The following is a 144,179-nucleotide window of genomic DNA, read 5'->3' as shown; positions in this document are numbered from 1 at the left end:
GATCAAAATTGGGCTCTAATACCACTTGACATGGTACAAGATAGGAGAGTCTCCAAAGGAGATGTCCAAGCCCCTAACAAGTAATCACAACAAAATATAAACAATAACACATATTTAGATCCAAATAATGCCAACTCTCATAATAGAATCATAAGATTTACATTTGACATGCCTAGATATAAGGCCTTTTAGGTTATTGCCAAATACATCAACAATTACAATAGTAATTCTGCAAGACCTTGCAAGATCCAAACTCCTAGCTATCCCAAACTCACAATCTAATAGAGAACCCTAGAAGAATATAAGCTTGTGTTTGCAAGCCACCAAGCAACGTTCTTGTTTCCTAAGCCAACACTTAGCTAGTAGCTTTGTTCAACTTTGCTCCTCTCAGCAACACCATTTTCCTCATGCTGAAAAACATTGACAACTCAAGACAAGACAAGACAAGACCCCCTATTTATATGAAACCAAGCCACAAGCCAACCTAGTATAATAAGCATTAAATAAACACTCACAATAAATACACCATCAAGCCACAGGTTTTCTTGGCAACAAACATTAAATACATGAAATAACTAACTACTTAGGACAAGCCCCAAGGTTACAAAGCATAACTAACTCAAAATACCACATGAAAGTATGCGCCCTTAGGCATAGGCCCACGTGCCATCCAACTATCCAAATCCAAGAGTGCACACACCAACTCCCACGGATCAAAGCTCATAGAAATAATCTCCAAAGTTTTCCAGTAAATTAGGAACACACAACCAACAGTCATCAAAATTGTTCTAACTCAAAGATGATAACTTGAATCACCATGCACGCTTAAGGCAAGGTTCCCCAATATGTCTCCAAGATATTCTCAACTGTGCAAACCATAAGTCCACCATCCTAGTCTTGAAGCTTCTACATACATGATTTTTGACTACCCTAAGATGCTCCTATATTAATTACTCCTCTTAGTTTTTCTTCTTTAGTCTTGATTGTCGGAGATGGGCCTCTAAAAGGCCATTATTTTGAGATCCTTGTATCTTGTTTTTAGATAGTTATCTTGCAGAAACAGTCATGACTCTATGATTTTAAGCAAATAAATTTATATTTTTATGAATATGTTATATGTATGTTAGGACTTGAAGTTGAAGTATGGATAGTTTAGATATGCTATATTTGCTTGAACCTATGGACTTCTATGGTATAATGAAGGAGTGTTACATGTTGATAAATGTTTCCTCATCGATGCTATGTTTTGGGTAGATTCCTTCCTATAGCCATAGGATTTGTAAAAAGTGATAGTTTGAATATTACACCTTTTCTAACATTGATGATTAAATGAATATATGTATGTGGAATTTATATGTATTCAATGTTTTCAAGGTACTTGCCACATGTATTCAAAGTCAGCACCTCAACACTAAGTCAAAGCTGACCAAATTGTTGAACCATCATAAATGAGCAAGTTATTGTATGTTTTCCATTATGGCAGCGCACAAAAATAGCTCCCTCAACCTGTTATATTCTTGGAGGATTTAATCATGGTTAATGATATTTATGTTGCAAACTATATGAATATGTAATTGATCCTCATTGATGGAGTGATCGTAGAGATAGGAAGTTGTTGTAGTCTCCCTTTAAATAATGCCTTATGTAGCTTTGAGAAGGAGTTCTTCTAGAAAAAAGATAGAATAGATTGATTTTAATAACAACAACATGTGGTCTTGTTTTTAATCAGATGTAATCTCTTACCATGAATGAATAGAATACAAATTTCAAGTTTACATCTTCTATCTTGATTGTCTTTTCTATTCACTCATCAAAGGGGGCCTACTTGGTGAGTGAACTGCTCTGTTACAATAGATTTCACTTCTTTGTTTATTTCTTCACAAGGTAGAATTTTGTTGTTCCTGCAACCATTGACAATAGAATTAGTGAAATGTTCCTGCAACATAGGTGAATATATAGGTTTACTATTTGCAGTAAAACTTTAAGCTTTAAGTTAAGATATTGTTTTAGTTTCTAGCTTAAGTCTTCTTCAACATTGCCTTTGTCTTAGTTGTGATGACTTAAAGACAAATTAGAGCATATACTTTGCAGCCACCCTCTCAAGCTCACACTCCTAGGTTGAAAAAATAAATGAAGGCAGTATGTGTAAGGAAACTTGGCAACAAATAATATAACCGTTTCCACATAACCCATAATAGATTTGAAATAAACACGGAATTAAAAATCCACATGCAAGAGAATAGAAAACATACCCACAAAATGTGACACAAGATATACCCTGGGAAACCCTCATTGAGGGAAAAAACCCAGCCTCCAAAAGCATCCATCACCCTGTATTATTCAGCAAAAATACTATTGCCATACAACCATGCAGGCCTTCATGGCCATAGCCACAATCGAGCAAACTATGTGAACAAGCATGAATCCACACATCCCATGCCATGCTTTCAACCTTCACAAATGCTCCCTTGGCTAACCTGTCAAGCCTTGTCCCACTCGACTCTTGCCTTTTATCTTCTCCTTGTCACTCTCTCTCTCTTTCTGCAACAACTACCCTTGTGGCTGCTTACATAGTAGCAAGTCCCACAAAACCACCAAGTGGTATTACATAAACTATGTGCTAAAACCATGTGCTACCTAACCCACTGACCCCACATTTAATATTGGGCATTTAATTCTTTCCCCCAATATTAAATAATTACATCAAATATTTTCACAATGTTACAATACAACTCATCAAGAATATTTCATGGGAATCTTTACATGTTGCACGTCCATCTAGGCACAACATTACATAATAAAATAAAATAATAAAATAACAATATTATGCAATGTGTGCAACACCCATTATTTCAACAGTATGTTATTTTAGGAAAACACATGATTCTGTCTAATCATGGAGTCACTGTAAAAGGGTGTCCAATCCTTTGTTACTAAGGTATTAAGCTGATCATTTTTGACACCATTGCTAGGGATGATGTCAATCTAATTCAACCCTGAAGTTGTTATGTTAGTTTAGATTTCAAATTATTTTTGCATGCATAGAAGAAGAGCTCTCCTTGAGAGATTTCTTCCCCATAATATTCAAGAAGACATTTTTAATCCTAAACCTGAAGAACCTCACAGTGATAATGAAGTGGAAGCTTGCGAGAATCCATTCATTATTACTCAAGAATGAATACCCTCATCCTCTAAAGAATCCTTGCATTTGAATGATCTTTTTGTTGAACCAAGTATTCTAATTGCCCTTTTTATCTATCAACCATCACCACTAGTGCCTCGTCCAAGAATGGGTCAACCTTAGTAGGGTAACCAAAACTTGAAGAACATACTTGCTGCTGCACTTCCCAAGTTTTATGGGCTAATCACTAAAGACCCTAAAACCTTTCTCTTTGAGTTTGACATACTTTATAGAAGTTATGACTATACAATTGATGCCCATAAACTAAAGTTGTTCCCTTCTACCCTAAAATGAGTTGCTTTGAGATGGTTCATGGGGTTGGGTGCCAACACTTTGGCAAATTGGCCTGCAATGAGTAACTTGTTCCTCACAAAGTATAAAGAATACTGTAGGGGTTAATATTAAAAAGGGGATGACATTTTCTAAATGTCCCAAAAGGATGATGAAACCCTTGAAGTTTATGTTTCTCAGTTCATGTTCAACCTGCAGCGTAATACACAACATCAATTAAATGAGGAATCAAAGAAACATCTTTTTCTTAGAGGCATGAATGATGGAAGCATTGGAGCTCTAGATCTTATGGAAGCAAGAGATATCACTCAAAAAACTTGGACTGATATACATAATATGTGTCTAAAATATTCCAGAGCCACTGTGAAGAAAGGTAGGGGACTTAGAGATCTACCACATAAATCCAATAGTAGTTCAGGAGTATCAAAGATGGAATTATCCAATTTACTATCAAATTTCAAGCAAGACATCATTAACGAGGTAATCGCTCAACTAGACACCATGCAGGCAAGAAGGAAGAAAGATGAAGTTGATGCCATGTTGATTGAATATTGTGCAGATGTAGAGAAAAGAAAATGCATTGTAGATGTAAGTCTGTTGCAAGTCTTGAGACACAACCAATGCCTATTGAGTTTAAAGCCATTGATGAAAATGGAGAGGTTCTTTATGTCACTCAATGAAGGCCATGGGCTCAAAGACAAGGTATTCCACAAGATCCTCTTCAAAGTTATAATAATAGCAATCAATGGCAAAATTCTCAAAATATTGGTTTTAGTGAAAATAATAATTAGCAACAACCTCAGCAGGGTTGGCAGCAACCTCAATAGGATTGGCAACAACCTCAAAATTGGTGTACCCAACCTGGTCAGCAAACCCTAATGTCATCACCTTAGTAGCAAGCTTTAATGCTTCCTCCTGTAGCCACTAATACTCCTCCCAAGCAGACCTAACTACTAGTTCAGCCTAATACTAATCCAAACAATACTAAATAGCAAGCTCAACAACAAAGCTATGCTATCTCCTTGAGTGATATTCACTTAAGGTCAAGCACCACTCTTCCTTCACCCCAAAAGCCTATGATAACTAAATTTAAATATTCTCTAACTAAGTAGATAGATGAGTCAAATTAGAAGACGTCCCTATAGCTAAAGAACCTCCATTCCCCCATAGGTTGATGGAACAAAGCCAACCCGTAGAAAACCATGTAATCATTGATTTGCTTAATTAGCTGAAGCAAATGATAGCAAAAATACCATTACTAGATGCTATCAAGGAAGTCCCTACATATATTAAAGCTATTAAGGAAGCATGTATTAAACAACTAAGAAGGAAGAAGAAAGATCCAAAAACCATTCATGTCCTAAGATAGTTGTCTGATTTAATGTTGGAGAGATTAATTGTACCTAAATATGCTGACCTTGGGAGTCCTATAGTTACATTCACTATCTATGGGATCCAAGTTCAAAATGCTTTACTTGACTTAGGAGCATCTATAAATGTCATGACAAAGGGGGTATTGTCTTGACTGCATATCATTGGCCTCAGAGAGACACCCAACATACTTCAGCTTGTTGATAGCTCTACTATTAAGCCAGATGGGATGATAGAAGATGTCATAGTCACCTTTTTCTCTTAGGAGTATCTAGTTGATTTTTTTGTTCTCTCCCCAAAGGCTAATATGGGAGGATATCCTTGAATTTTAGGATGACCATGGTTGGCCACTGCAGATGCTTATATAGCTTGTTGATCTAGAAAGATGACAATATCTAATGGTATTCATACTAAGAACCTAACTTTATACTCCCCTACTCAATCATTGAACTACTAGATGACCAAGTAATCTAGCTAGACTTGAGTGATGATGATCTAGAGGTCAATTCCACCAATCAGCTGATGATGATAGGTAGAGAATCATTTATAGTTGGTCGAGAAGAAGATGAAATAATTTCATCTATTATTCTAAATGAATATGAAATAGAGTCTCAAGTGTGTCCTTAAGCTACATGTATCTTAGAGACTATATCACCATCTTTGGATTCATCAAATCATTCAAAAGCTTCATAGTTTCTCCACTCATTATTACCTCATGAGATGGATTCTTCTCCTCTTGCCCAATTGTGCATGGCATATACAGTTATTAAGATGGAAGTTGGTCTAGGCAGAGAATTGAATGTCAACAATGCCTTATCACCCTCCCAACAGAAGATTATGTTGCGGTTATTGTAGGAAAATCAAAAAACATTCACTTGGGATTAAATGGACATGAAAGGACTAGATCCTATGCTCTGCACTCACAAGATTTACATCAGCCTTGACTTCAAACCTATTTGATAGCCTTAGAGAAGAGTTAACCTATTTTAGAGGATATAGTTAAGAATGAATTGTAGAAACTAAGTGTTGGTTTTATATACCCCATTTCTAATAGCCAATGGTTCTCACCCTTGGCTATAGTACCCAAGAAGGGAGGAAAATGATGAGTTTGTGTAGATTATAGGGAGCTCAATTCAGCCACTAAGAAAGAGCATTTTTCCCTTATCATTTATAGACCAAGTCCTTGACAACCTAGCTGGCAAAAACTATTTTTCTTTTCTGGATGGTTTATGTGGTTATAATTAGATACAAATAGCTCCAGAGGATCAAGAAAAAATAACTTTTACCTACCCATGGGGAACATTTGCCTACTTAGTTTTACCTTTGGCTTGTGTAATGCCCCAACCACATTTCAACATGCTATCATCAGTATCTTTTCAAATATATCTCCTGACTATATGGAGATCTACATGGATGATTCTACTGTATATGGGACTACTTTTGAAGAAGCAAAAGTCAATCTAGAAACGATACTTAAAAGATGTCAAGACTATAACCTTTCCTTAAATAGTGAAAAATGTTTTTAAATGATGGAAGAAGGTGTAATGCTAGGCCATTTCATTTCATTTAAGGGCATCCAAGTAGATCTCATAAAGATTGAAGTCACCAGTGCCTTGCCTATGCCAGAGAAGCAAAAGGATGTACAAAGCTTTTTGGGACATGTTGGATTTCATAGAAGATTCATTAGAAACTTTAGTCAACTTGCAGAACCCCTCTACAACCTGCTAAAAACTGATTCTAAATTTTCTTGGGACTTTGATTGTACTACATCTTTATTGCAACATAAGGAAGTTCTTATCATAGCACTTATTCTGCAAGGACCCAATTGGGGGCTGCCTTTTCACATTCATATAGATGCATCAAACTATGTTATAGGTGTCATACTAGGACAAAAGGTAGACTCACTTGAACATGCCATTTATTTCATCAGTAAAAGTTGCAAGGTGCACAATTTAACTACATAATCACTGAAAAGGATTTACTTGCAGTTATCTACACCCTCAATAAATTTAGGCACTATATTACTAGCTATGAAGTATTTTTCCATACTGACCATTTTGCTATAAGATATTTAGTGAACAAGCCTGCAATATTAGGAAGAATGGCTTGTTGGTTGTTACTCAAGCAAGAATTTGATATCACCATAGTTGATAAACCTAGTGAGGCCAATCTGGTAGCCGACGTTCTCTCTTGGTTGTACGTACCTGATGATCCTACAGCCATTGACACCAATTTTCTAGATGAACACCTTTTTTTCTGTTATCAACACATAATCCATGGTATGCAGATATTGCTAACTATCTCACCACAGGTAAAATGCTAGTTCACTTCTCTACCAAAGCACTAAAATTAGTAGCAGAGAAGAGCTTTAACTATTTATAAATTGTTGGATTTATTTTCTATATTGTACCTAATCAAGTAACGTGTCATTGTATAAGAGAGGATGAAACATATGATGTCTTAAGGGTGTGTCATGATGAGCCCTGTAGAGGTCACTTTGTAACTAAAAGGACCACTTTCAAAATCTTGACAACTGGGTATTATTGGCCAAGTTTGCACAAGGATGTAGCTAGATACACAAAGAAATGTGAAAAGTGTCAATGTATGGGAGGACCCACTAAATTAGATGAAATTCCTTTGTAGCCTCAAGTAGTTGTTGCATCCTTTGACAAATGGGGGATGGACTTTGTAGGACCTATTGAACCTTCTTCACAAGGCAAATTCTATATTCTAGTTTGCACTGACTATGTAACCAAATGGGCAGAAGTTAAACCCATGAAACACCCAAGGGATACAAACATGGCTAAATTCCTATATGAATCCATCTTTATAGGGTTTGGGGTCCCTAGGGAGTTGACATATGATCAAGGGGCTCAATTTAAATCAAATTTGATAACTACTCTTATGTAGGAGTATACTATCTGGCATGATAAATCATCACCTTATCATCTACAGGCTAATGGTCAAGTAAAAGTTACTAATAGGGAGTTGGAAGCCATCCACACCAAGATGGTAACACTTCATAGGAAGGATTGGGCCACACACCGTCATGAAGCTCTTTGGGCTCATATAACCACCTAGAAACCTACCACAGGTTTTACTCCTTTTGAGCTCATCTATGGTAGGTCAACTGTAATGCCTGTGGAATTTGAATATAAAACATTGAGGATGTCCTTGGAGCTCAGTATGGAACTCACCATTGCACAACATGATCGAAACCTAAGTTTAAATGATCTTGATGAATGGAGGAAATCTGCATTGAATAACACTAAAATCATTCAGCACTAGCGAAATCAATGGCATGATAGGTTTATCAAAGAAAAAATATTTTTTGTAGGAGATTGGGTACTCCTTTATGAATCCAAACACTAGCACAATCTGGGGAAGTTTCAAACATGCTAGTTGTGACCATATGAGATTGTTGTTGTATTTCCAAATGGTTCAGTTCAATTGTCTACCATTGATCTTGTCTGATTCAAGTTACCTATCAATGGACATCACCTCAAGCTTTATAATAAACTAGTTAGCCATGAGGATTTCCTGCAATAGTTTTAGCACAATGAGGATATCCTCATTCCTTTAGCCAAAGAGTCTAGGCCTCCTACCCTGACTTCTGCTACTTCTTGATTTAGTTCAAGGCATTCATAATAAACACTTTCTTCACCATCCACTCCACTTCACCTTTTCTCTTTCCCATATTCCCATTCCATTCCATCACTTTATCAATTCCAATGATCTTTTCCATAACATCTTTCCTGCAATAATTGCTAGGTACATACCACATAACTTTGCATACATTCTATTTTATTCATGCTTTGTTAAGAATTGGTATTGTTTATTGTAATGAACCTTTTTTAAGTCATTCATTTTTTGCCATCTTTTCTCTGATTCTTTCTTTCGCTACCTGTCAGGGATCCCTTCGACTTCAACTGTGCCATGTAGGTGTTGTGGTGTTTGTTGCCGTTTGAATATAGTCCTACTATTGAACCATTATCTAATGCATGTAACTTCTAATTGACCTCACTATTGATCCTTCCTCTATTATCGGTGATCAGATGTTGACCATAACCTTTTATGCCTAGATGTCAAATCTAGGGATTATCTTGTATCGTCACTGGCTAAATTGTTGTGCATATGGTCATTAACTTAATCATTCTGATTGTATATCTTTATCAAGTCATTCTGTTATATCAATATAAATATGCTTCAAGAATGTTGTAATCTCTAACTATTTTTATGGCACTTGTACCAATGATTGTCGAAGGAAATAAAGCTCCAAAACAAAGTGTTCCACAAGGACATGATATATTTTTTATTCTTCAATTCACCCCCTTTCCAAATGACACTATCTCCAATAAATATATGCATGATGAAAGGAAGAGGCATGTATGGAAGAGTGACCTCTTAATTACCATAACTAACATAATGATTATTATGGTAATTATATATTATTTATTACCTTATAAATCATGTTGTTTCCAATGATGAAAATATGTATGGTGCTATCTATGTGGATTGGGTGATGGATGAAGTACATGTCCTCCCAAGTTGCTGCCTTATTCACAAACCAATTCATGTAATCGGTTTATCTTCATTGATGGTGTTTTCAAATAGCATTCAGAAATGAAGATTAGAGAGGGATTTAATATTTGACCAATGGTATAATTATGTGAGCATTCCTTGAGTCCATACCCTCATAATGGTGAATTCTAATCTCAATGTTTGGTATCGTGGCTTTAGCCAATTCTCCATTCATTATACTTATAATTGTTTTATTGATGATTAACATATGAGCATCTGGATTATATTACTTATTTTTAAAATTTAATAATTTTTTTATAATATAATAATAATTTGAGTAATACACTTACAATGTATATTGTTATTATGTTTTATTGAGTCGAATACAATATAATTATATTATATATATTCTTATAATTTAATTATTGTATTATATTATTATAATAATATAATATATTATATTAATAATATATTCATTATTTATATAATTATATAATCTACATTTTGCAACTATATTAATTGATATAATATAATATTATATCAATTTGATATCTTGTTGATAATATAAATATATATAATATTTATTATTTAATATTACCTGTTAATATTTATTTATTAATTATTATTATTATTAATTTATTAATTAAATTATATACTAATATGGGGACATCACATTTACAATTTTTCACTCTTGCATATCCTAGCCTAGTGGGATCCATGCATTTTCATAGTTGGGGGGAGGGAAATATTTAAATATTTGTTTTCAAAATAATTTCAAATCATATGTAACCTTTAAGAGTAATTGAGATGATTGAAAGTACTTGAAATGACTAATGTCACATGTTGATGACTTGTCCTTTTGTGATTGTGTCATTATGCAATTAAGGACATTAAACGTAGTTACTTAACTTTTAATGATAATTTGCGATGTGTTTAAGCGAAAGACCTGTAGACGAGTGGAAATTATGGGATATTGTGCATTAAGCTCTCCAAATACATGTTGTTTTTTTCTTCTAAGATATCTAGTGTTGTAATACTGCAAACTTTGATCGATAAAGCTTTGAAACATCATGATTTTGCTAGAATTCTATTGAAACCAACAATGGGCGGAGGTCTCTAGAGGTATAAGCTAGTTGATCACCGGGTTCTTCTAAGAAATGCAACCAATTGTGAGATGTTTAGAAGAAGGGGATGGTTGGATTACTATCTTAGTCTAAAAGGATTTGATGAAGAGGTCGCTCTTCAATTCATGAGCACCTTAAAAGATGATATTGCAATAGTTAAGGACCTAAGAATTAAGTTCACAGAAGAGGTGGTAGCTGAGGTCACTTGGTTACCCTAGGACGAAGAAAATTGGGAAAAATATTTTGACCTATGGACAACTAGGGTACAATTCAATGTACACTAGGACCCTCCACTAGAAATTGACAAAAAGTAAGGTACCTCTAGATTATCCTTATCGATGGAGTTTATCTAGCCAATAGTGTTTATCATCTAGTACTTCACTTGTGAAGGACGTTACACATACTTGCATGCCCTACATTTCAAGATTTTGGCTCACCTGTGACATGATTATAGACAGGTAAGCCTTCAAAATTTCATGTTTAACATTGTTAAGAAGTAAGCTTCTTTAGTAAAATTAGGAAAGGATCAGTCTATCTCTCACTATTGCTTAATAAAATTAATCATAGAAAGAGAGTTGAATAAGCAATCAATTAGGACATTAGAAGAGTCTTTGCAGTTAATTGAGGTAGAGCCTAGGTTGGTTAGCCCTAGAGGCCAAGGTGTTGGATGAAGGGAAAGGACATATATTGGTTTCTGTAAGGTTGTTCCCAGAGCTGAAATGTTTATGAAACCTCTCCCTCTAGTTCTAGACTGACTAAGAAGAGGGTTTACAAAGTTGAAACCTACATTGCTAGCAAGAAGAGAAGCAAAAATGGAGAAGCTACTAGTGCCCTTAAGACCCCATCATCTACTAATATTATGTCTACCATTAAGGAAGGTAAGGATAAAGTTGTGGAACCTAAAGCACAAAAGTTAGAACAACAACCAAATGATGAGAGTAACATTAACAAAACCCTGCACTCGCAAGAGGAGGAAGATTCAAAAGAATCTCAGGAAGCACCTATGGTGGAAATACCTGTAAGTAAGATGAAACGAAAGAATCCTCCATGCTTGTCTACACCACCCATGAGGTGAAGTGTGAGGCTTTCTGAGGGAAATAGGGTTCTTGAATCCTTTATTCTAATAGTTAACCTTGAGTTTTCTGAATGTGAAAAGGAGTCCTCTCTAGAGGAAAAATTGCAGCAAAACATAGCCAGTGAAAATGAGTACAAATCCCAAAATCCACAACCTAAAGTTGGTTGTAGTGTTAACTATGTGCTTATTGATAGTGATAAGGAGTCTAGTGAGCCTAAAGTATCTGAGGAATTTGAGGAAAACCCTGATATGCAGGATGTTGGTGAAAATTCTGTAGAGTTTCCTTTGGAGGACTACCCAGAATTCAGACAAGAAATTGTTGAGGAAATAATAGAAAAACTAGATCAAGATGGGCTAGATACATTAGCTACAATAGCTACTAAATCCAATAAGGAAAAGAATGTGCTGACAACAATTGTCATAAGAGAAGGAGAATGCTCCACACTACAGAGTGTCAATAAAACTACTCATTTGGCACCTAAATCAATAGACATTTTTAACTAGGAACCATTGCCACCACCCAATTTGTCCACACCTTTATCTATAGGATTTAATTTGTTTCAACAGTTGTTATGGGAAAGAGCTCAATAGAAGATGAAAAAATTAAAATTAAAACATGTTATTAATGAACAGGGCTATTAGTTGAAATAGAGCTCAGACCAAAATGAAGTCTTGAAAAGAAGAATTGAACAGATTAGAGAATTGATTCCTAAATTAATGGAATGCAAGTCACCATCACCAGTGTATGCTTTGTTTCTCAAAGATTAGTTTGCAAATTTCAAATTGACTAGAATTGTGGAAGGTCTTAATCCCTCCATGCCTACTCCACATGAGTTTTATGATGCATTCCAATCTATTCCCATGCCTTTGAAAATTTTATTGTGTGAATTGTATATCCATAATATGGCAGTACCCAATGACATAGAGTGGAACTCACTTCTGTATGTAGGGGATGTGTAGTTAAGAGTAGTGATATCATGGATATTGAATAAGTAGGGAACATCAAGCTACACCTTACAAGGATAGTGAAATGAGATCATCGTTGCTCATGAGACCAGAAGTTCAACACTCTAGACGAACATTTTTGGATTGGATTTCCATTCTAGGCAGCTCTACAGGATCTAGTAAGGTGTGTTCAGTTAGAGAACGAGCGTTTACAGACTAGGAACAACACTCATCTCAAGATGTTGAGACAAAAATTGTTGCTTCAAGGCAACAATGGACAAGGATGCTGCATGACCTAAAGATAAGAAAACCCCACTCTTCTCAAAATTTGACACTTGCTACTATTAGGATTCCATGGTATATTGATTTAGGGAGAAATTAGTGCAAACATTGGCTTTCATAAAGGTATCAACCTCTCATTCTCTTGCAATCACTACTAGTAGTAAATGACAATGTAGAGGATCATGATATGATAGCTAAAGTTTAGTGTTGGAGAAGGCTCAAGGAAAATTATGGTTACTATGACTATGTTAAGAATGAGCCAGGAGAAAGGACACCTAGTGATTGGAGAGTTCGAGCCCAAATCAGGAACTTCATGGTTGTTAGGGACCGACAATAGCTCAGTTGGGGGGAATGATGGGCCCCTAAAAGGCCATTATTTTGAGACCCTTTTATCTTGTTTTTAGATAGTTATCTTGCAGAAATAATCATGACTCTATGATTTTAAGCAAATGAACTTATGTTTTTATGAATATGTTATCTATATGTTAAGACATGAAGTTGAAGCATGGATAGTTTAGATATGCTATATTTGCTTGAATATATGGACTTCTATGGCATAATGAAGGAATGTTACATGTTGATAAATGTTTCCTCATCCATGCTATGTTCTGGGTAGATTCCTTCATTTAGCCATAGGATTTGCAAAGAGTGATAGGTTGAACATTACACATTTTCTAACATTGATGATGAAATGAATATATGTATGTGGAAGTTGTATGCATTCAATGTTTTGTAGGTACTTGTCACATGTATTCAAAGTCAACACCTTAGTGCTAAGTCAAAGATAACTAGATTGTTGAACCACTGCAAATGAGCAAGTTATTGTATGTTTTCGCACAAATATAGCTCCCTCAACCTACTATATTCTTGGAGGATTTAATCATGGTTAATCATATTTTTGTTGCAAAATTTATGAATCTATAAATGATCCTCATTGATGGAGTGATCATGGAGATAGGAAGTTGTTGAAATTTCCCTTTAAATAATGCCTTCTATAGCTTTGAGAAGGAGTTTTCGGAAAAAAGATAGAATAGATTGATTTTCATAACAGCAGTGTGTGATCTTGTTTTTAATCAGATGTAATCTCTTACCATGAATGAATATAATAGGAAGTTCAAGTTTACATCTTCTGTATTGATGTCTTTTCTATTCACTTATCCAAGGGGGCCCACTTGGTGAGTGAACTGTTCTATTAGAATAGATTTCATTTCCTTGTTTGTTCTTCACAATGTAGACTTATTTTGTTCTTACAGCCATTGATAATAGAATCAATGAACTATTCTTGCAACATAGGTGCATAGATAGGTTTACTATTTGCAGTATTACTTTAAGCTTTAAGTTAAGTTGTTGTTTCAATTTCTAGCTTAAGTCTCCTTCAACATTTCCTTTGTCTTAGTTGTAATGACTTAAAGAATAATTAGAGCATATACTTTATAGCCACCCTCTCAAGCTTATGCTCCTAGGTTGACAAAATAAAATAAAGTCAGTATTTATTTTAGGAAAACACATGATTCTATCTAATCATGGAGTCACTATGAAAGGATGTCCAATCCTTCATTGCTAAGGTATTAAGTTAACTAACTAGTTAGGCTGGGTATTTTTCATTTTAGAAAAGACTCTATAGAAGCTTAACAACTTTGTGGCAGGGTGGAAAAACACTCCTATAATATTCTCACCTTTTCAAATTTTCTTGAATGCATTTTGGAGCTCCTGTTAGAAAGTCATCATGATAAGAACATCTTGTCATTCTTATAACCGACTGATGGTCTCTTGGGTATACAAGGTTAATTTGTTGTTGGATCTTGTTAAAACTACCATTAATAATTTTATAACATGTCAATGTATATTCCTTTTCATGTTATGTATATTTATATTTCTTTTAGATTAAATTGATAATATTATTGTTGATTGGTCGATGTGTATAGGGACCTTGACTGTTGTAGACTTTTATGCTTTTGGTGGCACTTGTTCTATAGGTCCAGTCCTTTGTTGTGTACTCTATTAAATGTTGTTCAATTTTGATACTATCTTTGAGATTGTGCAATATTTGTCATAATAATAACTTAGAAAAAGACTTGTCCATGTATTATTTAGTAATATATTGCTGGACAAAGTTGACATATTACACAATATCCATATAGAATTGTTAAAATATATAAATTTTCTTGTTGATTATTGTAACATAATTACTCTTTTAATGATTCTAAGATTTTTTATTAAAGTAGAAGAGCACATGATAGTATGAAGGAAAACATATTAGAGTGATATTGTATCCACAATCCAAACATCCATTTATGCATAAATTTCATGTGACAAGATAGGGATCCAACATTCTGCAGATATATTTGCTTAAAAAATAGAAAACAAAAAAAATTGTATCTCATGAGGGCACCCCAAAATGTTAGGGAAAATGTGGCTAAAAAAAAGTGTTAATGCCTACAATAGATACAAAGCTTTGCATAATAAGTTGTCAAAATTTTACCACCACAACAAGGACATTTTAGTCATGGTAGATGAAGAGAATTTTGGTTTAAAGCTATTTGAAAAATGTAATGTTATAAAAAATAGAGAATATTATTATTAATTTTATTAATTATCTCGAATATTTATAAATTTATAAAAAATAGAATTTTAGAAAGATTATTTATTATTTTATTTGAATTAATTCAATATTTAAATATCAAGAAAAATATTTTGTCAAAAAGATTTCAAGATGTGTTAATGGTAAGTTATTTTTCCAAAGCATTCTAGTAGAATTATAAAAGTCTTTAACAATTAATAGTTTTTTTGTATTAAAAGCATCCAAAGCAAGTGGACAAATCATGACAAACAACAAATTTAACAAACTATTCACCATGAAATTATAGTGTAACCAAAGAGTCACATAGTTCACTATACCACTAAAGATTATCAAAATTCTATTACTACTAAGAGAGTTTATACATAGAGTAAAAAGTTTTCAATGCATGCAGGATGGTAAGACCAAACTCAAAAAAACTCAAGAACACAAAAGTTGATTTCTCTTCCTGATTTGCTCACAAAAATACAAGAAAATAAATGGCTTGTTTCAACTATCCTCCACTATATAGGCTAAGGCAGCCTACCTAATTTGGCAGATGCCCACTGGCCTTTTGCAAAATATGATATATGGGTTGTGGGGAGATGTTGTGTTGACTTCTTATATGGGTGTTAGGAGAGGTGGGAAAATAGGATGGGATGGGATGTGTGGAGAGGCACAAAACAAAGATGAATACAAATTCCCTTAGCCTAGTGTGTACATGTGCGAGAAAAGCATCACCATACACATACTTTCTTGGTGTCGGAAGAGTATGTGTATATATCATTATCATTAAAGGAGGGGGAGGGGAGGTTTTGGTTTTGTGAGGGCGCAGGCAGGGGGGTGGGGAGGTTTAAGACCTCCTATGATGTATCTCAAAAACATAAGAGAGAATGCACGTGTCTGTGAATATGTATGTTGTCAATAATGGTAGAAAGTAAGTGAATGCAAAAACAAGTCATAGGGGAATAGAAAGGAGTTTGTGGAGCTATAACTAAGATTAATAAATAATTATTTGGATTGCCTACTACATGATCATATGATGGACATGAACAAGACTAGGCCAAGATAGTATTTATGATCATGTATAGTATGTCTCTACACAATATAATATGGTATAGTAAGTATTATTACTACTGCTACTATCACTACTACTAATTGACCTAGCCTCCTACTTCTCTTGTTGGCTACTAATGTGGTTGTATGTAAGTCACTTGTACTACACTATGTATATAAGACCCTTCCATTTCCTTTTCCCTTTCTTCCTTATCCACTAAAAAAGATCACTGTAGAGACATAGATCACAAGGGCACAATAAGAGACAAAATATATAGTCACTCGTGAATCCTAAATGAATGAATGGAAAAGCTAGGTGGGGGCATAAGTTATAACACAATCAATTGAAATTTAATGAATATAAGTTTCCCTTCCATTCTCCCAACTCAACAAAAGCTTCAATTGTGTAGCACCCTAGTTTCTATTTATCATTGATTTATGTGTATGTAAAGAGGAGAGAGCGAAGAGCCTATAGTCCAAACACCACATCAAATCCATTTATAATAAGGAATTGCATTATTCAGTGCCTCCAAGTCATTCATGGGTGTTTATATTCTTATCCACCTTCAAAAAATCCTAGCTATTTCTCATCAAATCCCACGTATCTTTATAAATCAAAACCATACAAACCCAAAAACCAAAATTAAAAAAAAAACTCTAATCAGGGTAAGTGGATACTAAATGATTCTATGAATGCCATGGGAATGTGCATGTTTTACAACTAGGCTAGGGGTTGCATTTGTGTTATAGCTTATTTCTGATAAGCAGCCATCCCAAAAATATTGGTGCCACAAATTGTGCTACTCAAATGCATCAAGGGTTACAATGTTCTTACGGTGTAATTGATGGTATTTTTGCATAGATGTTTTACGACTCCAATCAATTCCATTTTGAAATAAAATCAAGTTTCAAGCTAGGAAATTTCAATTTCAAATCACTTAAATCAGGTTTCAAACAATTTCATTTTTAAATCACATAAACTTGAGGTAGTATGTTTCCTTACCTAGGTAATGTCAATGATATGTCGACTTGCAACATTAAATCATTGGCAAGAAAATTTCGCGCTCAAACTTCACATTCAAATAGTGTCTTTCGTGCACGGTCAACTATGAAAATGACTTGGTGTTTCTCTTTATTTTTTTGAATTGTCCATTACCATCTAAATCTAACAACACCAACCTAAGTAGTTATAAAATGTGCCCCCTCTGTCAAAAATTCATTAGAAAATAGAGCCAAATATAGTAGTGTGGTAGTATGATACCTACTCATTCTCCCTTATAAATTATCCTTCCTTTAGTTCATCGGATAAATAAGAAACCAAGGACATAGATCATCGACATGTCATTACCTTAAGGCCTAATGCTCCTAGTGGAATCTATCCTACTATATATGTGGCACAACTATCAATCTCAAGCATGGATGAGGTTATCTCGAAACTGGTCATATGATTTCCATGGGTTATCACCTCAATGGATGAGGGTATCTTACACAATGAGGTATTCAACCTCTACTTATGATCGTATAGGGTCCTTACACCATCTGTAGTCGTAAATATCATCTCTTAATACCATGCTTAGAATTTAATGATTGGAAAGAGGTTTCCAATATGGAATAAGCATGCACCAACCTTCCATATTTATGTAAAATCTATCTATTAAGTATTTGAATGTTGTAGGGACCTATTGTAATCTACTCTACCCAAAGTCAATTGGTTTTATTTAAACTAGGTGGCTTAGTCATTGCATTCTAGTTGAGCCAATGAGTTAATTAGCCTACTACACAACCAATGATGATTCTACTATTATTTCTTGTCTTCTAATGATATTTTTAGCTTCTTATTAACATAGTACAAATATGTGTGGATCTCAAAATGTATGCTTGGAAATGCATTGAGAGTAAAAATTCAAGTAAAGCTTGTTTCAGTTAGGAAGCATACCATTCACTATTATCATGGGAATAAGTTGACATATAAGGCTGGCACCCACTTTCTAATCAACTCAACTCTCTTAATATTTTAGATGTATAAATATCAACAAACAAGTCAATTACCTCTTCTAAAATAAATGTTCAATCACCACCCGTGCACATGCACATACACATGCATATGCATGTATTTTTAGGGCCAATTTGCCGTTGCACCAAAAGCCATGACTTTTAGTGAACATGGAACACCACATAATTAACCACTTGTGGGCAAGGAAGCACGTCGCATCACCCAACAATCTCCCCCTCGACGCACATACCAAGTGCTTATGTGGGTCAGGAAGGCACCAGGGAGATTTGAACCCATGACTAGGCCAAAACCAGGCTCTGATACCAATTGTAGGGCCTATTTTCCATTGCACCAAAAGCCATGAATTTTAGTGAACATGGAACACCACATAATTAACCACCTATGGGCAGGGGAGTGCATCGCATCACCCAACAATATTCACACACATGTATGCACATGTGCGCACTCACACATACACATACACATACACATACACATACACATACACATACACATACACATACACATACACATAAACATACACATACACATACACATAGGCATGCACACACACACACACATACACATACAAATATGCATATGCATACACATACGTATACACATATACATATACTTACACTTACACATACAAAGAGAATAAGATAAACTAGGAGGAGGATAGAGAGATGGGGGTAAGGAGGGAGGGAGAGAGCTAGAGAGGGTAGAGAGGTGATTTATATAAGAGGGAGAAATATAATTAAGTATAAATGTTAACAATATCATCAACCCTGTGTATCCTATTTAAACAATATAAAATCTAACCTAAACCCTAAACCCCAAACCCTTTATTGTACAACTTATTGCCTAAACCCTATACAAGGGAAGGAGAAGTGATGACCTAGAGATAAGAGGGAGAGAGAATAATGGAGAAGTACAAGTGCCACATAGTGGCTTGCATTTTTCGTAAGCTATAGTAGTTTAATAGTTTAATTACATAGAATAGGATATTAAACTTAATAATTATAAAAGAATCAAATTTTTTTGATGGTAATGATAATATTTAATATAAATGAATTGAAATTTTAATATTTTTCATAATATTTTAGTTATAGAAAGTTGTAATATTCAATTTCTAATTAAGAAAAATTATCATTCTAGTTTTAAAAATTACCTTATATTTAAGTATTTAAAAATAAAATATTTTTGATATAAAAATATGTATGATTAAAAATAATTTATAATTTATAATATAAATGTAATGGTATTGTGTTAAAAACAATTTATAATTTTAAAAATGATTTATCTTAGCTATTGATATTGTGTTTCATTTTGTCTATATTCAAAACCTTTTAAAATATATTTGATTATCATTAAAAATAATTAATAATTAATAATATGAATATAATGTCAGTATCCGATATTTTATTTTATTTTGTTTAAATTCAAAACCTTTTAAAATATATATGATCTATTTTATAGTTTAATATATCTATGCTCCCAAAAATATTGCCTCACAATAGGGGTACACTTCCTAGAAATCCACCTCTATAAGACCCCAAATGTATGAGCCAATCAAACTATTAAATTTTTTTTTTTAGAGATTTTAGAAATTAAAAAAACATTCATATATACATTAGAAAAATAAAAAACGAAAATCCAAAATTAAAATATATAGATGTGATTGGTTGAAGTAAAAAATATTAATCACTACTTAAGTAGAGGTGATTGCAATAGTAAAAGCCTTACATAAAATACAATAATAAATGGAGGGATAAGTAGATAGGGAGTAATATATACAACTAAAGAGGGGAGAGGTAGACATGTTTATAGGGAGAGAGAAGAAAATGAGAAAGAAAATGACAAAAATAGAAATAGGGGTAAGGAGAGAGGGAAATAATTCAAAGAGAGATGTAGAGGTGAGAGATCTAGAACTTAGGAGGTATAAGTGAGAGGTCTAGGGGGAGACATACCTAGATGTGAAAGATGGAGTGGGAAAAAAAGAGTGACAAGTAATGAGTTAGGGAGGAAGAGATTGAAAGGTAAAGAGTAAGGGATGGATAGACTTATAGAAGGAGAGATGATGACTTGAACAATGGAGAGAGATAATAAGAAAGAGTGGAGGAGGGAGATATATATGGAGATAAGGAGGGAGGGGGAGATCAGAGAGAGAGAGAGAGAGAGAGAGAGAGAGAGAGAGAGAGAGAGAGAGAGTATTAATATTAGAAATATCCTAAAACATATGTACCCTCAAAATTGTACCATCAATCATGTACCCTAAACACTTAATTCTTTATCATAAACCCTATATCCTACACCTTATTACCTAAACCCTCCATGAGGGAAGGATAGATGATGAAATAGATAAGGGAGGGAGAGAGAAAAATAAATTGTGGGAGAGAAATAAGTATACATGGAGTGACTATGAGATGTAGATAAGGGAGAGGTAGAGATGTAACAAGGAAATAGAGAGAAAAAATGACATAGATGAGTTAGAAGAGAGAGAAAGATGGGCAATGATGGGGGAGAGAGAGAGAGAGAGAGAGAGAGAGAGAGATGATTAATGTAGATAATTTGGTGCTAAAATTCTAAAAATGATTTCATTTTGTAAATTGTCATTTGGCACTTGCTAAATTTAGTATCACCAAATAAAAATGGAATTTCCAACACTGAATTTGGTGATTATAGAATAATTTGCATAGGGAAATATGAACCTTTTGCCTTGCTGAATGGGTTGCATGGTCATTTCAAGAGGAAGACACAATTTTAAAAAAATGTAAAAATATTTGCACACATCCTTTGTCTCATTCCCAACAAGTTTGCACATGTTTTAATACACATTTAGAAATACCACAATGAAGTTAAGCTCTCCCTTAGTTATCTCAATATATAATTATTCTCATATTTTTATTATGTTAAGGTTTTAACTTTAATAATTTTAGTGTGTTCTTTTCTTGTCAAAAACTAACGTGTCATATTTTGGGTATAACTTTTTGCTCATTCATTAAATTTTGGAAACTAGACTATTTTGTGTACTGCCCCCTTTAAAACCCTTAATTTTCACCGTTTAAAAATAAATAATAGTTTAGAAAGGAGATTAGAGCACTGCAACTCTTGTTCTTGTTGCAATTTCAAATTTTGATTTTAACTATCTTCATTTTCTTGTTGAAGATTAGACTTTATTTTTTCTAGGAAAATAGTGGCATCTTAAAATCCTTTTTTGTGTCATATCTTGCACTTACCCATATATACATGTGTGTATGTATATGTGTGTGTGTAGAAATACATACACATACATACATACATACATACATATACATACATACATACATTCATATACATACATACATACATACATACATATACATACATATACATACATACATGCATACATAGATGCGTACGTACGTATACATACATATATACATACATACACATATGTACACATATATATACATACACATATGTACACACACACAAATATATATGTATACATACATACACATATATTATGTTAAGGTTTTAACTTTTAATAATTTTAGTGTGTTCTTTTCTTGTCAAAAACTAACGTGTTATAATTTGGGTATAACTTTTTGCTCATTCATTACATTTAGAAAACTACACGATTTTGTGTACCCCTCTTCCTCTTTAAAACCCTTAATCTTCACCATTTAAAAATAAATAATAGTTTAGACAAGAGATTAGAGCATTGTAACTGTTGTTCTTGTTGCAACTTCAAATTTTGATTTTAACTATCTTCATTTTCTTGTTGAAGATTAGACTTTACTTTTTCTAGGAAAATAGTGGCATCTTAAAATCTTTTTTGTGTCATATCTTGCACTTACCCATATATACATGTGTGTGTGTGTGTAGAAATACACACATATGTGTGTGTCATTACACACACACACACACACACACACACATTTGTATATATATGTATATATATGTACACATACATACATATATATATGTACATAGAAATATAGGTATATACATACATACACACATGTATACATATACATACATATAAATATGTATACACACATATATATGTATGTATGTATGTGTACATATATATGTATATATATTTGTATGTATATATAAATACATATATGTATACATACACACAAATACACACACACATGTATGTACGCACACATATATGTATATGAATATAGATACATACACACATACATATGTATCTATAAATATATATAAATGTGTGTGTGTGTGTGTGTGTATTTATATGTATATGTGTATGTATGTATATATAATTTATATGCATATATGTGCATGTGTGTGTGTGTGTGTGTGTGTGTGTGTGTGTGTGTGCGCGCGTGCGCGTGCGCGTGCGTGTGTGTGTGTACATGTGTGTGCATATGTTTACATACATATCTAAGTACACACACACACACACACACACACACACATATACACATATATGTATGTCTATAACACACACACACACATACGTGTACACACAAATACATAGTTTCATGAAAACAAATAATAACTTTTTTGAATTAAATCTTTACAAAATAGAGCTCTAAATTTAGAAATCTAGTTAGAATTGGAACCCTACAAAGTAAACATGAATATACAAAAGTTCTATAAATCAATAATCATGAATAGACAGAGATTTTTTATTGGCAAGCGAAAGAACATAAATATAAGTAAAATAAATCGCCACACAATGAATTGTGGAACTACCATACTGTCCACTATTATAAAATATTATACAAATTGTTTGGGTTGCCATACAAATGAGATTTTTAGAATCAAACTTTAAATATTGATGATATTAAGAAGATAGACACTTTTTATTGATTATACAATGCTTCTATGCCACTCTATTATGCTGGTAAATGAAATGATGAGATATAGGTAAAATATAACATCGCACCATAATAAATTATTGAACAATTACATATCTAATAGTGCAATATATTATACAAGTTGTTTGCATGGCATTAAAATATTTACATAGTTTCATAACATAAACACGAGTTATTAGAATCATACACACTTTGTTGATTATATCACCCTAAAAGGGCAATGGGTTTTGGGAATGAAACCCTAGATGATTTTTGAATATATATAGGACATATTTAAAATATCGAGTTGAGAACAAATGAATTCTAATATAGGATGTAATAAATATATTAATCTAGGTGTAGAGATGAGTTGTATGAAAGGAACCCTCGACACACTAGAATAATTGAATTCATATACATGAATTAAAGTAGGGCAATGAAATCTTATATAGTTTTTGAATATACACATCATATTGAAAATATAAAATTGAATATAAATGATTTCTAAATATACAAGATGTAATGAAAATATCAACTTGAATATAAATATGTACTACATGACACAGACCCTTGATATACTAGAACGATTGAATTTATAAAATGATACAAACTAATTATGAAAGCAATATTAGATTAAAATACAAATACTAATGCTAATGCAAAATGACTTCAATCAAATGACACATAAGAAAAGTGAAAACAAAAACTTCAAATAAATCACAATATAATGTTTACAAATTGAAAAGATAGCTTAACTTTATCTAAAACACCCACACCCACAAAGAGGATCTCATATATATGTTAAATGATGAAGACTACACGATTGAGAAATAATCCTCTATATGGACTTGAATGAAAACAAATTAGTTTTAAAAGAAATAAAGTTTAGAATAAGAAAACAAGACAATATTAAAGTTTAAACACTAATAATGATTTTTATCATTAATTAGAAGTATCCTTACTTCTCACCTCACTTCAACGTTCAATTTAACTTGATTTTAATAGACTACTAAATGATTAATATATTAAAGTGAGTAACTATTAAAAAAGTAGTTGTAAAAAATACTACTATTATTAGTCACCCTAACAATTCTTAAAAAACAATTATAAATTATAAAAAATAGGGCATACAGGAAACGCAGGTAAGAGCAATTTAAGAAAAAAAATCCAAGGGGCGACGGCGAGAAGATGACTTTGGGGAGGTGCTGAAATGCATTAATAATGTGGCTTATGAGAAGATTGCCTGCGCTCTCGCTGCGCTATGTAAGTGATTTTACCTCATCGTTTAAGATATTTCATGCTACATGCGGAGTTACCTGAACTATATCAACTCGATATATATATATATATATATTACATACGGAACTGTCTGAATTATATCATCTCGATATATATAACGTATATATATCAGGGCGTTTCTCTTCGCTATATTCATTGCACAGACATCCATTTAGTTTATAAATTATTTTTTCACAAACATCCAATTTATTTGGAAGAGAGATCATCGTAATAAAAATACGCGTATGCGGATTAATTAGATTAGTTTTCCAGCCAATTGTTTGACTAAACGAATGAATCAAATAATGAATCAAAATTACAGAATTGCAGCTAAATGGGGATGCATTTAAGATCAATGGGAAGATAAAATGTCTTCGTGTTTCATGCATCTTGTTTCAACATTTCTCTCTGTGTCACACGCATGGCTTAGTCAAACCTTTATGCAACGTACAAACCCGGTGATTAATTTAATTCTAAATTGCATTTTAGGAAGGAAGTGGAAGCATTTTCTTCACAAAATGCAGTAGATGGGCCCATTATTGAGATCCCATGCAAGAAATCAAGAAGGAAATTGTTGACTGGGTCTGTCGGCATAGTCAACGGGCAGCCAGCTGTTACGGCAATGTCTACGCAGGGGCCAAAATGAAACTAATTAGAAAATTTATTTGCATTATTAATTACTTTAAAAATTATACAACAATGTTTTAGCCATTATTTTTAAAGAGACTGACAAATAGCTAAAACATTGTTCTATAATTTTTAAAGTAATTAATAATGCAAATAAATTGTCTAATTAGTTGCATTTTGGCCCCTGCATAGACATTGCCAGCCGACATGAGGCTATTTGTTCAAGGGGCTTAACTTCTTGGGTGCCAGGTCACGAAGGTGTTGGAATGGTCAAGTGGATACAAGGTTATTTGTTTAAAGGTCTTAACTTCTTGGGTGTTAGGTCACGACAGTTTTGGAACAGCTAAGTAGACATGAGGCTGTCTGTTCAAGGGGCTTGCTGGTTGATTGAGCTTCCAAAGTTAAGATCTCCGAATTGTGAATTCTCACAAGTACAAGAAAGTGCAAAAGATAGGCCAGGGTTAGAAAAGAGCAACAAACATCTATTTTTCATCAAACAAATCATTGACTAAATCCAAGGAAAGCATTAAACGCATTTTACCAGTAACATATATGATCAACAATCACAATTCGTTAAGGAAATCAGATTCATTTTATCTTGTTAATCCACAAACTATACTAACATACATTCCATAACCTAGAACATTTTTTTGGGACTAAGGACAATATGAAATGAGAGGAATACCTTTTATTGTCAAGCATGCATGCTCATGAAAGTAGTATAAATGCCATTGTTCGCATTAATCATTAATAATGTAATCAGAAAATCATTCATATCTCTTGTGACACTATGGGAGCAATACTAAAATCTAGAAAGCTTACAATAAAGTTTAGAGAGATTAATAAAAATGCCAAGGAACCTCAAATCTTCAATTTTCAGACCATACAAATGGCCCAAATGTTTACATTTATTGGGATTAAGTCCCTATTTCTAAAGTCTGAGAGAGAAAAGCCCTATAAGAAGTTCGGATCCTAAGAAAGGAGATGGCATGCAAGCCATCGCCTATACCATTTGCCTTGCCAGGAACCCATGCCTTTGCTTTCAATGCAAAACTGACAAGGGTAGGTGATATCTGCAGTGTCCTTCCTGCATCATTGTCGTAGGATTTGTACTATACTTTAGATGTAGGGAGTGCCACATTTGACTGTGGGGCATTAATGTGGGCGATGGGATGTTAGAGGTGGTAGGCCCCCTCGGATGTGATAGATTCCTAGAAATTTAGCCCAAAACCAGAGCATGAGAAAATCTGGAACCTCGAAGCCCCATAGGGCATGGTGAAATAAAAGGGAGAAGGAAGAATGCAGAGGACTAGAAACTACTCCGTTGGCACCTCCTTCGTGACTCCTTTATATTTTTTGTAGTTTTCAAGGCAGGGGTTGGAGGACTCCTTATTTGGTTCATCGACCATTCTATTTGGAACCTTGCCTCCTTTAACACAACCTTAGCCTTGTTTGTCTTATCCTTCATCTTCTTTGCCAACCTCCTTTTATTAGCTATGGACTGGATCGTCTCCATGCAAATCCATGACCTCTTTATCAAAATCTTGGGAGGATCTGAACTTCTCCTTTGCCCTCTCGTCTCACTTGTTTAGCAGAGTTTTCTATGCCTCTCGACCCTCTATGCTAGCAAGGTGTGTTGCAATAGCATTAAGTGTATAGGAGCCGAAGGCTTGGGTTTTTTTTTTGTAGTTGGGGAGGGTATGTCATCAAATTTTTCTTGTAAAGTTCAATGCGATCTATATTAAGTTTGAGCTTCTTGATGCTTGACTCAAGGAAATCTTCTCCCTTCTCTCCAAGAATACTAGAGGTGATGATTTAGATCCTGACTAAGGCATTTATTTCCTTGAGCTCCCTAACTTGTTCCTTGAATCTTGTCACCTCCTTATCCCATGAACTCATATCTACTAATATATCTCCCTTCAACTCCTTGACATCAAAATATGCCTCAAGGGAGTCTTCAAGGAAGCTCCAAACTTGTTTAACTTGTTCTGCCACCCATTGAGCCATTATGTTTTTGTTTCTCCTCATTACTTGTAGAATATTCATCTCTTCTTGGAGCACAAAGGTCAAAGTAGAGATGTTGGGGCAGTGGGATGCCAATGGTTCGACCAACTCCTTGATAAATTCTTTGTATTGGGCTAATTATCCCTTTAGCTCCTACATAGATTTGTATTTCTTTTCACCCTTTTGCTGGATTCTAGTTGTAGCTCGATCAAGGGTGGAGAGCTCTCCCCATTTATTTTGTTTTCCCAAGTTAACTTGGGTCATTTGATAATTGTCAAGGGATTACCTCTACTTGGTCCTTGTTCGGGGGTGGGATAGCAATATCTGCCACCATCTCCTCGTGGGCATTCTTACTTGTTACATGTAGGGTGTGGGCCTCTTCTTTTGTTTTCGAGGTAAACTTACCTCAACTATCACCTCTTGTAAGGTTGTCTTTTTAGGAATACGTTGTTTTTTGGTGAACCCTAGTTGCAATCATCGAGGAGGAGCTAGAACATTGATTTCTGTAGTGGCTATGGCCCTATCCTACATTGCTTTTGTGGAAGACGGTCTTGAGCAGTCTGGTTCTTGCTGACTCAGAAGTGACTTATTTGAAGAAGGCGATTGGTTCAATGTTAGTGTCTGTTGACCAGATGGATTTAAATGTTGCATCCACCTTCATTATAGCCTTTGCCAAGTCCTCCTCCTTTCGATCTTGCTCTTCATGTTGTCTCCAAAACTCCTCATTTCTCCTCCTATTCTTTGATTTGTTTCTTTTTTGAGTTTCTATTGTCTTTGTCTTTTTGTAGCTACAAACTGATTCCTCATCTCTTATTGTTTTCCCCTCTCTATTTCTTATTCCCGCAACTTCTTTTAGATTTCTTCCTCCTCTTGTTCCTTTTTGCTTCCAGGAGGTGTAACTTCTTTTCCTCTTTTCTCTTTCTCTTACCATCCTCTTTGGCAAGGCAATATCTTTCTTCTTCAACCTTCCACTTCTTTTCTTTTCTTTTCTTTTGCTTCCTTTTGCCTTCGAAAAACCTCCTTTTATTGCTTCCTTTTCTCAACTTCATCTTGTTCATTTATTAGAGCAACTTGATCCTCTGGAGTGAGGACTAGGTTTTGGTTATCAACCTCCATGGAGGAAGCTTCCCCATAGTCCCTTGCTTGAGCACAAACTCCTATTTGTCTTGGATTTGTTGAGGAATGGAAGGGATTGTGGTTTTGAGAAATGGTTTATGCTTTGGAAGGTTTACTATGTCCATCGCCACGGAATACTTGCTCTCCTAGATGCTGACCCATTGATTTGGGTGAAGCTAGCAATGAAATCATCATCCAAGAGAGTCACTATCATCGGTTGCTATGACTATTTGGGGTTCTTGTGGCTGCTGATATGATGAGGTATCTTCATGTAGGATGAGGAGTTCTAGTTATGCCTTAGCTGTTTCCTCCCTTGTACTAAATCCAATGAGCACTCTAGGAGGTGTAACCACTACTTGGGGCTCGGTAGACAAAGCAAATGTGAACCCTTGGTTCACTATAAAAATCAATCTCTAATATGTTGGCATTTGTATGTCTAGTTGTTATTTTAGTACCTTAGTGGGAGTGTCGACAATCGGGTCTTGCTATTTACTCGCTTGTCCATCTTTGTGACCACCTTTATCTTTTTTTTGAAAAAAAAAACTCTTGGTGGTTTTGGGGCCCTTGCTCTTTGATTTAACCTTCTGAACATCCTTGGGTAGGTGTAAGTTCATGAATTGGTGGTTGCATTCAAGTACCGCAACGCTTATCGCTTCAAGGCTTACATCTATTGAGACCGATCGATAAGTGGGGGAAGGGGTTGATCCATTTTATGCTAGTATAGGCAAGGTCGTTAACCTCACTATTATTTGAGAAATCCTTCGGGATGTCCCTTTGGAGTTTGAAAGATCACATTTGATATTCTATTGAAGGACAATACCTCTTCCTTCTCCTGGGAAAGTCATCCTATAGATTGACCAAGAAATCTTCTAATGTGTGCTTGTGGTCTGAGAATGTATTGGAGAGGATCCCCTTTATCTTTTGTTTGGGGTTGTAGACCTCCCTTATGTAATCAATCTCATTGATATTTAGGCTTTGCAGCTCAAAGATTGCATCCTTTGCTACTAATTAATTTGAATACTTACAGTGTCTAATGGATAATTTGGTCACTATAGTGTTGAGGAAGAAGGAAGGGTTTCCCTGTAAACTTGCTGAGCTTGATGTAGGTTGACTTCTTATTTTGGAGAAGCCAAGTTCCCCATGTATTAACTAGTTCCATGGCATTGTTTGAGAACTGGTATCCCACATCACTTGTGAGCTTGTTGATCACAACATATAGAAAGGTGTCATTGACGCACTTAAAATTAGTGGCCGCATCTAAGATCCTTAGCTGATAACAATACTCCCATAAGGTGGTCTGTCTAGAGTTTTCGCCCATTCTACGTTTTATGTCCAATCCAGAGTGTTTTAGCTCGAGCTGAGACAAGATCTGAATGACATATGATGTCATATGGAACTTCTTGTTATCTCTTACCTAGCAGATCTGTTCATGAAGCTTATCAGAGATAAGCTGCGCCTAGTCAAAATGATCCTTGCCATTGATTATGGAAGTGATGTAAAAATATATCTAAGGATCATGATACAAGGAGTCCTCCTTCCCGAATACCTTGCTTAACAATTATTATGTCTTGAATGGGCTTGAATTGTACTTGGTTAATTTGGTCCATTATTTTATTTTTGATTGTCATTTCTTATGCTAGCCAATATTTGTTCAAATGTCCCTTGTTGCAAGCTTCTTTCTGGTACTCCCAAAGTGCCTCCTCACTTATTACCAGTATTGTCCAGAAGTTCAAGATTCAAAAGATCGGATGGATGACATCTATAGTGAAGTCCACCACAACATTCCCTTTGTCATCCACACATTGTCTCGAATCCTCACTGTAAAGGTCGACAATACTAAGGATTAGTTTAGGTAGGTGAATGATTGCTTGTAGAATTTTTTTGTTTGAACTAATTTGGAGTTGTTGACTTTTGGGTCGAAGTTGGTGATCGGAACTGCTTTCTATGCATTAACCCTAATTGCTTTGAGATCTATATGTTTGATCTTGGAGTTCGTAATGTGTTGCATTTTGTCTCTAGTTTCAATGGCCTAAGCTACTACTAGGATTTGGATTTCATAGTGATTGGCAAATATTCCAAGTGAATCTTTGCTTCAAACTTCTTTTCTGCTGATGCAGCTCTTACAAGAGCTGTCGTTTTCTTAACAATTCATGGTCACCTCAGAGTTCAAGGGATAGGCATGTCTATGATTTACTTATGAGTTATGAAGTTATTTGAATGTCTGGTCATGGAGATTCCCTCTTATAACTCAACATCAAAGAGACATTTTTGGATTGTCTAGTTTGGGAGCACTGAAAAGTGAATACTAGTAGTAATGCATTATTGGGATTTTCTAGTGTAACACTAGCGCTAGGGTACGACGGGATGATGGTACGCCAAGATGAGTTCCCAGGATGGGGGGACAAAGGGCCTCAATTTTGGGATGGTGGAGGCATGACAGAGCAGGGAGGGGTGTTGTATACCATACATGTAGAGCTTGAAATGCTAGTTAGAAATGATGTTTTAGTATAACATACCAAATTGAAATACTTGAACATAACAAAATTGCAACACAAATTAGAACCATTGAACATTCAACATATTAACATAGTACATACCCAAAAGTAACATTAAAAAATAAAACTCAAATAGAAATTCAAGTACCAATCTCGCCAACAACATGGTTGCAAAATGGCAGAGGTGGGGGTATTCGGTTACTCCAAGCACCCGATGCAGGGATATCTTAGGGATGGGTACTACGGGGATTTTTGGGGGGTACTTGGATTTTCAAAAACATAACTTGGGAGGTGCTCTTCGTTTGCTTGGTGCTTTGATATGGGGAAGTGACGACTGAACATCCAAGTTTAGGTTTATGGGAACATGCATGCTATTTTGGCAAGGTAAAAGTAGGAACTTTGGACTCAAAGTTCTAGAATACCTTCAATCGTTGACCCTAGTTTCCTTGCTATGTCTGTAACATTTGGATTTTCTATGAACTAATTTCATCATTAAACTAACTGATTTGTATTTCATAATCACATGACATAGATTTTAGAAAAAAATGTCTTAAATTGAATATATTCAAACAAGATTATCATTATCTATTATTTGACATAATCAGCTGAAAATAAATCTAAATATTTATTGAAATGAAAATGCAATTAATTTGCTACTAGTAGCTAACTAGATTTTTAAGATAACATCTAACTTTTTCATAAAAGAAACTTTCAGCTGGAAAGGAAAAAAATACTAACATAAAAGTTAAATCGAACATACTGTTTTAGTTCAGAAACTTTCCGAATTGGTTGTCCAAGCTCTGACTTTGGTGAGAGGAGAAGCATTATCATAGGCTTAACCTCCCAACCACGAACTTTTTTACTTATCCCCATAGGTTTTAAATTAATAGAACAGCCCTCCCTACCCTGAGGTCAGGCTTGGGATGTTCATTGATCCATTCATCAGAGTATTCAGGTGGGTTGAGGTCCCAACAGCTATTCGGGTGAATAACTGAAGCATCAGGACAACAACGCAATCAATTTGTTGTGGCAAATCTACCTAATATCGCCTTGGCCAAGGATTTCAGATGTGGGTTTATAACTCGATCTCCACCACTCAGCTTGACAACTAATTTCAAAAGTGGATTTGCATGAGCTAAAATGCATTAGATTTAATTGTGTAGTTTCAATTACTGATATCATTCCTATTTTTCTTTTATCAGGTTCATCTACACCTCTTCACCATCAACAGGTCATCAAACCGATGTCTCATCAGTGCCTGAACCATTATATCATGTACCTAATCATAAGATTCTCGCTCTACAGCCTATGAAATTCCTTGGCACGTAGAATTGAACGTTGTTCTTATATTGTTAAGACATATTTATCTGAAGTTAAATATACATGAAAAATCTGAAGACTTTAACATGTTCAGTTTGATGATTGAATAATCTTATTTTCAAAAGAATTTACGGTGTTTCTTGAGAAAGAAAAGGAGTATTTAAGCATTAATACTTTCACAACCGGCTTTCTCTATTAAACACCAAATTGTTTAAGAAGCGACCATGAATACAGACTTAAGGCATTTACAAGAGTTTAGAACATAAGTTAAGCAGCAAGATTATTATTGTGTGAAATATTACTTAAGATTTGGATCAAAAACCGACTTAGAAAAGACAAGGATTTATGAATGAAATATAGAAGAAAAGAAAACTTAAAAACACTTCCTTACTTGACTCACGGCTTACAGTCGGGTTTACTATATCTTAGCTTAGTTGTCTCCTTTAGAATTCTACAGGAATGGTCGATGATAGAAATGCAAAGACGTGAGAACTTGGGTGTAAGGCACTGTGATTGAGTAGGGTGATAGATGTTTTGCAGAATGAATGGAAGATGGATATCAATGTCCCAATAGACGACAAGGGCAACATATTTATTAAATTAAACCTGACCTTACGGCTTCCTGTCGTTACAAGATTTCAAATTTGATTGGCATTCCATTGGTTGGAAAAGAAATATGAAAAGGAAGAAATACTAAATCAAAGGTGAAAGATGAAAGGTTTAATTTATTAATATTATTTAATGTTTTATTATCATCTTGGTTAAATTATAAATAAGTATATGCAAAGTGGCATTATTGGATTAATAATGCTTAATGTAATAATGCCACTTTGTATGTATTTATTTATGATTTTAATTAAGAGAGTAATATAATGTTAAGTGATATTATTATTTAATAAAATCAATAAAGGTAAGAATTTTGTTTTATTTTAATAATTATATGTATATTTTTAATTTTTAATTTTAGCTCATGCAATTCTCCACTAAGAAATTTATTGTCAAGCCCTAATAACCTTGCCATGACGACTTTTAGGTCAAACCTGTCATTCTTGATAACTGAATCATATCATCATCCCATTCCGAATGACCTCGTTTCGTAATGCTTCCCCTCTCTCTCCGGTCTTTCATCCTGTAAACATTTTTAAACAACATTCTTCCCAAAACATCAATTCAAGATTCATAATTTGTTAAGCAAAATCATCAAGTGATCGTTAGGAAATCTCATTATACAATGGCTAAAATAAACTAATTCCATTTCACATGAACACAACGACTAAATTTAACTGACTAGTTTCATTTGATAATCAAATCGATGCAACGGCTATAATTAACTAATTCAATTTCACATGAACATGATCAATCGATGCAACGGCTATAATTAACTGATTCAATTTCACATGAACATGATCAATCGATGCAACGGCTATAATTAACTGATTCAATTTCACATGAACATGATCAAATCAATGCAACGGCTATAATTAACTGATATAACAATGGCTATAAACAACTTAAAAATTTTAGGGCAAAATTTGGGATGTAACAATGTCCCTGCACCCAATGCAGGGACATCTTGGGGACGGGTACTTCGGAGATTTTTTGGGGGTGCAAGTCCTCGGGTTTCACTAGGATTTTAAAAAACATAACTTGGGAGGTGCCCTTTGTTTGCTTGGTGCTTTGATATGGGGAAGTGACGACTGAAAATCCAAGTTTAGGTTTATAGGAACATGCATGCTATTTTGGCAAGGTAAAAGTAGAAACTTTGGACTCAAAGTTTTAGAATACCTTCAATCGTTGACCCTAGTTTCCTTGCTATGTCAGGATTGCAAGGTCAATTTCGACGCATAAACAAAGGAGCTTAAAATAAAGCCGTTGGAGTTTGATGTTCGAGAGAACTAGTTCGGGTTTCCCTAAAAATGTATGCCTAATTGGGATGGTTTTGATTGAAATTTTAGACTAGAGGTTCTAGAACCCCTTAGCAGTTTAAGCTCTTGACTTAGAAAGGAGGTCTAGGGATAAGGGTAGAAGTTTGGTACATAGTTGGGGATATCAAAATTGAAGATTCCAAAAGGCTTTTACTTTATGACTCTCTACTTTAGGTAGAATGATTCCCTTGGGTCCTAAGGATTGCGATGCAACATGATAAACTTTGCAAGGCTTGGCCTTTTGATATTTTAAGGGCATAGAACGTATCATGGGAGCCCTGGGTATGTTCTTGGCACGATTTTTGAGGTGAATGACACTCTTTGAAACTTTTGACAAATTGGAAGGCCATCATATTAAATGCATTCCCAAGGTTGGTGTGAGGCCTATGCCTACTTTCATCCATACAGATTAGGGCATGCGGGTAGGTCATTTAGGAAATCCCTAATTTTTGCATTTCAAATGTATTTCATGGCGCATTGGTTTGGGGCACACACAAGCTTTCAGGAGGGATGTCATGCCCAAAATTTAACAGGGCAAAACACAACCATTTTTTTTAAAAGGTAAATCCAGGGGTAAAACACATGTATCTATGGGTACAAGATATGCTCTATCAAATTGCATGGGGGTTGAAATCCACATCCCATGTTTCTTAAGGACATTAGGATATTACTGATTTGATCATGAGTTGGAGGTAATAAATAGCAACTTTTAGGTACGTTGATATTCTAACTAGGCCTTAGGTGTTAGGGTTAGGATGCTAACGTTCCAAGTTAAAGTTTAAGGATACCTTTTGGTTAACTATCAGCGTAGAAGGATTCTTCCCTGACTAACTCCTCTGCCGATCTTCTATAAGGCTCAATTTTAATCAACTTCTTCCTACATATCTCTAGTTGAAGATTACCTAGAATCATTTATAGGGTATAATTTGCGTGTTCAATATATCCACACACACACACACACACACACACACACACACACATATATATATATATAATTTTGATTCCCATTAAAATGATATATATATATACCAATTATCAATTATTTATGCTAATTCTAAATATTGCTACCTTTTTATATTATGAGCTATTTCCAATTATTATAAATTTAATAACTCATTATGGTATACTTACCACTAGACTAGCACCATATATATATATATATATATATATATATATATATATATATATATATCAATTATCAATTATTTATGCTAATTCTAAATATTGCTAACTTTTTATATTATTAGCTATTTACAATTATTATAAATTTAATAACTCATTATGGTAGACTTACCACTAGACTAGCACCATTTACTAGCTCGCTAATCTTAGCGTTTTAACCATATATCAAATACTCTAACTACCCTTCCCAAGAATTTAATGAATAATTAGGGTGCCCTACAACATCATGGCGCTAAAGGTATCAATTCTCAGATGCCACTCCATATATCCTATATAGTTTTGCATCCTCTCGTATATTAGATTCATGAATGAAATTTTAGCATTATAAAGATGATTAAAAGAATATTTATTCCAAACATGATTATCATACACCCTTCAATTTATTTTACTTTATTATTTTATTATTGTTATTCCCCTTTTTTTTAATCACGTAAAATTAGTTATCAATTAAAAATCCTCATTAGTCTTCCTAAATTCTACCACCCCTAATACTAATTGAAACTCTCTCTACCATCATATGCTTTTATCTACTACATCAATTTAAAAAAAAAACATTATTAACATTCAATAGATAAACTAACATAATCCTAAGAAATACCAACCCCTTTATCCTATTCAACATATAATCCTAAAACATAAATAGCTAACCAACAGTGGAAAAAAAATGAAGTTTTTTTTTTTCAATCCTATCCCACTACCCACTAACCTTCTACCGTAAGCGACTTCCCACCCTTAACTTTATTTTTTTAACACATCATACATATCTTCTCATCATAAATTGCTGGGTGGTGGAGACCCTAGGTGGGCACATGAAGGGAGTTAGGATGGGATGTATCTTCCTTGAACGCCCCACCTTTGGACACCTAGGTGAAGGCGCCTTAGAGAGGAAAAAAGAATGTTTTCAAAAAAACAAACTTAATGATTTTCACTCCTCCCCAAGTTGAAAGGGCATGGACCATAATCACGGATCCCAAGTTCTGCGCACCGAAATAGGCTCATGACCAAGTGGAGGCGCCTTGTACGTGGGTTGTTGACCATGTCAGCATAATAATGAAACGTTTCCCCTTTCCATAGGCACTCGAGCCTTTCAAAAAGGTATAAAGGACCACACATGTTGAAGTCACCTCTTTTCTTAAGACAAGGGTGGGTGATTAAAGAGAAGATACTGACTTAAGTCAGAGCATGTACCATGTTCATGCGCTTGAAAAAAACATACAAAGTATTGGGCGCCTAGGTGGGGCCAAGTTTGAACACATTGACCCCTCCCCTTTATAGAACTAGGCGCCTAGGTTGAGTTTATAAATGTTTTCTTGGCTGCACTTTATTTCATTCTTTTATTGGGTAGTGAGTTTGTGGTGGTTGGCAGGGTAGAGGATTATTAGCATTTCCTTATTTTAAAATTGGTAATCCTGCTCCCAAGGTACTTGTCCTATTCTATGTCACTTCATAAGCTGACATCTATTATTATGTAGGTGACCTAATACTAGTATTTATGTTATCTCATAATTCAGATTTATATTATTTTACTGTGGGGGTGAATATTATATTGAACTGTATTGGGAGGGGATTTTATTGTTTTTGCCATACATTTTCCAGAACACAATTTTGCACCTACAGGCCTCACTTTGGAGTTTTTGAGCTATTGCTTCCTTTCTCTTCTAATTCACCAAGTATATATATTAGATTGAGTTGATGAATTTTTTTTTTATGCTATCTATTTCATTTCTAACTCATAGTCTTAATGGTGTGTCTTATTGGTTGTCATGAAATTAATATCTCATTACATAGATTGTTTGGTTTCAAGGCCCATACTATCTAATCTTATCAATTGCATTACAAAATATTGCTTGTTGGAAGTCGAGAATTTTCAAATGCATGGAACATCAACATCTATCATTTAGTTTATTATTGATATCTATTAAATCAAATCTATTGAATGCACATTCTACCCCTATATATGATTCAAGATTGATCATATAATGCATCTAGTTACTTCTATGAGAATGGAGAATAATAGGATAACAAGGTGCTAGTTTTATTTACATCTTACTAATGTCTACTATGATACCTATTCCATTTGCCCAATACATTCATATTCATGATAATAGATCTGCAACAACAATACAATGGAATTCTCTCTTTTATTTCTCTCTTAACATGCAACAAGCTTATCACAATTGAACATAAGGTGGTAGACTCTTCTTGTCAACATTACATAATGTAAAGACCTCTACACAAGATGATGCACAATCCTTCTAGTGACAAATGAATAGAAGCAATATTAACACTCTTACAATCACAAATAGAAACACATAACAAGATGGAGTTTGCTGCTCCATTATCAAACCAACTACAACAGTATTTCCTCCTCTTATGCAATGAAATCTTCACGACTTCCAAGTATCCAAGTGCATCAAAAAAACCTGCAAGGATCAAAATTATAGAACCATGGAGGCTCACCTCCCAACCTAGGCCTCAAGGAGGCCACCCACCGAGCAGGGGAAACAATGCTCAAACGGGATACATTCAATCAAGCATCATAAGCAAGAACCAACATGAATATAATATTTTCACAACTCATTTACAACCCCAACCAAGGTTTGCACAATGATTCAATGATTCTCAAATGGAATCATAAACATTGGGTGAAGGTGGGCTCTCCAAGGAGGAGAATGCCATATCTTTATGAAACAACAAATCTTGCAATTGTAGTATTCCAATAAGGCCTCCAAGAAACATGCCACAACAAGGCTATCAATAATCACATGCCTCAACAAGGCTATCAAGACTTACTCCTGTTCACATATCCTCACTTATACCTCCCATAGAACAATAGAAAGGCATATGGCTTCAATGGAGCCCATACTCCATGAAAATTATCCCCTCTCCAAGAGGAGGATTTCTCAACTTCAATGTTGAGCCCAACTAACCCCTTCACTCCAAGGCTTCTCTTCCCTCCCAAGGGTGAGTGAAGCCTTCACACCCAACACAACATTCATTCCACCACAACAACTCAAGAAAACAAAATCAAAAGCAAGTAGATCCAACATGCTCATTTACATACACAAGCAACTACAACATACACCATATGCAAGACACATAAATCCTACAAGAACACTCTTACAATTTCCATCTTTCAACTTTCATGAGATGAGAAATTCCATGGCATGAAGCACTAACCTCCATCCAAGCTAATGGCTATGAAATGGTGATGAAAAGCTTTCCTTCCTTGGCTTCCAAGTTTCTGCTCCCAAAAACCCTAAATGTCTCTACCATTAGAGAGTGGGTGAACAACCACTAAGTTTGGCACAAGCTCCCTAAAAAGACCTCCACTTCCATCCCCACCTACCCCTCTTACACCCTTGTACCTTTCTACCAATAGGAAATAACCAAGTGGTGGGATGAGGAAAGAAGTCATGTGACACTCTGATTTTCGAATTGGCTTGAAAATGACGAGTTTAGAGGGTCTTCTAAGTCCCCTAGGCCAACTTATGGTTATATTTAGACCCCCAACCTATACTACTACCATGTGGGTGACTTATTTTCACCAAAATAACACTTGGGAACCACTTCTAGGCTCTCTAAAGTTCCTATCAAATTTAATTTGAATTCCATCATGAAGGTGACTCATCCTAACACTCTCCAAGGTGGGTTAACTTAATTTCATAATGGGATTAAGTTTAGGTTAAGTGACTTCATGCCCAAAAATCCTATATGACATGTCATTTACACATAGACAACACAAGTGTCAAATGACACACACACACACACATAAAATACTTTACACATCATGATGACATGTTGCTAATTAATCATGATCTTTAAACTTATAATACCCATGCACAATCACATTACGAAATAAACACAATACAACGAGGTTTTGAATCTTCCAAAGATTCACCTTGGCTTTACTGTGTTCACATAGGTTTGAACCTTGTTTCCCCAAATAATTTCCATGGTTCCACTTTCCTGCACACTCAACTTAATGTTAGTAGCCCAATGAAATAATATAGAAATACATGCAGATAAGTGCAAAATAATCTAATATCACTTAATTCACATTAACATATTCAGTTAACTTCCATCTAATTATTTCCATAAAATATTCAAAACATTGCAATATCAAAATAGGTGTATCAACATTTATCTTTCTTATCATAACAGAATTACCGTTCTAAACACTATCGCGATACTTGTCTATCTTAACCATGAAACACTAAAGTCATATCTATTAAATCATTTAAGCAATTAAATGGATCCTAGTATATGTCTTAAGTGGAAATCACTAATATGCAGACTTGTTAACTAGTATCCTTTCAATCAAGTTAAACAAAGCGACATTCCTAGCAATATCCCTTTATCACATTACGAGGGGTTTGTGTGTGAGTTTCTAGGGTTGATTCCTCAGACTGTTAGAATGTTTCCATAATTATGTCATCATAATTTAAAACCAATTCCCGAATGTAACCATGTCTTGTTGTCGTTATAACCTACATTCATTGTTGTTTTCACTAGAGAATGTTAATTTAGCTTTCCTAATTGCCTTGTAGATCATACCTTGAATCTCGTGACCAAGTTCTCAACTTGAGCATATTGAGTCTCGTTTTCATGTGGTCTTATCTTATCGACCTAATGTTATTGGATAGGGTATCAAAATCAAAATCTACATCAGTCCCTAATAGGATCTCATAAATCATTGTTAATAACGAAAATGCTGATCATGACCTAATTAACTCCTAATCATATTCATTCCTTATGGTTTAATAATAGGGTACGAGTGTGGGCCTTACAAGGGACAAATTGATTTGAGGTTCAAGGACATGGATTTCGCACTGAAATCATTATCTCTAACCTAATAAATGAACTACCTAACCTATGAAAACAAAAAGGGACCAAACGAAAAGAACATGACAATAACAAACAAAATAGACTGGAGGAGGAAAGAAAACCTACCTCCAAACAATGAGGATGGCGAAAACGCGAAACAATTGGCAAAGAAATGTGAACAAAACATAAAATTGACAATGCAAAACGCTAGCTTGGATCTTTGTTTGCTGGGAGGGCTTTGTGCTTTTTAAATTCTTTGTTAGTGCAAATGAGACCTTTTTGGGCCTTTTATAGTTGGTTAAGTGCATCAAATGCACTTTATACTTAGTTTATATTGAACCTTCGACATGTTAGGGACTAGAATCTCAAAATACCAAATAGTTTGAAGAGCAAACAATATTTAATTATCCTGGGATTCTAAGGCTCACAACCCCAAAACAAGGCAAACAACAACCGAAAAGGGACTCTAGAGTTGGGGACATCGGAGTACAAAACAAAAAGGGCAAGGGAAGTAAAATGAGGGAAAAGGGGGACCCAACATTTGTCAAACAAAATGTTGGGACTCGTATGTGGGGCATAATAGAACTGAAAGCATCTGCCGTGTTAAGAGTACTAAGAAAGAAGTGACCTTTGGATCTTGAGTTATACGATACTAAGTGGTTTTTTAAACTTGTTTTCAAGGTGGTGAGGCCCAAGACTCAAGTGCTGATCCATGCTTGTAATGATTGTCTTTTAGGTGAGCCACATGCCAGTTTGACGGATGACATCTCTTTTGTGGAAGCCCAGAAAGGCATTTCTTTCATTTTACCTTACGTTTTTATTTTTTTAATTATCATTTTTTGTATTGCTTGGTTTTGATCTCACAACAAAACTCAGGAGTTAAGTAATCTTGGCAATCTGCCTACACTTGGCGTAACATTAATACTATTAGCATTGTTAGGATGCCAAGTTCAGAGCTCAACTGTCAAAGGGAAGCAAGCCCAGTGATAGATCTGGGTGAATTGATTTTTGTTGGGAGTATCCTGTCAATCTGTTGGTCAATTTTGCACTACTCTCTGCTCTTCCTTCCAAGCAAATGATAGTGGTGATCAAGTCTTTATCCTGTCCCATTAGCATTATCTGTTTTCAGGTTCTGGAGATGCTTCATATGCCTGTTTTGTATGATTAACATGTGCCTTTGGTACATGAAGATGAGATTGAAATCAATATCAAGATATTTGATAACTGTAGCATTCTTTCCATTAAGTCAGAATGATGCTAACTCTGGATGATCCTGTCTAAACAGCTTACCTGACTATCTTTATGTCTCCATGCACACATATTCTTGGTTTTTTTTCTTTAACTATAGTTAGATCTCTGTAGGAAGCCTCCGTTCCATCTCTCTTTGTTGTTACAGTGGCCGAGTCAACAGGGTAGGCAAAAACAAATTCTTCTCAATATACCCTAGTTCCTCCGCTTCATGGATTGCCCATGGCAGTCCTATAGAGTTACTGTCAAGGGGGTTGCATTTGAGGTTTCTTTTTTGTTGCTTTCTTAATGTGCAGTCCCCCTTGGGCTTAGGATAGATTTGTTTGATCCTTATAAATTTATCTAAGAGGACAGAGTTCAATTCCAAACTCATTTGGTGTCCTTGGTCTTCTCCCGTCCTGTTCAATTAAGCAAAATGGAACAAGGAACTGGTTAATGTATACTACTCCATCTCCATTTGCTCTCTTATTTCAAAAGACCTATATCTGAATAGATGCAAGTTTTTATAAAACAAACAATTTCTTTTATTTTCTGTTAAGGATACGTTGTCTTGTCAATATAAACACTTCCTTTGTAAAATGCTTGCCCATGTTTGTTGTTCATTAAAACCGTAAACTGCTGTGTAATCTTGAGAAAGGCTGTGACCTTTATTAAAAGTTAACACAAAGTATTGGCACAACTGCAATTGAGCTTTGGGGCATGACAGTCCGCCCTTCCCAAAATTGCTTGTTCTCGAGCTATGTCAATTTTCATTTTATTTATTCGGTCTAGGTTATTACGATGATCTCAACCAACCCTTAGAATGGTGGCATGATTAGCTTCTGCTGCATAACTCTGCTCAATTCACAAGTTGAAAGGAAGATTTATTTGGTCTTAAAAGTCAAACTGAGATATCTCAACACAACCAAGAGTTTAAGTTCCAAAGTAACGAGAATTGGAATCGGATCAGAATTGGCAAGGCCGAATCGAATTGTGAATCGGCCATGAATCGGAATCAAATCAGCCACAAATTGGCAAATTAAAAAAACCCTTGAAATTTAGTGAGTAACTTATTTCATAAACCCTTTATCGCTGATTCGATTGACCAATTCACAAAAATCGTTTGGCTTGAATTGAATTACCGAATTGCGTGAATTGCCGCGATTCTTGTTACCACACAGGTATCTTAAGGAATTGCTTATCCTAAAGAAATAACAATTTAACCAAATCTTTTTAATGCAAGGGTTTTTGAAATAATCCTTTGAGATTTGTAGCCCATAGATCTTTCTGCTGATTAGTTTCTCATATTACCTTAAGTTTTTGCCATTTTGAACTTAAAATTTCAACAACATAGTCTTCAGCTGGAGATTAGCAAATCTTATAACTTTCTCTCACTGTCACTTTGCATAATTTTGGTATGCACAATGCCATCAATGTCTCTCAATTTTAATGCAAGAACTTATATGTCCATATTAGAAATATGACACACACCCTTGCAAAGATCTACAGAGATGTTTTCCCTTCAATTACCTTAAGTTTGCCATTTTGAACTTAAAATTTCAACAACATAGTCTTCAGCTGGAGATTAGCAAATTTCATAACTTTCTCTCACTGTGACTTTGCATAATTTTGGTATGCACAATGCCATCAATGTCTCTCAATTTTAATGCAAGAACTTATACGTCCATATTAGAAATATGACGCACACCCTTGCAAAGATCTACAGAGATGTTTTCCCTTTAATTGAGGCACCTTAGGTTATTTATGGAAAGATTTCGAGTTGGCATTTTCCCAGCTCTACTGATCTGTTTGATATCTTGTTTCCAGATTTTACAAAATATGTTCCTTGCCACCAAAATCTCCTTATTAACTGATTTTGAGTTTCTCCTTGTTTGGCTCCACCGAGTGTAGAAGAATTATGGAATAGTGGCTGCAGATTTTCCCTGTTATGGTTATGAGTTTTGCTTGGGCAACAAGGTTTCAATTAAGTGGATTTTCAAAAGAGGATTACTATTATTACTTATTTGCATTCTTATTACGATAATAGATAGCTTCTATCATTGTCTATTATTATTTATTGGTTATCTATTTGTAACCTATTGTAAATATTAGAATGTTTCTAATATTTAGTTAGCTGTTAGTTAACTATTATTTTTTTAATATAATAATTCTCACGTATTATTTCTTCATATCCTTTGACACATCACACTGTCATGTTCCAACAGTCCCTATGTTGTTTTTAAGTTTCTACTAATGTCTTATCAATTTTATTGGCAGACAGAAGTATATTGATTATCTAAAACATGCACCCTATTTTGAATGCAAGAATATAGCTCTTGAAACATTTATATTTTCTCAAAAATGGTCATAGAATAAACTTGTTTGGATTTTCATCAAACATGGATTTTCCTTTAGAAGCAAGTTAAATTGCATGGCTGGGGTGTAAGCCACTTTCAACTACTTTGCTATAAATGAGAAGAACTAGGGGAAAAGTTGGAAACAAATACAAAATATTATCTTTCCTTATTCGTTTCCCCTATTGCCCCACTTGTAAATCTGTTCTTTTTATCTATGATTGGAGACCTATGTGCTAAAGGATTACATGATGTATTTTTCATTTGCTCATGGATTTGACTAGTTTCTTCCTAAGTGTGACTATGGGAACTGCTTTGGACATTCACAGAGGAGAGCGACCATGTTTGGTTTGCGATTCCCACTTAGATGATATTGTCTAGTGTCCTAAAATTTGTTCTATTTTTACTTTTCCCATTCTAGAAACTTGGAACTTGCATAATGTGCAACATTTGGGTCACATCACCTATATTTGACTAGGATTGCATTTATGCTAACCATGTGACTATGATTTATCTTTGTGAATTTCAAGTATAGAGAAGCAATCATTTACTAAAACCTTGGTTGAGTCCCAGATTTTGTCAGTAAACAACAATAGAAGACTCCTTTATTGTAGTGTTAGAAAGTACTATAAAGAAAGTGTGCCAAGTTGGTATAGCCTTTCAAAGGATAATGTCAATGTTGTAAATTATTCTTCAAGCACAAAGGATAAAAAATGAGAGAATACATTTAAAGAGATCATGACAAATTTGAAATACCAACTCCTTGATATAGTTTTGATATTTGACTATACTATGCCCTATCCATGGCTTCATTCTAAGTTAATAGTTTTTATATGGTTCTAATGAAGAGCTAAGACGATTATTTGAGGAATTTGTTCATTTTTAAGCTGAATGAATGGCTTGCATTCAAATCATCTAAGTTGCCAGTTTGGATTCTGGTTCGTATGCAGGTTCTACATTCGGGTTCGAAATTCGTCCAAATTTTTTTAGGTTGAGTTCGGGTTCATTTTAGGTTCGTCCGTACAAGTACATATACATACATCTATATATATGCATACATATATATATACATATATGTGTGTGTGTGTGTGTGTGTATACGTATGTATGTATGTATGTACACACACACACATATATACACACTACAGAAAATTTATTTCTCAATACTCTGTCTTCTCAATATATTATAGCCCATGAACCTGTCAGAACTTCCATTATTGGAATAACGGTTGAGTGGGCTTTGATGAACTCAACCACTTGATGACCAATTCTACAAATTCAAGGATCGATTGTCTCTGAGTATGAATCCTTCCACACACTGCAAAACTGAACACTGTTGGAGTTGTAACTTCCATAGGCACCACAAAAATACAATATATGCTGCATGTAACTGTTAGTTGAGACCAGACCAGACCTCTTGACCGCTGCTTCTTTTCTTTTCTAACTTCCCCCGCATACACGCCACTCCTTTGCTATTGTCATGCCATTGTCAAAGACTATGGATTAGTGTGTGTCATGTGCATTTGAGGTAATAATCTTTTACTTAAAATTTAAAACTAATGTTGTGTGCATTCAGATTAGTAGTGTCATGTGCATAAAAAAGAAATGTCAGAAAAACATTATTTGAGTCAAATATCCGTCAGTGACTGAAAGTTGTTGTCCAGTTGCTCTGATTTTTGCTCGGATTTTGCTTTGGGCTCGTGCTGGCAATTTGGAAGTCATTCAAATTCGCTTATAAGTCATCCAGGGTCCTGCTCAATGACTTAAGGGTGAATGTCTTACACTGCGGGCAAATTTGATGTGATTTCGAATTGAATGCGAATGACCTCTGAATCAACTACTGATTTCTGGCCTTAATAGGCGAATATGGTAACTTAGCAAATCATATTAAATTTTCCACTATTAAATAGTTCACAACTAAAAACTCAATAACAAGTATCTTATTTTGTCTGCAGAGCTCAAAATTGTTTGTTTTAATAGGGGATTGAATCCCATACACTAGACGAAAAAAGGAAATGGAAAAACCTTTACATAATATTCCATTAGGTAAACATATAGTTGTGCTTTAAAATGACGTGTTTCAATCCATGGTTTAAAGCTAGCCATCTTTTATTTTGTTTTTGAGTTAGATTATTGGAATTGGCTTGTAACATTAAAGGTATTTGGAAGATCAATAACCTCTATGATGCCATGCTACACATATGATAAGAGCATTTTTATCAAAGAATTGTGTTCTCAGTTTGAACATAGCTTTTGCTTTTCACAATTGCATCTTGTTAATGTGTTTTGACTTTTAGCTACTTTAGTAAATTATATTCTTAGTTTATTAGAGCTTCATAAAGAAGTAAGTTGTAACTAATCTGAATATGTTCTTGATGCAGGCCCTTTATCAAGGAAAGGCCCTTAATACGCGGGCGCGTGCACTTTCATCAGTCAGCAAAGGTGGTATGTGTTTGTATCCAAGGCTTAAGTTCTATCGCCTTTAATGACATATGATTGATATTTTTGCCTGGAATTCCATTTGGTTCAAGTTTCAGCATACAACTTGTCTCTACATGTTTTTGAATTGAATTGTATCTGTTAGTTTTCTGGGATTGCTGCAAATTTACTAAGCACTGCCATTTAGTTTTTGGTACGCGTTTTCCAACTGCAGCTTCCCCTTATATTTGTATGAGGAATAAACCAAGAGGAGACATGTCTATTCATTAATATAATTTATATAATGATAGTCTTAATTATATATATATATATATATATATATATATATATATATATATATATATATATATATATATATTATATGAACCATTATTAAATTAATAAATATCACAAGTTTATCCTACTAAAGCTACCAAACATCAACACTCCCTCTTAGCTAGGGAGGATAAACACAAGAATATATTACCCCATTGGCAATGTTAGGAATGACACATAAAGGAAATATTGATCAAAAGATTTCCATTAGTCTGATATCACATTCGATATCATGAGTATTGGTCTTCCTGAATATCGACACGATATATTCACCAAGTACTCAAAAGGTTTGATCACATCTGATATCATGAGTATTGGGCTCCCAGAATATCATTGATATTCACCAAGTACTCAAAAAGGTTTGATATTATTACGATAATAGATAAGGTCTATTATTAGTTAATGGTTATTTGTTTGTAATCTTTTGTAAATATTAGAATGTTTCTCATATTTAGTTAGTTGTAGTTATCTGTTAGCTTTCTTTAGCTTTCTTTTAGCTAGAATAGAATATTTCAATTCTTTATGATTGTTTCCTAAGGCAACGTCACTTTATTCTTTTGTATATATAGACCTCTCGGTCTCTGTTAATAACAAGCAAACATTTACCAATTACTTCGTAATATGATATTAGAGCAAGGGTTTTTTAATTTTTTTGAAAATAATAATTTCTTTTTAGAAATTGTTAGTAGCTATTTTTTGAAATTATTCGTTTGAGATATTTAGCTTCAAACTAGGGTTTTCATTCAGAGAGATCTAAATGTAAATCGCAAGCTGGGTTTAGGGCTAATTGTTTTTGTACATTCACATTTCTCCTAGGCGTGATTTTCTGCTCTATTTTCGCATTTCTGCGGAACGCAATGTCCAGTCATTTCATTGTGATTTTCAGTGCCTCTGTGCGTTTTACTGGGATTCCAGACGCGAGTCATGGTCTAATCATTGGGTGCTTATAGGAACTCATTTTTTGAGCTGTTTTTCTGCTAGAAAACACGCCGTTTTTGCATTCATTTTTTTCTGCAATCGTACATCAATAGCACGCGACTATTTCATCCTTCATTGGTGTTGGTTGTGCCCTATTCTGCAACTCAGTCCATGCACGACCTTTTTTAAAACAAAATCGACGATTTTACCAACAATTGCTATCTTTTCCTTTTTTTTTTTTTGCTTCTATAGCTGCCGACTAGGGTTTTCTTCGAAACCCTAAATTTTGAGCTTGAATTTTATTTTCTAATTTCAAATTCTTGGTGGGTTTTTCCAGAGCTATACTTAGGTTGCCCTTCGATTTTTCCTTGTGCATTGATTTTCGTGCCTCAATTTTCAAGCTAGCGGATCCAAAAATCGACAACATATTCTTTTTGGATTTTTTGAGCTCTCCTTGGGTTATCCTTCAAATTTTTTGGGTCATAAATATCTTGCCTCAAAGTACGCATCTTCACAAATATTCACATTTTTTCATTGAAAAATGTGCCATGGTATATCTGACAAATATTCTTCTCAAGAGCAATTCAAAATTCAATGGTCGGAATTATGGCACTTGGAAGTAGCGGATAATAGCAATTTTTGAGTATCGCAATACTGATTAGATTGTTCTGGGTGTTATACAATGTTTGACTGCACTTGGTACTGATTAAGATACATGGGATTTGAATAATCGGGAGGCGGTGATGCTTCTCAAATTATCTGTAGTTGATGATCAACTCTCTCAGATTCCATTCGGCAAGAAAATTGTCGAGATATAGACACATCTAAAAAATCTTCACGAGACTTCTGACAAAAGAAGAGCTTTCTTCTTGAAAAACACTCTGTTTTCGGTAAAGGTAGCATTCAGATTCAGTCTGTTGGGAGGAATCTCATTTTCCTCGATGTGTACTACGTTCCAAGGATGAAACTAAATCTACTCTGAATCAGTCGGTTATTGTGACATTCTCCATAGTTGGATGTCACCTTCAGTTCACATCAGTGCACTATCACTGATAGGGCAACTCAGTGAATTGTTGCAATGGGTCTTGAGGATCATGGTCTTTTCTGACTTACTGATTCTCATGATTCTCGGGACTTAGCTATGGCTGCTTGGTGGTCTTCTGATAGCGCACTTTGGCATCAGCGGTATGGGCACTTAAATGTACATTCTCTCTTAGCTTGCTCGGGCAGAGCTTGTCCTTGGTTTGCTAGAGATTTTGACTCAGTAGCTTGGAGTTTGTGATGCATGTCAGGCTGAGAATCAACATCGCACACCTTTCACCAGTGGCGATTCATGACGAGCTTCTCAGGTACTTCAGCTTGTTCATGTTGATATTTGTGGTCCTATGGCCACTCCTTTTGAGGTAGTTTCTGTTGTTTGTTGATGATTTCAGTAGAAAAATGTGGGTGTATTTCCTTAAAAAATCAGATACATTTCCTGTATTTCAAAAATTTAAACCTTTAGTTGAAAAAGAGTGAGAAATCTACTATTACTCTTAGATCAGACAATGGGGGGTGGATTTTGTTCTAATGAACTCTCTAGCTTCTTGGATACTCATGGCATCAAAGACCAGTTAACCACACCCCACACACCACAACTGAATAGTGTAGTTGAACATCGGAACATAACAATCACCGAGATGGTTCGATCCATGCACATAGACACGTTCTGAAGAAGTTTTGGGCAGAAGAAGTTAACACTGCAGTTTATCTTCTGAACTGGTCACCCTCAGTGGTGGTCTAAGGTAAGACTCCAGAAGAGGCTTGGTAAGGTTGCAAGCCCAGAATCAATCACTTGAAAGTTTTTTGCTCCCTTGCTTTTGTTAGGATCCCTGATGCGTCACAAACCAAGTTGGATGCCAAGAGTCAAAAACTCATGCTTGCTAGATACAGTAGTCTTCACAAAGCCTACCGCTTGATCGACACTGAGACATCTCGTCTCCTGTACAGTCATGATGTAGTCTTTGGTGAACAACAAGGCCCATTCATGTCTGTTTCTCTTGTTCCTGATCCAACATACTAGCCTATGAAGGCTCATGATTTGGGAGTTAGGCTTCCATTATGTCCACCTAATGGGAGGGCTCCAATAATTCTTGTAGCTCCAGTTATACCTGTGATCACTTTACAGATACCTCCAGCTTCTCTTGTAGGATCACCTCGATTTGTAGATGCTTCACTTGATTTTGATCCATATTCTTCTGATGAGGAACTTGATCATAGAGCATCTCTTGATACTCATGTTGGTCATTCTCCTCTCCCGCCTAAGTGGTGGGCTAAGATGCTAATCTTCATGATGATGAGCTCATTGATGAGAGCATTACTCGAAAAAAGAGCAAACCTACACAGTCTGTTAACTTTGCTGTCATGGCCAACATTCACAGTCCATTTGAACCTCAAACATATTCCGAGGCTAAAAGAATTCCAAAGTGGGAACATGCCATGACATCTGAACAAATGAGCTTATTGAAGAATAACACCTGGGTCCTTTCTAATCTTCCACCAGGGAAGAAACTCATTGGCTACAAATGGGTTTACAAAATCAAATACAAATTTGATTGGTACTTTGGATAACTACAAAGCTCATTTAGTTGCAAAGGGCTTTTCTCAACGTCAGGGCATTGATTATGAGGAGACCTTTGCTTCTACTACAAAGATGAGCACAATTTGATTAGTCCTAGCCATGGCCGCACAATTTGGTTGGAAGGTCCATCAGATGGACGTCAAGAGTGCTTTCATAAATGGTGATCTCCATGAAGAGGTCTACATGACACAACCTCTTGGTTTCAAGGTTGTTGGTAAAGACCATCAGGTTCACAGGTTGGTGAAAGCTCTCTATGGCTTGAAGCAGGCCCCTAAGGCATGGTATATAAAAACACAGAGGAATATTTTCCATCAAATCTCCTTGCTGTTTTCGGCCTGGCTTAACCATCACACACTAAGCTTTGACCGCTTAGGTGGCTGGTGTGGGCCCATCTAGCATTTTGTCCCTTTTCCGTTTTCTATTACGGTTGTTTTAACTCTCCCCGGGGAAAGTGACAGCTGTAGTTAGCCAGTGACACCGATAGCTGCTGTTAATTTGAATTTCATTTTTAAATTTCCATAAGTACCTCAGTGATCAAGGCTTCTAGAGGAGTTCTTCAGACTCAAATTTGTACATCAAGACTACTGACAATGACATCATCCTTCTAGTTTTTTATTTGGATGATTTGATCATCACTGACAGTTCGACATCTTTGATTCATGGAATTAAACATAATTTATGCTAGTCTTTTGATATGAGTGACCTTGGGCTCATGCATTATTGTCTAGGTGTTGAGGTTTGGCAACAATCTTCTAGTATATTCATCTCTTAGTCCAAATATGCTAGGGCTCTAGTAGACAAATTTTGTTTGCAGGATTGCAAGCCTGCATCTACACTGATGGAAGAAGGTCTCCAAGTTATCAGTCAAGTCTGATTCTCCTCCCGTTGATGATACTACATACACGCAACTAGGTAGCAATCTCATCTACCTCTCTGCTACTAGGCCTGATATTAGCTTCGCAATCAGCTATATCGCACTCTTTATGACAGCTCCTATGGCTGGTCATTGGATGGCAGCCAAGCGTGTGCTTCATTATGTGAAGGGCACTTTAGATTATGGACTTCTTTACTCTCGAAGTTCTAATCCTAAACTCAGTAGGCTCACAGATTCAGATTGGGTAGGTTCTGTTGACGATAAAAAATGAACTTTTGGATGTGTTCAGTTTGGGATCTGGTGCTGTCACATGGACTAGTAAGAAGCAATATGCAGTTTCTCTCTCCTCTGCAAAGGTCGAATACAAAGGGATTGTTAAGGCAGGTTGTGAAGTTCTTTGGCTTTCTCGGATGCTTGGGGATATGCAGATGTCACCAGCTAGACCAACGGCTTTGTTCGTTGATAATGAAGGCATTATCAAGTTAGTACGGAATGTAGTCTCCCATGAATGAACTAAGCATGTAGATGTTCATTGTCACTACATACGATAGCTGGTTGAAGACAGGACAATAGACTTGCGGTATGTTCCTACCACAGATTAGACTACAAACATTCTCACCAAGCCTCTTGGTCCTGATAAGTTTGTCAAATTCAGAGGACGACTGGGTGTTGTGGATAGATTAACCATTAAGGGAGGGTATTGCGATAATAGATAAGCATCTATTATTAGTTAATGGTTCTCTGTTTGTAATCTATTGCAAATATTAGAATGTTTGAAATATTTAGTTAGTTGTAGTTATCTGTTAGCTTTCTTTTAGCTAGAATAGAATATTTTTTATTCTTTATGATTATTTCTTAAGGAAACATCACTTTATTCTTTTGTATATATAGACCTCTCGGTCTCTGTTAATAACAAGAAAATATCTACCAATTACTTCGTAATAGATATCCCATTTGATATCATGATTATTGGTCTCCTAGAATATCAATGATATTCACCAAATACTCAAAAAGGCTTGATATCACATTTGATATCATGAGTATTGGTCTCCTAGAATATCAATGATATTCACCAAATACTTTGAGTATTGGCCTTCTAGAATGTTGAGATGCAAGTTATTCAACAAGTACTATGAGTAATGGTCTTCTAGAACACCAAGTTGCATGATATTCACCAAATACTTCGTGTAATGACCCTCCAGAACATCAATTTGCATAACATTCACCATATACTCAAAAAAATGTTTATAAGTTATGTGCACACTCATTCTCATAATGCTTATCATATAAACATCCATCATGCAAAGTATAATCTATAATGATCTGCATAGACATTGTAAGATGTCCATCATAATAGAAAATTAAGTTATTGTAAGATCGTCACCTTTGAATAACTTGTGCAAATACAAGTAACATCATTTAGAAGTCGTCACTTTCTCATGTTGTACACAGGGGGTAGGCCCATTAAAATCATAGTCACAAGGTATATTCATGAATCACAGTCCTCTTGATTGCAACAATTGATTGATCACTGGAGAATCCATCTCAACATGGTTTACTCCCTCTAAATCAATATGATCGAGATCACTGAAGGTTGACTGAATCATGTTCTCTATTTGCTCCCTCTCTTTCAAAGTTGCTTGAAATGTCAGTCTCCCTCTGAATATCAATCTCCTCCTTTTTCCTACAAGAACATTCTTGGAGGAAATTATCATGGCAAATAGCTCTTATACTAAAAGTTACCTTTAATAATTATGTATGAACATTTATATCTGTATATATAAATGAACATAAATTCAAATAAGTTCATAAGCTTACCTCTCATATCCTTCCATGTGAACTTTACCTCTCTTCCTTCCAAAATGTAAATTGCATATTTTTTCTTCTTTTAATGTAAGGGATCTTCTTACTATTGTTTTAACTCTTTCACATTTTAGTCTTTGATGGCTACAAATGACTAATCTTGCATTCAAATAATCTTTATGCTTCTATTGAACAAGTGCATACTACTTTATCAATCGTGAATAGTTGATTGCACCCGTTTCGTTGGATATTATGGCTCTTCTCTGATGTTCCAAGTTACCAGTGGGTCACCTTCCCACATGGCTCAAAACAATTATTATGACTTTTGCAGCCCTTAAGACTTTTGTTGCTCCTTACATATATTTGCCTTTTAATATTTATGTTTCGGTTGTAATAGTTCGTCATTGCCTTCAAATTTACATTCAATCATGTCCATTTGAGCTATCATGCCCGATCGACACTAGTTTTGATAGATTTTGAGTGCTACAACTGTCCGTTATTTCCTAAGACTCTACACTACCACACCTTATTCGCTCTCTCTTGTCAGTCTTGACCTCTTCAAATATATTTTCACTTTCATCCTGACCTGACCTGACCCATGAGGGTTGCTCTCCCCTTCGTCTTCCATATTGTGAAGGGTGATGTGGTAGGGTTGAAGAGAAGAAGCGGCAATGTTTTGTGGAGACGTTTTTCATCAGACATTATCCATAATTAAAAAACACAATTCTCTTTCAAAAAACTCATTTGATCTATAGGGTACTCAACCAAATGAAACATTTAAGGAGACATTTTTCATCATACAATATATAGGTCTTGTTCTTTTCTTGCATGAGCCTTGGTAAAAGCCTTCCATCAATGAGCCCGTATTCTTGCCTTGTATTAAAGTTCTATATAGTCCAATGCCAGTCTTGATTCATTACTTGTATAAGAAATGTACCTGATCACATTTTTTTGACATCCTGCCAACAATGACTTATTGGGAACATGGTAAAGCCCAGCAACATCTATTTTTATTTATTTATTATAAATTGAATCTATCTGGCACGGGTAAAGAGGATGTGGGCTAAGTTTTATGTGACATGACTACAAGTTCCAATTCTAATTGATTGAAAATTGTGAAATATCCCATGTCATGATCATGCTTTCAAAAGTTTTTTGGTTCGAAGCCCTCTCTATTCCTTATATGCATACCCAATCACCTATGCTCAAAAGCCTTTACAACCTTTTCTATATATATGTTATGTACACATCTAAATATAGATTCCATGAAATGACATTTCTTTGAGGAAGTTTGTCAAACATTTTTCGTGCGTGGTGCTTCAAGTTACAATGCATCCATTTGTGGGTGAGATTGTGGATAGAAATACACTGCCATGAGAAGCCATAGGGCCATTAATATATCTATTTTGCCATGACCGTTATTGCAAATTCGGAATGGGCAGTAGTCTGACAGGAACAACAGTCCATAAGTATTCTTTGCACCCGATATCAAGAGGTTGGCGGAAACAATGCTGGAGTCACTATAGGAATGTTGTCACTGCCTGGATAGCAAGTGACAAAATTGGAAACTTTGCCTAATCAGAAACAATCACTCCCATTGTAGAAGCATAGAATGAGATTTCTGCTGCTAAGGTCCCTCACTTCCATTGGGTTCTACTCGTGAATTCTTTGCTGCTGCCATGATTCTTTGCTCAAGTTCTGTCTATAAAAAATGATCTGCTACTTCTGATTTTATTATAGGATCCCTCCATGAATAATCTCATTATTCCTTTCTGGCTTCCATACATCTGCAGTGGGCCGTGATACCATGTTGGTTTTCCAGGATCGCTGAAATGTACTAAGCACTGCCATTTAATTTTTGGTATGTGTTTTCCAACTGCAGCTTCCCCTTATATTTGTATGAGGAATAAACCAAGAGGAGACATGTCACTTCATGGGACATGTCTATATATTAGTATAATTAATATAATGATAATCTTAATTATAGTTGTGTGTGTGTGTCTATATATATATATGAATCATTATTATTTTAATTAATCTCATGTGTTTATCCTACTAAAAAGCTACCAAACATCAACAATTATCACTTTGCCATTTCCCCCCAGCATTTCAATAATATTCTTTTTAATTTTATTGAGGTAGTTTAGAGTGTTGATGGAAAGGGTTACTTGGTCTTGCATTGGCCCATGGTTTGCTTGAACCTTAAAATTGAAGACGAGCATTGTCCCTATCTGAAATCTCTAAGGACAAGAGCCAAAATAGGGTTAAAATTATAGGATCCGTATATGTGCATGGTAACTTGAGTTCATAGGGATAGTAGATCCATTAAACTCTGACCTCACATGGAAATATTGAGTTCCTTAGGTTGCATTATATTAAATATTTTATTCAAGTCTTGTCATAATCATTATATCAATATTAATAAAATTCATTGCTTTATATTCAATTACTATTCCCTTTTTTTCGTACTAAGCTACTCATGCATTTGCCATCAATATTGTAAATATCAATGCTCCACCTTAGGAGTTCTCCTGTTATGGCAAGCAATTCCCCCCAGCATTTCAGTAATATTCTTTTTAATTTTATTTAGGTAGTTTAAACTTTAGAGTGTTAATGGAAAGGGTTACGTGGCCTTACATTGGCCCATGGTTCGCTTGAACCGTAAAATTGAAGACGAGCATTGAACCTATCTGAACTCTCTAAGGACAAGAGACAAAATAGTGTTAAAATTATAGGATCTGTATATGTGCATGGTAATTGAGTTCATAGGGATAAACCTCACATGGAAATATTGATCTCCTTATATTTATATTTTATTCAAGGCTTGTCATATTCATTATATCAATATTAATAAAATCCATTGCTTCATATTCAATTACTATTCAATTTTTTTGTACTAAGCTATTCATGCATTTGCCATCAATATTGTCAATATCAATGCTCCACCTTAGGGGTTGTCCTATTATGGCAAGCAATGTTAATCAATATTCTTGTCAAACATTTGGTGGTTGATGCTTGTGAGTATGTCATTTCCATTTGTTTAAATATCATTAAAATGGGATACGAAAGAAAAATTAAATTGGATTCTTATGCTTTTCGTTTCCAAGGTGCTTGGTGGAGCAATTGCGTCTCTTATTTATTGATGAATCATGTGAATGAGGTGGACTTGGCTAAAGAAACCAAGTTACCCTTAGCAACTGATGCTTAGCTTGTCTTAAAGATCCCTTGTTATTGTTCTCACCCATTTTGACACAACATGTTTGATTACTACTTGATTAAGCAAGTGTGTAGATCAATGTGTGTGTATACTTTGTCTCTCACACACACATATAGATACATACATATACACATAGGTGGAAAACCTGCCAAAACCAAAACCTCGCTAAGGCCTGAAAAAAATTCAGGAAAACCTTGGCTAGTTCTTGGCAAAAACTCAGCAAAAAACTTGGGAATTAAAAAAATTGCTTACATTTATGAAATTCATGTTTTGGAAAATTCAATGAGAAGATGCATCCAATGAGTTGTTAATGAGAACACAAAAGAAGCAAGTAGAGACTAGAGATATTCAAACACAAAGTGGGTACAAAATCATATTCTCATGAGGAATGTTGATGGCTGGAAGCTAAATAGTGAATAGTTTCTATAAAACTAAAAGTACATACATCATTACAATTATATCTTCCTCTTCCCAGCTCTAGTAAAAACTAAGGCAGAGGTAGATTTAGAGGATTTAGTCCTAGAAGTCTGCATTGGGCATGACTGTACTTCCTCCCTTGGTATCTCTGACTTAGTCTTATGGCTCGTCCTCCATTTTGGATGTAGCTCCCCCTCTAGCTTCTCCTAGCACTTGCAATGACTCCTTATCTAAATCATCCTCTTTAATGTCATCCAATGTGAAACCAAATCCATCCCCCTTCTCCTCAACAACTCATTGATGTCATCCTCTGTAAACAATGGAGGCTATTCCTATAATGGTCAATCACTGTAAGGATCTATATCATTCAAATCAATTGGACTGACTGCTGCTTCTTGTGCTTTCCTTATGCACAACTGAAAATTATATTGCATTAAGGAAAAGTTCATTTAGGTGTTTTTGAGCTTAACTTGTTCCTCTTCTTTGTACAAGTGACCTCGAACAAGCTCCAATTGCGCTCACAGTTGGATGAACTGCAAGGCTGACATAGGATCCTGAGGGCAATTTTTTGAGATTTGGGGTATTTTAACCCCAGCTTTGCCACAAAGCATCTGCAAAATAAAATTTTGAAAAATTAGAAAGCAAAGAGAAAAGCAAAAACATATTTTTTCAATTACTTTAGACCCCAAAATCCAAATGGCAAATGTTATACCTAGGGTTTGAGTACTAATTCTCCTCTTTGCCAGCTTTGAAGAGAATAGCTTACCCTTCCCTTCCTCATAGTTTCCTCTGAATGCATTTAGTGAGGCTCTCCATGATCTCTCCATTAGGATCTCAGTAAAAATCCTCAAACTTAAAACAAGGGTTGACGTAGTACCTTGCTGCATGAATGGGTTGGTGGAGCTGATCGTTCCATTTTCTATCAAAAAATTCCAAGTTGGTATCATATTTAAGTCTATCCCCCTTGTAGTAATTTATTATAGACTCCTTGGTGCTATCCATAGCCTCATAAATATACCCCACTGGGATTTGATCCCTATCTACCAAGCTCAACTCTCTAACCAAGGGCTCAAACATGTACTGTTGAAAAATGCAAATTACAAAAGGTTAATTAATCAAGTTACGAATTAATAATGAGACTTGAATCAAGAATAATTAAAAACTCAAGTTTTGAAGTCACCTTAACAATCTCTACAACCTTTTGTGCAAAATGTTTGTTGAAGACTATGCATGGGACAACCTCTCTTGAATAAGGTGAGTCTAGCCATGCTTGACACAAACATTTGTTTCAAAGAAGTCAATGCACTAAGAATGCTTTGCAACATCAAGAAAACTGCTGCAAACCTTGTGATCTTACCAAATTTCTCCCGCGAGTTTGTTCTCTCATCAATTATAGAACCCAGGGTGATTATTACTATTTTTTTGATCCTCCTTGTATCTTTCACGAGTGAAGTCACCCAATCTAGTTTTCCTGTGTCCTCCAAAAGAAGGTGAAGGACATGTACTACACGGGGTGTCCAAAAAAGAGTAGAGTGCCTTTCTTGGAGGATTCTACTTCTTGTCTCATATGCTGCTACATTATCTGTGATGATTTGCACCACATTCTCTACTCTCATCTCCATGACAATGTGCTCCAAGATTGCAGCCAATGTTTCTGCATATTTCACCTTATTGGAGGTATCAACAGATTTCAAGAACACATACATTGTCCTTGCAAGCAACTCAAAAATTAATAGCGGTGCGGTGTTTGCAATCTGTCCATCCATCAAAAAGAATGGTGCAGCCACATTTTCTCCATTCTTGTATTTAGTTCTCCACCACTTCTTTTGCCCTATCAATTGCATTTGTGAGGAACCTACAAGAACAATTAAATTAGGTCCTAGTACACAATTTTTAGTTAATAAACAAGAAAAACAATAAAAAATGAAATCAAGTGGACTGTTTACCATACTCTCACCCAAATTTTTGCAAGAAGGGGCCTTGTACCTTTCTCTTGAAACTGTCATTGTGGTGACCAAATTTAGCCAATAAGGACTCGATGCCACATCCAATGAGATGTTGTTGAAGTAACAAAAATCAGCACATGCAATGTCTCTTTTCTCAGGTGCCTCGCTATTGCATCTAGTGACCTGTAATGATGGTTGTGCTCATGGTGTATTCCTAGACACAAAATAAACTACTTATAGTTTGTGTCCCTGATGATGCAACAGGTAGTCTACTAGAGGAGGCAAAAGTGGTGGCCGAAGGGGTTGCTGAGTTTGAGGATACATGGGCCACCACGAGAGCCCACTATGCTCTCAAGTGCTACTTTTTTAGTGTCGACTGAAGCACTTTGAGATTCATCTATGGCGTCTCCCATAGCTAGTTTTGCCCTCTCGCTTCACAATTTTCTCTTTGCGCTGCAAGTTTGGCATTAATGTCTCTCTTTATTTTTCTTGTGGTTTTAGTTTTAGTGCATCTCCTAGCATCATGCTTGTCAATGCCTGCAAGGTGGTATTTGAAGTGGTTTATGCCTCCATGGATTACTTTTCACATTTAAAGCAAATCGTTGTCCTAGGGTTCAATCTTTCATGGGCATACCTCCACGTCCTATTTCCACCTTTAGGATAGGTGCCTATATATCCAGATGGGCATGGTTCTAGTCGCCAATCATTCCCTTAAGCCGCCACATTGACTTAATGGTCAGCTATTAACATACACATGCAAAGTGAAAAAGATAAAATGAATATTTTAGTTAAACAATTTAGCAAACTATCTAAACCAGTTTAAATAATTTTAGACATTATTCAAAGTTTAAAAAAACTGAAAAAAACTAAAAAGAACTATGAAAGTTTGATTCTTTTTTAAAAAACTCGAGATTCTTCAAAGAAATAGTGAAAGATTCAACAAAACTTGCTAAAAATAGTGTTAATTCTTGTTCCAATGACTCATAATCATTTTTAACTACTTAGAAATGATTTTCTATTCATTTAGATGCAACAAAAAATAAATAAAACGTTACAAAAAAATTTAGAAAAAAAATCAGAAAGCCTACTTGGGAATCTGATTTTCCTCCAAAAAAAACCATCTCAAATCTGCTTCAAATCAATGGAAATCAGTTTGCAAGTGTTTGGAAGAGTATTTTTTCCCCTCTCGGCAAAATACAAGTGAAGAACTGAAATCATTTGGGCTGTTTTTATTTGCCTTTAAAAACTAATATAAAATTGCGGCTGAGTTTTAATGATGGACTCACAAAGTTTTTGGCACAAGTGGTAAATACTTGCCCAAAAATTCACCGAGTTTTTGCAACTCGCCTAGTACTCTGGGAGTATGCCATCTGTGCATATACACATGTATTTTCATACAAATATGCCTACATCTTTATGTACATTTATACACACATAAATACATGTAAATGTGTATGCTTGTGTACAATATATACACAGTGCACAACTATACACACTATGTACATGTACATATATATATCCATCCTATTGGAGTTTGTAACTGTGATAGAAATCTTTATCTCTGGGTGTTAATTCCATTATAGTCACTTTCAACTGAAAAGGATGTTTATGATAATAGTAATATAAAATATAAAGACACACGTTATTCATCATGTGTTAATGCATGGAAATACAAAGTTGTATTTGTAATAAAGAGTTATATTGTTGGGAATTTCAAGAGGCCTTCCGTTGTTAAGTGAAGAGTCTCTCTTGTATTATATATTTCACATCTAGTGAAAGACATTGTACACTTGAATTTCATTATCAATAAAATGATCTTTTGTTGTGTAGCTGGGGTTTTTACCCTTCATTCTCAAAAGGTTTTCCCATGATAATCTTGTGTGCTTCTTGTATCTTTTTTGGTTATTTGTTATTTGCTGTTTATCGGATTTCTGGGCTCAAAATTTAACATGGTATCAAAGCCAGGTTTGATATCAGCAATGAGGGTATCTTCCTCTAATGGTTGTCATTCAAGCTATGGTCATGATCTTCTGTTTTGCATGCTTTGTGTATGAGCAGTTATCTGTTGCTCTTGTGCGATGTTCTCGGTTGTGGTTGTGATCTCACATGAGAATAGTCCTTCTTGTCAGAGTCATTGGAAGCTATTATTTCCAAGACAAATTTTGATGCTTGTAGCTGTACTTTGTCTAAGAGAAAGTTTTAATTCGAACTTTGTTTCACCGTGTTTTTCTATTTCTAGCCTTAGTGCATGTTTGAAATTCTAATTAGTTATTTTAAAAAATTTTGAGTGTTGCGGAGTTGCTTGGATCGGTTGTGTGTGTATGTTAGGGGAGTAAAGTTTTTAGAAAAAAAATTGGTTTTATCTGCTTTAAGTGCAAAATCTTTTTCTTACAATCCCTATAGGTTGCAATATTTTTTTTCCTTGTCAGAAGTTTATTATCTTGGATTAAGAAATCTTGATTGCAGAGTTATTTTTCCGTCACTTTGGTCCTCGTCAAGTAAGTGATTCTCATAAGGTGGGCATGTTGACCTCGAAAGGAATGCCAATATTCTTTCACTTCATCGATTCACTTTTTGTGTTGTTCTTTTACTAACATCAATCTTTTTGTGGTACTGTTTCTTCTTTATTTTATTTTTGTTATCCCTCTATCTTGCATGATTAGTCATCACCCTTTGTGCCACGTGGTTTCCAACTCACGTGAGGATGCATCCCACCTGTGATGTCCCTCGTCTGAATGTACTTTAATATAGGAGACATCGATAATAATGCCTTATCCTTATTTTGAATTAGAATCTTAATTTCTACTGTCAACTTCTGAATATGAATGATATATCAAATTTCCAATATTTATACTCCTCAAATGTAGTCATTAAATGTGACCTCAATGAGTTGTCCATTAAAGATAATTTTATACTCAATATAATTATAGCTTCTTGGTATTAGGTATAATAGAAAAGATATAAAAGTTAATTTCCCCTTATAATCACTTTTAATATTTATAGCCATTTGTAATTGTCTTTTTCTTTGGTTTCTCCCTATTTCTCTCTTTATCGACATTGTTCACTACTGATTTTGATTCCCTCTTATGTTACTCTACGTACACAATGTTCTCCTTCGTTATTGAATTTTTTGTTTGCTACCTCTCGGATTGGTGGTTTTCTACTATGATTCGAGGATTTGGAATCTATGAATAGTCTTGTTTATTAAGTGCTTCCTAGTATTGTGTTTCTGATATTATCCAAGGGTGTCACTGTAATTGGGTCTTGTAAGACTTCCGTTACTTCTCTGCCTTTTCTCATAACCTCCCATCTTTAGTCGCTCCTGTTGTTGTCTATTTCTTTTTGCCTTTCTACCTTTTACTTCTCCCTTTCGAAATGCAATAAGGACCTCTTGTATTCCCTGCTATTGGTGATAAATGTTGAATGGTGTATGTGGAGCTGGTGTGAAACATTCTGCGATGAAATCCCAAACATGTAACGCCCATGAAGTCACAACTTTTGTATTGCCATCTGCATAGATGAGTTTTTAATGACAAGGATTCCTTTGTTGTTATTTATCCTCAATATAAGGTAGTTGATTCTATCTTTGATTCAGAAGTTCAGTGATCTCTACTTCCCAATCCTCTGTCCTTCCGTTTCACCTCTGGACTATATCTGTTCTTTGGCAGATCGTATTGTAATTCCCTTCTGGTCTCGATTGCTCCTTAATGGTAACTGGGTTTGTTGGTGATCTTAATATGGTGTGTTCATCATAAACTCTCCCTAACTCGTGCTTGGTTGTTCTTATCATACATGTTTTTTCTTTTGTCTCTTCGTTCTGTGCTCAGTCAATGACGCTGAATCATCTCTTCGACTTGGTGTCTGCTCCCCCAACGTGAGCTGGAAAACTTCTTTTTCCTTGCGGATGCTATCTTCTTCATTTGTTTAAATCATTATCTTCCCAAATATTCTAATTGGTTATAGACAGTCTGATGCCGTATGCAATCTCCTTGTCTTGTTCCTTGTGTTCGATTACTTCCTTTAATGCTCGCTTGTCAGGTTGGGAGTTTGTTTTTAATGTTTTTACTTCTTATATAAACTTTCCTTATATGTAGAAAGCTCATGAAGCAAGTCTTATGACGATCTCCTCTTATGGGCTCTCTGCAAAGACTTTCTTCCTTACATGATACCCAGCATTGCACATCATTCTCCATCTGTTTCCTAAGCTCCTCTCAGCGATCCTTCTTGACACCTGTGCACATCTCTCATCAAAAGTTTATGATCCGGAACTGCTATCAGGTCTCATTCGAATAGTAGTGTATGAGAAAAAAATAAAATAAAATGATGCCTTTCATTCGTTCTTCTCTATATTTATTAATTTCTCCCCCCTTCTAATGATTGTCTTCCATTTCCCGTGCATAGGGTGTGTTTTTCCCTCCTATTACTTGTTTCTCTTTTTTATATCTCTTCTAAGATCTATTTTTGAATGGTCACGTCCATAAGATTTAATAGATATAAAATTAGTTTTAAATCTTTAATTTAAACTTATTTAATTATAATTATTAGTTTATTATTTATTTAATCTTATATTTAATTTTATAATAATAACTTTATTTATTTATTTATATTTGAGAACGAGAATATTAATAATAATGTAATATAATAATATAAGAATATATCGTATTATTATATTAATATATTATTTATTCCTATCATATCTTCTTATTTTACTAATATAATATAATAATATATCATATTATTATACTAATATATTATCATGTCCTTACAATTAATAATTGATTATTAAATTGACTCCTTATTTTGTTCTTTATTATTAAATTCTAAGGGGCAAAATAGGGGACATGACACCCCCTGAGTGTTATCTTCGCTTTGAAATGGTCATTCTATCTTTGACTGTGATTTGTTTCCATTTTGGATATTTACTTCCGTGAATGAATATCATTGTGGCTTCTTGCTACTATTTTGTTTCATTGCTCATTCATAGGTGCCTCACATTAGTCACAAGGGGTATAAAGGTCTTGGATTGCGTCAAAGAAACCATGAAATGTAGGAACATGGGCCTTGTGAAGAGACGAGAGTTGTTATTCTTCAGCTGTTCTAGAATCATAATCAAAGTAAGATAGCTAACACGGGAATTGTAACTGCATGTTGTCACAATTCGAGCACGTGAAGTCACTAGGCAAATGAAGGTTTGAAAGCTTCTAGAAAATGGTGAGTTGCGTCACGAAATGCTCCAGTTCTATGTAGGGAAAAATCTCATTCACCTGCCACAAGTGCGAAGGTTTTTACTACCGATTTTTAGTTTAATCCTTTGCAACATAAGGTTTATCGACTATATGGGTGCTGTAACTGCATTTGAATCAGTATAAATGAGGTAATAAATATGCATAGAAGAGTCTTTGTTTGACAGAAAAGAGCATGACTTGTTAGGACTTTAGGTATTTCACATTTAATTATTTAATGACAAAAGGGTGTCATTTTATATAGCTTGTGTGAAAAGATGTCGGTTTTGTAGAATTTGTTTGTTTGAAGACATTTTTTGTGAAGTAAAGATTTATCGGGAAACACATTTTTATATGATCGTGGTTGATCATCGAATGTGTATTAGAAGTATCTGTGAGATACTTGCAATTTTTTAATATATATTTATAGACGAATGAACTATAAATGAGTATGAGAACGCTTGAGAACGTTGGGACATAGCAATCTGAGCACTTTGTTTTGCTCACAAGAAGTTTGGATAGAAGTGATCATGTTAGTGAGGAATTATATGGAATCTAAAGATAAGTTTTCTTATCATTAAATATTGATCATGAAGTAGTGTATTCATTTTAGCATTAATCTCTGTAATGGGTGAATTTTATGATATCTCTTTGTTGTAGGATAAAGCAATGAGATGAGATTTTTTTTGCATTTAGAGGGAGATTTTAGCTTCAGATGGAGGCATCATAAATAAGAGGGAGTGCTTATGGAATCTCCTTCATTCTCATATAGGCTTGTGATGCTTGTGGTATTTGTAAAATTTGAGACTTGAATGGAGTTAAGTCTTGTTTTGTTATGCCTATTTCTATTCTTGTGTGAATAAATGAGATTGTAAGAATCAACTACGATAACTCTTTCGCTCTGGGAGTGATCATCACGTGGAGAGAATCCTTGATGACATCACGTGGAGAGAATCCGTGATGGGAGTTGGATGTTATGTTAAGTGATTCCATGACCGTTTACATGGAGAGAATTCGTGATTAAAGGCTTAGTTGGGAGTCTTACAAATCTTTCATGTTGAGTGATTCCATGAAATTTTAGAGGATCTATGTGATTAGATATTATCATTGACATTTTGGTTGCAGCATTGTGTGACTGTTCAGCTAAAGATTTCTCTCTCGCTAACAGCGAGTGTTGGAGTTTGTAGCTGTGATAGAAATCTCTATCTTTGGCCGTTAATTCCATTATAGTCACCTTCAGCTGAAAAGGATGTTTATGATAATTGTAAAATAAAAAATAAAGACGTGTCATTCATCATGCGTTAAGGCATGGCAATACAAAGAGTTGTATTTGTAATAAAAAGTTATATTGTTGGGTATATCAAGAGGCCTTCCATTGTTAAGTGAAGAGTCTCTTGTGTTATATATTTCACATATAGCGAAAGGCATTGTGTTAAGGTTGTAGCTTCAGTGAGATTGAATTGACCTAGAGATAAATCCTTTATGGTTTTTGGTAAATCATCATTTAGAAAATACTCTTATATCTACTTTTATATATATATATAGTTATAAATATATGTTATTGCTAATATATTATTTAATGATGATTAACCAGAGAGTCATGTCTCTTCATAAGACATGTCTCCACTCATATTTATAAGTCTCAGATCTGCATTTGGAACACATCAATAGGATGGCAATGTTATTACATTTGTAGAAGCGATCCTTATTGCTCAACATGGTATCAGAGCGAAACTACGAATGTAAGAAAACAATCAAAGACATGGCAAAAATAAACTACGAATGTGAGAAAACAATCAAAGACACGGAAAAAAGATTTTGCACCTGAAATGGAAGATATGGAGTTTGCGTATAAAGTCAAACAATGGGAAAAATTCTGAAGTACTCTCCTATTGCTGAGGATAGCAGGTGATGGTATATTTTACATTAATTATCTGATTAACAAATAGACATGTCCCATTAAGGGACATGTCTATTCATGGCTTATACTCAATATACATGTAAGTGTTTGTTGCATTTGGAAGACATATACAATGGTATTGCTTAGTACATTTAGAGTAGATCTTGAAAAATCAACATGGTATCAAAGCCAAACTGCAAATGTATAAGTGAATAAAAGAATATTCAATTTCAAACTCCACCACCGTTTTCAAGTAATGAATCAACTGTTTGATAGAGTGAGGCCTTTGACTTGCTTGAATCTTTCCATGAATGGGTAGGCGTGTTGTATTGACTGTACTCTGAATGTGACTGGTATTCAAAGACCTGCCAACAAAATCAAAGGCATCGAATCATGCAAGGATGGTACTTTTGGGCAGTGAATGAACAATTTATAATCGCCAAGCAATAATATTAGCCATCCCTTGACTAAACACTCACAGAGTGACTTCATGTCACTGCAAATGCCAAAATTGTCACAGTTTAGTTAATCGTAGAGGGAATGCCTAATGTCTTAGAGGTGTCAACTTTGCTTGAAAATCATCTTGTAATTGATAGTGGAAGGTTGGTAATGTGTGTATATAAGGGCTATCTAGTGTCAAGAATGGCACAATTTGGGTTTGCAGGTGCTTGGTGTGATATCTCTGCTTTGGCTACAATTGTAATCATTGGCAAAGACCTCATCTACCACATCATTGACAAAATCCTTGACTACGCCCAGGTTGACTACGATTTTAAATATGTTGTTGTGAGTCAATTGCATCAGCTACAATCATTGATAAAACAATAACATTATCGATAAGGAGGAGATTTCAAATAACCAAATGTTGTAACGTCACCACCGATGAACAAGGAACTAAATCAATCCATTATCCTCTATTTGTTGATGGACATTGTGATAATTGCTATGATAATTAACTGGTTTGACTTGGATGAATTTTATCCATAGGTGAAGTTTATGTTGAAAAATCTTAGTGGAGTGATTGGTGTGTGGTCAGACATGAATAACAACAATTGGAATTGGGTGACATTCTCATCTGAATCTTTCCCAGAGGCGATGTGGAATCAACATGGTGTCTGGAGGAGACTGCCCAGATGTATAGATCTAGTGGATTCATCATTCCCTTCTTTATCCCTCTGATGTTTGACATCCTCAAAGAAAGTGAGGTGTGTTCGCCAAGGCATTCCAAAAACGTTACACCCATTTGGATCAACATTATGAAAATTAAAGAGGAGGCCCTATGTCAGATTAGGGAAGCTACACAATTGTATGCAGCATATCCAACACCATGAGAAAGTATGAAAGGCAATAGTAGCTCAACATCGCAAAGGATATCATGGACGTGCATAATATAGGGAACAATGCATGCTATCATCAAATAGACTGAATAGGGATAAAATGATAAGGAGAACAAGGGATTTATGTAAGAGTGCAAAATCAATGACGCATTTAAAATTGTGTACAATCTCTTAACTCACCTGTCATTCACGGAGAACGTGGCATCCATGTCACGACGTAGTAGGAAGGTTAAAACTTCCACCAATGAAAATCGGGGTTAGAAGGGTCGATCATTAAAGACATTCCAAACGCCAAAGGAAGACAAATTTCAAGAAAGACATGGACAATAGTTTGAGAGAAGGATCGAGTAGTAAAGACTCCTTCCAAGTGCAAGGCGATCCCAATGCTGGACATGTAAGCATTAAGTCCGTGAATCAAGGTAAATATATAAGGTATAATGGATTATTAATATGCATTCCATATTTGTCCTTATTAATGTTAATAATTATTAAATCAATGAATAATAAGATATTAATTATATGGTGATTATACATGAAGTCAAATATATTTTCTAAATACTTTATAAAGAATGCAAGTGAAATTGGTTACCATAGATTATTGTATGTGGCATTAATAAGAAAAATGTATGTTGAAAATGTAGATTTAAGTAGATCTAGATTATGTTGAAATAATGTCATTATGTAGAATTATTACCTTTGAGTATTATAGTAGTCTCTCTCTTATTTCTATACGAAATTATTTGCCTTGATCTTTTTTGAGGATTTTCGGCAGGAGAAGAATGATTGATATTAGAATCAGAGGGAGCCTGATATTTTATTAAAAGCAACCTTGAAAGAGAGGGAGCAGATAGAGGATATGATCTAGTCAACCTTTGGTGATCTCGATCATATTGATTCAGAGGGAGTAAAACTATGTTGAGATGGATTCTCTAGTGATCAATAAATTGTAGCAATCAAGAGGATTGTGATTTATGGATATGCCTTGTGACTATGTTATTTTAATGGGCCTACCCCCTGTGTACATCATGAGGAAGTGATGACTTCCAAATGATGTCACTTATATTTGCAGAAGTTACTATAAGGTGACAACCTTACAATAACTTATATTATGAGATCAAACAAATTGAGTATATGGTGAATGTCTTGCATCTCAACATTCTGGGAGGCCATTACTCAAAGAGTACTTGGTGAATATCATTGATATTCTGGGAGACCAATACTCTTGATATCAGATGTGATATCAAACCTTATGGAGTATTTGGTGAATATCATTGATATTCTGGGAGGCCAATACTCATGAATTTAGATGTGATATCAAACATTTTTGAGTAATTGGTGAATATCATGTATTGTGGGAGACCAATACTCTTGATATGAGATGTGATATCAAAACCTTTTGAGTACTTGGTGTATATTATTGATACTCTGGGAAACCAATATTCATGATAGCAGATGTGATATCAAAACTTTTTGAGTACTTGGTGGATATCGAATGCCGATATTCTGGGAGACCAAGACTCGTGATATCAAAAGTAATATTAAAACCTTTTGAATATTGGTGAATATCATATGTTGATATTCTAAGAGACCAATACTCTTGATATCAAATGTGATATCAAAATGATGGATATCTTCTGATCAAAGATATCCTTAATCTTGCTAATACATGTGTTTATCCTCCCTAGCTAAGAGGGAGTGTTGATGTTTGATAGCCTCTGTCAGATAAACATATATATATATATATAATTATATGAGATATAAATATATGAGAGAAATTCATATATATTACATGAATTATTTGATTAACAAATAGACATGTCCCTTATGTCCCATTAAGGGACATGTCTATTCATGGCTTATACTCAATATACATGTAAGTGTTTCTTCCATTTGGAAAACACATACAATGGTAGTGCTTAGTACATTTGGAGCAGATCTTGAAAAATCAATAGTCTCCAAATTTAGTTGGTCTTTGACTCAACATGGAAAATAGATATATTCAGAATCTATACTCCTTGAGCTTCAGAAAGTCTTGGAAGAGAAAGGAAATAAAATGCACAACGAGCATCAAGTCAGTTGGTGAACGATAGAATAGATTCAAATGATACAGCAGAGGGGAGATTACTATAGATGGGTAGAGCCTAATTTCATGGAGTTTGTCCTTACTCTTCCAAAGTAATGGTGTTGATCTCAAAAGCAAATAGGAGTGCAAAACATCAAAAAGAAATGCTCAACAATTAATGAATATATTGGCCATTTCTAGAGAGATAGAAAAAAGGCATAACATTTGACAATACAGAGCATATGTCACTAATGGTTTCTATGATGACCGTCGTAGATAATACAAATTTTTGTGATATGATTTAGAATATTCTACTTTTGTCGACTATCAATCCATGTAAATTGACAATCTATATTATTGCAGTTGTAATGACGTGGTTTAGAGTGATGATGATGATATAGCAGTGCTTGTCTTTGAGCTCGAGAGAGTTGAAGACTGCATTCGCTAAAGTTTTACCATACCACCAACCCCATGAGCCACAACTACTGTAGTTGATAAATCTCTTATCATCCATGCTTAACAACTTTATTACCTCCAACTCTAACTCATCGATGTCGATTGCAAATTAAACAAAAGATGCCTATCAAGCGAAATCTCTGCGAACACAATTCGTAGTAAACACCATAATTGAGCTGTTTAGCTACGCACAGATTGCACAAGAACAAGTTGATTACATACACAGGTCAACCTTTCAAAGTCTGTTGATTGCAAGAATGGGCCAGGAGACACAATAAAGTGTCCCAAAGGTATTTATATATACTTCTTGGGAAAATGATTATTTATAAATGGCCATATAGCCAAAGGCAGTCAAAAGAACAAATCGAAATGCTTCTTTTGTGAGGAATGTAATCCATCAAGAATTTTACTCGAAACTTCAACTACATTCTCCAATAGTTGCATTTGACCTTCCAACACTTGAGTTAGAGCTCCCGAAGTCAAATCTCGATACTTGTCGCCAAATTCTGATTGAAGGCTTTTCATCTCCTCAACATCAATGACAGAAGAGAAAACATGTAACATTACACTCTAATGAATATCAAATTTAAAATCTCTTCGACTACCATCAAATTGTAGGAATGTTACCTGGAAAGGTTGGTAGATTGCATTCGAGAAACACAAAAACATAGTAGATGTTTGTTTGCTATGTAGGGGTACCGAGCTCGACTTAGATGCAATTTTGGCTTGATGAGATGCAATGCATTGTCAATTATTGCATTGGAGCAATACTTTCTTACTAGTCTATGTCAATATACTAGAGCTGGACCATGTAAATTTGGAAGAGGACACAAAACTCTATCATGGTTCTACACAGACACACCATTACTAATTTACTAGGAGTGTTTCCTAGTTGGAATCTCTTATAGAGCATGACATGAATTGATTTTTGGCTATGTACAGAATGGAAGATGGTCGATACTGATCCTGTTTGTTTATGGTGGCAATGCATCAAGTATGAAAGATGAAATTGGATATTCCCATGGAAGCATAGAATATGGAGGGAGAGATGAAATAAGAACCCTAAGGAATATTGAGATATAACTTAGTATTCACACAAGATGGTACAAGTAATCATTTGTTGTAGTTTAGTTGGACATCGTTAACAAACATACAGTTCATGTAGTTTTGAGAGGACACCATAGACTTGAGACCTTGGAAAGTGACATTAGTCTCCTAATGATATAATATATATTATAATAGTGATCACATAACAGAGAGGATAGAACCAAAACTCAAACAGAAAATAGGAAGAGGTGGCAATACAACGATTGAAAGATGAGAAGAAGAAAGATCATCTTCCCACTCTAAGGGCCATTTCTTTACAGGAGAAATTGCAGACGAGGGATCAAGTGAACCATGGGCCTTATTACGTCTGGTCATGTGGATAACTACTGTTGCATTTATTTATTTTTTCCATATTCATGGGAGCTGTTGTATGGCTTTTGGAGCATAGACGAAATCAGAAATTCAGGGGGCACCTTGCAAACGGGAAAATTGAAACTTGATCACGTTGGATGCACGAGCTTTTGGAGGTTAGGATGACGAAAGAACTACTGTGTTGGAAGAGTGCAACTCACTAAGCTGATTTACCCAACGATATATAGTACAGCTGACTTGAACTCCAATAAGACATGAAACGGATTTGGGACTCTTTACTATCTCTAATGAATGAGATGAATCCAATAATGTTTAAAAGTAGTTACCTTGAATCTCAAGATGTCTTTACATATTTGGCTTGCTATCACAACTTGGGTATGAAAATCTTTGTGTACTATTGGTGTGGAACTATAGAGCTCAGTGCAGGATGCAAATTCAATGTTTTCACTATCTAACTAGCTCATCAAGGTCTTCAACTTATTTTGGATAGCAAGGGCAACACAAATCAGATTGGATAAGTGGATCAAGCATTATTTAAGATCATCTCAAATAGACAACCCGACAGTTGAAGAGTGTCTCAGTTGGGCATGAATCATTGGGCCACAAATAACATGAGAGCATGGATATGGGTTGATTTGGATCAGCTCTTTACTTGCAAAAGGGGTAGATCATAGACTTTAGGTAGTCAACACGAGAGATGATGCTAAAGGAATCCATATTTGATTTGATGCAAAATTGTTCAACTATATAAGAGTGGGAATTTTACATTGTGGGAGGGAATAATAACAAATGTTCCATTCCCACTTGAACCATCTTTAGAAAGGAGATGTTTTATTCTCAAATGTCTATGGACCCACATGTGTAGATAAGTCTTTATAATTCTTAAGTATTACATTTATCTACTCATTATAGTCTCTCTTACATGTACTATATGAGCTATTTTCCTTGATATTTTCCTTTGTATCTAAAGATGATCTCACAGGAAAAGAAGAATGGTACATTAGGCATATTGTGTAGAGTCAATCTCATGACAATAGCTCCATAGAAGTTGTGATCTAGAACTCATTAGTCATCTGATGATCAAGCTGGATAGAGCAATGTAGGAGCTTAAAAGATTGATTCTCAAAGGAAGTTTGAAAAATACATGTGTGAGATTGCATAATTTTGATGGGCCTACCACTGTGTACATCATGATGAAACAATGACTTATCATTAGAAAGGCAGAAGATTGATATTAGATTCAGAGGGAGTTCGATAGGCATCCTTGGGTGAAGAGAGCTTCTAATGGAGTAGCTAGAGGACCTGGCTTCCTAGGATCTTTTGTTCAGAGGGAGAATTATGGGCTGCAATTCCTTATTGAGTTCTCTACGAAAGAAAAGTTTGAAGTGAAATTCCTTGAGAGAGAAGTTTAAGGTGAAAACCCTTGTTCCACCCTCTAGGAGTAGCTATGGTTGGTCCACCCTTTGACTTGGTTCATGGTGGATATCATGTGAGTTACAACATGATGCTGTTGTGATTTATGTCATGAAAGGTGATGATCTTTCATTTGATATATGTGTGAGGTCGCTATTGTAAGGTGACAATCTTAGTAATAGTTTAACCATGTTATCATCGTAGACTTCATTAAGTTGTCCCGGAATGTGCCAGTAATCATGTTAACAAAATTTATCATGTTCGATTACATTAAATTGCTGTCCCGGAATGTGTCGGAAATCATGATACTGCACGGTTGTGATGTATTCTTGACCCATTATCATGATAGACTACATTAACTTGCTATCACTACAATTCAGGATAATTTAATTCTGGCACAGCAGGCAGAGTGCCGAAGGAGATTCTAGAAGATTGCCGACGGAAACAGGAGCGCGGAGGAAGTGTTGGAGGAGACTTGACAGCAGGTGGAGTTGGTGGAAGAAGCTCGAGAGGAGTTTTTGAATTTGTGTTCGCCAAGGGAAGAGAATTCAGACGGAAGAGCATTGACTCGCACGGCTCGGAATGCCGAGGGAGCATGAGCGTAGAGTGAACTCTTCGTCTAGGATACACTTCCGCAAGGGACAACTTTAGAAGATCCTTCTTCACCAAGGTTCGTAGTTGTTGAGTCTGCCGGTGTGGGATTGCAGACCGCCGGTGTGGGAGAACAGTCCGCCGGTGTGGGAGAACAGTCTGCCGGTGTGGGATTGCAGTCCGCTGGTGTGGGAGAATAGTCCGCCGGTGTGGGAGTGCAGTCCGCCAGTGTGGGAGACCAGTCCGCTGCTGCGGGAGTGTAGACCGCCGGTGTGGGAGTGCAAAGCCACGGTGTGGGAGTGAACAACGCTTGTTTACAAAAACCAACTGTGATGGCAGGACCAAAAGAAAAACTGCCGAAGTTCGATGGTGATGGTACGGCCGATCCCATTTGAGACTGCAAAACATGTGAAACGATCTAGAAGGAAAATGGCATAACTGATGAAGACGACTAGATGAGGCAATTTCCAACCACCCTACGAGGAGTGGCAATTCACTAGTTTACTAGTACAGATCCACAGAAGCTAGACAGTTGGAATAACATTAAAAAGGAGTTTTTGGCCGAATTTCAACTGTTGCGCGATGATAATGAAATTGTAGCAAAGATCTTCAATACTAAGTAGGGGAAGAATGAAACTATCTGTTTCTACACCAGGAAATTAAAAGACTTGATAAACAAAATGAAAAATATGTCGGCAGACGGACTTCAGAAAAGATGGTTCGTGGAAGGTCTACGCCCAAACTTGCGGAAGAAAATGAAAATTGTGCCGCTGTCGTCATACATGGAAGCTTATAACAGAGCATTGAACCTCGAAAGTGAGTAGAAGACAAAGCAGAAGAAGAAGACTAGCTCATCTGATTCTGATAACGACGAGCCTTCCGGAGAAGATAGTAGCGATGATGAAGGCAGTAGCAAGAAGGTCCGCGCCCTACAGAAGGACATGATCCGCATGATGAAGGAGTTTTAAAATATGTAGGAGACAAAGGGCAGTGAGCTGTGGTGTACGGAGTGTAAGACCGATGGTCATACTAAAGGATCCTGTCCAAAGAACCAATTCTGCGACATTTGTCAGATCATGGCCCATTCGACAAAGGAATGCCCCTTGAACATGAAAACTAGAGGATCTCCGCAGGTGCTTCTTACATAGGCAGCTTCCACGTCAGGAGGGAATGGAAATGCAAACATAGATGGTGCCACTTTGGGTGGGTACAGGAATAATAGCAGAGGGCAAAATAACAACAACAATGTGAACAATAACAATAATAATGGCAGCCGAAGTCAAATCCAGTATGATGCGAATGGATGGCCGATTGTTCAATGCCGAGCATGTAATTTGTGGGGTCATTTTGTGCGGGATTGTACAATGGCAAACACACTGAAATTATTATGCAGATGGTGCGGACCTGGCGACCATGAAGATGCCAAGTGCCCAAAGTCTGGAGTAAACTTGATCACTGTTGGCATAGATGAAGAGGAGGTTCTGGCAATTACACGGAGGCAAGCAAAGGTGTACTTGGACCCAGCAGAAGAAAAGAGGAAATTGGGGGAAGCGCGGGCGGAGATTGAAAAGGCATCGCAGGCGGAAACATCTCAGTTGAAGGACACCATTGGCACCTCGGCAGGGAACTTTGCAGAACAAAACATTGTATGGCAGATCTTACAAACGGAGGTACCGGTCAAGATAAGTGACCTCACAATGCCCTAGTTACGGACGACCATTTTGAATTATACACCGTTTTCGAAAGCAACGAAGGACACAGGAAGGGACAGTAGTGCAACGACGGCAACAAACCCAATGTTGCTGGCACTCACAACTGGAAGGCATCCGGTGGTCGTCGAGATGGGGATTTTGGGAAATGTTCTGACAGACAATTGTCGACGGAGGGTCCGACGTGAATGTATTATCGAAGGATACCTGGAAGAAGTTGGGAAAGCCGACGTTGTGGCCACCTGCATTCCAGTTGCTCACGGCAGACCAGCACGGGATCAAACCGCTGGGAACCTTGAGGGCGCAACCGGTAACTATTGGAATGCAGCCATTTTTATTGGACTTTGTGGTCATTCCATTGAAAAGAAAAGGATATGATGCTATTCTGCGACGAAATTGGTTAGTGCAAGCAAAAGTAAAACATGATTGGAAATGAAATACCCTATCCATGGAGCGCGGAGGCAAAAGATTCACAATTGACCTGCACACACAAATGGTAGGTGAGGAGGCAACATTGTCAGATTTTGGAAGTGAAGGCAAAAGTGACGACGAAGGAAAGAGGAGAATGGAACTAGACGAAGGAGTATTGAGACTAGAAGGAGGATCGAATGATGACGACCTCGACTTGGTGAATGGCCTTTTCCACTGGCAAATCGAAGACTAGTTGTAATATGTTAAGGGTTGACGAAGGTGAGAAAACAAAAGCAAATTAATTTTCGAAGGAATACAAAGAGGCAGAAGAAGGAAAGGCGGCTACGACTGAAGCTGAGGGGAAGAACATACAGTTCGAACTCAGGCAAACGAAAGATCCCACTGTCCGGTACATGGTGAACAGACTGCACAGAAAGAAAAGAATGCATTGCACCATGAAATTAGTAAAAGGGTGCCGACAGCAAGGAAATACACTAGATAAGCAACGACTGCAAGCCCAATGGGCCATGAAAGTTACACAAAACAGGTGGAAGAGATGGCAGGAGAAGTTGAAGTATAGCAGACAGAACGAAATCAAGCGAAGAAACCTTAAGGCCAGATGGGTGGGACCGTATCGGATCTGAGAGGTCGGTGACACTGGAGCAATAAAATTGTGAATCTTGGATGGACAAGACCTGCCTCAAACAGTCAACAGGTTGAAGTTGAAAATGTACCGTGTACAGAAGAATTTGTTGTTGTCGCAGAAACGTCAAGTCGGAACGTCTTCCTCGTCATCGCATATTGGCGAGGTCTGGAGGGAAAATTAAGCAGTTGTGTTTCAAAAAAGAAAAAAAAAAGGAAAAAATTTTGACAAAAAAAAAAAAAAAAAAAAAGGTGTGAGGGGAAGAGTTTCCGCGGGGTTAACCTGCGGGCAAGTTGTCCTGTGGACAGCTTCGCGCGGGTGGTCCCGTAGACAGCTTCCCGTGGGTGGTCCCGCGGACCCCTTTCCATGGGGTGATGTCCCGTGGACAGCTTCTCGCAGGTGGTTCCGCGGACCTCTTCCTGTGGGTATTTTAATTCCTGCTATTTTCCGCGGGCTCGTGGGTGAAGTTTTCCGTGGACTATTTCATCCGCGTGTATGTTCACTCCCCCGTGGACTTTTCTTATTCCCGCGGAGGTGTTTCTGCAAACTGTCTTAAACCCCACGGGTTGGCTTTGGTTTTTCTTCCTCGGGCAGGCTTGGAACTCAGTGGCCTCATCTTTGGCAGAGACCTTTTTGCGTCTTTGTCTTCTTCCCCACGAATATTTGAAGTTTCCTAGGGACGACTGCTTGCTCACGCGGATGCCCTATATTTTTTCGTGGAGTTTTGTTTTGTCTTCCAAGGCCTCAACTTCTTTCCGCGGATGATGTCCTATTTCCCATGGATGCTTTCCGCGGAGACTGTGGTTTGCTTTTGTCATTCCGTGGGAAGTCTTGAATACTCCTGATGCGAGCCTTGTAAACTAATTTGACAAGCAGAGTCTTTAACCAATTGTTGACGAAGATAGTAATGGGCATGAGGAGTAGGAAATATGTTAAGATCGTCTCCATTTTCGAATGTCGTGGACCTGTGTATAGTCTTGGGTGAATTCAATAGTTGCATGTTTCAGCAGAGGTGGTTGTGACTTCGGCAACCATGGGCAAGTTGAAAGAGTAACCGGCAGGATAGGAAAGAGGCACAACAGTAGACGAGCAGAGGGAGGAATCAAAAAAAAAAAGATGTCGACAGATTGAAGCAGTTCGGAATGAGTAATAGATGATGCCAAAGGAAAGGGGAAACACTAGTTGTTGCGGATATCAGTCATGAGAAGTCTGACCAGTTGATGAAGACTTGGAGCTGCAACAGGCATGGAGTGTCTGTGTACCAAAGGCACTTGGAGTAGGTGTTGGACGTGAGGCTGTCTTGGTGGATGCATAGAGAGTTTGGGAGGAGCTGATCATCCAGTTGAGGGCAGTAGAGCAACACTTGGCTTAGTGTACCCAGGAATTGGAAGTAGAGAAAGCGGCACAGGTGGCTATCAGGGTTAGATGTCAGATTGGCTAAGGTGACAGTGTTGAAGACTAGTTTGGTGTAGGCACGGGACGAATGTGAAAGGGATGTAACAAAAGCAGATTTATCTTGTTGTAGTTAGTCAGTTAATGTATTTTGGTTGTTAATTTGTCTTAGATATTTTGTAATTGTCGTCCGGAGACGACTTTTTCTTTTGGGGGGATGATGTTGTCGGTAAATATTATAGCCGATGGGTTGGTGTCGTCGGTAATTGTTGTGTAGCCGACGGGTTGATGTTGTCGGTAATTGTTATGTAGCTGACGAACCCCTTCGGGAAGGTTTCGCGGGAAGTAGATTAGTATTGTTATGTAGCCGACGGACCCCTTCGGGAAGGTTCCGTGGGAAGTAGATTAGTATTGTTTTGTAGCTGACGGACTCCTTTGGGAAGGTTCGGCGAAAAGTATTTATACCCCATTTGGGATCATTGTAATTAATCAATCATCATAAGCATAATGTAATGTTCTAGGATATGCGAATAATCTAAGGAGTTCTACCGTTCATGTTTCCATTTCCTGTATGCATTGATTTACTTTACCCGTACGGTAAACACTCATAAAGGCCTGTTCCTGCTGGCTGAAGAAGCACTAGGGCCCGTTGAAAAGTCAATGGGATAAGAAGTAAAAGAGGGACCAGCATGAAAATCTGAATCTGCAAAGTCCCTCTGATTCTGGTTCAGCCATAACAGAATCTTGGGACTTTATTAACATTTTCTTCATCATATTCAGAATTAGGGTCAGTTTGGATAATTTGCAAGCTATGATTTCATCAAATGTGACATCCTTGTTGATTTCAGTTTGTTTTTGTTCTAGAACATAAATTCTATATGCTTTTGAAGAATCACTATAGCCAACAAAACCTCCTTTCTTTCCAGAAGGTTCCAACTTTGTCCTTTTCTCTTTAGGAATGTGAATATATACTGGACAACCAAAAATTCTGAAATATCTAATGTCTGATTTGATACTCGAGAAAGCTTTTTCAAGAGTCATCTTGTCAAGGATCTGACGTGGACAATGATTCTGAATGTGTACTTCTGTCCTGCAAGCTTTAGCCCATAGAAAAGTAGGAAGACTTTTTATCATGAATCATTGCCTTTGCTGCTTCAACAATTGACCTATTCTTTCCTTCACCCACACCATTTTGTTGAAAATTGTAGGGAACACATTCTCTCTACCATTGTCTGATCTTAGAATCTTAATTCTTTTGTTAGACAGGTTTGCAATCAAAGTTTTGAATTCTTTGAAACAAGACAACACTTCATCATATTCCTTAGACTTAAGATTTTGGGTTGTTTGGACACATGTAAGATGCTGTAAGAGCATCTATTTTAGTTATGAGAGATGTCATAAGAGTCTATGGTAACATCTATATAACAGAATATTGCTGTCTTGAACCCTAGGAAGCCATGCATGAGAGATGCATTACGATAGCTGTGAGAGCATCTGTAAGTGGCTATTTCGGACTGCATGATGACAGTTTCTAGGTGAGAGTATTGGGTTTTGCATATAAGCTTCGTATCACATGAAGGACTCGTATATAACAAGTGGTTCGGAGAAGGTCTTCATCAAGTTTTGTTCATCCTTTTGAAGTGCAGGTATCTAGGTACTGCCAGATTCTACAGAGGTTTCAAGCGAAGTTTATTGTTGCATAATCTTCTTGGATTAATAATATGCTTGCTTCAGTTTCCTTGGTGGAGTATTTTTCCTTATGGGTTCCTCCACATAAATCTGGTTCTTTGGTATTGCTGTTTTTTCTGTTTTGAGTTGAATGTGCAATCGCTTGATCTTCATTGATAATCTTAGTTTCCCGATTTGAATCATATTGTTTAAGCACATATTGCAGGTTATGTTCACCTTCTCAACATAGGTCATCGTCTCCAATGATTCTTGAATGGTTGGTTTTTTAAGATTGAGTTTGCTTCTTGCTATTGATTTGGATGAAAGATAAGGTTCTTACTTCTTATCACCTCAATTTTTAAGATTTTGACCATCTTTTTCTGTCACTGTAAACCTTGGTAATTTAGTTTGGATCCTGATTTTATAAACACTTGTAGTTGGACAAGTTTCAGAAAACTGAGTAAATATCTATTAATCTTATCAATGCCTGTAAGGATACTTCGATCTTTAATTTTAATTTGCAAAAATTCAGCTCTCTGTGATACCAAAGAATTACTGTAGGACTTGGATCAGGTCTTGTAAGAAGCACACATTCATGACATTTGAACTTTGGCCCGAGTCCTGATTTTTATAGTAGGATATTTTGTAGCTGGCATTTGATTGTCTTTTATTGATTTACATGAGATGTCATTGTCTATTGTCAAGATTTATATAGTTCTATTGTTGGATATGATTGGTTAATCTTCACTGTTAAGATGTATTCATGATTTTTAATTATTGAAGGGGAGAATTTAGAGATTTGGATATCATGATGAGTAGTTTGATCTCCTTGCCTCCTGAACCCACAATCAACCATGGAGGGTTAATATGAGTGAAGTTACCTGGCTAAATCTCTAGTTAAATACAGTGATAATATATTGCTCTAAACAAACTTTTCTCTAAGGATAAGTTGCCCTAGGTTTATTTTACTTGATTTTTACTCTCAATTTCGTTGTAGGCGTTGAAGTGACTAATGTTTTGTCTTTTGAACTTTATCACATCTTTTCTTATTCAATTTAAAAAAACAAAAAAATCCAAGCATATAAAAGTTCATAGCAGAAGATTGCAGTAAATAATTTATTTTGTTTTCTGACCTATAACTGCTGCAAGCTATGCCTTTTATTCCCATAAAAGAATAAGGAGATATTTACAAGTAGAAATGCTTAGGCATAATTATATTGCACAGAAATGACATTTATAATGCTTTGACAAAAACAATTGGGAAAGTAGTTTGAATGACATACACATAACAAAGAAATTTAAAAAAGTTGTTCAATTGGTACTTCAATCGAGAAGGCACATAAACAGGGGACACCAGGTTACCAATTTTTATTCAACCTCCTCTGGAATAGCATGTCAAGTAGTTATTATTGAAGATGAAAAGCATGATTAAAAGAGAAATGCTTGGATAATAGCAACATTCCATTTACACAGCATGGTTAAAGAGTAATTGCAATTCAACTAAAATGGTAAAAAAAAGCCAAAACTTTTCAAATATTCTACAAACTAAAAATTATCTTTTTGCACTAGAGTGAATGCAGTCTCCAAGTGCTTTGTGATTTCTTTGTTGTAAGTGTCAAACTGAGGAAAACAGAACAAAATAGTAAATTTCAAAAACTAAAAGGTCTGTTTTCTTCAAACAAGTAAATGAAGCCATGTTTTTTTTCAAAAATCTGACTCTGTAATTAAAAGATGGGTGGTGTGTGGGGCAAACCCTATTTTGACTAATGGGCCATTTTGTAGTGGTCTGTGTGATAATTCAGGTCTTTCATGTGGAAAATCTGGACAGAATTCAGAGAATTTCTGAAAATAGAAAACTTCAGTATCTTCTATATTTTTCTTAGTTCAAGAGAGAAAATTTCCCTAGACATTGGCTTGGATGTCTCAAAAGGGCTGTGGAGATACCTTTAGGAGTACCAAAACTTGTACATAATCTAAGCTTTCCACTATATAGCAATCAGGGAATTATGTCCGAGTGGCACCACTTGTATAATGCTATAGTGACATTTCATTTCAGTTTCTAAGCTATTGCTTTTAGTTGATAGATATAGTGTTCCCTTGTGAGAATATCTCTTTGGATTTCAAGGAGAACCCTTAAATTACTTATTTTAGTAACTTTTCAGTTTATGCACTATATAGCTATAAAAGAGGCAGATTGGATGTTACATGCAATCAAATCTTACATCACTCCCAAAGAGATTGCCCCCTCTCTGTGTGTTAATAAAATCCTATTTATCAACAATTTCAGTTCCTGTAATTTTTTTGTTTAAATTTTATTAAATAATATAATTCTACTTTAATGGTCATATTAGCTAGTTTAGGTAGTTTCTAATCCTGGCTTCTGTTTACATAATTTAATTACCTATATATTGTAAACCCTGTTTTCATTATTGTATATACAATTACCATTACATGGCATCAGAGTAGGTCGATGGGGTTTTGTAGAATTTGGCGAAATTAAAAAAATAAAAATGTAACCTTCCTAGTGTTTTTTCCAGAATTTCTTTTCCACTTTTTATTAAAAAAATCATTCAAGTTTTTTTGGTGAACTTTTTGTCAAATTTTGTGTGTGCTTTTGGAAGAGTGTAGACTTGAGTGTTTTGCAGCCCGACAAAGGTCTCAGCCTGTGTGACTGTGAGACCTGCATTTCTGTCAAAGTTTTTCATGGGCCACTCTTCTCTCTTTGCTAGTGCTGGTTCTTCTCCTGCCTATGTTTGTTGTTCATGCCTGCGAACTAGTCTTTTTTTGTGATTGTGTATTTTGGGAGCCGAATTCGCATTGGCCTATGTTTTGACATGTAGAGTTCGCGGGATTCTTTCTCCTGTCCTGCACCATTTGGAGTTTTGGTGTTTTCTATATGTCAGGATCTCTATGGTGGGAGTTTACTTTCTTCAAGCCTGCACATCTGTATGGTCGGGGGTGTTTGGCATTTTTTACACATTCATTGGAGATTAATGTGTGTTTTTTCAGTATTACTTGCCCGCAATTTTGAGGAGGTGCTTTGTAGAATGGGAGTTTTGTGCAAGTTTCTTATGTTTTTCTCCGGCTTTCACATGTTTCTTATGTTAATATAAATTGCCTATATATTGTAAATTCTGTTTTCATTATTGGATATACAATTACCATTATAAATATTACTTCCACATTGAATAGACCTAGGTTCATATAATATAGAGCATTGTCTGCTGATACTTCCTGGGATTTGGATTGGAAAGTTCAAAATGACAGTCTGATATGCAACTCAATCATGCTTTTGTTTTTGTATGTTTTGATTTAAAGAATAAATCTTTGATGTACAAATATGGTGGTCATTCTTAAGGATAATAAATGTGTAACATGGTTAAGGTATGAGTTGTAGTTATAATTTGACCCCTGGATTAACAAGCTATCAACATTTTGTTTCACCCAGATCTCTTTAAAAATTAAGGACTGGACCGTCTGTTAGAGTTACTAGCAAGTTAGCAACATAATATGCTACAGTTTCTGATCCATACAGTGAAAGCATTAACAATTACAATTGTACATTGCTGTTCAGCCTTAAATTTGCTAAGGAAGTTTGTGAAATAACAATCTGGTTTGGATTGACTGCATCTGGCAGCATTAAACTACTTTCATATTGATGTGATCTAACTAGGACTTATTAGATAGTCTGATTTAACTGGTTACAGCACTTACAGTTCAGATATTTATGGTAAGATCTGAATACTGTCCTGGCAAAGTGGTTGGCCATTCAAGCTCTGTGCAACTACATATCCTAATGCAAAGACTTCCCTTCCTTGGGTAGCTGGACTCAAACTGGGTCTTCAACAATCCTTCTGGCTTATTGCACCTGGGATAGTTGATGTTTTGAGGAGGGCTGGGGCCTAACAACCCTCAAACTATGATCGCTCATTGGGTGTGAATTGCTTCGAGGAATGATCACAGGTCTGCTAGGTTTTTTATTGATTTAGGTCCAACCTAATGCTGCTTAGGTTATCATTGTGGATGGATTATTATGCTGTCATCTTAGATCTATTTCTGTGGATTGATTGTTATGCTGCCACCTTATATCTGCTCACTGTAGCCTACTGCTTTGAAATGGTTCTAAGATGACTTGCCTTATCTAGTTTTCTCAGTTCACCAAACTGTTTGAATGCTGAATTCCATTCGCCTTGGTAATACTGCTGTAGGATGCTTTCTGTATTTTGGAAGACAAGGGGTGACGCAGTGCAAGGCAGGAGAATCCCCAAAGGAGATGTCCTAGCCCCCAACAAATAGCCACACAACAGAAACACCACAACAAAGTAGCAATAATGCAAGATCTGATACCAAATCACAACTCTTTATTCATAGATATAACTGATTACATGCAATATGTGCGGCTGTAAGGCCTTCCGGGTTGGGGCCAAATACAAACATTAATTACAATAACAGTTCTGCAAAATCCAACAAGATCCACTTACAAACTCGATTCCAACTAGTCCAGATCCACAACTGGATAAGAACACCAAGAAAACCCACACTTGTACCCTTAGGTCCACCAAGCGAATCCTCTGGTTCTCAAGCTGCAGCCCTAGCTCTTCAAAATTTGCATCTACACAATCCCCTTCACTCCTCCGAATGAATGAATTCTCTGCTATGCTAAAGACTCCACAAAACCCTTTACTTATACCCAACTAAGCCACAAGTCAGCCCAGTGCATTACAAACTAAATTAAATCCCTCACATTAAATATATGTTGAGCCACAAGTCGGCCACAACACAAATTAAATACCCATACATAAATTAAATGCCAAAAGTTGGTTCACGGACAACTCGGCACGAATAGAACCAAAACCAATATTGGCACTCGGCACATACAGGAACACTCAGCACCAATAGGAACACTCGGCACCAACAGGTTCACTCGGCATCCACTAAGAGCTACAATAACTTGGCACCCACTAAGAGCTACAGTAACTCGGCACTCACTAGGAGCTACAATAACTCGGATCCACTAAGAGCTACAGTAACTCGGCACCAACATGCAGGATTGCAAGAAAGCCTAGGATGCTCCTGCATCAAGGGGACGGTCTGCCCAACAGCTCTGAGGTAGCCACCCATGGAGAATAGTGGGTGTGCTGTCCTCGGAGCCAAAATCTTTCTTTCTCAACAGTTGCATCTTCCTGAACATTAATATGTATTTAAGAAGGTAGGATCAACTTTTCTTAAAAGAAGTGACAAGTTTTGCCCCAACTCACTTGTACAATTGGGGTCTTCATCCTGTTTGCACTGAAGACTGAAACGCAAAGAATCACTCCAAAATTTCAGAATCAGGTGATTCAAAAAATGAAATTGAGACTGCCCTCTATAATTTTTTGAAGATGGGTCTTAAGGGTGCAAATATTGCTGCTCAAATTCAAAATATGCATCTCCTTTATTTTGTTATTTTACTAATTAAAAATTATATTATAAATAGAAGTGTTTAAAACACTTTCGTAAATTTATCATACTGATAATAATAACATTTCCAGTTGAGCAGAGGGGACATGACATTATGGACATCTCTCCAGTATTGTTTTTTGCATTCATGCCAACTGTTTTAACATTTATTGAGGTCAGTATAGGTCAGTCAATTGTTATGTTGTACTGCCACTAGTGATTGGAAAATCTGGTTCGGGGAAGTTGGCCCGGGATACCATGCTTATGATTGGCATCTCCTTTCCATGACTGCTTGTACTCTCTGAGGAATGATCGCTTAGGGAATACAAAGGCTTCCCTTCCTCTGGTAGCGGGACTCAAACTGAGTCTTCAACAATCCTTCTGGCTTATTGCACCTGGGATAGTTGATGTTTGGAGGAGGGTTGGGGCCTAATTGCTTGCTGGGTGTGAATCGCTCCAAGGAATGATCTCAGGTCTGCAAGGGTTTATTGATATAGGTCCAACCTAATGCTTCTTAGGTCATCTTTGTGGATGGATTATTATGCTCTCATCTTGCATCTCTTCCTGTGGATTGATTGTTATGCTGCCACTTTCTATCTGCTTCTGGACTGTAGCCTATTGCTTTTAAATGGTACTAAGCTGACTTGCCTTATCTAGTCTTCTCAGTTCACCAAACTGTTTGAATGATGAATCCATTTGCCTTGGTAATACTGCTGTAGGCTGCTCGCCAAATCTTGGAAGACAAGGGGACGGTCTTCCCAGCGGCTCAGAGGTAGCCACCCCTAGAGATTAGTGGGTGTGCTGTCCTCTGAGTCCAAATCTTTCTTTCTAGACACTCATACCCTCCTGAAAATTGATATGTATCTAAGAAGGTAAGTTAAACTTTTCTCAAACAGGAGTCAGAGGTTTTGTCCTCAATCACTTTTGCAATTTGGGTTATTCGTCCTGTTTGTACTGAAGACTGAAATGCAAAGATTCACTTCAAAATTTCAAAATCATGTGATTCAAAAATGAAATTGAGACTACTCTTTATAACTTTTTGAAGATGGGTCTTATAGGTGCAAATATTGCTGCTCAAATTCAAAATATGTGTCTCTTTCTTTATTTTGTTATTTTATTAACTAACGTTTTATTTAATTCAATATATTATACTATAAATATAGTGTTTCAAACACTCTTATAAATTTATTATATTAATAATAATAACACAAATCACTTGAGCAGAGGGTACATGACATTATGGACATCTCTCAATTAATGTTGTTGCATTCATGTCAAATATTTTAACATTTATTGAGGTCACTATAGGTCAGCCAATTGGTAATGTTGTACCGCCACTAGCGATTGGAAAATCTGGTTTGGGAGATGTTGGTCTGGTATACCATGCTTATGATTGGCTCCTTTCCATGACAGCTTGTACTCTCATGTAGTGTGATTGGTATTTTTGGTTCAAGTCAGCTTTTTCTTGCCTGCAACTGGTTCTCTTTCTATAAGACTTCTCTTGACTCATAGCAGTTTTCTTTTAGTAAAGTGTAATTTGTTTCACTTCCTTAGTCATGGTAGATTAGATTTTCTTGACTAAGATTGAAGACTTTTTTTTTTCTGGAAGACACAAACCATTAAATCAATAATTAGCTGGGATGCATTTACTGGTGCTAGTAACAACTCTAGGGGTTACTTGTTTCTTCTTAGATGATTTGGAGGAAGATGTTGATAGAAAGACAGCCTGGATGCTGAAAGCATTTCTTGGAGCAACAGCAGTTTATGTTGGATGCCAATTTGTACCATTAATGGGTATGCATCAACTTTTTTGTCAATTTATTCTGGGTAAACTGAATTTCTTGAACTACTGAAGTAATGTTCTAAAGAGTGTCACAGAAAATGGGAGGTCGCTGCGTATTTGATAATTCTGACAAAAAATATTGTTTGAATTTTTTTAATGATCAACTAATATATATATATAATAAATCAGGGGATAGCATGATCCAGCAGTCAGTGGCACTTCTTAGAGTCAAGGACCCCTTGTTCAAGAGGATGGGGGCATCAAGGCTGTCCCGTATTGCTATGGATGGTATATATTTTTCCATAAACTGGGAAATGGAACCTTTTTTCTATCTTTCCTTAAATTCAATTTGAAGGCATTTGAATTGTAATTACTAATTTTCAGGTTGTTTCATTAGTTATATTTGTCTGGAAATTTTTGTTTTTAGTTTCTCGATTCCATATGTGATGTCAGATGCTGCTTTCTTGCATGTATTTTTGGAAGGTACTATAACCATATCAAGTAACATGATTATGTAATTGTCAATTTGATCTTCTGGTTTCTTGTTAATCTTGTCATTCTTGTTTTATGCATTTTTCTGATATACATAATCTCTGGCTGGAACAGTTATGACTATAAAGAAATTTACTTGTCCCTTGGTATTCACCAATAAAAGAAAAGAAAGAAACTTATTGTGCAGAGTCAGGTATACTTGCTTGAGGGCATCAAATCATCCATGGCTTCTCCACAAGGGTAGCTATATTGGGTTCACAGGGTATAGAAATAAGCGAAGACTTCCATACAACCAAAACTTCATCAGAAGTGCACAGAATGATAGTTAGAACTTAGAACTACATTGAATGGCAAACATATATTCTAAATAATTTTTAACACATTCCAAGCTCAAGTATTTGAATAATATTTTTATAGGAATACAAAACAAGAGTTAATGGTTCATACCATTCAGCCTCAAGGTTTGCAATATTTAACAACACGAGGGTTTCAAATCATCTAAAGCAAATATAATAGCACTTAAGAGATCTACATTTTTTGTCATGGAATTTAAAAAGAAATTTAAGAAAACCACTTCCTTCATTATCAAGGCCTATCTATTTGATATGTAATGTATTTGATATCTTTCTCTACGGCAACGATGGTATTATATAGGGAGGCTATTACAATAATAGATAAGCTTCTATTATTAGTTAATGGTTATCTATTTCTAATCTATTGTAAATATTAGAATGTTTCTAATATTAGTTAGTTTGTAGCATAGTTCCAAGAATCACGGCGATTCATGCGATTCATGCGATTCGGCGATTCGATTCAAGCCAAACGATTTTTTGTGAATCGGTGAATCGAATCAGCGATAAAGGGTTTATGAAATAAGTTACTCACTAAATTTCAAGGGTTTTTTAAATTTTCCGATTCATGGCCGATTCAATTCCGATTCATGGCCGATTCACGATTTGATTCGGCCTTGCCGATTCCGATCCGATTCCGATTCTTGTTACTTTGGAACTTTGTAGTTATCTGTTAGCTTTCTTTAGCTTTCTTTAAGGTAGAATAGAATGTTTCTATTCTTTACGATTGTTTCCAAAGGAAACATTGTTTTGTTCTTTTGCATATATTGACCTCTCGGTCTTTATTAATAACAAGCAAGTATTTTATCAATTACTTCGTAATATGAGCCACTTCTTTAATTTTTTCAAAAATCATAATTTCTTTTCTGAAATGATCAGACCCTATTCTTGAAATTATTTTTCAGAAATATTTTCTTCAAACTAGGGTTTGTCTGAGAATATTGACCATTAATATTCACATTTTTTTTTGTGGCTGTTTTAAAAAAAACCTGACTGTTTTTTGTGCATTTCTGTCTATTTTTTCTACACATTTAGGGCTGGGAGTGACGCCAAGGGTTTCTTAAAACCCTTAGTAACAGATTCGTGCCCAATAATTGTGTTTTTTGCTGCAGATTCACCAATGATTTCAAGCCTTTTTCAGCGTAGGATGTTTATGTTAGAAACCCTAACTTTTGGGCTCGAATTCTTTTTTTGATCATAGATTCTTGGTGGGTTTTTCGAGAGCTCAACTAGGTTGTTGTTAGATTTTTCTGGTGCCTCAATTGTCGAGCAAGTGGATCCAAAAAACGACAACATATTTTTCTGGGTTTTTCGAGCTCTCTTTTGGGTACCCATTCAAATTTTCTGTGTCTTCCGTTTTTTGCCTCGAGTATGTGCTTTCATAGATTTTCATGATTTTTTTATTGAAAAACATGCTATGGCATCTTTGACTAATATTTTGCTCGAGAGCAATTCAAAATTCAATTGCTGAAATTATGGCACTTGGAAGCAGTGGATAATAGCAATTTTTGAATATCGGAACATTGATCAAATTGTTCTGGGTGTTACGCAGCGTCCGACTGCCCTTGTTACTGATCAGGATACATGGGATCTAAATAATCAGAAGGCAGCGATGCTTCTCAAATTATCCGTATCTAATGATTAGCTCTCTCAGATTCCATCTGGCAAGACAGCTACCAAGATATTGGCATATCTCAAAATATTCATGAGACTTTTGACAAAAGTAGAGCTTTCTTCTTGAAGAACACTCTATTTTCTATTATCATGGATGAGTGAACATCGCTCCAGGCTAATCTGAATAGGATTTAGGAAATTTGTGAACAGCTGCTTGCCATTGGTCACAAGATGGAGGAAGAGAACATTGTAGTCATCACTCTCAGGAGTTTTCCCAAGTCCTATGAGCATTTTATTTAGACTCTCAACATCACTTCTTCTGGTGGTGATTTGAAATTCACAAATCTATGCACACTCTTTCAACAAGATCAGTGGAAACAACAGTTTGGTAATAGTTCCACCTCCACCTCCTCAAAGCAAGCCTTTGTTGTTAAATCCTTTCAAAAAGATAAAGACAAATCTTAGCAGTCTTCTTAGCATAAATCCTGTGCTCCAGATTCAGAAGGCTCCTAGAAGAAGAATATTCAATGCAACAATTGCCACAAGATTGGTCACATGAAGGTTGAATGTCGGAAATGTTTAGCTGCCCAATCTAAGAAATCAAGTTCGTAACCCAAAGCGAATAGTGTAGATCACACTACACAAATGGAATTTGCCTTTTACGCCTTAATAGCTAAAAGACCTGTAGATCATGTGAAGTTGTCTGCCTAGTACATTGTTTTAAGTGCCTCTCGTCACTTCACCCACCGCAGAGACTGGTTCACTGACTACCAACCTTACTCAAATTCTATTATTTTTGGTGGCAGGGAAGAGTATATTGTTGTTGGTAAAGGCAACAGTCAAATTTAGTTTGCTGGTAGGAATCTCATTTTCCTCGATGTGTACTACCTTCCAAGGATGGAACTAAATCTATTCTTAGTTAGTCAGTTACTGCGACATTCTCCACAGTTGGATGTCACCTTCAGTTCACATGAATGTACCATCAATGATAGGGCAACTTAGTCAATTGTTGCAGTGGGTCTTAAGGATCATGGTCTTTTCCGACATATCGATTCTCACGATTCTCGAGACTTAGCTATGGCTGCTTGACGATCTTCTATTCGCACAATTTGGCATCAGTGTTATGGGCACTTAAATGTGCATTATCTCTGTCATCTTGCTTGGGAAGAGCTTGTCCTTGGTTTGCCAGAGACTCAGACTCAGCAATTTGGAGTTTGTGATGCATGCCAAGTTGGGAAGCAACATCGCAAACCTTTCACTAGTGGTGATTCATGGCGAGCTTCTTGGGTACTTCAGCTTATTCATGCTGATATTTGCAACCCTATGGTCACTCCTTCTGTTCTTGGGTCCAGGCAGTTTCTGTTGTTTGTTGATGATTCCAGTAGAAAAAGGTGGGTGTATTTTCTTAAGAAGAAATCAAATGCATTTCCTGTATTTCAAAAGTTTAAACTTTTAGTTGAAAAAGAGTCTGGGAAATCCATTATTACTTTTAGATTAGGCAATGGGGGATATTTTGTTCTAATGAATTCTCTAGCTTCTTGGATACTCATGGCATCAAACGCTTGTTAACCACACCCCACACACCACAACAGAACAGTGTAGTTGATTGTCAGAACATAACAATCACCGAGATGGGTCGATCCATGCTCGAACATAGAGATGTTCCGAACAAGTTTTAGGTAGAAGTAGTTAACATTGCAGTTTATTTTTTGAACTGGTGACCCATAGTGGCGGTCAAAGGTAAGACTCCGGAAGAGGCCTAGTCAGGTCATAAGCCTAGAATCAGCCATCTGAAAGTTTTTGGCTCCCTTACTTTTGTTTGGATCCTTGATGTGTCACGCACCAAGTTGGATGCCAAGAGTGAGAAACTCATACTTGCTAGATATAGTAGTCTTCACAAAGATATACTTTAAATATACAATCTTATCTGACCTTAAGAATGAGCTGCAATCCCCTTTGTTTTTCTTTAATATTCTAATATATTTTCTTCTTGTTCTTCTAACTCCACATACCTTTTCCTTTTATTTCTGACATATATATATATATATATTTGTTTTTATATATATTTCTTTAGTTCATTCTTTTTTGCTCCTTTATTTCACCCTTTTTACACATTTCAACTTCTCCCTTCTACACTTCCACTCTTCTATTTTACCGCTGACTTCTAGTTCTATCTTCTAAACTGCTCATTCACTTCTTACATTATCTTATTTCTCTATGTCACACCTTATTTATATTTGATTTGATTATGACTATTCAACATTAAGAGTTGTATCCCTTTTACAATAAATGACACCTATTTAAAACTAAAACACAATTGGTAATTATCGGTTTATAATATTCTTTGCATAAACTTCTTTAATCAACTCAATGTACTCAGCGGGGATCGTTTTGTTCCTTTTATGAATCGAAGACTTTCATGTATTTGCCCACCACATACTCAGCAGCACACTTAAATGCTTCTCCTTTTTATTTGATACTGAGACCTTTGCTTTCATCATGGATATTTAAATCCGACACTTGTTTATTCCATGCCTCTTGTTGTCATCGGGCACACTTTGAGTCTATATAGTATTTCCTTCGAGCTTGAGCTGTCAATCATGATTTCGATTAATCATATTTCACTACTCTATATGAACTCTTGCACCATTGGTATGTCTATCGGTGGCTTGTATTATGTCATGGTGCCTTCCTGAGTAAGCTCGATCCTCTGGCTTCATATCACCAAAGATGGATGCAATTTCTTTTGCCTTATATTGTCAACGAATGTGTACTCCTTTTCATAAAGTTCTGTTTCTGCACAATATGTCTGGTCTCTGACTTAATTGGCTTTCCAATAATTTCTCATGCCTTCTGAAATAATCGCTGTCTTCCTCCTTGTAAGTTTTATGATTGCTGCATGGTTTCTTATATTGCACATTTTCTTCATATATATTTGATCACACATTGTCTATTGGATTTGGCAAGTATGACGTGGAATCCTTTCTACCAAAACAAGATCAGTGTATGAATTGTTTTGATTTTATTACATATATTTGGCCTCCCTATCGGTTCCCCAATATTGTTTCTTTGTTGAAATCAGTGATAAAACTCCATCGCATCTAAAGACACGGTGCCTTTGAATTGCTGATACCTTACGATAGTCAAATATATCTTTGCTGCAATTATGCTGACAGTCTGTCTTTGACTTGCAGCACGAACAAACCTCCCGTCACTTTTCAAAGACCATCGCTGGAGTCATATATACCTTCTTCAACAAAAACGTCTTCATCCTTAGTGTAGAATGATTATGTCTGTTGATCAATTACTTGTGCAATGCTTAATACTAAAAGTTGGTATAAGAATATTTCTTTATATTTCACAAAGAATATATCTGACTTATACAATGGTATTATCCATATACCAGTTGAGATAAGAATAAGATTTGTGTAGATAAATTCTGATTGATGAAAAATACATAGATACTGACTTATCTCCCAAGATGCATCCAAGACTAGCTGGGTCGAGCATAAATGGGTAAAAAGGAGAGGTATCCCTGCAAGAAATACACTGAGAATTAGTAACGAAAGAGCATGAATATCTAAAGAAAAAAGAAAAACTACTTAGTTCAAGTCAGCTTGTGGTAGTCCAATGTTTAGATCTTGATGCCTAGTCAAGTGGTGGGATTGATACTCTAGTACCAGGATGCTGAGTAGCTGGACAAGGTGTTCCATGTCTATTTCCGGGTAGGGAGGGCCTTCCTTGGATAAGATTGTGTGGGGATATTTAAAGGTCCGCAGTTGGGAGGTTAAGCCCCTAACAATGCTTCCCCTCTCCATTAGATGCCAAGGCTTCAACAAGATAGAGATATGCTCTATAATCAATGTCCTCTAGTAATGGGTATTTACTTTAACGATATTTGAAACCTCAAGTTGAAGAAAATGTTAGATGATTAGTATTGTTTAATCAGTTATTCCATTCAATAGTTAGTATTAGTTTCACTTTATTGTATTCGGAAAATAGTTAGATTAGTTGATCTCCCAAATTGAACATGAAATATATTTGTATGCTGGAGATAGGCCTACTTGATGGATGTTATAATTGTTCTTCTTTTATGTGAATAACGAAAATGAATGATTCTTTGAACGAAAATGAATGATTCTTTTAACTATATTTTATTGCCATAATTAGCTATAGGAAAAGGGATGATACAGTGGGTATTTGATGCCCTCAATGGTATTGTTCATTTTCCTACGGTGGTATTTGATGCCCTAAATGGTATTGGTCATTATGATACGTTGGTTTAACTATTTCTGCCCTAAGTGGTATATGTGGACTAAATTGGGTTTTGCAGATGCTGCCTTAGGCAAATTTTGGTTTCGGAATTTAGGGTATGGAAAACTTAAATTCACTTATTAGATTTAGTGATGATGCTTTCAATTGTTAGTTATGATATTTCAGTTTATTTGTAATCTCTTTCGCATGAACATAACTGTTATAATTGCCACCTCATAGATGTGAAGTAGTATCTGTATTTCTATGTTATGTTAGTTAGCTAAAACTCGAAAAAAGGGGATGTTACACCTTAATTGGCTGAACCTTACTTTGACCCTGTTTAGGTTGGGTCCTCCATAATCTACCCTTCACACCCAAAGAGGGTCACTATTCTCTTACCTATTGTAGACCATTGTCCAAATGCCCTCTGTCACCACGCTAATGCAACTATCCAGTTTATAGGCTCGAGCATTTTCTGTTTGCTCCTGCAACCCCATTGACCCCTCCATTGTCTTTCGTTAAACCCTGCAACATAGGCGCCCTGCCACTATCTTTTCACCTCAAATCACCATCGTTGAAAGATTCACCATGAAGAAAACAAAACCTCGGTTTTGACATGTGCAGTTTAAGCAGCGTCCAAACCCCATTTTGTTTGTTGCCGCTGTTAGATCGATCTTGCAATGCCTCTGATACCCTAATACTGGAAGGATGCATGCAGCCGCGCAACTCCATCTTTTATCTTCTCTTTGTTAAACCTGACATCCTATACCCCTTTCTTTCACTTAATCGACTGTGTATTAATATTGAGTATTAATATCATTTAATTCATATCAATTGATTCTATATAATTATTTTCTATTATATATATATATATATATTTATTTATTTATAAATTATTATTGAGTAATGGTTTAGTTGATACATATTTAGTTAGTAATTAAGAATCGCTATCAACCCTATAGTAATGATCAATTTTATATTGTTAGGTTCTATTTTCATAAGGTGTAACAAATGAATTTTCCTATCCAATTTAAAACACCTAATTAACAAATAATTGATTCCATTTCACATGACAATGACTTCCATTAACTAAATCTAACTAGAAAAAAGTAATTGTTTTTTATTCTATTTGCAATTTATATTCAACTGATATAACGAAATAGATAATTGATTACATCGCTAACATTTTAACCATTTCTACTGATAACATGTTCAGCTGAAAGTAAAGTAACAACTATGTTCTTTATCAACTAATATAATCATTCAATTTATGCTTTTAGAAATCTAAACTATCTATTTATTCTTCTATGGATCTAAAGGTAAAAGTGCAAAAGAAACATACAAAAATAATGGAGATATCCCTTTTTCATGTTGTTCAAGCCTTGACATTGGTGAGAGGAGAAGCATTGACATAGGCTTAACCTCTCAACCTCGGACCATACTTATCCTCACACATCCTAACTTAATAGAACAACCCTCCCTACCTCGGGATCGGGCTTGAAATGTTCTTAAGTCCAGCCATCCGAACTACTTGGTGGTTTGAGTGTCCCATCAGTTATTCCTAAATAACTAAAGCTTATGGACAAACAAAAAGATCTCACGATTGGCACATATGCCTATAACTACCTTGGCCAAGGATTTCAATTTGGGTTCGTAAACCCGATCTCCACCACTTGAAGTGACAAAAGGTTCCATTATCAAGACATGCATGAGCTATTTAATTATTTGTTCCAATCTAATTTCTTGATTTTATTTGCAGGTTAAATTACACCTCTTCACCATTCATTGGCCTCTTTGTTGGGTGAATTCCTCGGTGTCCTCATGATTCTGATTTGGTTTTACACCTCTTCACCATTACTGTGGCTTCATTGCCAGGTGAATTCCTCGGTGTCAAGCATTCTAAATTCATGCTTGGTAATATATTAAAAGCATTGCAATCATATGGATTCATTTCACAATCATGATTATCTCAGTTTCTATGGGCCGTATATTTGGTGTAAGGTCAGGATCATTTTAGTGATTGGTATCATAAACACCTCAGATATCAATAGATAACATTCAAAATTTCGATGGCATTTTTTTTAAAGATCAATTCTCATTCATTCTTGACCTAGTTAACTAACAAACACAGTTTCCATTCTAGGAGCCAGGTGGACAACACTTATCTTCTAGACATAGCTAATTTCACAAATTTTCATTTGGTACTCGAGCAACCTTAAGGGATTGAGCCAAAAAATACCAAGAACAAAAGCCAAAAAGACAAGGCCAACATCAAAAAGAGGGGGTCCCCATTTGCAATGGGACGATCTGTGAAAAGTTCACAACACTGTAATAACCCCAAACAGTTATAACTTTGTCAAACACCAAATTCTTTTATAATTCAGTTGTTTGACATTTCGTCAAACAATTTGCAAGCAAGCTCTGATACCACTGTAATAAACCCTGTTGGCTCTCAAACAATTTGTGCTGAAGAATATGATTTTTTTTTGTTCTTAAGGTCTTGCAATTTTGATACAAGAATATAGCAACAAACTAGAAGATTTTGCAATTTTGACACAAGAATATAGCAGCAAACTAGAAGATTTTGCAATAATAATTTTAATTCAAATATTTAGATATTTCATAGGGAATATACAGTTGAAAATTCTAGATTTCAATATCAACTTAGATATTGAGTATTTTCACAAAATACCAACAACCCAGTTGATAAAATATCCCCTTATATTTAAATCAACAATACTTAGAAAAATTAGAAGTTACAATCCATGAACTTACAGGTAAGACATACCTTGAAACCCTTTGAAATAAAAAGTAGCAGCAATAAATAATTTTTTAACAAACAAATGCAATTGCAGATTTGGTAAGTGTTGCTTCCAAAATGCAGATAGAAAATAACACTCAGCAACTGATATAAATTGGCTCTCAACCAACTCCAAATTAACCAGCACACAATTTGATAAAACAATTCCAGTGAATCCCTTTACAAATTCTAGAACAACCTCCAACAACAAGAAAAATTAAACTTCTCCTTAGCAACAATTAATACAGTAGGAGAAATGACAAATCGTATACCTCAACACAATTTGCCGAGCAATCTCAGAATTGAATCTACAATACTTTAGCTGTAGATCCCAAACTCCTCATCAAGGGTAGAAAAATCAGAACTTCAAAAGTGTTACAAAGGCAACAAAGAAAGATAACATAATCAAATAATTGGATACTTTTCTCATCAAATGTCCTCATATTTATAATCTCCAAATGACACCGGTTTCCCAAAAGAACTCCACTTAAGAAGCTTCCTCTACACAACATTAAAATATAATAAAGTGTCATTAATATAATTTATTAATTGCTTTTGGCTCCAAAAATGACCTTTTCCACCATAACTCAATATTTTGACACGCAAGGCCACTGTTTCTTGTTCCCATGATTTAAAACTTTTCATCTCGATTCCAATGAGCTATGATACTAAGGTGACCAATGAACAACACCAACAAAAATAACAACCTTAACGTATTTAGATGAATAATAATAATAATAATTCACCCATCTTGCGAAAACAACTGAAGAAGCATTAGAATCAAAATCTAACAACACTAAAGTGATCCTAATGATGAAAGACGATGAATGAACTTGACAGGGTGACTTATTACAAATAGATGCTCCCTTCAAGATTCTTGGAGCCCAAATCGAAAACCCGAAATAAAAACTAAGAGCATGACCCAACTCCTCTTAACTCAACTGAGCTCATCAAAACCAATAGTTTGACTTGCTATAAATAGTAAGTCTCTCAAATGGAGCCAAAACACACCATAGGCTGCTGGAAAGCCTATAACCACTTAACTGAGACCCTCAAATCCTACTGCCAGCTCTCGAGGGTCGTGATGGTGAACTACCCTAGCCAACTACAGGAACTTGCTGAGAATGGGGACAGTACAGTCCTCCCTCCCTAAGATTGCTCGTCCCCAAGCAATCCTAGAGCAAAATGGACATCACAATCCACCTGGATCCCAAAGGTAGAATGACGTACTATCCCTGCTGTGTACAAGCAACTCCTATAGCACCAACACCTAAAAAACGATCATCAACATCAAAATCATTTGAAATTGGCCCAAGGCACTGATGTAGGCAACAACTTATTGGAACTCAACCCAATCGAAATACCAAATTTATCCACACCTAAGTCCCATCAAACTAATACTCACACCCAATTGTATTGTGGAGATGGTAACAACCATAGGTACTTGAAACACTTCTACCAACTCCAACCTTTGCCAAACTGCCCGAGGTGTGTAGATATTGCAAGGGGTCTAATTTGCATTTATCAATCCCATCTGCAAAAGATGGTGCTAACCCATCCCATAATGGATGGTATGAAACTAGAGCCAACCCACACCGATGTGAAATCAAATCCTGTACTTGTGGGTCAAAATAAAAGTGATGAGCACTCCTTACAGTGTAATGTTGATAAAAACTCCCAATCTTTATCAAGGGCTCATCAGTATCAGTTTGGGAATCAAAAGATGACTACAATCTCTGACTCTGAACTACTGGTCGGCTAGGATCCTGCACAATCCTCTTAGGAAACCCAACCTCGAAATCCCTGCAGGGAAGCATAGTAGACACAGTCTCTACAATCTTTCCCACCAACCTCTGAATGACACGAGAGCATCGAATGAGAGTACCCATAGACACTCTGTACGAATCCTCCTACACATCTGAACTCTCCAAAAGATACTCCATAAAAGACTTTGTGCAGTAGAAATTATATATGGAAGCATCAACTTGCTTTCAAGCGACCCACAGTTGATCCCTTTGAAAATGTGGCACTACCATCTATCCAATGGTACTAGCTATATGAAATGAAGAAATAGATCCGCTTCTGGCAGTTTAAAGCAAATCCCCATGAGAGCTCGTCTCCCCTGATGCTGTCACCTCCTCTATACCTACTGCACCCATATGCTAGATGGATGTGTTGACCACATCATCACGTCCCTCATTCCCAACCATAGAAGCAAACTCACCACCAACCACAATATGTAACTGAATAGGGTTTGGGGCTGGTGTCGACTGTACCTGCTCTAACTCCACGATGACCTCCTCCAACTGTGACTGTGACTCTCCTCCAACTGTGACTGTGACTCTTGAAGAGCCAACTAAGTATATTGAAGAGTCCATAGTCACCTCAAGCTCTTGGGTGAGCTCAACGATCTCCTCTTTCCCTAACAACGTCTCGTAACAGGTGCTACCCCACTCCAGAAGGTAAACCTTGTTAGCAACTAACTGCGAATAGTTATGCTTCAAGATCTTGACAGCCTCTCGAAGACCATGAACCTTTGCTAGAGAAAGAGTACTCTCATATTTATGTTATTTTCTCTAATATTTAAAATAACATTTATCTAATTATTTATTGTTTATTTACTATTGAAGATCATTTCAATTAAATTCACAAAGGATAGATTTATTATTGCTAAAGCCACTCAATAAAATAGATATAGTATTTACTTTTATTTCAAATGTTTTACCCTGACTTTGGGGTCATTACATGATGCCTCTATAACCCCTGCCTCTTATGTAAGCTCTTTGTCTCACTAACTGCACTTTGATAGGAAATTGAATTAGAACTACCCACCACAAGATTACTCACTACATGTGTGCTATCAACCTCGCACAACTCTGCATTCGAGATACAACTACTATGTACCTCAATCAACTCCTCATTTGAAGAAATGGAAGTCCTCGCAATATCAATATCCTCGCATGTCTCAGCTTCCACCTCAAAAGATAGATCCTATAAACATTGATCTTGGCACTCCATCCAAAACCTCCTTAGAGTCATCAACTGATAACCAGCAAGGGATATCATACCCAGTGCAACTCATAGCATCATCAAATGTATCATCAGATGTGTCCATACTATCTTCATCCACATATAATAAAGCTTCAACTGCTGACACCTGACCCTGCACACATGACTCAACGTCAACTTGTAAATCAATAATGCTAAAGCATGAACCCACATCTACTGACTCCGTTGTATCACCCAAATCACCAACATCACAGCTGGGTGACTCCATACATATATCGGTCCCACCTGAGGAAGCAATTGTCTCAGGCACCGAAGCAACACTATGACAACTCACATACAAAACTCCAATAATAATCCCCTCCTTGAGAGAGTGTGAAGTATTAGTAGCATCAACTGCATCAACTATTCCTACACTAACTGCAGCAACAACTCTAGGAGCCTCAACCTGTTGAAGCTCAGTGTCGCCATCCTTCGTTGCCATTGACACAACCACATGCCCTTGCGAAATAAGTCCATCATCAATACTGCGGATAGGACTAGTAGGTGCCATACTAAATATAGGTACATCTGCATCATGGACACTTGTCGGGGAAACTCAAGCCTCCTCGTCAACCTTCTAAAGGCGAAAACCATATACCTTGCTGCCCTCTCAATTGTCTCTGGCTTCGACAAGCTCTCCACCATCCTTTGTTGATGAAGCTTAAGTTTGTCCATACTCTCCTACAAAGCATTCATTTTCTTGCTAACTTCCTTATTACTCTACTGATTTCTAGAACTGCCAGTCTACCTATGTCTGTCCATGGCTAAAAAATGCTAGAGTGCTGGTCACTTCAAATATAACTACAGATCTAAAATAAAATAAAATAAAAATTTCCTACCCCACAGGATGGCAAGGAACCGCTCTAATACCACTAAAATAACCCCAACTGGTTATAACTTTGTCAAACATCAAAATCTTTTATAATTCAGTTGTTTGACATTTCATCAAACACTTTGCAAGCAAGCTCTGATACCACTATAATAAATCTTGTTGGCTCTCAAACAATCTGTGCTGGAGAACTGATTTCTTTTTTTTGTTTTTTTGTTTTACAATTTTGATAGAATAATATAGCAGCAAACTAGAAGATATTGCAATAATAATTTCAACTCAAATATTTAGATATTACATAGAGAATATACAGTTGAAAATTCCAAATTTTAATATTAACTTAGATATTGAGTATTTTCACAAAATACCAACAATCCAATTGATAAAATATCCCCTATTATCTAAATCAACAATACCCAGAAAAATTAGAAGTCACAATCCATGAACTTATAGGTAAGACATGCCTTGAAACCCTTTGAAATGAAGAGTAGCAGCAACAAAGAATTCTTCGACAAACAAATGCAACTGCAGATTTGGAAAGTGCTCCTTCCAAAGTGCAGATAGAAAATAACACCCAACAATAGATATAAATTGGCGCTCAACCAACTCCAAATTAATCAGCACACAGTTTGATAAAACAATTCTAGTGAATCCCTTCACAAATTTCAAAGCAATCTCCAGTAGCAAGAAAAATTAAACTTCTCCTTAGCAACAATTAATACAATAGGAAAAATGACAAATCGTATACCCTAGCACAATTTGCCAAGCAATCTCAGAATTGAATCTACAATACTTCAGCTGTAGATCCCAAATCCTTATACCTCAGCAAGGGCACAAAAATCAGATCTTCAAAAGTGTCACAAAGACAACAAAGAAAGATAATATAATCAAATAATTGGATGCTTATCTCATCAAATGTCCTCATATTTATAATCTCTAAATGGTACCAGTTTCCCAAAGGAACTCCACTTAGGAAGCTTCCTCTACACAACATTGAAATATAATAAAGTGTCATTAATATAATTTATTAATTGCTTTTGGCTCTAAAAATGACCTTTTCCACTATAACTCAATATTTTGACACGCAAGGTTACTGTTTCTTGTTCCCACGATTTAAAAGTTTTCGTCTTGGTTCCAACGAGCTATGATACTGAGGTGACAAACAAACAACACCAACAAAAATAGCAACCTCAACATATTTAGATGAATATTAATAATAATAATTCACCCATCTTGCGGAAACAACTGAAGAAGCATCAGAATCGAAATCTGACAATGCCAATGTGATCCTAATGATGAAAGACGATGAATGAACTTGACGGGGTGACTTACTATAAATAGGTGCTCCCTTCAAGATTCTTGGAGCCCAAGCCGGAAGCCCAAAATAAAAATTGAGAGCATCACCCAACTCCTCTAACTCAACCGAGCTCGTCGGAACCAACAGTTTGACTTATTATAAATAGTAAGTCTCTCAAATGGAGCCAAAACACACCATAGGCTGCTAGAAAGCCTATAGCCACATAACTGAGACCCTCAAATCCTACTGCCAGCTCACGAGGGTCGCGATGGTGAACTGCCCTAGCCAACTGCAGGAACCTGCTAAAAATGGGGACATTACAAACACTACCTTGCTTCAATGTTGAGGGCCTTCCCACGGATCACAATCTGGACCTTAGAGGTCAACACATATTAGTAGTTCTTTCTTCGCATGAAAGATTTGCTAACCTTGGATGTAAAAGAGGTTCTAGGGGTACTGTGTGGTTTCTTCTAAGGATTGTCCAATGGATTTTTTCTTATGAGCATTCTCAAATTCTATTACTCATCACTCATGAGCTTGAATGACCCACTTGATACATTGCACGATGCTCACGAGGTGACAATAAAAGCTAGTCAAACAAACTATCTTATATAGCTATAACTTATCCCAATGTCATGCTCCTTGTTCTTTATGGTTTGATGTTTTACTTTTTTGGGTTTACCTTGTATGCTTTTGGTTTCGTCTTGTAGTGTTCAGTAGTTAAATAGTTTTAACTTTTTATAACCTGGGTCCTTTTTCATCCTTGTAGCTTTCTGATGTATTTTGACAAATAGTCACATAATAATTCTATACAACTTTGTATTAGGCATACTATATATCTAACAACAGATATGGGGCAATGAGCATTTTGTTTTTCATATTAGTTGTTGACAATATTGTTTTTTCACATTATGTTACAACTCCAAGGTTTGGCTTTTGGAGATTGGTTTATGGAACTCGTTTATACACGAGTGGATTTCATTCTGGTTTTAAGCATTAGGATAGGGACATATTGTGGTGCATCATGGCCTCATTTTGGCTTGAGGAGAATTTGCATATTCTTATCTGGATAGTCAAATTCATACCGGGACATTAAGCTAGTTCTCTTTAAATGCTTGGAGCAGCTTATAACTTTATAATGAATGATAAATCTATCTTTGTTATGTACAATCTAAAAGTGAATAATGCTTGACCTAGAGTAGCGAAGTATTTGATTGTTGGGTCCAAATTTTCAAAATTCTGGATGGTACAGGCCAAGACCAATGCTTGAGATGAATCATGGACCAAAATCAAATAATAGAAACCCAGTTGTAAGTAAGAATTGAGATTATATTTATGTCCACAAATAGCTAATGCATGTCAATGCCTAATATTGTTCATAAGTCCATTAAATTTATGAACAAATTCCAGAAACCAATCTGTAGAAGCAAAACGTGGAGTTGTAAAAAAATGTGAAAAATGAATATTGGTTACAACAAATATGAAAGATAAAATGTTTGTGGCCCCATATCTGTTGTTAGGCTTTTAGTATGCCTAATATAAAGTTGTATTAAATTATTATGTTGTGACTAATAGTCAGATATGTAAGAACAATGCTCAAATTGATGATAAAGTTCTGCAGTTGAAGGAGTTCTAAGTTTATAGCCACTCGAACCATATAATTTTAGTATTTACAATTTTGTAAGATGAATAGTCTTCTTATCATATCCTCATTGTGTCACTTTGATATAAGAGATCTCTTCCATCGCATTCTCTTTTTAGTGTCAAATGTTTTCTATGTTTCATCAATGTCCACATGTGTATGCTTAAGGTCTTGTCCCCTGTCTGAGACCTTATCTGGAGCAATCAACAAACCCAGCACAACATTATTAAATTCCTAGACCTACATGATGCATGCCAAAAGGCCGACTAGTGCAGAAGAAAGTAAGGCTGATTATATTAATAAGAGTGAATGGCTAATAAATAAATAATAATTGTTTGTGACTATTTAAGGGCTGGCCTAGGACAAAATAGGGCGGGCCAATCCTTAAAGTTTTATTGCCCTACTTGTGATTTAAATTAATAAATAAATATAAATTAAGAAGGCTGGGATTATTGTTTTAATGGCTGACCTTTTCAAGGAATCTCCATCTTTTGGAGTGCTCTAAATAGGAACAAGTCGTCCCACTTCATATTGTGCACCATCATCAATTAGATGCTTTCATTTGTAAAGATTACTCATCTCTATGTGGCCACCTCTTTTGGAGAGGACTTAAATAATTTTAATTGATTGAAGAGGCCACCTTCCTTCAATAAGTCACATCTCTTTGGGACAAGTTGTCCGTCCTTGGAGAAACTACATCTTTTGGGTATGATATAAAAGAAGATAAAATGGTGACTGAAAGGGCAAGACTTGCAATGATTGCGATGAAACATCTCTTTGGGACAAGTTGTCCGTCCTTGGAGAAACTACATCTTTTGGGTATGATATAAAAGAAGATAAAATGGTGACTGAAAGGGCAAGACTTGCAATGATTGCGATGAAATCTCATTCGATTTAGAGCAGATGAAGTGCTTATTTAAACAGAAATATGAAGGGAAAATATGCAGATTTTGTGGAGAAGAGAATATGAATAATCAGTCTTAGAAGTGTGGATATCTGAAGTATAACATTAGATAGATAAATATGGTATGTGCAGATCTGGAAGAGGAGAATATTCAGACTTGAAGGGGATCATGTGCAGATTTGAGAAAGAATGTATATGCGGATAAATTTATATATGGAATGAACAGAAGAAAGAATCAAACACGAGTAGAAGCAAATAAATGTACAGAAGAGACAATTAAAACAGCAGAGGCAATAGTTAATATAGCAGAACAACTTATTTGTAATCTCTTAATTAGTGTGGTGTGAATGATTACACACACACACACACACACACACACACACACACATATACATACATACATACTTGAGTTTAGTATTTATTAACATGAAATCTCACAATGATCAATCATGTTGAGGGAAGGAAGGGAGTGCAAGGAGAGGAAATGGTGAAAGATACCTTGCTAGGTAAGGCACCTCATAAAGATAGTTAAGGAACATAAGGCGAAGGAGGATAAGGTCCTCCCCTTGGACCTAGGGTAGAGGGTCGATTTAAGGGCACCCTATTGCTGCTGTCATACTATCCTTACATTTATCATTGTTGAAGTTAACTATAAGGGGTCCTCAATAATAAGAGGTGAGAGGTTGGCACAATGGAGGAGAACGGTGTACAACCCTCACCAGATACACTGCCTCACGAGAATGGTTAAGAACCACATGAGGCCAAAGAGGATAAGTTCCCACTATTTGGCCTAGGGTAGAGGATGCTTGGGGCACTTCCTCATGTCTTCCATCATAACCCTCATTATGGTTGAGCTCCCACGTAATCATTGAGATTTTTTGTGGAGGTTGATATATATTTCCTAACCTTAGAACTGGATGTATTTCATCAGTTGTATATACATTATTATCTAATATATACATTATGGTTATTTCTTGTTTCAGGTTTCTAAGACAGCCTTATCTCATCGTATTCTTGGGTGGGGATTATATATCTAACTATATTTTCCTCTTTGATTTGTTTTGGATTTGTGAATTTAGGGCAGAGTGCAAGGTGATCCGAGAAAGGAACATTAGACTTAACATTTTGACAGTATTATTGAGTGATTTTGATGATTGTCTATGTAATGAAGAAATTTGAAGGATGCCTTACCTCTAAACCAATTGCAACATCATAAAGTTATGGGAGAAATGGTTCTGTGATATGATTAACTAACCAATTGTAGTAGATATGGTAGGTCTTGTCATTCACAAAACTACAGATTGGAAATCTAGGAGTTTTGCCAATTCTCCTAGGGCAAAGTGCAAGGTGATCCAAGAAAGAGACATTAAACTTAACATTTTGACAATATTACTGAATGATTTTGATGATTGTTTGTGTAATGAAGTAATTTGAAGGATGCCTTACCTCTAAACCAGTTGCAACATCATAAAGCCATGGGAGAAATGGTTTTGTGATATGATAAACTAACCAATTGCAGTAGATATGGTAGGTCTTGTTTGTTCCCAAAACCACAGATTGGAAATCCAAGAGTTTTGCCAATTCTCCAATAGGATCACCCAATCAGTTCTGGGCAACAAACAAGAATAATCCAAATTCCCTGCACTTCAGGCTTCACTACACTAGGTAGGTAGACCTTCTTTTCAAACCTGATCACCTGGTTCAAAGCTCTTCTATAGCGAATTTAAATCTTTGTGAGTTCTTCAGTTGGCAAGATCCTTGAACTCGATCAAAATCAAGTTGAATACTGATTGTATGAACTGATTGAATATTTATGTAAGGCTTATCAATAAATGATGAGATGCTTGCAAGAAGGAAGTATATAAATTCCTGACTTCAACTATAAATTCAATAATTATATTTCAATGATTTAAATGACCAATGCCTTCGCTCATTCGGGCAACAGAGTCAATCACAATGTAGACTATTACGTACAACTTTATGAGACAATATTTATCCAAAATATCATCAATTTCTCCTAAGCATAGATAATATTTATATGCAATTCTATGTTAACCAAAAGGAATTTAACTTCTTAGGTGGGAAGTCCGAGTAGCCGGAGACCAGGAAACACATGTATATTTCACATCATCCCTGTTTGCTGAACACAAAATGCAGAAAATACCCAATGCAAAATAAAGTCTTGTCGGAATAATTCAATAATCTCTTTATTGCTCATAAAGGACGAATCAACATTTTTATTGTAATCTCTTTGCCTCAAGTAAAAATAAACAAAGGACATTTTATTTATTATTGAAATATAATATTGGAATTTATATGAGAAGTCATTACTTTACACTCCTTGTTCCTCACAAAAATCTGAATCTTCTTCTCCTTATTTATTCTGCATGCCTTGTTGTGTTCAAATATATTTTTATCTCTCACCACTGCTCCATATTTATACTTGATAACATAAAAGAAAGTGACTTTTAAAATTCAAGAGTCGCGTCTCTCCAAAATAAATCACAACTTCTCCTTGTAATCTTCACTAATTAATTATTAAAGTATGACTGTTCTTTTGTATCCTATCAGTTTATAATCACCAGGACCAAATTTTGATGTTTCAATGATTGCATATTAGAATTAATTTTATTAATTAGTCGATAGGCTTTTACATCGGGGCAACCCGCAGTCAGAAAAGTCTCATGCAATCGACGAATAAAGGTTTTGTTGGCATCATAAACAGGTTGGCATTGACGGAAAATAAAATCAAAATGCCTTAGGCAGATCACACCACTGACTTGGTGGCAGCTGGGTTAAGGCTAGCTGTTGATACAGAGTTGTTTCAGACTGGACTTCCAATAGAGGTCTCAATATCAAGCATCGATGCCATCACTTACCTTCAATTTGACACCATGGACAAATATTTTGTGAACATTGGAAATCTTTGTGTTGTGGAGGCTTTGAATTGAAGCAGACTTTTGTTGATTGGGGAGCACTTGAGGATTTCCACGGGTGGAGTCCCTTGCATTTGGTCGTGTCTCTTAACTTTTGTGGCATTGTGGAATTGATGTTGCAGAGTGGAATGGATACAAAGGATAGGGATAATGAAGGGTTTCAGGGAGGGGGGCTATCAATTTGAGTTATTTAATCCCGAATCCTTTTGAGTAACAACCCATTTTCTATTTCAGTCATGTCTGCAAGATTACAATTTGTGGTGTTTATAATGTTTTTTTCGTTAGCAATTTCGTGGCCATACAATTATGTGCATGCTTAGGAGTTGAGTTAGACTCATAGCTTGATGATGAAAGATAGAGGTGTGAGGAAGCGACTTGGTTGCAGCTGGATTGAAGTAAAGAATATGATGCACTCATTTGTTGTGGGAGAAGATTCACATGCACAAAGGGATGAATTTTTTGCATTATTAAAAAAATTGTCTAGGCAAATGAGGGTTGTTGGGTATGTGCCCGACTAGAATTAGGTGTCGAGGGGACAAGATGAAGAAACCTTTTGTAGAAAAGGGATGCACGACCATCAGAGAAGGATTGGACATGGTCAGGTAAAATTAACACAAAATCGTCGAAGGAAATACCAAATCATAATTGTCTTGTTTTTTCCAATCTTATGCTGTCAATTCGCTCCAAATTATGGTAAAATTGGGTTTGCAATAGCAATCCAATGAGATTTGCAATAATAATGGAAAAAAAAAACTACTGGTTACTACTACAAATGATTATTAACTCTGTTGACGATATAGTAAGGTGGACATGTTGCGGTAGAAAAATGAGGATGCAGTAACAATGTACACAAAGTGTTTGACAAAATGTCTTAAGGATGGGAACTTCCAAATGGCATGTCCCCTTAATCACAATTGACCATGACAGGAGGTAGTTTTCTTTACTAATCTCAGATGGACACAATCCTTGTGTGACTAAGACAAATAGCAGCCGAGAAAAAAGAGCATAAATGTATTTGGTTTGGAGCCACACCCATGTCAAAGAATAACTCATATGTTGATTTATCGGATAGGAATTCAGTTATTTTTCAAGGGTTCACCTATTCTTTTGAACTCCTCGATCAGATTTGGATAGAAAGCTTCTGTGAAATAATCATTGTGGGCTTTCACTATTTCTTGCATCGTGTGTGTGATAATGTGCATTTTCATTATTCCCCACAGGAAACAAACAAAAGGTTGTAGAGCATTTCGGGTAAGCTTGGAAATGCTAGAAGATACCCTCATGAGATTGGGAGGCATGGTCAAACTATAGGAACTGAGATGGTCTACTTCTCTGTTGCTGTGTCGAACTAGCCCTTCTCTTGAATAACTAATAGACAAATTTTGCAAATGCTATACCCCATTCACCTATTGGCTATACCCTTGCACCCACGGCTTGGTGCAAGCGCTAGTGTTTATAGAGCACAACTTGTTGGCATATTTGATAACATGATAATGGCTTCTGATGGCACCTTTGTTGTTGATGCGTATGAGAAAATTGCTCCCGGTACCATATATTATCCTTGGCAGGCACTTGAACGCCCAGCTTTAATTCCAGGCATTTGGTTGTGCTTTGGCTTGCAGCTGGTAGTCATGATTCATTGCCCTCACTGTTTTCCACAATTCTCTCACGCCATTTGTCACCTTTCTCCTAGTTCCACATAATCGTTAGTCATGGATGCTCCGTTTGTTTTTCAGAATGAAGCATGATATATTTTGCAAAGGTTTTCTCTGATCAACGCTGGTCTTAACTCAATCCTTGATTACTTCTGATTGCTGCTCAAACATGATGTGAGGGATCCAATATGGAGTGCCATGACAATAGGTGATGTCCAGAAGTCTACGAAGACTCCACAGTCAAATGCTAGTATAGCCCACCAAATAGAATCATGCTTCAACGGTGTTTCCCAGATTCAACGGGCCTATCTTCTCCAAATTTTATGAGTATTTGCTCAGGAAACTGGTTCTCACTGTACGCTTGTATAAGTATATTATAATCACTATCACATATTTGATAGTTATAACTTATTCAAACTCAATGATGTTGGTCCTGCGATATATATATATATATATATATATATATATATATATATATATATGCGTAGGACATATATTATTCTCCCTTTTGTATACTTTTCTTATTGTATGTTCCTCACAGATTCATTCTTTGACAGATTAAGTAATGGAGGATTGGGCATCATAATCATAAAGAGATCTTCTCTATTTAATAGCATTGTACTTGTTTCAGTCAAGTGTATGGAATGTTGGGAACTCCAGTTAGCTATATTAGTTTTGATTCATGCTGGGATAGAAAATTCCATTGCCAGTCTCTGTACTGCTGTTAGAACAGTTCTACATAACATATATTAAAAGGTCACAAAATCCTGCATCTTTGTACTTCTGTAGTTGGTTTCCCTAAAGAAATAAATGACAGCAGTTGTCTTTTCTGTTTTTACTTTGGCAGTGGTATGAGCATTTGGATTTCCATTTCAAATATATAATGTTCTGCCAACATGATTTGACCCACCATAATTTGAGCATGCAAACTTGTTGGGTATTCTCATTTTCCTATAAAGATGTGTATAATCAACTTGTAGAAGGTATAGTTCCTTCACCAGCTCTCAAAGTTTATACAACCAGCATATGGTATGAGAGAATAAGAGGGAAACATCTGATTGGACCTGTTGGTGAGTTTCTATAATCAATTAAGTACATAATCATAGATTCTTTGCAAAATCTACAATGTGCTTTTGGGCAGCTTAGCATGAATCAATGACAAGACTTCATCAAATCTCCAGCATTATTTCCCAAATGGAAGCCTTAATTTGTGAAAATTTGGGCTCTGTCAGGTGTTTCATAAGAACGTTTTGGATTGATTGCACTCCAAAATAATTCACATAGGAAATTTTTGTGGCCCTTGGCTTATAAATTGAGATTGTGGAGTATGCTCATTTCTAACACAACAGATTTCATTATTTATCTAACCTCAGAAAGATTTGAATTACTCATATATATATATGTGTGTGTGTGTGTGTGTGTGTATCTTCCAAGCTACTTAAATACTTAATCGGTTGCTTGTAATTTAATAGTGCATTTTTAGTTGAATTTTATGTTCACACCATCAATTCTCATGGCTTTCAGAATTTTTGGTTCATGTCATGTGGTTTGCATTTAATAGATAGAAAAACCTTAGCTGCTTATGTATTTTTAAAAACCATTTGTTTGGGTTCAAATTGGTTTAAACACTAGTGATACTATGTGGATTTAATATCTAATTTTTTTCTGTAAGATGTAAGTACATAGTAAGAAGCTTATGCAAAAAAAAAATGTTAAATGTTGATGACCTTTTGTAGATGAAAGACGAAGAAAAATTGTAGAGATGGGTGGTGTCACTCAACTGATAAACATGTTGGAGACTGCTCCAGATGATCGTACACGTCGGGAAGCAATGAAAGCCCTAGCTTCCCTTTCACAAAGTGGTATTAATCATTTTATTTAGTCATTACTGGTAATATTTTCTTTACACAAGTGGAATAATTGAAATGGTTACAGGGATTCGGTTTATTTATGGTTGTTTGAGTAGTATCTTTTATTGTTCCTCATAGAAGTTGTATATTGCCAAGTGCTAGAAAATATACCTGATCTATGATTCGATGTTCACCATGTTATATTGAAATATAGATCACTTTGGGGGTTTTCTTTACATAGTGGATGCATTTGGGCTTGTGACACACATAACATGCATATATGATGTTCTTATCATGGATTGATATCAAGTGTTAGCTGCATAATACTAGTGAGTACAGATCTCCTGTCGTCATGGTTTTGTCAGTTTTTGAAAAAAAATTGACGATGACTTTGCTATTTTATTGTGAAAAGCCATCCCTTTTCGGGGTCTCTTTCATATTGAACATGTTTAGATTATATGACATACTTAACTTGCATATATTGTGCTATTATTGTAGACTATTATATAGTGCTACTTGCTTTATTCCATTGAATATACATTTCTGGTTTGCTTAATTTTGCTTGTTTCGCTTTTTTTTTTTGCAACAATGGAGTTCATTTCTTTTTAATCTTTGTCTATAAATAGCAAGGTTGGTTGAGTTTTTTTTTAATCTTGTATTCTCTTTAGTTTAATATCTCGAGTCCGAGCTTAGTTCTATCTTGGTTTTAGCAAAATTATCCAGTCCTGAAAGTTCGCTATTCATTATTTTAGTGATATGATTTAGAAACTTGGTATGAAATCTTTTCATGTTGTTTGTGCTTACTTTGTTGTATCTATATGCATTTTTTATCTCTTTTGTCCTTCTGAAAAGTACTTTATTAAAGTTTAGGAGAAGGTTGCTGAATCGTCTAGCTAGTAAATTAACTTTGATCAGGATTCTAAATCTCCTGCCTTCTAGTTAAAGATTTTGTCACACAATATATGCCAAAACCTATAAGAACTTAAGAAATGCACATAAGCACATTTTACAACTATCAAACAGGCATTGCAAATTTTCACACATAAGAGTTGGCTAACCGTACACAATGAATACCAGGTTCCTTTGTTTATTTCTCCTTTGCATATCTTTTTATCCATGTCAACGGAGAACAACTTTGTGGCCAGGACTGTTGAAAATTACTGATCATTTGACTGTTACACAAATTCTTATAAAACAAGATGTTTGATTGCATTTTCGATAAGTATTAACTATTAATGTTATTTTGGGTTCATGGTTATACATCAAACACTCCTCATATGCTGTTTCCTAAATTGTTTTATTATCCAGTTTTAAGTTGCTTTTGTTGCTATAGGATTGCATCCATAGATGAATTCTTCCTTTGAGGTTGTCATAACATTTAGGGCTGGAAGGGTGTAATGCCCCGGTTGGGTATCCCCTTCAAACTCTCAAATGAAAATTACAGAATAATTAGCAACAATTGCATGTAACAGATTTTACCAGTTATTCAACCCAAAAACCAGCAATTTTACCAATATCACAGATTAAAACAACCTCAGATTTGTCATTGCATTATACATCAGCAATACAATAACTCTTACTACCACCCAAATCCAATTTTACAAACAGAAATACAGTCAAATTGGAAGTACTGAAAATCAGAGATACAAATAAGTACAAGTGAGACACCTGAAATGACGCCTCCACTACAATGGGATTTTGTCCACCGTCTTCTGACTTGTGGGTTTCCATCCTCCAAGCGGGTCGAAAGCTGAAGCTTCCAATTGACTCTCCAAGAGAGCTCAATATCCAAAACAAATCCAAGCAAATATCCAAGCATATTGAAAATGAGCTCCTCCTCTTTTTAAAACATGATCTGGTGACCCTTCCTATTCCTCTGCCTGTCCCTTCATTCTTAATTCTCTTTTGTCCTTATTTCCACTTAAGAAAATACAACCTTATAATAATAAAGTGATTTATGCATTTAATTTTAAGGTAACTTTATTGAAACATAGATAAACACCCGAGCTCTAGAGTCCATGTGCGATAGCTGGTTGAGGTGCATCATGTCCAATACTGAATCCTGGAATATGGGATTTTGCTAACTTACTATGAATAGTAAGTGTCCAGGAAACTCTGCTAAATCACTCTGCCTGGTCTGAAGCTGCACTTGCCTGGATCCAAACCCACAATGATCTCTCAAACACTCCTGGTTAGCCCAAGGCTGCATAGCTGAAAGGGCTAACGATGTGACAACTTTAATGAACCAGAAAAGGGGACATTACAAAGGGTCAGCTTGGCAGTGTTGATTAACACCCTTTCTATGTGCTAGTGTTTTCTAATAAATAAATAATAAATGTAATTATTAAATAGTTTGCTCAATGATACATGGGTTGTTTGCTGTCTTGGGCTGACCTAGATGGTGAATATTATGAATAAAGGAACACCATTAAATAATTTTGTTCTCATTGGGCATTGGGCTACCATGCCCTATTGCATTTTGAATTTGCAAACAACACCTTCAAATGACTTGAAATCACTTTAAATGGTTTCCTGTTAAACAAGATTACTTTTTCCTCTTCATTCGGTCTCCAACACCTTCTTTCATGTCGCTTTCGTCACAACCTACTCTCCCTCTGTTGCGGCCTTAGAAAATGAAACAGTGATAAGTTAATGAAAACCCTAAATGGAAATGCATATTTTAGTTTATGTTTTTCTTTTACAACTGATTATATGGTAAGAATATTGAGAAATTTTGCAATTTATTGCAACGAATCACAACGCTATTTGCAAAATCTCCACTCCAAGTTATTTGGTGATTGAATTGTTTGCATGAGGTACTTATTATACATCACGATTTTTGCAATTTTTGTGCGATATGGCGAGAGGCTTGCAGTGATGATTCTAGATATGACAGGAAGAAGACTCATAGTTTGTTTTTTAGTAGAAGGCCTAGCTGAACTCTTCAAAGGTTTAGTAAGGGCATTTGGTCCAAGTTCATTGCAAGAAGCCATCAAGAGACCTCTAAGTTCATACGATTTAGTGACTTAGGACAATTTCCATTCCAAGCAAGCACCTATTTTTGCCAAAGAGACCTTTTCAAAAGAACACACCACCTCCCAAGGTATCATCTCCTTAGCCAATTTTAATAGAGGTATCTAAGAATGAACTTTGAAGGAAAAATCTGCGTTTTACATGCAGACATCCATGGCCACAAGGACATATGTGTTTGGAGAAAGGACAAATACATTACATTGAAGTAGTTGCTAATGAGGAGATTGAGCCTTAAAAGTTTTAGAAGAGATTGAGCTCAAGCATCAAGGAGTAGAGCATCTACAAGGTACACTTGCAACACTAGCATAGACACTTAGATCTAATGCTTTCCTTGCTAGAGGAGTTTTCTATTGACAACATGGATTGAAGACAAAAGACTTTAAAGGATTAAGTGTTTCAGTTGCAAACGGGACAATTCTTCCTTGTAATAAAAAGATTCCACAAATGTATTTGACCATTGGACAGATATAAGATGAATGATGATTTCTATATCAGCATGTGGGATACAAAGTTGATATTAGGAGTCCAACAATTGTACTTGTTTGACAAGTATAAACAAATTTATTTATCTATGGAGTTAACATCTCAATCTAATTGGAAGAAGGTAATTTTACTTGTTTTTTCTAATAGTGGACCCATGATGGTTTCAGCTATGAGGTTGGAGCAAGGTTTTCATAGAGATCAAGTAGCACGGGCAACTGAATTTTAATTACAGACACACAACCTTGAAAAGATGGGATATCCTACAATGTGGATAGTTAGTTCTTAATGGACAAGCATAGTAAGGTCTTTGAAGACATTCTTCTTGGACTACTACTGGATAGAGGTTTTTAGCATGTGACTGAACTTGAAGAGCAAGGAAAACCAACCACCACAACTCCATACCACCATCCCAGGAAATACAAGGACGGGAATGAGAAGGCAATAAAGGACCTATTGGATATGGGGCAGATAATGTCTAGTCCTAGCACATTTGGCTCATCTATAGCTTTGATTGAGGAGGATGTGCATCAATTATAATCAACTCAACAAAAGGACAATTGAAATTTGTTATCCTAAACCAAATTCATTTAATTGATTGATGAGCTTTGTGGAGTAGTATTACTCTCAAACATTGGAATGTGATTAAGGTACCAAAAAGTAAAGAGACGAGGATGTGCAAAAAACAACTTTCAGATGTTACTATGGGTGTTATGAGTTCTTGGTTTCACCATTTGGATTAACCATTGCACCCGCCACCTTCCAATTGTGTGAGAATCAAGTATTCATTTTACATTTGAGGAAATTTGTATTGATTTTCTTTGTTGACATTTTAATTTATAGTAAGACATTGGAGGACCATTTGAAGCATCTACATGAAGTTCTTCGTATACTTGAGCACCATCTTTTTATGCCAAGGTTTCCAAATGTGACTTTGGATTGGGATTCACGATTTGTGCCCAAGGGGTTAGTGTGGATGAAGAGAAGATCAAGCCAATCTAGGATTGGCCCATACCAAGGAATCTTACACACTTGAGAGCATTTGTTGTACTTCGTAGATATCATAGAAGATTGGTAAAAGGGTCCTTGCAACTTGCAGCTCCTTTGACAAATTTGATCTAGAAAGGGGCACTCTCTTGGATTTCTTTAGGCCAAGCTTTTGATAAGAAGGTAATGAGTTTATGTCCTAGTTTGGCAATTCCAGATTTCTCAATACCAGTTGTTTTAAAATGTGATGCTTCAAGAGAAGGCATTGGGGCTATCTTGATGCAAAGTTAACATCCCATAACATACGAGAGTGGGAAGCTCATGGTGATAGAACAGAATCTTTCTATCTATGACAAAAAGGTGGTGTCTATTGTGCACACTTTAGCCAAATTTCAACTATACTTGGTTCGTGGGAAGTTTGTGGTCAATACTAGCTAGCACATGGATTTTAGAAGTTGTGCTAAATCTTTCTTTCTAAGCATTAGAAAAAGGGTTGGTGTAGAGCTTTAGTTGCTGGTTGCAAACAAAGAAAACTGGAGCAGATTTTATGTTATTTTGGAGTCCTGAAAGACCATCATACTAAAAGTCCTTGTTTGGATACTTGTTGGGTGGACGTGTGTAACATTTCTGATCATATGAGTCATATTTTGAAGCCATTTGCAGGTCTGATATTTTATATCAGAAGTCTGGTTTCAGTTTGCTTATCGTAACTTGATATTGTTATTGAGTTATCATATGCTTGATTGGAAGACAGACTTTTTCTTGTAATGCTATGATGATTTCTATGCTAATTTACTGAATGAGTGGTGATGGTGACAAACCCTTAATCTAGTTAGATGCAATTTCCTCTTCCTATTTGTGCTAATATACTGATTGAGTGGGGGTAGTGACAAACCCCCACTTCATAGAGTTTGTTGTTGAGAGCAATTGCACATGTGGGTTTATTATCGTGCATGTAGTCTGAAGCTAACAATCAACAGTTATTCTACTTTAGTTTCTATATCGTTTCATATATTTCAAAAAAATAATCAGGGTTGGTTATTACAATGGTACAAAAAATTAATAGGTATTGTGTTGGATATGGATTCTAGTATCGTCCTTTTGATCAAAATCTATATGTCAAAGGCTATGTTGCTAGTTTGGGTTTGAGGTTGAGTTAGGGTTTGGGTTCGAAGAACTGATTTGCCTATATGGCAAAAATTTGAAACGGGGTTTCAGTTTGTTAGTACAAAAACATGTAAAAATTATATATACACGTGTATGTATGCAGCCTAGAAGCATGGATCAAGATTGAAATGTCAGATTGTACATTAGAATGGAACATGGTATCATAAAAACAACAAAAACACCATAAATTTGTAATCTTAGCATCACATCAACACAAACATTGAAATATTAAAATAATCATATTAAGTTCAAGTATTGTTGTTTTGACTTTAAACAATTGGAACTTTATATAAGTTTCAATCATCTAATGGACTGTCTAAATCTTCTTCTTCTTCCTCCTCTTCATCAAAGGCATTTGTTGATTCACAAACAATGCCAATGCTAATGGGATCAGCTGCACCAATAACATTCTTACTTTCCAAGTCCTCAAATGCTTATTACTTTTTCACTGTACAGAGAGCTTCTTTGTTTGTAATTAACATCCTGCTTGAAAAGATGTTAAAAGAGTAGCTTGCAACTCCATCTATTGAAGATCTTGTTTAATGTTTAAAATACAATTTAGTACTATAGAGAGCTTGCAATTAACTGAACAAGTGTCATCAACTATTAGATATAAAAATTTCACTGCAAAAAATCTTGAGGGCTAGTTTAATTTGACGTAACAAATATCTGAACTCTAGCAAATTTTGTTTTGTAATGTTGAAGATCTTTTTCAAATTCTGTGATAATTGTTTCCTGCATTAAATTATAGAATGTTTCTTAGTGGAAATGTACCTAGTTCACACTTGGTCTGCATGGGTTTGCCTTGGTTCAACCTGGGTTTGGCCTTGATAAATCAGCCTACTTCGGTTTTAACCCTAGCCAAACCCATAGGTGAATTGGACCCGAACCAGAAACTGGTTTGAACCCCAGCCGAACTATTGTCTGAAGCAAGTGAAACAAAGGTCATAGGTTAAAAGCATTGGTAATGATATCATTCTACTAATATTATATGTAGACGATGTCATCATTATAGGTAATGAAGCACACACAATTAGAAAAATCAAATAAGGTATATTTGCAACTTTTGACATGATTGATCTAGGCCTTTTATATTACTTTCTAGGTGAATTTTGGTAAATAGATGGTAATTTTTTTGTTTCACAATCTAGATATGCCAGGTTTTTGCACAACAAATTTTGAATGAGAGATTTCAATATCGTGTCTACACCTATGGAGAAAGGATTGAAATTTTTAACTAAAATGGATTCTCCAATAGTCAGGAGTTAACTTCTAGGCAAGTAAATGGGAGACCAAAATATTTTGTAGCCACTAGAACTGATATGAGCTATCTTGTGAGTTTCATTTCTAGATTATATTCATGAAAACACACAAAGTAGGACATTGGATTGCAACAAAGAGGGTGTGTAGATAAGTGAAAGGGACAGCTAACTTTGGCATGTTGTACACTAGATGCAAAAATCTTGGACTGGTTCAATTTGCAAATTCAAATTGGGCAGGTTTTGTACATGACCAAAAGTCCATTTTTAGTTATGTTTGCAGCCTTGGCATATGTTCAATCTCATAGGCCAAAAGAAACATAAAGTAGTAGCTCTATCGTTGACAGAAGTAGAAGAGTGAGGAACAATTGAAGTATCATGTGAGCTAATATGGCTCAAAAGGATGCTTTTAGACATGAAGATGCCTCAAGGCCTTCATCTTTGTTACATGACAATCAAGAGATGCTAAAACTTGCCAAGAATCCAATATTCCATGAGCATACCAAATATGTGGAACTTCTTTGTCGTTTCATTAGACAACTTGAAGAACATGGATAGGTTATGTTACAATTTTGTTGTAGACGTCTTTCCCAATCCTTTGAGCCTCACAAATTTGTTAATTTGGCCCTTGGGATATTCTTAATGTGGTTGGTAGATTGACCATTAAAGGAGGGTATTAAAGTAATGTTTTATTTATAATAGACTTGAGAAATATTTTTTTTCAACTTTTTATTCTTTATTAGTGGTAAGTCGTGTCGTCTTTGTTGACACTCTTATCCTATTCGGATGAAACGTTATCTTTTAGCGAGACTTTTACACCTTTATTTAATATCAAATATTGTGGGAATCATTGTGTGTTTCATTTTTGTAATAGAAAGTAGTAGTTTGTAAGGAAAAGCATCTTTGTATCAAATTAACTTTGACAATGTCAATAAATTGATTCAAGATTCAGTTGAAAAGAAGACATCTCAACAATCTAGGATGACAAGGCTTGTTAAATGCAATTTGATAATGGAGACAACAATTCTCTCAAAAGAAAAAGTCTACGTGAATGCTAAGCCTTCAAATCTTTAATCATCAAGATAGATGTGGGGACAAGCACTTGTCATTGAGATGTAAACATTTTAGAGATTTTAATGATAAATATCAAGGGTAGGGTGATAAAGGATGTGGAAGACAAGGCGGATTTGAAGGCCAAGGTCAAACAATTTTGAGAGTATATTTTCAACCTTTTACAATCATCTCTTGAACCCATGTTATCTATGCCTTTAATATTGGATTCTACCAAGGATTAGAAGAGAATAGATCAACTAATTGTGCATGTGAAGGAATTTAGAAAAATGCTGGAAAGATAGATGTTAGTGAAGTATGAAGATATCAGTGAACTAGTACAATTTGATAACAAAAGCAAATAAAGTGGCCCAAGGACTCGATGATAAAGAGAAGTTTATGAAGGTAACACCTCCATCTTATGAGAAGAGTTGAAAAACTAAAACATGTCCATTTTCTTAAAATGATTGAAGAGTGGGAGGACAAGATTTATACATGGAAAGGGTAGTATTTTTATCTAATAAGAATTCTGAAAGAATTTTTTTGATTATTGTTGAACAAAATGATAAATTAGGGTAAAAACAGAAATTGTTTCTGAGATCATGTTTCAAATTCTATACATGGATTTTGATAAGAAGGGAGTCATTCTTGACCTACGTGAAGTACAATGAGAATTTCAGCAATCAATCAGAGAAGTATTTTGGTAAAGATCAGTATGTGGATAGCATGTTTGAGTTGGCAAATATTATATTTGTTTCATCTTCAGAGGGGAACAAAAATAAAGTCTTCAGGTATTGATTTAGAGGCCAAAATTATTCTTGAGACTTAAGGTGCATCAGTTTTAACGATTTTTTTAGAGAATCACAACACTTGGGAATTCTTATGGGGTTGTGAGTAGCCACTTCAAGCTTACTGTGCTATTTTTAAAAACATCTACTATAGGAGAGGATATTTAAGAGAAATGTATTCTTAGATCTTTTGCCATGGAAGTGATGTCTTACATAAACTTATATTTTTATTATATTTAAATTTATTATTAATTCCATTTAAAAAAAAGATACATTGCACTCGAAAAGCCTGACAATCCAATCCATCAATTCTCCATACAGGATGTCAACTAGGGAGTGTTGCCCCTACATTTAATTATCTGAGGTTTTCCCTTGCCCTGTCCTAGAACTGCAGGAAAGACATTCATAGTCTCAAATAACATTACCTCTAAACTCACACTTGTACCATCATCTCTGTAACATCAGGTGGCCATGATAGCTAAGGGGGGAATAAAAGTGCAGAAAACCAGCTGCGGATTAAATTAACCACTGCTGAAGAGTGGCAAAACAGTAAAAGAGTACATTTCCTGAAAATGGACAAAACAGTGAGAAAGAAAGCCTTGGCAGAGCCAGGTGGCCTCTTGACACCCTAGAGAGCTCTTTTCCATGGTCACATAATCATGCAGCTTTGCTTTTTACACCACGGGATGTTGATAACAATGTTGATGTACATACTGTCACTTGACACATTATTTAGTTCATGCATTTATTTGTTATACCCTATAAATGGCTATTATCTACTTTAATTTGTGTTAATGAAGGTCCCTTTTCTGGTTATTTTAGTAATGATAAATTGTGGACTTAATCAACTCTAAAATGTATAGAAGGTGCTAATCGGCATACTGGTAATATTTAAGTTTATGTCTAGAAAATTAGTATTGCATTTTTCACCGTCTTACTGCAAAGTAACTTCTGGTCTTCAGCATGTATGAGATCCATCGAAATCTTCCTGTTTGTCCTGCTTGCATTAGTCTTCTTTATTTCAAGTAGTTGAAATTTCAATAATTTTAGTTTTTTCTGACGTACTGTATTAGCACATGGTCAAAATTATTAGTCGTTACACTTATTTTGGGATTTACAAAATAACTTTCAAGTATACTTATATATATCTGTGTGTGACATTTTTGTATTTTCATGTATGCAGATGTAGCAATTAGTGCATTGCATCGGGCTGGGGCTTGCACTGTAATCAAGTCCATCACAGAATCTGCTACAGATGAAGATATATTAAAATACAAATCAAATGTGTTGAATCGATTGCAAAAGATAGATGCAAACAAAGTAGCACAAATATGAAGAAATAAATTCAATGTGTTCTGCAGCATGAAAAGTAAGTGTACTTTGGGTTGGTGGACAATTATATTTCCAAGGCTTTTTAAAAGGCCGTTGATCATTAGGCCATTGCACTCTGATCTTCACAAACTGGGATAAAACATAATGAACTATGTTCTTCATGCAGAGCATTTAAGATTTTTTTTGTGTGATCCAGGAAGCGAGGAGTAATCAGTCACAGAGCATGTATATTGCAACATGAAAAAGAAGTGTGTTTTGTTTTGGGGGATAATTTTTCCTTTTACGGCATTTTAGAAGGCCATTGTACTCTGATCTTCACGAACTGGAGAACATCATAATTACACTCTGTTTCATGCGGAGAAAATTTAAGAAATTATTTGGTGTGATCCAATGAAGTGGTGAGTAATCAGTTGCATAAGCTGGCATAAAAATTGTTACAATTTATAGGATGAATTTGCTTTATACAATTTCTAAGATATCGTAGCTTTTGTTTGAAGAATGTAGGTTTTTCATCCACCCTTGAGAGACAAACATTAGTTCAAGATATTAACACAGATTGGGAACCTCACAATTTTGATGTGAATAATTGTTACATAAATGGCCTTATGGCAGTTTGATTACATGGAAAAGAATGCAGCGTATGTCTCAACTTTCTAATAAATTTCTAGTGAATTATGGGAACTGTAAAGTTATTGGATTGTTGGGAATAAAGTGTGTTTCTAAATCACGATTCAATTGTGTACATGGTTTTCTAGATGACTTATCTCTTTACTGACACTAACTATAGACAGGACTTAGTATTCATAATGCATTTATCCTTCGAGTAAGTTAAATGGCATTTGTCCTTGGATTGCTAGTTTATTTAAAACTTAATTAGGAGGTATCCTTTGGAAAGTGCCTTTCAAGTCTAAGTAAATGTATTGAAAAGTGAAATGGTGGGAATAGATTGAGTTTTCTTATGGGTCATAATGGTGTAGTATATGTTTTTTCCATTGCACTCGAAAGGTCATTAAAAGGCAGACCGCATGTGATACTATCCAAAGTTTTCTCATGTTTTATGTTTGATGCAGGAGCATCCAGAGGTATAAGGGCAATCCTGTGTCACCCAAAAAAATGTACTTAGACTTAGTTTCTGTTTCATGTCTTTACATTTTTGGATACCCATTTGGGTCAAATAAAGGTTCCAACTCTCACAGTTCCACTATCAGTGTGTTTGAAAATTTCGAAAAAAATAGGAGCATGCAATTTGGCCATCATTTTGGTGACCTAGAAGGTGTGAATTGGCCAGATGAATGTAATTGTGATTTAGAGCATTCCAGAAAAAGAATCAGTTCAAAAGGCCCCACGGTTTGAAAGTTATTGCAGTTTTTCGGGTTTTGGAGACCTCCTAAGAATGCTTCAAAGTCAGGTTAGGGGCATTAAATGACCTCGAAAATGGCCGAAAAATGGGAGACGAGCGAAGCTTGTCCATAGGGCCATAGAGTGCTTCGAGAGCTTTTCGAAAATGTAAACGGTTCGTCAATCGGAGCTACGGTTCAAAAGTTATGCCTCCTGGAAGTTCGGTTACCATTTCCGGATTCTTCTAGATTTGCACCGACTTCTAACGCAACTTTCAGAACCTTCTATTTGGTCGGTGGATGCCTACTAGCACTTTCTAGAATGTACTCCTAGTCCTTAACCCTCTGGGGTCTATTTAAGGAGATTTCTGGCATTGTAAAAGGCAGTTCGGAGTGGAGTTTGAGAGGAGGTGCTAAAAGGAGAAATATTCTCCAGATTTATGCTATTGTAAGCCCTTAGGGCATGTTCTGAAGTTTATTTTCTCTGTACTATTTGTACTAGCTTATTTTCTGAGTTAATATAATTTACCTTTTCTGTTGTGTCCATTCTGTTCTTGGGTTGTGTTCCCATCAAGTGGTATCAGAGAGGGTTTTCTTGAGTGTGTAGACAGAGCGCCGACTGTGAGGTAGTTTGCACCAGGACTGTGTGGTTGTGGGTTCGAGTTAGAAGATGCCTCCACGAAGAGAGCGTGGTGGAAAGGCCAGAGCTATTAATCCTGAGGAGGTTAGAGCCCTCCAAAGGCAGGTGCAGGCATTGCAAGAGGAGCTTCGTAGAGGAGCAAATATTGCCGTAGGTGACAACAGTGAGGATGACAATGAAGAAGAAGTAATGGGACCAGAAGAGGAAGTTGACGGGGAAGTTCTGAATCCTGTAGAGGAAAGGCTTTTTAGGGCCATTACTAAGTTTGGGAAAAGACCTACAATTGAAGTGGGTATATTTTCAGGAAATTTGAAACCAGATGAGTTGATCGATTGGATCAATGAACTGGAAGAATACTTTGAGTATGAGGATATAAGGGACCCAGATAGGGTTAAGTTTGCAAAGGCCAAACTGAAAGGCCATGCCAAAATCTGGTGGCAAGAGGTTCAACTGGAAAGACTTAGAAGAGGAAAGGAGAAGATCACAAGATGGGATCGCATGGTGGACAAATTGAAGAAGCAGTTCATTCCTGTGGACTACGAGCTTGATTTGTTTAAGAAGATGCATGGGTTAAAGCAAGCAGGAAGATCAGTCCAAGAATATACAGAGGAGTTTTACCGACTCTTGATTAGAGCGGGGCATGCAGAAGCAAATAAGGAGAAGGTTGCTCGTTATATCAGTGGGTTGCGACCTAGCATCCAGGAGGAATTAAGTCTGGTAAGAATGACCAGCGTTGAAGAAGCATACCAGTTTGCCCTACGAGTTGAAGAGAAGCTGAGTAAAAGGTTTGAAGGAAGACAAAGAGGGCGCGGTCAAGGAGGAAGGGGAAGCGGTAGATCATTTGGAGGCCGCAATGAAACCCAAAAGAAAAATGAAGATGTGGGTACTAGCAGAAACCAGAGGAATGAGGGTTTCAATCGCTCCCATGATCAAGACTTTGGAAATCAAAGAGGAAGAGGTAGAGGACGTGGACAAGGAAGAGGAGGCTTCCGTGGTACCTGTTTCCATTGCAATGAAGAAGGTCATCGTGCCTTTGAATGCCCTCAACGACAAGGAAGGACAGATAGGAGAACTGAGGGCCAAGCTAGGGTTGCTCATGTGGATGAGGATGCACAATCATCACATTCAGAGGATGCAGAAAAAGGAGAGACCTTGGTAAATGAAAGAGTCCTACTAAGTGGTAAAAATGAACCAGGACAGCGGAGGAGTTTGTTTCGTACCAGATGCAAGTGTGAGGATAAATGTTGTGACGTGATCATTGATGGTGGTAGCACTGATAACTTGGTATCAGAAGAGATGGTCTCTAAGCTGAAGCTCAAGAGGGAGAAACATCCCCAACCCTATCGAATTTCTTGGGTAAAAGATGATCATAAGGTCCTGGTAAGTGAACAATGTTTAGTGAAATTCAAAATTGGGAGTTACCATGATGAAGTTCTTTGTGATATTATTTTGATGGATGTTTGCCATCTATTGTTGGGTAGACCATGGCAGTTTGATAGACATGCAGTGCATGATGGACATGCAAACACATACTCTTTGACAAAGGATGGAGTTCGCCACAAATTGAAGCCCATGAAAAAGGAAGGTGAAAAGGTATGTAGCAGTGCTAGGATTTGTCTTGTTGATGGAAGGAAGTTTTTAGATGGCATGAAACATCAGCATATGTGCTATGCTTTGATTCCTAGGAAAGATAAAGAAGGTAGTAGTGAAATACCATTTGAAGTTTCAGATTTACTAGGGGAATTTGGAGATATTATCTCTGATAATGTTCCAGATGGATTGCCACTAGTAAGGCAAATCAGTCATCAGATAGATCTGATTCCAGGAGCTAGTTTTCCTAACAAGGCTGCTCACAGGATGACTCCTACTGAAACAGAGGAGCTAAATAGACAGATTCAGGAGCTGTTGAGGAAGGGCTTGATTCGAGAGAGCCTGAGTCCATGTGCAGTACCTGCAGTACTCGCACCAAAGAAGGATGGAGAGTGGAGGATGTGTACAGATTCTCGAGCTATAAATAGGATAACCATCAAGTACCGAGTTCCTTTGCCAAGGATGGATGATCTTATGGATTGCTTGAGTGGAGCTCAGTACTTCACAAAGATAGATCTGAAGAGTGGTTATCACCAGATACGGATTCGAGAAGGAGATGAGTGGAAAACAACCTTCAAGACCAAGGAGGGTCTTTATGAGTGGTTAGTCATGCCCTTTGGATTGACGAACGCCCCAAGCACCTTCATGTGGCTCATGAATGAGGTACTTAAGAAGTTCTTGGGAAAATTTGTTATTGTCTATTTCGATGATATTTTAATTTTCAGCAAGACTTTGGAAGAACATTTACTGCATATTCATAGTGTCCTTGAAAGGCTAAGGGAAGAGAAACTGTTAATTAATCTAAAGAAGTGTGTCTTTGCAAAAAGGGAGTTAGTCTATTTGGGATTTGTTATATCACCTAAAGGTCTCAAAATGGATCCAGAGAAGGTAAAAGCCATCTTGGAATGGCCTACTCCAAGGTCTGCTACTGACGTAAGATCATTTCATGGTCTGGTTAGTTTTTACAGGAAGTTTATTAAGAATTTCAGTGGCATATGTGCACCCCTAACTGATACAATAAGAGGGGATAGAAAAGAGTTCAAATGGACTGCAGCAGCTGCGAGAAGTTTTGAATTGCTAAAGAAGAAGGTGACTGAACAGCTTGTGTTAGCACTTCCAGATTTTAGAAAAGTATTCCAGGTGGATTGTGATGCTAGTGGTAGCGCTATTGGGGCTGTATTAAGCCAAGAAGGTAAGCCTATTGCATATTTTAGTGAAAAATTGAATGATGCAAAGAAGAAGTATTATGTTTATGATCAAGAGTTCTATGCAATAGTTCAGGCCTTAAAGAAATGGAGGCATTATTTATTGCCAAAGGAATTTGTTTTGTATACTGATCATCAGGCATTACAGTACCTAAATAGCCAAGGTAAATTGAATCAGAGGCATATGAAGTGGGTAGAATTCTTGCAGAGTTATACATTTGTGTTGAAGCATAGAAGTGGAAAATCTAACAGGGTTGCAGATGCACCAAGTAGGAGACAGTCACTGCTTACAGTAATGCAGGTTGAAGTAGTTGGGTTTGATGAACTCAAGAATTTGTACCTTGAGGATCTTGATTTTGCTGAAGCATGGAAAGCTTGTAAAGAACCTGTTGCTGTAGATAGAACCAAGTGGTTAGACTATTTGATTTAGGATGGCATGTTGTTCAAAGGTAGTCAATTGTGCATTCCAAGGAGTTCCATGAGGGAAAATCTGATTAAGGAGAAACACAGTGGAGGGATGGCAGGACATTTTGGTCGGGATAAGACCATTGCCATTCTTAGAGAACATTATTTTTGGCCTCAAATTACACAGGATGTGAAGAAGTTTGTACAGAGTTGCCAGTTTGTCAAGTTGCCAAGGGGTTTAGTCAAAATACTGGCCTATATCAGCCATTGCTTGTTCCATCAAAGCCATGGAAGGACATAAGTATGGATTTTGTTCTTGGATTGCCAAGGACACAAAGGGGTAATGACTCAGTATTTGTGGTGGTTGATAGGTTCTCCAAAATGACACATTTCATTCCATGCCACAAAACTCATGATGCTATCCATATTGCAGACTTGTTTTTCAAAGAGGAGGTAAGACTACATGGTCTTCCAAGGAGTATAGTTTCTGACAAAGATACTAAATTTGTGGGGTATTTCTGGAGGACATTGTGGAAGAAGTTGAGAACAGACTTGAAATTCAGTTCCACGCATCACCTACAGACTGATGGCCAAACAGAAGTGGTAAATAGAAGTCTGGGCAATTTGCTGAGATGTTTAGTTGGAGATAAGCCCAAGGGATGGGATTTGATTCTACCACAGGCAGAGTTTGCTTATAATAACTCTGTAAATAGGAGTACTGGAAAATCACCATTTCAAATTGTATATGGGAATAGCCCAAGGACTGCACTAGAATTGAGGAAGATAGAACAAGGGGAGAGGACAAGTGCTGAAGTTGAGGAATTTGCTGAACACATCAAGCGTCTACATGAGGAGGTTCAAGCACACATTATCAAGATGAATCAAGAGTATAAAGCTAGGGCTGATCAAAGGAGAAGACATAAGGAATTCCAAGTAGGGGATCTAGTCATGGTGCACTTACGAAAAGAAAGATTTCCAGTTGGTACTTACAACAAGCTGAAAATGAAGAAATTTGGCCCCTGCAAAGTTTTGAAGAAACATGACTCAGGAAATGCATTTGAGGTGGAGCTGCCAGATGGTATTCACATTTCTCCCATTTTCAACATTGCAGATTTAACAGAATATCATGATGATGGTGCAGATGAGGAGCTGATTTTAGAGCCATATCCAATTCCTGCTTCTAAGAAGGAGGAGATAGAAGACATTCTCGATCATCGTGTGGGTAGGAGTACCAAAAACAGGTAGTATGAAGAGTATTTGGTCAAATGGAAAGGACGGCCAATCGAGGACTCAACTTGGATTTCAGCAGCTAAGGTTTCCCATTTGGAATTTCCTCTACCATCCATAAAGTGACAGGGTCACTTTTCAATCTACCCTGGGTGTCTGATGCAGGAGCATCCAGAGGTATAAGGGCAATCCTATGTCACCCAAAAAAATGTACTTAGACTTAGTTTCTGTTTCATGTCTTTACATTTTTGGATACCCATTTGGGTCAAATAAAGGTTCCAACTCTCACAGTTCCACTATCAGTGTGTTTGAAAATCCCAAAAAAAATAGGAGCATGCAATTTGGCCACCATTTTGGTGACCTAGAAGGTGTGAATTGGCCAGATGAATGTAATTGTGATTTAGAGCATTCCAGAAAAAGAATCAGGTCAAAAGGCCCCACGATTTGAAAGTTATTGCAGTTTTTCGGGTTTTGGAGACCTCCTAAGAATGCTTCAAAGTCAGGTTAGGGGCATTAAATGACTTCGAAAAGGGTTGAAAAATGGGGGATGAGCGAAGCTGGTCCATAGGGCCATATAGTGCTTCGAGAGCTTTCCGAAAATGTAAACGGTTCGTCAATCAGAGCTACGGTTCAAAAGTTATGCCTCTCGGAAGTTCGGTTACCATTTCCGAATTTTTCTAGATTTGCACCGACTTCTAACGCAACTTTCGGAACCTTCTATTTGGTCGGTGGATGCCTACTAGCACTTTCTAGAATGTACTCCTAGTCCTTAACCCTCTGGGGTCTATTTAAGGAGATTTCTGGCATTGTAAAAGGCAGTTCGGAGTGGAGTTTGAGAGGAGGTGCTAAAAGGAGAAATATTCTCCAGATTTATGCTATTGTAAGCCCTTAGGGCATGTTCTGAAGTTTATTTTCTCTGTACTATTTGTACTAGCTTATTTTCTCAGTTAATATAATTTACCTTTTCTGTTGTGTCCATTCTGTTCTTGGGTTGTGTTCCCATCAATGTTTCATATTCACAATCTCACTCCACCACAATTGCAGTTCATTGTCTTCCTTGATCGCATCATTACTTTTGTAGTATAAAGACAAAGTAATCGCTGATTCACTTCTCTCAAGCACTAGATTTCTAGGCTGCCTGCTACATATGGATACACTTCTATTACAAACCTGCGTTTGTAAGGTGATGTTGAGCCCGACTGCCAATTCCTCTGTATTGATTTCATAACTGGGAATTAGGCAGGCATCTGTGTGAGGCACTAGTACATGAGCAAATTATGCTAAAAGTGAAGAGAGATGTAATTGCTGAAAAGGTGTCCTAAGCATTCTGGGACGGAAAACACTAGTGCAAGGGTTGAAGTGGGCCTTCTCAAATGCTCTAGGCAATTGGACACTAAATTGGCTAGGAAAGTGTAGAAATTGAAAGGGTATGCAATTTTTTACTCTACAAATAATAAGTTAAATTAATGAATTGGATCTTGGAAGGATCTAAGCTTAGATTGTGGAGGCGATGGGAATTTATTTTCTAGTATTAACATTCTGAGAAAAGAGTATATTTTAGAAGCAATGAGGTATACCTAACAAGTATAACTAGTCACTAGTTTCAATTAGGGGATATATTGGTAGACATAAAAGGATCTAATTTTTGTATATAAATATCCTATATTAGGGGATTAAATTCCCACATCAAGAGATAAATTTTTTTGAAGACTCTTTGAGAAACATAGTTTGATAATTATCCTAATTAATAAAATAAGTTGGAGGGTTCATGATATCTTTAGGCCTACCCTTTTCTCTAGTCAAGTAATGTTTTTGGAGGATTTGACTAGCCTTCCTCACAAGTATACTAGATATGGTACACTTTTAACGAGAACATCTTATTCAATATTATATTTGCCATTTTATAATTGTTTCTTTGTATTCTAAATTCCTAATTTTCTCTAATGCCTGTGCTAATTCAATTGCAAGATAGAAAATTTGCAATTGAAGTTGTGCATTTCTTGGAGCTTCTTGACTTAAAGCTGACCATTGGGGCAATGTGTCTTGCACTATTGTTTGAACTCCTTTGAATCTCACATCTCCTCATTGGTGTCAATATGGACATTGTCACTATTCTTGAGATGATAATGACAAATATGTCCCTCTTGTGGTCTTGTCTCTTAGAATCCTACAAAATTCGCTTTTGTTGGAGGATGATTCTAGCCCTTATGCCCATTTTCTCCACAATGGGATACTAGTAGGTTAGATACGTATGTTTCTCGTCACGTCCCTAATCTGCCCTCAATTACCTATTATGAGAACACAAAGGCATGTTTCCCAATTTGGTGGGAGCCAATTGATGACTCTAACCTTGGTGATCTCTTAGTGAAATCAATCAAGATCCTACTCCTTTGATTGGTATAGCAATGATCACTTAATTATGATTTTAGATGCAACCTTTTCATTTTGTATTTCCATTTTAAGGCTAGGACCTTTTGTTGGGCTTAAAATTGTGCCTCTTTACGACCCTCATTGTTTAATAATGGTCTGTTTTTTAAAAATTAATGCAAATTTAAATGGAATATTTATAGAGTAAGTAGTAAAATGGATAATGCTTTAGATGTACACAAATTCTCTCTTTCAAGGGAAATGATGAATGCTTGACAAAAAACCCAAATATTCAACAAGAAAGTATCCATCAGATGGAATTATTAAGAGGTGGAGGTGATTGTGATTGTGATTTGTGCCCCCAAAATTATTGGCTTGTCAGAGTATAATATCTCTTTTGATTATTTTACCATTACACATATAATGGGCTTTAAGACAAGCATCATAAGGATATAATGTTTGGTCTAGATTTACAAGTTTATTAAAAAATAGTGAGGGCTTCTAATGGATTTCAATTAGGGATTTTAATGCTAGAAAATGATCTTTTAAGAGGAGCTACTAAAAATTTGTAATATCTTTCCCTCTCTACCCTAAATTCTTATTAATCACGAACATGTAACATTATTTTAAATTATTTTGACCTATTTAAATGATGCGTAAGATAGAATCTCTAGGAAAATTAAATGTGCAACAATTTTAATAAAGAACATTGATCCAAGACATTAATTTGTCAAATTAACTGAGAACATAAACATAACATTGCAATAAATATATCAATGAAATAATACATGTATAAAGAAAGAAGTGTAATGTTCTCAAACGGTTTCAGTAATATTCTTGAAAGTTTCGGAGATGCTTCTGAACGGTTTCTACTCTGATACCATTGTAATGTTCCCGAATGGTTTCGATAATGTTCCCGAAGGTTTTGGAGATGGTCTTGAATGATTTTTTCTCTGATACCACTATAATGTTTTGTTCCTGGCAGTATTGGGTTGTCCATGCTACGTGGCCTCAGTTGCTCATGCTACGTGGCCTCAGTTGCCAATGTTGTGCGGCCTTAGTTGCCCATGTTGTGCAGCCATAGCCTGTGTTGCGCGGCCTCAATTGCCTGTGCTGTGGGGCTTCTATTTCTCGTGTTGCACCCCCATAGCTTGTGTTGCGCAACCTTTGTTGCCCGTGTTGCACAGCCACAACCCATGCTACAAAGCCACAGTTGCCCGTGTTGCACGGCCTCTACCGGTGTCTTGTGGTCTTAGTTATTTGTGCTACGTCACCTCAATTGCCTGTATTGTGCGGTAGTCAAGGGGAGGTTGCATGATAGTCCAAGGGAGGTCGTACGATAGAGATAGGACAAGTTATATGCAGAATGAAGGTAGAGTCATCTGTACAGTAGGAGGGAGGAAATCGACCGATGGTGTACGGATAGAGGGAAGAATGGCCAATCATGCAACCATAAACTTGTAGATCCGAATTCCCAAACAAGAATGGAGATTGAACACAAATAATCCTTCAATTAATATTTGCCAAAAGATGGTGCTGCGATTTTCTAGATCTGAGCAAATTATTATATACAATGAAATAGGGTGAGGGTTGAATGCCACCAAATCTGGACAAGCCAAGTACAGAAGATCTTTCACTTTCGAAATGGCAAACAACAGAGAATCCCAACTGGAATTTGCAATACAAAAGAAATAATTCAAATCGCATACTTATGACTACCTACAAGTCGTGCTTAGATACTCGTTAGGGAAAACGTTTTTGAGGGTGTAAAAAGATAGCCGACGACAACACTTACAAATGGACACTAATATAAAAATGGGTCTGATATATATTAAATCAATCAGAACCACACATACAAATATTATCTTGGGCCACATATTATTTAATTAAAGTAACTAATTAAAGCTCCTAATATTGTTTAAGTTTTGGGACTAGTTAATTAATTAATTTAATTTTAAAAATTACATTAAAATTTTGGGACATGATGAATCTTCGCTGCCCAAAGATTGCTTGCCCTCAAGCAATCTGTCATCTAACAAGACACCAATAGCTCCAAGGTCCCAAATTAAATGCGCAGGCAAGACGAGTGAAATGACATCAATCCTTCGCAGTACCACATTGCTATAAAACTTTTACTGCGCCACTCTGATATAAATATTATCATATCCTGAGTTACCAGGATCCCAAACCAAACATACAGGTGAAATGAGTGAATTGTCATCAAACCTCCCTTGCACCCCACTATCACTAAGCATCTGCTGTGCCACTCTGATATAAACATTGTCATAGCCTTCACCAGGATCCCAATGATACAAATTGATGAAATCTTTCATGTCATTATGTTCAAAAATCTCTTTGGATATGGTCATGCACATATACGTTGATGCTGGCACAAACTTACCCACTGACAACCACAATGATCACTATTATATTCTTGACGAATGAAACCTTGACGAAGAGAGCTTCAATAGTGAGAATGTCGACCAAGGGGTGCTCGACTATGAGAGCCTCGGTGACATGAGCTTCGGTGAAGGGTGTTGTGATGATGGGAGCCTCAACAAAGAGTACCTTAATAAAGAGAACCTTGGCAGAAAAAACCTCAACAGAGCGTACCTCGACGACAAACAAAATTTTAGTTGTAGATAAAACCTCAATGGCACACAGAACCTCGGTTGAAGCCTCAATGATGGATAGAGCCTCGACAGCGGGCAATGTCTCAATGGTGACAAATGTAGCTATTGCGACTGATGCAACCACAATGATAGACACACAATGATGACAACCATGACATCATTGATGGATACAACTACAACGATGGATACACCCTTGACGACAGATACAAACTTGACGTCGATGAGAAACACAACGACAGTGACAAACATGATGATGGACTTGGCAATAGACACAGCTGTAGTGACAACAATGGACACAATGGAGATGACATACATGACGATGACGGTGTCGGACATGGCAATAGACTAGGCAGTGGTGATGACAATGGACACGATGAAGATAACAGATATGGTGACGATAACAACGGACACAATGATGGTGACAGACCCGAACTCGACAATGGACATGGACTTGATGACAGACACGGACATGACGGTGACGAATACGAACTCAATGAGGTATACAAACTTAGTGTCAATGATGGACACGATAGTAACAAACACAAAGTCGATGATGGACACAAACTCGACGTCGGTCACAGACACAACAATGATAGACATGACAACTATGACTGACACGAACTCAATGATGGACTTCGCGTCAGTGATGGACATAAACTCGATGATGGACACAAACTTGACGTTGGTAACAGACATGATGGTGATGAACATGACTGTGACGGACATGAACTCAACAATGAACCCGTACTCAGCATCGGTGACAGATACGACAACGGTGACAGACACAAACTTGACGATAGACATGGACTTGACATCGGTGACGAACATGATGGTGATGGACACAATGGTGATAGACATAGTAGTGACAGACACAACGATGGTGACAGACACGAACTTGACAATAGACATAGACTTGGTGTCGGTGATAGACACGACGGTGATAGATACAACAATGGTGACAGACACGAACTTGACAACGGACACAAATTCAGTGTTGGTGACAGACATGATGATGATGGACATGATGGTGACAGACACAATGACGATGATGGACATACAACCTCAGTGACGGACAATACCACAATGATGGACATAGCTTCGGTGATAGCCACAAAGCCTTGACAACATACACAACTTCTATGATGGACACAACTTCAGTAACTAGTGGAACTTCCTCAATGGATAGTGCCTTGTGATAGGCACAATCTCGAGCACAACTTCGATGATGGGCACAACTTGATCTGTCCATGTCTTCACAAGATCCGTGCAAGCAACCTCTTTATTTTTTTGGTGTTCCCCCCATGTTGGTGTAGTAGGAAGACTTAGCAAATCCTCTTGGAGCGGCCCTGTAATCATGCGTTCATTCTCCTCACGCAAAGTATCACCCTTATCATTGTTAGTCATTCTCTCCCACTTGTGCAAATGAGATATTAGTTTTTTTTCACAATGCTTGAAAACATTACTAACCAATCTATATGCTACTATAGAGGGAATACATTCTAGATTACGAATAGCCCATAACATAGATGTGATGGGTTGGGATATTTCATCCATCTCTTCAATGCACGAAATTATAAGACTCTCCATAGCAACTGAAATCTTAGTATCATGATCTTCCTTGATGGTGACCAAGAAGTGATGAAACATATCATGGACCAAATTTTGCAATTCAAGATCTAAGAGAAGGTTACTTACTTTGACATTTGCACAATTCTCCAATATTGTAGATCTCCTACCAAAAGGGTAACTACTGAAGTCATTAAGACTCTGAACGCTATCAACTATCAATTGCAATATCTCTATCATGGTATTATCATCATACGGTGCTTTAGGAGCCGAAATTCTCAAGACCTCACCGAGACATGCTGCAATTGCCAATCTTTTATCCTTGTCATGGTGTCTCAAAAGCCTGGGTTGACTTAAGGTCTCCTTAATCGGTGAGAGGATTCTCTGTATAAATCTTGAAGCTAATTGGTCCACTTGACACAAACATACTTCCAATATATCTAATAGAAGATCAACACCCTCATTGAGCTCTTTGCCAATCCTTTGTAGTGCCTTCAACCACCACTCTCCATCGCTATTCGGGGCCATAGTGTGATCCAAGTACCAAAATCTCTAAATCATCCCAACAGGCTGGCAAGATCACCAGCTCTGATACCACTATAATCTTCCCAAACGGTTTCGGTAATGTTCCTGAAAGTTTTGGAGATGCTCCCGAATGTTTTCTACTCTGATACCACTATAGTGTTCCCAAACGGTTTTGGTAATATTCTTGAAAGTTTCAGAGATGCTCTTGAACGATTTTTGCTTTGATACCACTATAATGTTTCATGTTTGGTAGTATTGGGTTGTTTGTGCTACACGACCTTAGTTGCCCGTGTTGCGTGGCCACATCTCATCTTGCGCAGCCTCATTTAACCATGCTGCATGACCTCAGTTGGCTATGTTGCGTAGCCTCCGTTGCTCGTGCTGCACAGCCTCTGCTCATGTTGTGCGATCTCAGTTGTCTATGCTACGCCACCTCAATTACCTGTATTGTGCAGTAGTCAAGGAGAGGTCGTATGATAGTCCAAGGAGGCCGTATGGTAGAGGTAGGACAAGCCATATGCGAAATGAAGACAAATTCGTCCGTACGGTAGGAGGGAGGAAACCAGATGATGGTGTACGAATAGAGGGAAGAATGCCCAATCATGCAACCATAAACTTATAGATCCAAATTTGTTAGATAAAGCCAAACAAGAATGGAGATTGAACACAAATAATCCTTCAATTAATATTTGCCAAAAGATGGTCCTTCGATTTGCCAGATCCGAGCAAAGTATTATATACAACAGAATAGAGTGAGGGTTGAATCCCACTGAAACTAGACAAGCCAAGTAGGGAAGATCTTTCACTTCTAAAATGGAAAACAACAAAGAATCGCAACTAGAATTTGTAGTACAAAAGAAATAATCCAAATCGTATACATACGACTACCTACAAACCATGCTTAAATACCCGTTGGGGAAAATGTTTTCGAGGGTGTACAAAGATAGTCAACGACAACACTTACCAATAGACACGAATATAAAAATGGGTCCGAGATGTCTTAAATCAATCAAAACCACATATACAAATATTATCTTGGGCCACATATTAATTAATTAAAGCAACTAATTAAAGGTCCTTATATTGTTTAAATTCTGGGACCAGTTAATTAATTAATTTAATTTAAAAAAATTACATTAAAATTTTGGGACATGACAAGAAGCTTTCTATCTAGCACAAAAAGAGGTTTAGAGGTTCAACTCTTCTTGGCAAAGAGAAACTCCTGGAGGAATAGGTCTCTACAAGAAAATCCACTGGTTCTTACTAAACCAACCTGCCTTCACAACATAAATAACACAACCCTGGGTAGGACACTCCGGGGTGTATGTTGTACCTCGAGTTGGACACATACTGTATGCCCCTTCTCAAACTATCTCAAGACCAACCAATAACCTCCAACCTACACTCTTTTACGCCCTTATTATATTTTTCCCCATATTTCTCATATATCTTTTTGGTAACTTTCACTATTTATTTACAAGTATTCCAAGGGTGGTTATAAAACTTACACCCTTTTATAAAAACAATAATACATTAAAATGTGTTTCAAATTTGTTTAATACATTTTCTTTACTCAGGAAAAAGTCACGTAACAAAAATGAGATATAGTGACAGTTTACATCTTTTAAAAGAATTATAACTTAGGGGTGGTCACACCAAGAAATGGTATGGAAGAAAGGATAAAGATCGCATTACACTTGGGATTGGCAACTTTTATCAACCTCTTAAGAGGACTAAGATATTATGCTTAATTGAAGTCTTTAATCTCTTTGGTATTTGATAAAGATATGTTTCCTATAAGAATTTTCTCAAATTTCAAGAAAAATGTAGATAAAGCACTTTAATCTAAAGATGGATGTCTTTCTACTCTTGATCTATATTTCAAGTTAAAATATTAATCTTTGGTGAAGAAGAAAATAAAGTGTACAATGTAAAGAGATCTTTTAGAAGCAAAAATATAGAATAAAGTGGGTAAAAGAAGATGATTGTAATATTATGTTTTCCCATTAAACTTTATAAAAGGAAAAGGAAAGAAAACTATATTACGAAGATTAAAATAGTTAACAAATATTGTAAAAGATTCTAAAAACATAAAGGTCTCCTTGGACTTAAATTGAGAAAACATCCTTATAAAAAGTAACAAAGACAGGGGTACAATCAAGACCCTTTTTGCATGACATAACTCTTGTAGACTTATAACAACATTTTTATTGTGAAGGATGTTTAAAAAGATGTAATGGAAGAATTTTCGCCATGGTAGGTGATAGAGATTTGATTTGAGACGGGTTCTATTTTAAAGACAAACAGTCATTAAATAAAACACATAAATTACATATAACCATTTGTTTTTGTGTTCTATCATTATTATTTGTTTACATTACAAAAAAATTATTAGTTGGATATAATAAGTTTTGTAGTGGTGAATGTTTATCAAGTGGTGCATAGGTGATATCAACCAATTCAATTTTGTTATTTTTTTAATTACCACAACCTAACAAGGGGGTTGACCCTTGCACAACTACATTTTGAAGACATCAAAGAGAACAACACTAAAACATGGGTACTAGCTTCTACATACCATCAATAGCTTATTTCAATACACAATTAGAATATGTCTTTCACAAAGGCTAGTAGCCTTTGTTAAGAGTGGGAGGTTCGTTCGTCACCACTTGTGGGGAAGAGTGTGAGTTTAAAGAACATTTTTTCTTGCATCACCAAACAATTGTCTTGGTGATGTTGTCCTTGCGATCCCCACTACAAAGGGGAGTAACTAATGAAACTCCATTTGAGCATCTATCAGCATAATAACTAGTGTTGAGAAAGTTGAATATTGTCAATTGAAACTTGGAATAGAGGAGTACAAGGTAGAGAATGGTCCACATCGTGAGAAGGGTTCACACCAATAGGAGCATGAGTGGTATCCACATGGTTTACAACAAGGATGTCATCGAGATTTATACAGGTGCATGAACGAGATTTGTATTAAGAGCATTAGAAGTTGAGATAGTCAAATGATCATCATTTGCATCCTTCCACCAAGTAGAAGAACATTTACAATGCAAAGAGAACAATCTATAGCCCAATGACTAATACAGAAGCATCACCACATCAAAAGGGAAAAGCCTCATAATCCAACAATTGAGTCCAACATCTGTCTCCAATCAATTCGATTTTGTTAAATATAGAAGTAATCATTACATAACATAATAAAATCATAGAAAAGATTAACATTCAACCAATTTTTATTTAATATAAATAATGATCATATAATACATATTATAAAATTAATATACTTATTGTTGTCTAATCATCTTTTAGAAAATTATATTTAGACATCTATATTCATATTGCAAAACTACACATTGTAGTTTTTTTTAAGAATTTTGTTTTTTTGTCAATGGACTCTTGGTCTACTGGTGAAGTTGAATGACTCACAAAGAGCCCACCAAGGATTAAGTCTTGCTAAGTGCAAGACTTCGACATCATAAGAGATGAGGCCGAGATTATGCCTTGGGTGATTTTGATGGCATGGATGCCCCTTAATCCTTTGCTCTAAGTTGAAGAAATTTTAAGAACGAGTGGGACCATATTGAGTTCCTAAATCGTCTATGTGTTGGCCTTCACTAGTTGGTAGCTAGTAGACTTCGTGCCTTTATGAATTGCATCACAATTTTGAACCCTCCATCAAAATAAAATAAAAATAATTTTTTTCTATGAAGTAATATTGTATGGAGATTTAACTATATTGATGTAAGTTAATTCTCAATTTTTTTACATTTAATTGTTTATATGTTTGTTTATACATGCATGAAATAATTATAATGCCAAACTCTTTACTAGCAATCACAACACCTTTATCTACCACTTTGTCTTGTACATTTTTCTATAAACCTGAATTTGTTGAACATGCTCTCTCTTTGAAATCTAGATGTCTATCACCATTCTCTAACACCTTCTCTCCTACTTCAATTGGGGTACAAATAATCTACTCCAATTTGTCTACATTCCTTACTATCATTCCCGACGAGGATTTATCACATTTCATTAAATATTTATTTTAGTCACTATTTGAAAGGTGCATTTGAACCTAATTCCCTCATGAACTCTTCTAATTGCTTTTTATAACTCTTATCATATATTTAGTTATCTAATATTATGGTTTTGAGTCTCCTTTATTTGTTACAAATTTGATGATAATATATTACTTGTATCGATTCTTTCTTATATTCATTGCATAGCTCTTATAAGAACTAGTTCCAAGTTCCTCATAAGCATTCTTGGGATTTGTATGAGGAAGATTGTTCTTATGATCATAATGGTTGGCCAAAATATGTTGTGAACGAGTTGTAATCAAATACAATATTGAAACAGTGAAACCTTATCCATGTGACTAAATATGTTTTCAAGTGATGTTTTGGATACCATTGTGCAAAAAGAGTGCTTTAAGATCCAAGGAACTTCTATGAAATTGGAAACTTTGAATTACAACTCGTCTAGCACTAGTGACTAGATAACTAATTTCACTCTAATCCATGATACATATTCTGATAGTCTTACTACTTATAGTGATTATGAAGATAATATAGAATTATATTATTGTATTACTAGGGCATCTATCCATGTAATTGGTTTGTTCTCTTTTCTTTTTTTAAAAACTATCTTACACTAGTTTTATAGATGCTTTATGTAAGATTTTCTATGTTCTCATTTCCATCTCCCATCGTCCTTTTCGTCATTCCAAGCATTGTAGTACATGCCCTATGAACCAATGATTTGATGATGATTGTAAGTCTTATCATCTCCACTTGCGTTGGACCTTCGAGACTCGCTCCACTGCTTTCACCAGTCTTTGTCCCACTTATTGTCGTTTCCTTTGCTCCAAGAAACAGTCGTTCATTACTTTCCAGTGTCACTCTTGATGGGCCACACTTTCTCAGGATCCCAAGCTATTCTAGCACACTTTATTCCCTCGCTGCTCCACTCCCTTGCTCTCCTCCTTCAATTTCATCTCCCTGACCAACCCTCCCTTCACCTCACCTTGCCTCCCTACTACCACCACCTTTTTACCCCCTCTAATATTCTTGAGGTAGTTAGATTCATGAGATGTAGCGAGGTAATTGATGAGGAGGGTTTTCAAGCTGAGCTCCTCAACCTTGGTGCCTCGATGTTGTGCTCCTTGCTTCCCACACTCTTTAACAAAGTGGTTTGCACTAGCTTCCTAGATTCCTAGTCGAGGCATGTGATCCATCACATCCACAAGTCTGGGCTAACTTTTGACCCCAACAACTATAGGACTATTATGATTGGACACACCTTTTCCAAGCTCTATGCCATAGCATTGAACACTATTCTTACTAGAGAGCTTGACAAGAGATGTTGCAAAGCAAGAGGCCAGGTTGGGTTTCGGGTAGGTTACCAAACCATGGACTACATCATGATGTTATGGGATATCATCAAGGAGGCTCGACACAACTCTGCGAAAGTTTATCATTGTTTCGTAGAATTTTGTAAGGTTGTTGACACCATCCCATAGGTGGCCTTTTTCCAAAGGCTCAAAGACATTGGGATTTCAAAGATCTTATTAACACCTCTTATGAGGTTATAGGAGAACATTGTGGGTAGGTTTAGGACTCCTAAGGATTTTTGAGCTCTTATCTAGAGCACTATTGGGGTGAAATAGGGTTGCCCTCTTTCCCCCACATGTTTTAGCATTTATATTGATGAGCTTGAGACCTTTCTTAGAGAGTCTTCACTCCTAGGTTATGATTGTTACTTATACCAAGTTTTGATCTCAATTCTCCTTTATTCTGACAATGTGGTCCTTTTAGCATCCTCTCCCAAGAGTCTCCAGAGACTCCTAGACGGTTTGGGTTCCTTCTGTGACTTGCGACAACTGATTGTGAACCTAAGTAAGACTCGGGTTATGGTATTCAACCAACTGAAGAGTTCTGATCTGCACTTTTACTTTTAGGGACTAGAGATTGAGATCACCTCTTCTTACACATAACTTGGTGTCAAGTTCTCGAGACATCACTTTAGTATGAGGTCGACCAACTAGTCCAGAGTTAACAAGTGTATTTGCTCCCTTGCTTTGTTTGAGAGACAATGCTTTAAACACCACTTCTAGGACACGGTGTCCAAGTTGTCCCTTCTAGACTCCTTGGTTAGACCAACAGTTCTTTATGGTTAAATGGTATGCGAACCATCTCTTCTTGACTTAGATTGGGCCTCTATTGAGCATGTTTAGACTCTGCTTCTTTGATGCATTATCAGATGCCATAGATTCACCCCCCATGGCATTACTATGGAAAAATTCGAGGCTCATCCTATCAAACTGGGTGCCATTTTTTATTCGGTTTGGTTTCTTCACCAGCTTCATGGCTTTGCAAATTTCGTGGATGGTTGTCACATATATGCTTACTTGGCCTATTTCTCCTTTTCTATTGTTGTTTCCTTGGATCCCTCCCCTAGAGGTCGATGTTGGTATGCATAGGTGACCTCTTTGTTGAGCTCTATAGGGATTGATATTGACCACCTCCCTCCCTTCCAATTTTCACTAGATGTTCCCGCTCATCTCCTCTGATCACAACAAGAGCTAAATGGGCATGTCAGGATGAACATTTACAAACAGTATATCACTGCAACCTAGAGTAACCTAGTTGCGGGATTACGTCCTAAGATGGCCTTTTTCTCTGAGCACTTCTTGGTTATCATTGATGGGATTATTACACGTCCTAACTACTTGTAGCGACGTTGGTGTCATGCCTTATGCATCTCCCTTGGATATTTCAAAGTTGGCTCCCACCAGTTACGGATCCAGACTGATCATCATATGGGCAGGGAGGACTGGATCTGTCGCTTGTGCTCCTTGTCCGAGGTTGTGACTGAGACCCATTTCATCTTTTGCTTCCCATCCTACTATGAGATAAGAGGGAGATTCTATTTTCTATTTAGAGAGTGTAGTTCCCTCACGACTTTCTTTGCATACATAGATTAGAGGTATCTAGCGCTCTATCTCAAGGAGGTGATGTAGTTTTGGGACCACACTTTACAATGCTTGACCCCTCAAAAGGACTTGGATTAGATCCTCATCACCACCTTCTTCTCCCCCTTGTCTCTGATGTGGGGGGTAAAGTGAACCTCCAATGTCTCCAGTACCCCCATGGCTGGCCACTCCAGATCAATGAGATCCAACACCAGGTTTACTCTTACTCTTCAGTGATACCACTCCTGCAACTTGCAACGGATGACCAAATTTCCTTCTTGCCCAGAACCGTCTCGTTTAGTGTTGGATTTCTTTCAGTAGAGGAAGGATCCCTAGTTCTTGCCTCTTTGTTGGCTCCTTTGTTGCTTTTTTTCTTTTGTTTCTCGCTTGCTCTTTCCTAGACACCATTTGGTGTCTTGTTGTCCATTGCTTTTTGGTTGTATGCTCTTAGTCCCTTAGACCCTTGGTGGTCTTTTGTTGAAAATTAATAGATTTATCTTATCTTATCTTATTTTATCAATGCATGCATACATGTGGTCAATATTCTACCTTATTTATCTTATTTGTTTAGATATATGTATTACACTTAGTACTCTTTTTTATTTTGATATAAATAAGTGTATTGAATAAAAATATTTCAAAAATTTCTAATAATAACAAATGAATAAAGTACAAACTATAGAAAAATCGAGGAGTTGAGTATGATAAATTAAGTGGGTAAGAATGTAGATGAAAATGCCTACAATAGAAATAAGGAAAAATTAGCTCTTATGTATTAACAATGATAGTTGTATACTTTTAACAAGTTTTTTGTTATAATAAAGATATAAACTATAATTTGATACTAGATTTTAAGTCAAAGTTGAGAGGACTAATATCTGAGAAGTTGATTGTTGTAGATTTAATAATGTCTAGGAATGTAGTTGTATTCATATGCTACAATTTTGTCTAAATGGTGTAATCTATCTAGTTGGTATATCTAATTTAGGTTAGAATACAAAATTATAATGTAAGACCATCTTAAAGTTTGAGTAATCAAAATCAACAAAGGATAAATTTTAATCAACGAAACATAAATTTCTTCTATGCTCATGAATAAGAATTTTAGACTCATATGTTTGAAAAGAGAGCCTATGATTACATCCTAGTTGACATGAATGTTGAAAATCTTCTATTGTTACTTCTAGGCTGGTTCATAAAATATCACGATGGTCTTTTTAATAAGAGTGCATATGACCATCCATGAAATGTCATAAATTAGAAGCTACATTCAAGTAGCATATTTGACTACACCAGTTGATTTGTAGAAGTGCATTGTTTTGACTTGGTGATATTTAATTACATCTTGTTTTAGAAAAAGAAATATTTCACATATAGAAGGAAGTACCTAAAATGACTATAACATATTTGACTACACCAATTGATCCATAGAAGTGCATTTTTTGACTTGACTATATTTAGTTACGAGTTGTATTAGAAAAAACACATTTTACATATAGATACGATAAGATAAGATAAGATAAGATAAATTTATTAATGTCCAATAGGAGACCAATGAGGGTCTAAGGGACTGGAAATAGCACAAAGGGCAAACACCAGTAAGCGGGAGCACCAAATAGTGTCTACAAAAGGAATGTGAAAGAAAAACAACAAAAGAACCAAGAAAAGGAAGAACAACAACTAAGAATGCCTCATAGGTGAGAAGTAGTCTTGAATGGAAAGGTGTGCATTAGAGAAATCGGGTGCTCTAGAAGATTGCCTTTGAGGTCTACAAAAAGTAGTGGTAGTAGTAGAGAGACGTTGTCGAGTATGATCTCTATGAGGTCTCACAGATTTGGTGTCAACCGAGATAGTGTAGAGAGGTTGCTTCAATTCTTGGGTAGGAAGGGATAGGACTAAAGAAGGAGGTGATGAGTTGCATAGGGGTTGGTGTCAAGAAAAGTTGGAGCTGTATAGTATGCTTACGAAGCCACATGGTCTCTTGAAGGTAGAGTACAAGACAATGTTAGTCAATATATTTGAAAAATGAGGGAAGAGACCAACACTCTCTGAATAGATAGTAGAATCTCTCCTAGATCTCATAGTAAGTGGGACAATGAAAGATAAAGTGAGACTCGGTCTCAACTTCCTCAAGGTGACAAAGTCGAAAAATCATGTCCTCCCCACCAATCTGGTGATCACTCTAAATACGTAACTAGTGAGATCTCACTCTAAAAGATCCCAAGGAGATGTGAAGAGCATGAGTCCAATGACGAGTGAGGTACTAGGGGTGTAAGATGATCATGTCTTGAATATCAAGGAAATGCTCAACATAGAAGGCCATACATGGATAAAGCCCACTTGGGGGATTCCTCTAGGTCATGATAACATATTGTCTATAGATGTCAAGTCTAACATGCTCATTCAACTCCTGTTGAGGTGGAAGAAAGTGGGTTGGAGCATCCAAAGAGAACTAAAAGGGGGGAAGATGATCCAAACTAATACCAATCGAGCCCAAGAGGGTAGTGACTTGGGTGTACCAGCAACGAGACCTGTGACTAGAGTCCGAACCCGCAACCTCCTTAGAGGAATAGTAAGCAAAGTAGGAATATCTGTGACGACCATTAGGGGAATTAGTGAAGCTCTGGAGCTAGTGTAGAAGCCAAACTAAATCAAAGATGGTCTGCAATATGAAAGGGTGAGCTCCAAACTCTACTAGAACGATCCTGTGCAGTGTGGACAAGTGACATCTGATAATGTGTTGAAGGAAAAGAGTTAGGACTCTCTCAACCAAGGCCCAATCAGACTCCAAGAGGGAGGGGGCCCAAACAGTAGAGTCATAGAGGATAGTCGGCTTGACTAGGGAGTTAGTAAGGGACATCTTAGTCATGGTGTCCTAGAAGTGGTGTCGAATGCATTGTTGCTCAAGAATAGCAAGGGAGCCAAGCCCCTTGTTGACTTGGGGCTGCATGGCTAGTCTCAGGCTATATTGAGGTCTAGAGAACTTAACCCCCAATTAAGTATATGAAGATGCAATCTCGATCTTGGTACCCTAGAAGTAAGAATGGAGGTGTGATGTCTTCAAACAATTGAAGACTGTGACCCGAGTCTTGCCCAGATTTACAACTAGCTCATGTAAGTCACAAAAAGAGGCCAAGCCATCAAGGAGCCATTGAAGACCATCAAGGGAAGATGCTAGGAGAATCACATCATCAACGAATAGGAGAATAGAGATCAACACCTAATGTAAGTAACAATCATCGCCAAGGAGTGAGCAATTACAAAGAAATGCCTCAAGCTCATTGATGTAGATGCCAAAGAGAGTGGGGGAGAGAGGGTAGCCTTGTTTCACCCCAATAGTGCTCTAGATAGATTCAAAGAAGCCATGTAGAGTCCTAAATCTTCTCACAACGCACTTGAATAACCTCATAATAGTTGTAAGGAGAATCTTTGAGATCTTGATGTCCCTAAGATGCTCAAACAGAGTCAAAGGCTTTGTGAAAGTCAACAAAACAACATTAAACTTTTGCTGAGTAGTGACGAGCCTCCTCAATGATGGCCCACAAGGTCAAAATGTGATCAATGGTCTAAAAATATGCATAAAACCCAACCTGACCCCTAGCCTGACAATGTCACTGATCGAGTTGTCTAGACAAGATACCGTTCAATATAGTCACATAGAGTTTGGTGAATGTATGCTCAACCATGATGATCCTGTACTTCCTAGGGTTGGAAACTAGTCTAGAATTATGGATCAGATAGATAATATGTCATGACCAAGAGTTGGGAAAACTGACACAAAGAACTTGACTAAAGAGTACTGTAAGAAAGGGACCCAAGACATAGATACCCATCTTGAGGAATTCAACTTGGAATCCTTCCTCATCGGGTGTTCTATTACTGTTCATAACTCTAATTGCCTTACTAATGTGGGAGTAGGAAAAGAGGTGACAACAAGTGGGGGGAGGATGAGATGGAGAGGGGGTTAGCTAGTAATATCATAGAGGGTGGAGGTGTGGGAGGCAAGGGAGTGAAGGTCCAGAGTGGAGGGAGGGGGGATGGCAAGGAAACATGGTGTGCCAAAAGAGCTTTGGAGACTAGAAGAACATCGCACAAAGGGATCTACACTACAACAAAGTGAACTTCCATTTCTCGTGGTGAAGAAAGTGGTGATAGTCGAGCCTCAATTGAGAGGAAGAGGAGGAAGAAGTGGGTGGAGCAAAGCGAAGCAGACGGTGAAAGGATTTGCAGTCCTCATCGAACCACTAGTTCATAGGGCAAGATTTGTGAGTGGGGCGAGGGTGGGTGAGGAGGTGCAATTGGGGATGGATAGAAGGGCATACTCCCACAAGGCAAACACAAGTGAGTGGAACATGGAGGTGACATCCCCAAAGT

At 36.2% G+C, this 144,179-nt stretch overlaps 1 protein-coding gene across 1 annotated transcript; it reads left to right on the top strand.

Annotated features, from left to right (window-relative positions):
• Positions 1 to 24,314: 24,314 nt before the first annotated feature.
• LOC149566279 (ARM repeat superfamily protein) lies at positions 24,315 to 119,986 on the top strand. Its single transcript, XM_089819688.1, has 7 exons — positions 24,315 to 24,473; positions 45,946 to 46,009; positions 85,468 to 85,569; positions 85,748 to 85,846; positions 109,116 to 109,241; positions 119,177 to 119,362; positions 119,522 to 119,986. The coding sequence occupies exons 1-6, from the start codon at positions 24,432 to 24,434 to the stop codon at positions 119,326 to 119,328; spliced, it is 585 nt and encodes a 194-aa protein (XP_089675814.1). The 5' UTR covers positions 24,315 to 24,431; the 3' UTR covers positions 119,329 to 119,362; positions 119,522 to 119,986.
• Positions 119,987 to 144,179: the final 24,193 nt, after the last annotated feature.

The sequence above is a fragment of the Cupressus sempervirens genome, chromosome 3 (assembly GCF_028749045.1).
Source record: "Cupressus sempervirens isolate cs-2001-9-10 chromosome 3, ASM2874904v1, whole genome shotgun sequence".
Taxonomy (NCBI): Eukaryota; Viridiplantae; Streptophyta; class Pinopsida; order Cupressales; family Cupressaceae; genus Cupressus; species Cupressus sempervirens.
This window is presented reverse-complemented; position numbering and strand designations above follow the sequence as displayed.

What these genes read in the sequence shown, in the direction of transcription:
- LOC149566279 (XM_089819688.1), top strand. Translation starts at nt 24,432, where the DNA reads ATGTGGCTTATGAGAAGATTGCCTGCGCTCTCGCTGCGCTAT. An exon ending in CTGCGCTCTCGCTGCGCTAT is followed by an intron (nt 24,474 to 45,945) that starts GTAAGTGATTTT and finishes TTCTTGATGCAG; the next exon opens with GCCCTTTATCAAGGAAAGGC. An exon ending in CCAATTTGTACCATTAATGG is followed by an intron (nt 85,570 to 85,747) that starts GTATGCATCAAC and finishes ATAATAAATCAG; the next exon opens with GGGATAGCATGATCCAGCAG.